The sequence below is a fragment of the Balaenoptera acutorostrata genome, chromosome 10, assembly GCF_949987535.1.
Source record: "Balaenoptera acutorostrata chromosome 10, mBalAcu1.1, whole genome shotgun sequence".
NCBI lineage: Eukaryota > Metazoa > Chordata > Mammalia > Artiodactyla > Balaenopteridae > Balaenoptera > Balaenoptera acutorostrata.
In genome coordinates, this window is record NC_080073.1 from 98,941,425 (window position 1) to 99,085,603 (window position 144,179).

At 43.4% G+C, this 144,179-nt stretch overlaps 1 long non-coding RNA gene across 1 annotated transcript; it reads left to right on the plus strand.

Annotated features, from left to right (window-relative positions):
* Positions 1-7,907: 7,907 nt before the first annotated feature.
* LOC130708994 (uncharacterized) lies at positions 7,908-92,563 on the plus strand. The gene is made up of 5 exons (XR_009009398.1): positions 7,908-7,993; positions 24,974-25,103; positions 41,762-42,116; positions 85,808-85,922; positions 91,648-92,563. It is a non-coding gene; the product is annotated as an uncharacterized LOC130708994 (long non-coding RNA).
* Positions 92,564-144,179: the final 51,616 nt, after the last annotated feature.

Sequence of the window (144,179 nt, forward strand, 5' to 3'; positions counted from 1 at the left end):
CATCCAAACAGGCAAGATAAACATCCTATTTTTTCCAGAGTCTGGGTTTTGGAAAATTACGGGCTGCCTGCATTTGAATTCTGTTCTCATTTTTATGCTTCCTGTAGTGGCCTTTCTATATACAGACAACATTTCTTTTCGCTTCCCATTAACTATTGTTCAAACTCCCTTGTATGTTTCCCCAGAATCTTCATGATCTGGCCCTTGCTTACCTCTCCAGCTTCATTTTTTATCCTCCAGAAACACACACATGTACACATGCTAACTTCCCTCCAAAACCTCTATCCCATCCTCCGTGACGGGACACCACACTCACACACTGCAAAGCAACCATGTGAAAATTATCTCAGTTCCATATATGGCTACGTTCCCACCAGCCTCTGGGCCTTTGCCCATGCTGTTTTATTTGCTTAAAATACTACTTTACACATAGTCTTTGTTTCGAACTTTGCATGTTTGAACGCTCCCAAATTCATATGTTTAAACTCTAACCCCCAAATGGATGATATTAGGAGACAAGGCTTCTGGAAGGTGATTAGGTTATGAGGGTAGAACTTCCATCTGGAATTAGTGTCCTCATAAGATGTGGAAGAGAGTAGATCTCTCTCTCTCTGCTGTGTGAGGATCCAAAGAGAAGGTCTGTAAACCGGGAAGAAGACCCTCATCAGAACCTGATCACACTGGTGCCCTGACCTTAGACTTCCAGCCCCCAGTACTGTGAGAAATAAATGTTTATTGTTTAAGCCACCCAGCCTATGATAATTTGTTTTAGCAGCCTGAACTAAGACAGTCTTTAGCTAACTTCCACTGAGCCTCCATTTCAGCTTAGTAGGCACTTCCTTTGAAAAATTATTGGTTAACGCTACCAGCCAAGATTAGGTCCCCTTATATGTTCTCCTGTCCTCCCTACCATAGCGCTTATTTCACTGTATTTTTGGCATATTTTATTTTCTAAAGATGGCCACAACTGTATCTCCTGTCCCACACAGTCTTACCTTATTCTCCTTCATCAAGAGGTTGGGGACAGAGGTTGGAGGAGTCTGATTCTCCTTCCCTGGGATCTAGGCTGGCTTTAGTAACCAGTAGAAGATGGTGGAAGTGATGGCCCATGATTTCTAAGGCTGGTTCAGAAAAGGCCCTGAAGCTTTAGTCTGATTTTGTTGAGACACTTGCTCTGGGGGAGGCTAGTTGCCATGTGAGAAGTCTCCCTTAAGACGGTCTCCCTTAAGATAGTCATGGTGGAGATGACTCATGTAGGTGTTCCAGACAATAGCTCCCAGATGACAGCTCAGCAAGGACTGCCAGCCAAGTGAGTGAAGACATCTTCAGATAATTCTAGCCCCCAGCCCTTGAGTCACCCTCAACCATGAGTCTTCTCAGCTGAGGCCCAGACATCATGGAATTCTGTACCCTATTCAAATTCCTAAGCTGCAGAGCCATGAGCATAATAAAGTGGTTGGTTTAAGCTGCTAGATTTGGGGATGATTTGTTACAGAGCACTAGTAACTGAAACATTATTGTATAAATGAATGTTCACTTATCTAGGCTGTAAGATCCCACACCAGATTCTACAAGCATGGGGGGAGTCTATATCTGATTTGTTTGCTATTATAACCTTAGCTTTTAGCTCAATGCCTGGCACATAATAGGTATTTGGTGAATAATCTTAACTAAATAAATAGATGACTGGATTGGTACCTCCTTTCTCTGGCTTTGTGTTTATCCACCTCTTTCTCACACCTTAAGTTTGGTCATCTAGTTACAGACAGCTGGTTTGCCCAAGACATTGTTTTTCTTGTCTGTCAAATTCTACATCATGGATTCCTACTGTGTTCCGTTTGACTGTTCCTTGTCCCAATGTTTGGGATAACGAAGCAGCCAAGTGAAAGGCCTTGTACCTTGTGGGTCACTAACAAGTCAATAAACAGCAATTCCTGTCTCGCTTCCCCAGCCTCTCTCTGGCTTTCTTTTCTATCACCTGAATGCCTCATCACAGCCAGAAGAGAGCCTTTATGTTCCCCGTCTGTCTTCAGAGCAAACGAGGCTGGACACAGGAAGAAAGGGCTCTCAGGTCCCTGGCTGGACGGGTTGGCTCCGTGCGCTCATCCCTGGCTCCATTCCAGTTCAGTGGAGTCTTGCTCTGGACCATTCGCCCCCGTCCTTTGCAGCCTATAGGGCTGGCCCAGCGAAGAGCAGCAGCTGCTGTGCAAACATGAAAGAGAGGCAGCACTCAAGCCTTTAACAGCCCATATTCCGCTCAGGCCACGTGCACGCTGGCATTTGATAATGTTTTGATGAAAAAGCTTCTGAGTAGCCCTGCTTTCACCAAAAGCCGACTGGAGTGAAGGGAAGGGTGACTGGAGGCCAGCAACCCTCTGAATCCCGTCAACTTGAGAGTAGTCTTCGTGAGGTGCAGAGCCATCCATTAGAAAGATACCGCCTCTCTCTTTCCACACACCCTCTAGGACATGGGGATTGGAGAGGCTGCAGAGTTAGCAATCATATCAAAACAGCACGTCATCCGCTCTGGCTCAAGGAGCCTAAGCTGTGAAGGAGGTGGGTGGGGAATTCAGGCACTGGGTGGTATGAGATAACACCCTTGCCTTAGAAAGTCTGTCACCTTCTCCCTCCACCCAAAACCCTTTCCCTGCTCTTGCACATGCGTGCATACACACACACACACACACACACACACACACACACTCACACAAGGCCAGGAGGAGGCCCAGCATCCTGAATCACACCTGGTTCTATGCATGATGGTTGCAGCCTTCTGTGCTGAGTATTTGCTCCAGTTACACAGACAGAATAAAAATAAGAAGAAGAAAAATAGGAAGGATAAGAAGAGCAGGCGGAGAGGAGGAAGGGCTATCTTTTATTTGGTATTTGCTGTATGCCATGGATTGTAGTAAGAACTTTTTTTGGTATAATCTCATTTAATCTGAAATAACAACTTACAATATAGGAATAGTTTCTAATTTGTAGATGAGGAAACTATGCTGCTCAAAGAGTTTAAGTAATTTACCCAAGATCACACAGTAAATGTTGGAGCCAGAATTTTTAGTCACATTGGGCTGCCTCTAAATGCCATGTTCTTTCCATCCAACTAGGCTATAGGTGGTTCTATTATCACCTAAATGTCTCCAAATAGCCTACAGGGATGAGTGATCAAACAGGATCATTACATGGGGATCACTTTGACTCTGCACAGAATTGGACACCCCAGCATAACATCTGTTTGAATTCCGCTGCCTCTCACGTGACTACCTGGACGCCTAAGCACTGCCAGGAATTCCTAACTGACCTGGAGTTCAGTGTCCTGGCCATGCCTTGAGGATCAAGAATTCAAGCTATGGGGTTCCAACACAGTGCACTGCACCATAGAGAAGACGGTTGAGAAATCCACTTGATGGCCTTAAGCCATACATTGATTTATGCCCAAGAATGCATTTCTGTTTCTGGCGAAAGGAAAGCAGCCCTCTAAGATTTATTCTGGTTGACCACCTTAGCTGTTCTGATCACAGCAGCCACTGTGAATTGAGTTGGTTTTGTTAATTCCCCACTATACAGTGCATTTACAAGCTCTGTCTGCTAAGGCAACACAGAATCCGTAATTTCTTCAAAGTTTACAGTCAGTGATAAGAAAATGAAAGACTAGAATCAAGTGCTTAGGCTCTGAATCAAGTTACTCAAAGATTACAAGGAATTCCCCAGAATTTAAGGGAAGGAGAGAAAAGCCTATTCCAACAGGCAGCTACAGATTTGATTCTCATCAAGGGTTTACTCCTTTAGTTTGATTCACTTTCACCTTTGAAGCCTTACTGTGAGCTAGACGTTAAGCTACAGAGCAGAAATAAATGGTCCCACATCCTGCGTTTAACTAGCTCACTATACCTAGTGATTATAGAAAAGAAGTTACATATTTTGACAGATTGCTTTGTCATTTACTGCTCTTTGGTGGGTCAGAATAGAATTGCTCATAACATATGCATGCTGATTTTTGGTTCTCAAAGTCAGAATATATGGTCCAATATGTAATTATAACAGATGATAACTTACATATAAGTTACGGTGCCAGTAAGTGGTATCTACATCCTTCAGTTTTAATATACTTCACGTGACCACTTTCTCCTACATTGGAGGAAAAAAAAAGAGCTTCTCTCTACCAAGCCTACTTTTTAGAATATGATTAAGAAGTTGAATTTTACCCTCAGACCTACTTGGCTGAGCGGCATTTATCCTCAGGATGGAAAACTCCGGACTTCCCAGTGGTGATGGTTTACATTAACTCCAGAAGAAAAAAGGGAAAAGTTAGAGCAAGTGAGAAAGAAATAAACAAAAGAAAACAAAACTTTAGCTCCAGAAGAAAAGACAGAGGAAGTTCAGGAATTTAGAAAGAGGAAAGAAGGCAAAAGAAAAGACAGACCAAACACTGTTAGGAAAAACATTTTTTTAACTCTGAATAGCAGGCCAATTTACTATAATCCTTCATTTCTTTGCTTACATACCCAAAATAGGATTCAACTTAGCTTCAAGTAAATGACATCAAACACCAAAAGCACCAAACAAATGACTCATAACTTAGAAAATCGGTTGAATGAGCTGTAAAAATGGATCCAAGTTTATTTTTAGAATTTAATAGAGCGGTTTCGTTTTCCTCTAATAACATGTCAGAATATACAATGGCATTCTCTAGGGTCTAAAAAACATACTTAAAGACATCGTCAATTCTATTTTAACATGGTACTCTCCTCGTTTAATTTTTTTTTTTTTTTAGTTAAGTGAGTAGAACATTGCAAAAGCACTCACAAAGCTATCTAACCATGATGCTTGAGAAAGACAAATGAGGAATGATTGTGTATGATAGCAGGATGAATTACAGAACTGGAACAGTAAAAATGGTATTAGAGATGGTGCTTCTCACCTTAGTACCTTAGTATTTTCCCAGTCTTCAAGAGTTCATTGTCAACACCCCCAATTGTGGTCCATTGTAACGGTGGTCACATTCTTTAATGGGCCCTATTTTACTGAGTCTGTGTTTTATTTCTCCACCAGCATCTTTCTCACTTGACTTTTAGCTTGTAGGCATTCACCACATAAAAATAAGATGATTGGATGAAAATGCAGAATAATAACCATGTAATATGAAATATGGCATAAATGCAGTGTATACATATTATATATTATGGCAAAACCTTGGTAATTGCCTGTCTGGTTTAATTTTCAGCTGAGTAAAGGGAAAAAACTCTGAGGTTGTGCTATCTTTTGCTCTATTATTATTATTATTACAAATATCTGTATTGGTCAGGGAACCACATAAATCCATCACTCCAGCTTTATAGTTTTCAAAGTTTCTGGAATTGGAAGCTAACCTAAGGTAAAACATTTACTCAAGCACAGCTTTCCAGAGTTTTCTTACTTTTCTCATCAGAAATGAATTTCAAGTTAACCTTTAAATAATAAGAAACAAGAGTTTCCTATGCAATTGTGGGGTAGCTAAACCCCAGGGTAGGAATGGGGGCAGGACCCAGGGTGAGGACATCGTGTTCTCACTCATCCTCGTTAGTCAGTGATGGCTTTAAACACAAACGGCCTTCTTGGATCTTGGAGTCTTGCTGGGGTCTCTGTATTGAGAAGGTGTCATGATTTGGGGGTGGAGGGTGGGTGGTGACAGTAAAAGCTTGGGCAAAATTCTGGTGTGTACCAATTCCAGCCTCTCATTTGTCTACCCTTTTTAGCCTCTTGTCCTCCAACTTAAAGTCTGAGGAAAGCTTGCCTTAGAGGCACTTCAAGCCTCTGTCACGGCGAATTAATCCTCAGATTCCTGCAAACATGTCGTGAATATGCCAGGTGCTAGAGATTCCAGGATAAATTATCCCCATTCAGAGTCTGGTGGAGAAGTTTATACTAGTTTTCTAGGGCTGTCGTTAACGAAGTACCACAAACAGGGTGGCTTCAACGACAGAAATTTATTTCCTCACAGTTCTGGAGGCTGGAACACTGAGATCAAGGTGTCTGCAGGGTTGGTTCCTCCTGAGGGCTGGGAGAGAGAACCTTTTCCATTATTTTCTCCTGCCTCTGGCAGCCCCAGGCATTCCTTGGCTTACTGATAGCATTCTCCTATGTCTTCACATCATCTCCCTTCATGTGTTTCTGTCTCTGTGTCCAAATTTTCCCTTTTTATGAGGACACCATTCATATTGGAGTAGGGCCCAACCTAGTGACCTCATCTTAACTTGATCATCTGCAAAGACCCTATTTCCAAATAAGGTCACATTCACAGGTACTAGGAGTTAGGACTTCAACATCTTTTGAACAATTTAACCCATGACAGTTGTTCAAATGGGTAAAAATTCTAGAGTCTCTGACCCTCCATATTGAACTTCATCACTTCCTGAGATACCGCATTATGGGCTTCTACAACCCGGTTCCATTACAGACTCCTCTGTTACTTCACTGCTTTTGTCTCAACAATTTCAGCAACATTTGAGGCCCCATTTTAACTTGAAAGTGCCTACCTAACCCCAGGCGGCTCCCTAGTCTTTGCCCAGCACATCTCCCCCATGTCCTTCCCTGCACACTGACCCTAATTTGTATCAGCGACTTAACTCTCTGTTCCAAGGATTTCACTGAAAAACATCTTTCACTCAATAAGCATTTTCTGTGCCTATTGCTCTAGGCTCTGCTCCTGGAACTCAGCACACACTCTTGCCTTCAATGAGAAACTCAGTCTAGTGAAGGACATTAAAGAGTAGAACACAGAGGAATAGAGGTTTTGGTAGGAGCCACAATGGGGTGCTATGGGAGTGCTGAATCCAGGCTGGGGTGAAGGAGAAGAGAGCAGGGAAGGCTTCATGTCGGAGGGGACACCTGAGCTGAGTCTTGACATACATGCACTAGGATTTATCCAGGTAATTATGTAAAAGCAGAAAAGATAAGCAGTGAGGTGGAAAAGGATATTGGGACAGATAAAAAGATAAAGGAGAGTACATAAAAAGATGCTAATTAAATACTACAATTATTAGGTGAATAAAGAGAAAAGAGGGTAGTGTGCTTAAAAGAGTTGGGTGTGAGCAATTTTCTTTTCAACAAGTACAAACAGCTTGTCTTGGTCAGCTTGGGTTGCTATAACAAAATACCATAGACTGGGCAGCTTAGGCAATAGACATTTATTTCTCACAGTTCTGGAGGCTAGGAAGTTCAAGATCAAGTTGCTGGCATATTTGGTGTCTAGCGGGGCTCTCTTTCTGGCTTGCAGATGGCTGCCATCTCGCTGTGTCCTCATGTGATGGAGAAGCTGTCTCTTCTTGTAAGGGCACTCATCCCATCATGGGAGCTCCACCCTCAGGACCTCATCCAAACCACATTACCTCTTAAGACCCCACCTCCAAATACCGTCTCTTTGGGGATCAGAGATTCAACGTATAAATTTGGAGGCACACGTTGAGCTCAGAGCATAGCGTTTGCTGATATTAAGAGGAGGAAAGAATGCATGGTGCAGAAGGACTGACGGACGAGTTCCTCTGGCCCACTCCCAACACCCATGGACTTGACTGCTGAAAACCATAAGACTCCTCATTAGTCAGTCAAAAGTATGATCAGTTAGCAGGACTCTAATAATGGTTCATCACTCAGTATAAGCATAGGCCCATCTAAGACAGTCTTTTATTATTTAGCCATACAAACAGAGGCTTCTCCAGAAACCCACAGGTTTGCCCAGCTCAGGGCCACAGAAGGGTGACACAGCTCTTCCCCAGCCTGGGCGTTAACAATCTCAGCTAGACAGGAGAATTGTTCAGTTTCCTCCCCAGCCATCATGTGACTCATGGACTTCTGATGCTCCACCACTCTGGTCACCTGATGTCATGGGGCCCCCAGAAGCCTATGACCTAATGGCTAATTTAAGACAGGAAGCCTATTCCATTTAGCCTCCTTCACCTCAGCATAGAACTCCTCATGCTCTGACACCTTAAAACGCACAACCAACCCTCAGGTAAGTGTGAAGGTTCACCAGATTGTCAAATAAACCACAAAGCTTAAGGAAGATTACACGAGGGCTGAAATTTTTAATTGAGTCTGTAATAAACAAAATATGGTGAGAATGTAGATCTCAGTGGTTATGTAATCATCAGTGTATTTTTATAAACAAAACTTCAGTGTTCCTGTAAAGTAGTGTAGTTATCAGGAAGGAAACAGTTGATGTCATTTGTTTTTCTTTTAAGGCATCAAGAGTCTTGACTGGGTCTTAAGCTGTAGAAGAATGCCAGTATACGTGCCATTTGCCATCTTTTAGTATGTTGGTGTTGGTGGGAAGGAGGAACTGGTTAGAAAAAGACACAGTGTACACATGAGAATGTATGTATCAAAGAACAAGGTCAATAGTGAAGCAATGTGTCTAACCATAATGAGCCTTCTAGGATCCGGATTGTGGGTCACTGAGCAATTGTGTTCCTTTCCTCTGAGCCCCGTCTGTCTTTTCTCAACCCCTCTGCTAGTGGTCTGTGGGCTGAGCTAACTCCCAGTCCTGTAGTAGGCATCACCCAGAGGGTCTAAACACGCACATACCCTCGGGGCTTAGCTTCCATCCTGGGGAGGGAGAAGAGAACTGGTATTTCACAGGTCAGGCTCTGGAATTCCAGTCTCTGTGCAGGAAGGGGAGATGTTTACAACCGCTGTCTGTCTTGGGGGCTGGGGTGTTTCTCTGAGATATGTTTGATAAAACCGGGATTCTACATTTGATACAGAAAACAATCACACGCTGTTTTTAATAAGAGTGAAATGTATTCCTCTTCTTTCCACACTCAGCTTTGGTTATTCAGAAGGGTTATTTACAGTGTTGACTCAAACTCTGTATGGCATTGCACGAAAGAAAGAATGACTTCATTGGTTAATCAGTTCAATAAATTCGACTGAATTCTTACTACCTTCTGGGGGGTACAAGGAAGTGTTACACCCAGTCTTCCTGTACAAAGAAGCTACAAGCAGTCTGGGGACCAACAATAGGACAGAAAGCTTTGTGTTTCATCCATCGCTGTATCTCCCACAAGGAGCGTGATGTTTATTTAGTGCATACTAGCTGTTTAACAAATATTTGTCAAATAAATGAATGAGATCAGCACCACGTGAGCACAGAGAATCCTCTCCAAGTTGAGAAGTGAGCTGTCCTGGCTCAGTGGATTCGGGCAGGCTTCATGAAGAAGGTGGAATTTCAGCAATGCTTTCCGGAAGGGGTAGGACGACTCAATGCAGTGGATGGAGGGGTGACAGGAAGAGGTTACTCTTTCAGGTCAGGGGGCAAAGGTGAGTCAAGCCAGGAGACTGGGAGGCCCAGAGCATTTTCAGGAGGGGAAATGACTGAAGCGCAGAGGCCGGGCAGTGGGAGAACAGCCTGAGAAGGATGGGTTAAACGTGCGGGTGAGGAAGGCATCTGAAATCACCTCCGAGGTGACTCCCCATGTAGTTGAGGAAGGTGAACCGTGGATAAAATGGGAAAGATACGCAGATGACCCGTCCCAGCCGAGCCCAGTGGAGTGATGCTCTGCTCCTTCCTGCCTTAATTGTAGCCTTTTAGAAAAAGTAAATTAAAAAAAAAACCTGACTTCCTATGTCCTTTCAAGCAAGTCATAAGGATTATTATGTTCCTAGTCAATTTTGATGTAAAGGTATGAATAGGAATAAGAACAGATCCCAGAAACTCCCCAGAGGCTGCTCTTAGCCATAAACTGTCTTAGGGGGAGAAAGGCCTGCCCAGTGTCCCCTCTCCCCACGGCCATGTTATGCGATGGAAGACTGCAAGGCACCTGGTAAGCCCAGGTCACTGCATTTTAGGACATCCCAACACAAAGGGGTGTGTGTGGTGTCGTGTGGGGTGTGTGTATGGTGTGTATAGTGGTGTGGGGGGCACTGAAAGGGTTTAAGGAAGAGTAAAAGTGACATGGGGTTCAGGCTATGCCAAGGCCCTGTGTATGGCAATCTCAATGACAGTTAAACACACACACACACACCCCAGAAAAACAAATTAGTCAGGAAAGGGACAAAAAAAAAAGAAAAAACCCTCATGAGATTAGATTTCTCCATAAAAGAATTACAGGAAATTGTTTCTACACCAGGAGAGAGGAATTCTTTCTAGAATTCGCTTCACATCAGTGTTTAATCATCTTACTCATCTAAATTGGGCTATCAGCCTCCCCCTGCCACCGCTCTGTGTACCCTCTGCCTTTGTCTCCTCTGGCCTCCTGGCAGGCTGTGACCTCCTTGGGGGTGAGAACTGGTTCATTTACATAGAACATTACTTGGCACAGAGTAGGTGCTCAATGAAGTTTTTGACTGCATGGGATCTGGGAGGGGCTTTGAAGTACAGTCTCCTTGGGGGTCTCCAGGGCAGGCCACTGAAGGAGGGCTTGCTGATTACACACACACCATGCACACTCACCACCTCCAGAAATAACCACTTCTTTTTAACATCATGGGATGTACTTCAATATCTAGGAACAAGCATGTTTTTTGAATACAGCATAACCCATTCCACACTAATACAGTGTAATTCTAGCCTGTGGAATTCATACTTTATATCAATGTACTGGAAAGTGTCAAGTGTCGTCGCCCCCCCCCCCCACCCCCGGCTCTGCTCACCCTCAGAGGGACTCCAGGCTGCCCCTGGACCCCTGACCCCTGCTTAAGAAACCCCAGATAAGTCAGGACCCGCTAATCATAGACGGCTGCAGGAAGCCCTGCAAAAGCTCTGAAATGCTACTTTTCTGTCCGCTGGGTCACCTCCCTGTCCTAGGGAGGCCTCTCAGAGACCTTCCATCAGAGGAAGAGGGAGTGTGAAGATTTATGACCCTCTGAGCAAGAAGCCCCGTAGCCCCTACCTTGTTCAGGGTGGTCGACAGTATGGGGAATGGAGTGAAGGGATTGGCTTATTCCCCTCTTCCAGTTACAAAAACAAATTTCCAGTTACAGAAACGGGACAACACAAACATGTGACAGACATTTAGAGAAAGTAGAATGTGGATCACCGTGAAAGGCCTAGGGAAGGATTCTCCAGGCTCTGGGATTGGAGCCCATGATTTTGGTAGGTGGGATGGCATGGGGGGCAGGGACGGGGAGGGAGGGCATTCCTAGCATTCCTGCGGGGAGTCAGCTGAGATGGGAGCTGGGAGTGGGCACAGTGTGTAGGGTCAGGGCTCCGCATGACCACTTTCTGTCCAGAAGTCAGAGAGAATGAGTACCTTGCAAAGACAGTGTATGTGCACATGTGTGCATGTGCATGTGTACAAGCACACCCATGCATGCACATATGTGTTTTAATAGAAATCTTTATTTGCACACCCTGTTTCTTAAATCCTTTTACCTCCCTTTTCTTCATCTGAAACATATAGTCTGCGTATTAGTAATGATAACAATAGCTCACATGCGTAAAAGTGCAAACAACTCCAAAGTGGCTTTTCACATTTCTGTCTCACTTATTACACTGTATTATTAGCTTGCTTGAAGTGATCCTACATCTACCCACTCCTGGAGCTTTCAGGAATGCTTATCAGCTTAATATTGCATTTTTGCAATGCCACTTATTTCAAATGATTGGGAAAGTATTCCTTGTGTGCTTTGAGAAGCAGATAAGATTATGCACTTAACACTCACTTGCTTTCAGAGGTATGCCTCCTCCAGGAGGGCCCAGGAGGAGAAGCAGGACCGCCCAGGTATCTCTCTTTCCAAAGATGAGGGTTTGGGCTGTGAGTCAACTGTCGCCACACTGACGCTGCTGTTTCAGCACTAGCTAACAGCTAGGGTTGGTAATCAGGGGTCTAGGAGGGACCCCACCCCAGACTTTCTTGCCTCCCATCACCACTTCTCACCCCATCCAAATAAGGACAAAGCACCCTTTAGCAAAGCCAGCTTGATAACCCCCAGCCAGAGGGGGCTGAACCAAATTTTTACCCTTCTGTTTGTTGAAAGCTACATGCTGTGGGGCATCACGAGCCCCTCCCCTTCTCGGCAGCTGTCCCCACTGGGCTGGAGTACAAAGCCAACCGATGGCCCCAGTGTGCGGAACAAGGTATTCCTGAAGACTGTGTTGAAATTTGCTGGAAAACCCCTAAGCACATTCCGCTGCCTTAAAGACTCTGGGACCCATGACAGGCCCAGGTCTTTGCCCAGATCCTTGAAGGAATGTGACTTAGCCCTGAGGCTTAAACCTCTGTGGTTGAAGTGAAGGTTCTGAATTCTAACAGCTGGTTCTGAGTGCTAACAACTTTCTGGGTGAGGAACCACTGGAATAGTGATGCATTTTTTCCAAATAGTCGCCCTTTGTTGAGTGCTTACTGCAGGCCAGGTCCTGAGCTTGCCTGAGCATTTGACATCATCTAATCCTCAGTTGACCTACAAGGTACATATTATTGCTCCATTTCATACCTGAGACACCTGAAAGCCAGAGAACTTGCTCAAGATCTCACAGCTCACAAACCAGAGCGCTGTGATCTCAATCTAGGCTTCCCTAACTCCACTTAACTATTTGAAAGAAGGCAGGATTCGTGCGTGTAAATTCATTCTTTCATTCAATAAAGCTTTACTGGGCTCCTACTAAGTGTCTGAGGCAGGAAACACACCTGTGAACAAAACAGACAAAGCTAGGGATTTCATGGAGGTTACTTGCTAGTGGGTAGAGGCAGAAAATTAACAAGTATTGTAACATGTTATGGGGTGATAAGTGCCATAGGGAACAATAAGCCATGGCAACTGAGATAGAAAGAGCTGGGGGTGCAGCAGTACTATTACTCCTTACATAGGAAATGACGCATTCCTGATGCTCAGACAGAAATATGTTTCCCATCATGTCAAGAACAATTTCTGAGTTCCTGGAACCTGTCATATCCAGCTGTGATGACAGCATGATGGTTCCCCAGCCAGCATAAGAGGAGTCCCTGCCAAATAGGTGCATCTCAGCTCATTGGCACATTCAGTCAGGATGGAAATGTTACAGCACAGATGGACTGAACAACATGGGTAACGATTCAGTTTTGTCCAGAGCCTCATCCCCACTACCTTGCTTAGGAACTCATCCCCTCCCCTTCTTTCTTCACAAGGAGCTTTTGAAAACCAACCCCTCACCAATCTGGAAACCATTTAGAGATTCCAAAGAGAAAAGGGCTATGTACCAATGTGATTACTGGTGTTGTTCTCATTAAATGTAACATGATTGGGAATTACTGGGGAAAACCACTCCCCATGAAGGAAGGGGTTTCAAAAGATGTGACAAATTAGCATGTCTAAAGATTGGCCATAAAATCAAGAGGTTGATGAACTATCAATGTTTCTAAGCTGTAGAAATAAACAATTTTATAAAGGAGTGTGATTTCGAGATCTTGAGAGAAAGTAGTCCCATGGTTTAGAAAACAAGTGATTTAACAATGTAACCAAGTATTTTGAAAGGATTACTTTCCCCGGAAGTAACAAGGTTTGTTAATACCACACAGGGCCAAGGAGTTCTTGCACCCAACAGATCTACCTAGGTGTCTGAGATACCTGAGATGTTAGACGGTAAACAGCCTTTCAAAATCATTGTTAGAACACTCAGAAAAACCAAATATCCTATGTCTAGGGGGAATTGAAAATTAATCCTAACTGAAAGAAAATCCATATAAACTCATAAAACTCCATCATACTTTACACTTCTGACTCCTTTCTAATTCTTACTAGCACCTTCAAATGCTTTTCGGTAGTAAATGGAGTTTAACTTCTTAATTAATTCATTAAGTAATTAATGTAATGACCATTTCAAACCCTATATATTCTCATTTCCTGTCACTCAGAAAAAAACGGAAACTTTGATTTTTCAGAAACCAGTTTTTCAAGATTGAAAGCCTAAATGGTCTTATTTCTGTCGTAAATTTGTACACACAAGACTTTCACTATCTTTCGTGAGTTCAGAAAAAGCAGCTAAGGAAAGTTCTCCAAATATACTAGCATTGTGATGACAAGTATAATATAGAAGACCATACAGCTTTTGCGGCCATCTAAATTTTGCTCTGTGTGTCTTAATTACTTAATGAAATTCTTGGAACAAAAGAAATTTAAAAAGTCCAAACTGGTGATGGTGGTGATTAGATTTACTATTATTTGATAAATACTATAAATTTGCACCATCCAATATGGAAGCCACGAGCCACATGTGGCTATTGAGCATTTGAAACACGGCTCTTCTGAATTGAGATGCGCCGTAAGTACAGAATACATGCTAGATTTCATAGAATTAGTGTGAAAAGAAGAATAACGGTATCTCATTAATAATTTCATATTGGTTTTATTTTAAATGATAATATGTTGGATATACTGGGTTAACTAAAATATGAGAGTTCATTTCACCTGTTTTTAAAAAATATTTTTACTGTAGCTGCTAGAAAATGTAAAAGTATATATGTGGCTTGCATTTCATTGCTATTGGACAACACTGCTCTAAAGTTTAAGAAAGCATTAAGAAAGTGTTTATTTCAGTTGGGCTCAAATTATTTTTAAAGCAATTTGGAAATTGTATTTAAGCAAGAATCACCCTAAGCAGGTATTAAGATTATATTAGTAAGTATGTGCTTTTTATACTCAATCCCCCCTTCAAATAAGGACAATGATAGGTGAAGTATAAATAAAAAAGTAGAATGATATAAGTAGGTTCAAAACACAATAAGCACCTACATGGACTGGGTATGCGTACCAGAAAAGCAAAGCAATCAGTAGCACGTGGCACAAAGAGCTGGGCCTGCTTCTGGGGAAGGAAGCAAGCAAAGAAATCTGGGAGTTTTGTTCATCTGAGATTATAGTAATTAAAATTACTCAGTATGAAGTGGCAACAGGACTCAAGCTGGAGACTGGGGTGGAACTTCCCCTTATTAAAAAAAAAAAGAACAACAGTAGTATTAGTAGTAGTAATAATAAAGGTTGAGAAAAGCTCTGCTAATTGTTGCCTGGGAATATTGCCTCTTTGAATTGGTAGGACATAAAAACAGCCTCATTTCCAGGAACCAAAAGGAGCTAACTTCTGGCTCTATGACCAGATTGCCCATAAACCTTAATCCTTGAGGCCATAATCCTTAAGGTATGTGAGCTCCAAACCTGTTAACATAAGACTTGTTTGGTCGACAAACCCCAAGAAGCCAGATGGAGGCAATTGTAAAAACTAGAGAGAGAGGGATAAGCAGAGAAGGAAAACAACAAAAAGAAAACTTAATTCCTTCTCAAAATGAGCCTAGAAACCATGATACCAAAAACAAAGAAAAGAATGCTAAGACACAGCCAATATAAATCAATATAAAAAAGGGTATACATTTAGCCAAACAAAATTAAAGTACAAGAATAGCCTGACAGAGACTTCCAGGATGATAACAGAGACTTCCAGGATGATAAAGGAGATAAGTGAAAGAATAACATCCACTAAAAATAGAACACATAATTGGCAAGCAAAATCAGGAAGAAATTAAAATAGGTAAATCTAAAAGAAACAATGTAAAAAATTTAGACGTGAAAAAAGTATTTATTGAAAAAAATTTTGATAAACAACTAGACAGTACAGAACCAGGGAATTGGAAGATAGCCCTGAGGGTTTTACTAGACTGCATCACAAAAAGATAAAGAAAGAAAAATATGACAAAACAGTTAAAGGTCTTAGAGGATAAATGGAAATGTCCAATTTATTTAATAGAATTTCCCAGAAAGGTAGAAAAGCAATATTTGAAGAGAGATTTGCTAATGTTTTTACAGAACATTTATACAGAACATTTTACAGAATGTTTATAAGACATGAGTCCTCAGATTCAAAATTAAATCTAAGGACCCAGAGGGATAAATAAATATTAATTACTACAAGGTAACAAATGTAGTGAGACTACAAATCATTGAGAACAAAGGGAGGGGGAAAAAAAATCTTTAAAACGACTAGAGTAAAAAGACAGATTACTTACAAAGGACTGACAAATTGACAGCAAGAGTAGATAGGAGGTGATAAAAGAATAATATCCTCAAAATACTAAGTGAAATTATCTCAGTCTAGAGTTTCATACCCAGACAAACTATCATTAAAAAAAAATAAAAAGAAGAGAAATAGGGCTTCCCTGGTGGCGCAGTGGTTGGGAGTCTGCCTGCTGGTGCAGGGGACACGGGTTCGAGCCCTGGTCTGGGAAGATCCCACATGCCACGGAGCAGCTGGGCCCGTGAGCCACAATTGCTGAGCCTGCGCGTCTGGAGCCTGTGCCCCGCGACGGGAGGGGCCGCGATAGAGAGAGGCCCGCGCACCGCGATGAAGAGCGGTCCCCGCACCGCGATGAAGGGTGGCCCCCGCTTGCCGCAACTGGAGAAGGCCCTCGCACGAACCGAAGACCCAACACAGCCAAAAATAAATAAATAAATAAATAAATAAATATAAAAAAAAAAAGAAGAGAAATAAAGGTGTTTTTAGATTCATAAAGAAAGAGCAAGAGGGTTTACCACCAATTGATGCTTATGAGCACAAATATTAAAGGATATATTTAATTTTAAAAAAAAAATGGACCCAGAGGGAGGACATGGGATACAAGAAATGGTGATAAACATAATATTAACAAAACATGTTGATTAATTTAATAAAATATCAACAATTTTAAAAGCTATTTTAGCAATTTGGGGGGAAAGTTTGAAAACTCCAGGAAGTAGTTGTTTAATGAGTAGTTAAATATGCCCAGAGAGTTTGTAACATTCGAAAATTTCTTGAATAAATTTAGACTTTGGAAAAAATATCATGGTCAAAGATTGGAGATGGTAATTAAAATAATAGAAATAATAAAATTAAAATAATAGAATACTTCCAAATCAACAGAGTAGAGAGAAAAGATGTGTGGAGAGTATTTAAAACAACAGCAACAATAACAAAAACAAAAACACAGCAACTGGGACTTCCCTGGTGGCGCAGTGGTTAAGAATCCACCTGCCAATGCAGGGGACATGGGTTCGATCCCTCTTCCAGGAAGATCCCACATGCCTCGGAACAACTAAGCCCATGCACCACAACTACTGAGCCTGCGCTCTAGAGCCCGTGAGCCACAGCTACTGAGCCTGCGTGCCTAGAGCCCGTGCTCCGCCACAAGAGAAGCCACTGCAATGAGAAGCCCACGCACCGCAACAAAGAGTAACCCCCACTCGCTGCAACTAGAGAAAGCCCACGCACAGCAACAAAGACCCAATGCAGTCAAAAATAAATAAATTAAATAAATAAATATTTTTTAAAAAGACCTGTCTAAAAAAATAAAAAATAAAACACAGCAACTTTATCCAAAAAGAGCATGGAAGTATATATATATATATATATATATATATATATATATATATACACACACATATATATATATATTTAAATCCAATAAAAATAGATAGTAAAAAAATAAGGTGGTAGAAATGAGTGCAAATATATCAGTGATTGTAACAATGAAAATGGAATGAATTTGTCTGATAAATGACAGAGATAAACAGATTGAATTTTTTAATACAGTTATTTGCTGTTTATAAGAAACACTAAGCAAAATTGCGTGATCACACAGAAAGAGCGAAAATTATGGGAAAAGTGGTGTCATTCAATTAATAACCAAAGAAATTTGGTGTAACAATATCAATATTAGACAAAATCGAATTTCAGGCACATCACACATATTTTTTTTATTAAACAAGAAATTTAGGTACTACATAATAATGAAAATAAAAGTCCATTAAGAGATAGTAAACACAGACACATTTTTAAAACTTTTACATGTGCTCCTGAATAGCTCATGGGGAAAAACAGAAATCACACAGACATTGCAAAATATTCATACATTTTATGTATTTGGAAGCTATAATTTTAGGGGCATAGAAGTGTATGACAATTACAAAATATTTACAGCAGAATAAAAGTATTACTTTAAAAATTGTTAGATGTAGCTAAAATGTTTTTAAAGGTTAATATATAACTTTAAGTAAACTAATTAAAAATTGAAAATGAATGAATTAAATTTGCAACTTAAGCTAGAAAAAAAGGGCAAACCTAAAGAAATTTAAAAGACGAAAAAAAGCAGAAATTAATAATATACTGAAAACAGAAATAGTAGAGATGATGAACAGAATCAATACCTGTTTTTTAAACAGCTTTACCAAAATATAATTCACATACCATAGAGTTCACTCACTCAAAGTGAACAATTCAGTGTTTTTAGTATATTCACATAGTTGTGCAACCATCACCACAAACTAATTTTAGAATATTTTCGTCACCCTCAAAAAAGAAACCCTTAGCCCCTCAGCAGTTACTAGGCAATCAACCACTACCAGGTGGTCATCAGAAAACCACTAATCTACTTTCTTTTTCTCTACAATGTAGTAATTAAAGAACTTTCCAGAAGGAAAAGCCCAGGTCCAATGGTATCACTGGTGCATTCTATCAAATGTTTAAAGAAAAATACTGATCCTTCATAAACTTTCCCAAAAAAGAAAAGATAAGGGGACACTTTCCAACTCATTATACTAAAGCTAGTAGTATCCTGTTAGCAAAACCAGACAAAGACATCACAAGAAAAGAAAACTCTACGTGCGAACTCTATGACTTGACAGGAAGTTTTTGCATCACTCCTTTTCGAGAGTCAAATCTGTCATCAGAAGCAAGAAAGTTAACCATAAAGAATGTGCGATGGATATAAATGCCTACGATTTCTGCAAAGAAGTCGTTTTGATTTGCCCACATTGACATAGATGGTGATGCCCTCGGATGGGGCCTCCAGAGATGGGAGCTGGCCTTAGATTCCATTCCTAGTTACAGAAAAGTTTGGAAGCTCCTCCTTTTGGAGGAATTGCGCTAGTTTCCTGACTGAGAGCAAGTTCATCTCATGCACAACTGTTGAATTAAGCAAAGTCAGGATTGATTCATTTCCACCCTCAGCGAATCTTTCCTCATTATCACCCAATAACACCCAGTAACCCCAGCTCTCCCCTCCACTCTAAGTCACAACTTCTCAGGATCTTCATTTACATTAAAGTCAAAATGAATGATAACAATATAAAGAATGTTTCAATCAGACAATGTGCATTTTATCAGAGATTTGAGCTTACACATGAAGAATGGAAATTGATTGTTTCTGTCATCAGACAATTTTTTAGGGAATAATTTAAAGGGCAAGATCATGTGAGTACAGAGGGCCTCTGGATTTTCCTAGCCCCTGAAAGCAATACATATACTAAGAATCTACTTTAACTGTGATGTCAAATTCTAGGTTGCTAGAAACATAAAGAAGGAAGCACTATAAGTATGCCTGTTGGCGTAGAGTTCATGAAGTTTGTCCAGGATATACACAGTAGAGGTTCTGTAAGCAAAGTAAACAGGACACACTAAGGAAACATATCTATATCCATGTCATGCTTTCTTGAAGAATTAAATTTGTCTTTCCTTCCAATGATATATATGACCAAGATTATTGAACACCTCTGTAGATGCAGCTTCAGAAATATAATAAATGACTTTAAAATTCATTAATTTTAGTAACATGGGACCATCAAGCAGACCTTTAAATCCTTTAATGATTTAGAAGATGTGTCTAGTATCTGATAACCAGTCACTTTGAATCATGAGTATTTGGTACTATAATCACCGGGGAATGTGTGGCCAAGGCCTCAGAAAGCCCTATTTCCCTCATTTACCTCTGAGATTAAGAGCATCCAAAAGACAGGCATTGTGTTTGCTCCGGGACCATACAGTCCCTTAACTCCCACTGGCACCATCTGGACTAATTCCATCTTAAGACCAAGTAGGTGAAGTCTTCTAATCATTGGCAGATCTCTTATCACAAAGCCAGATCTCTGTAACTACCAGTGGCTTAATCCTTGCCTTGCAATGCCATGTAAAGTGGTAGTCCTCCACTTTTTCATTAGAAAAAGGACAGAGGGCTGAAATGTAGGAAATCTGATGAATCATAAGGATGAGCTCATGGGTTAAAGATGGGGACAACTAAAATACTAAATGAATGGTGGAAAGAACTTAAACTTCTATCAATGTCTTTAGGTTACAAAAGTAGGGCATATGAAAAAAAAAGGAAGGGGGCTCGTAGGAAGGTAAACATGAAGATGGAAGCAGAAAAAAGACATTTCAGCTGAGGAATGCTTCTAAGAGACGGCACTGGGAGACAGCTCATTTTATTTTATTATGTAATAAAAAGGAAAAAAATGGAGATTTTTTTAAAGGATCAAGCCAAAGGAGTTTTTAGCATGTGTTATGAACTCATTCACAGAGGCCCAACATATTTTAGGGCAAAATTGTCTAAAAATAACTTGCTTCATCAGTCTGGGACATTTTTTTCAGTCTTTTGCAAAGAATCCAATTAATGTGTGTTGTTTTTTTCTTTCAGGCAATTTTATGTGGCTTTTATACACCCAAGTTGATGTGAATCCTATGATATGTAACTAAGATTCTAAGGCTCATAATGCAATTACTTGATTCCCGCTGGCACAGGACATTTATAAAGATCAACTAACTCAGTTTAAGCTACTCTTAAAGCTCCCTTCCTCTCTATCCCAGGTTCTACCATATTTCACTTGTGCAGAGAGCTGACACTCAGACTCTCTGCCTCTATGAAGCTGGTAGTGAGTGGGCAAGTGAGGAAAGACTAGGAAATAGAAGCCAGCCAGGGACGTTCAGCCTTGCTCAGAGCTTATGCATGTAACTATGTGGAAATATTTAAATCTAAAGGGTATAGCTGGCCTATCTTCCTGGGGCATCAGTGAATAATAAAACAATTTAATAGTACTCATGTCAAATATATTAAGGAATAGGATGCACAGGAACCTTTAAGGTAAAACACAGTAGACTTCAAAGATATTTCATGATTATTTTTTTTCTAAGGGGACCACTTTAAGCTGATCCTCCAACCTCCTGGAAGCCTCACAATATAAAGCATAATTTCAGAAAACAGCTGTGGTGGCATATTCATTTGGGGGAGTATTGCTATCAGTCTAACAAAACATTCAAGACATATCACCATTAGCTGTGGATTTTAATATTGGTACAGACTTTAAAGATAATCTGGTCTAACCAATTATTTTAAAGATGAAATTGAGAACAAAGATAAAAGGTAGAAAAAGTCTTGGATGGGTTTTCCTTTCTTCTAACAGGGTCCAGGACTAAAATTTTCCATGCTCTCAGCTGTTGACCATTCTTTAAACGCAGCATTGTGTGTTGGCTTACAATCCCCTTTTGCATGCAATGCCATCTTCCTCTGGAAAAGTTTTACTCTTTCTTCAAAACCCAGCTCACCGTTATCTCCTCAGGGACACCTTCTTCTACTCACCCAAGCAGAGTTACCTGCTTTTTCTCTGTGCTCTAATAGATCTTTAAATATAATTTGGTTTTAGTACCTCTCATCTTTAAAAAAATAAATAAAATAAATAATATCCCTCTTTGATCTCCCTCTCCAGTGCCATCCTACCCATTCCTCCCCTTTACAGCTAGGATTCTCAAAAGAATTATTTCCAAACTCAGGCTTTATTTACTTCTTCACCCCCATCTCCTCCTCAATCCACTCCACCTGGCTTCTGACCTCTCACTTCACTAAATTTTTCTTGGTAAAGGCACCAATGACATCTGTGCTGCCCAATCCCATGGCTGCTTTTCAGTTCTTATCATATTTGCCCTCTCTGGAACATTCTATGTAGTCGATCGCCACCTCTTTAAAACACCCTTAGTATCTGGGACACCACATTCTGCTGGTTTTCCTCCAATGACTTAGGACATTTCTCTCAACCTCCTTGGGAATTCATCCTCCTCTCCTGGATCTTTAGTGTTAGAGTTCCTCAGAGCTTAGACCTCAGTACTCTGTCTCTTTCCTTTCTTTCTTGGTGACCTTGTCCACTCCCTGTCTCAAATGATATATCAACAAGTCTCAACAATATATCTACAGCCAAGATCTCACTGTATGAGTTCTAGCTAATGAATCCAACTGTATATATTGCTAGCATTGTCATGATTATAAGTGATAAAATCGCACCCAAAACTAGCTTAAGATAAAAAACAGACAAACAAACAAACAAACAAAAAAAAAAAAAAAGGAGAGACAGAGAAACAGAAAGAGTCAGAGAGAGAGTGTGAGATTAATAGACACATGCTGACTCTTAATTCATGTAACCGAACCAGGGGCAGAAGCAAGAGGACTCTGTTATTCTCAGGATCCTTTCTCTCCGACTCCTGTCTCTCTGCACATTATTTTCATTTTTCTAAGCCAATGTAATCCCCATAATCATTAAGAGCTCTGAACATACATCCTCACAGCTCTGCAACCAGAGTGTAAAAATCTCTCTTCTGTCCACTCAGACTAAGAGAAGGAATTTGATTGGTCCATTGATGTTCACATGACTTCTCTATGAATCAGTCCCTGTGGGCTGGGAGTCAAGATATTACGATTGCCTTAGATTGGGTCACATGCACACCTCATAATTATACTAGAGGAAGAATGCTGGGCCAGGCAGTCACACAGTATGTATCCATTAAACTGTTTGAAATCTCCATTTGGATCTCTCACAGGTATCTCAAGGTGATAGTATCCAAAACCTAACTAGGTTAGGAACCTAATGTTCCTCCAAAACACGTGATTCTCCTCCAGTATTTTCAATCTCAGAAAATGACACCAACATTTATGGGATTGACGAGAGTTATGCTTGACAACCTCTCTCCTTTACTGTCACCACCACCCACCCACAATCCAATGATCATGTCGTATTGATTTTACAGCCAAGATATATTTTGGATCCATCCACTTTTTTCTGTCTCCAATATCACCCTCCTAGTTCAAGTCAATGTCACCTCATACCTAGATTACTGCAATAGCCTCCTAATTGGTCTCCTACTGTCCATTCTTGATCTCTTCCCATTCTTTATCTTCAAAGCAGAGTGATTTTCTAAAAATTAAAACCCATCATATCTTGCTCTTAAAATCTTAGAAAAGCTTCTCACTGCTCTCGAGATAAGCACTGAACCCTTAACTTGCCCTCACATCTGGGGATCTCGCCTTAACACCGTGGGGATCCAATCTCTGCTTTTCTTCCTAACCTCGCTCTTTCCACTCTCTCCTTTCCCCCACTCAAACTGTTTCAACCATATTAATATTTCAGTTTTTCAAAAGTAATCTGAGCTTTATTGAGTTATAGGGCTTTCTCATGAGCTGGGTAAACATATCATGTTTTACGCTCTCTAGACCCTATACTTCTTCACATTACTTATCATAACTCCAATACTTATTTGTGCAAATTTTTAACTGTAAGGTTCATAAGGGCAAGGACAGCATCTGTCTTATTTGACATATTATGTAACACGTACAGCTATTCAATCAATATTTATTGAATGAATGGTCATCCTACCTTATTACGGTTCTTTATATATCTGTCTTTTCAGCCAAAATATGAATTCATTCTTTTACTTTGCAAATATTTATTGAGTTCCCACCTTGTGCTAAGGAGTTAAATATTGGGGACAGGGTCATGAAGAAGATAGATGGGGGTCGTTTCCTTTGGAAATTTATATATTTTTTTACTATGCAGAAACTGTGTTTTTCCTTTGCATCCATATACCTCAATTCCTGGCAGATACCAGCTATGTAATGCTTGCTGAATGAATAAATGAATTAATTAATGGACTCTGAAGTTGATCATCAACTACTCCCTGTTCTTGACACTGTTCCTAATTCTGTGTGTTTAAAATGACCAAAAGACTCATGGCAGATAAAAATGGGTCACAAGCCATGGGTGTTCTGGCTGGCAGTGAGCGGACCAAATGTAATAATCACCCACTAGGCAAAAGTGAGATAGAAAAGTCCAAGATGGGATATTGCCACAAGGGTGGAAGGAAGGTTCTAGATACATGGCATCTGGGAGCCTTGGGGCAAAAGGATGGGAGAAAAATTATAATGTCAATGGAGTAAGAAAGGAAGAGGAAGGAAAAGGACCAATGGGAGACAAAATATGCCCATTTTTCATTGAAGTTTCTTACTTAATGTCTGTCTCCTACTCTGCATTGTGAACTCTGTGGCAACAGGAACAATGTCTGTCTGGGTTATCAGGGCATCCCCGGTGCCATTCGAAGTGACCACGCTTACTTGATGAATGAATGAATAAATGAATGCTCAGGCAGAGTAAGCTCAGTGTCTCAGAATCACAGGTCCCGGAGCTAATGAGGCCAGGACACCTGTTCCTATAACTCACGTCACTCAGAGAACACACTTCCTGTGACTGGTTCTGGAGCTCACCCTCTCCAGATAAGCAGGAAACCCTTGAGAGGAAGTTCTTACACCTAGATATTCCAACCAGTCACCAGCCGAAGACATCCCCAGACCATAGTAGAGACAAACGGATCCTTTATCCCTGAGTTGATAGCTGAAAATTCTCAGAAAAAAAAAACAAACCCTCTTTATAGTTAGAGATAAAAAATTTTTAAATGCACTTATGCCTAGAAGGCATAGATAGCATCAGGGTGAATGAGTGAATTATACTAGGTAATTTTTTCAGAAAAGAGGTGGTACTGTAGTGAGGTATACAATATAGGAGGGCTGTAGGTACCTTAAGTGAAGAGAGGATGCCTTTAGGCAGAAAAAGGAGACAAAAATTAAGGGACCTAAAGACCTCAAAGATAAACCTATGGGCAAGTTATACCCAGAGCAGGTATAATTTTATGACTTTACTGTCTCAGTGAAAGGTGATATCCCATAACAACTAAACATGTGATCTCAAGAATCTGGTGGCCTGGGTTTGAATCACAGCACCGTTGATTTTGGACAAGTCACTTAGAATCTCTAGGGTTCAGTTATTTTATCTGGAAATGAATATATGAATGAGAACCATCTCCTAAGATGTTGAGAGTACTAAATGAAGGAATCCCTGTAAAGCACCTGGCGTGCATTATATGCTTGATAAATATTAGTTATTACTAATATTCATATAAATGACTTGGCAGGAGGGGTGTTCACCATTTGGGCTCATCTCTAATACTGGAGATTCCGAGGAGAACCAGAGGAAATGAGGAGGCCCTGAGAGAACCTTCGCGAGATGTGTCCAAGCAGACCCGGGCACACAGTTGGCGCTCAGTAAGTGATGACTTTCCTTCCTTCCACTTTTGTCATCTCCCTGTTTCTATGAAGTTGAATGTCAAGTGTGCAGTTCGCCCTGCCCTACCTTGTAGCTTCCCTGTGCCCATGAGACCTTTTCTGGTTTGGAGATGGCTGAACACAGCCCAGCAGCAACACCAAGGGAAAGTGGTCAAAATGCAGATCAGAGTTTTCTTTTTAAAGAAATGCATATTTTAAGGTAACCATCCAGATGCACGGTTCACATGAGAATCTAAACAAGCACAGCTAACGCAAAGTTATAAAACCAGATTATTTTTTCTTCTTCAGCAAACATTTTAAGAGCCCTCAGGCTCAGGAAGGAGATGGGTGGTCGTTTCCTGGCTCCACGCAAACGCGGGAAGGAAGTGAAGTTGAGTGCCCTGTGCCACCCCTTCCCCTTTCCCCTTCCCCATTCTACTCCCCAAGCCTTTCGCCCCCAACGCTGGGCACAGAACTGTCCATAGTTTCCCAGCCAAAATGTTCTCTCAAGAAGGATCTGAAACTCATTTACATTAAAATACAAATGAGGACTGCATCTGAGAGCATTACATCAAGGTTTCCCTTTACCTTAAAACCCCAGCAAAGATTCACACCAACCCCAGTAAGGAGCAGAGACTTCTTTAGCAAGCTCCAGAAGCTTACTCGTTGGTATTTTCATTGTGGATTCATCCTGGAATCCTGAAATCTCACCACTTAGGTTGTAAATTAATCAGCAGAGTTTAAAGAAAAGCAGGAAGGGTTGGAGAGAGCGATCGGTACTTACGAAATGTTAACCACCTTCATTCTTTTGACAGAAGGAGGTGGAGATGCAGCAAATCAACCTCCCCTCAACTTAAAATCACCTGAAGCATTTATGTACTGACAACCAAATGCCCTTGGATCTCTATTTCAATAGGTCCGGGTTAAAACCTCAGAAACTGATTTTCGTAACCAGCATCGTGGGGTTGTATAGAGGATTAAACGAGGGAGTTAATGAGAAAGTCCTAGCTTAAGAGCGTTGAGTACTATTTGAATCTCTCATCTCGCTTCCTGTAGCCTCATTTGGAAGTGTGAGTCTGATTTCCCCAGTTCATGCTGTCCTTAACTCTCAATTGTACACATTTCTGAAGAGCTTCTCTTCTCTGAGCTATTTTATAAGTTGTTGACAGATTCATCTTTCTAAAGTACAGTTCTGAACACGTCCAAGGAATGCATGTTCCACCGGACCTAACAAACATACGGACAATACAATCTTCACAGAGTAGCAAAAATTATCTTTTAAAAATTGGATTATTTCATTCCCACATTAAAATGAAATGCAAACTCTTTAGCGCAGCTTTCAAAGCCCTCACATGGCCTGGCCCCTGCTCATCTTCCCTACCCCATCTCATACCACTTCCCTTTGTTCGCTAGGCTCCGGTCACTCTGACTTGATTGGTCCTCCTGCCTCAGTGCTCACTCCCGCCTCAAGGCCACCCCCTTGCTGTTCCTTCTGCCCAGAATGCTTTTCCCCCAGATCCTTGCAGGACTGACGGGTTCCACTGCGCGGTTACCTCTTGGCTCAACAACTACTCCCACTAGAGCAGTCCCCCCAGGCTCAATCACGTGAATCCTTTTTATTTTCTTTACAGCACTTCTGCAATCTAAAATGTCCCTGTTTATTTGTTTGTTTGCTTACTATGAGCTCCCTAACCCCTCCAGGATGCGAGAGCCCCGGTTTCCCTGTTCACTGTGTTATCACCGCTGTTGAGGTAGCAATTGACACATGGTTGACTTTCAATGAGCATTTTGCAATAGAACGATGTTATGCTCTGTTCAAATCCTTCCATGGTTCTACATACTTCTCAGAACTGAGAACACATTCCTTGGCCTGCCAGTGAACAACCTCCATGGTTTTGCCTAATTCTTATGCTGAACTATGTCCATGTAGTTCCCTTTTTATTATAACTCTGAACACATTAAATTGAAATGATCTGCATGGGTTTCTTTCTCCTAACCTTTGCCCCTCAAAGTGAGGTTTGTGAACCTGTACTGTTGGCATCATCTGGAAATTTGTTAGAACTACAGACTCTGAAGCTTAGCATTAAATCTACTGAATCACTATCTGCATTTTAATAGGAGCCCCAGGTGAACTGTGGCCTTATGCACACCTCCTAATTACTAAAGGAATAATCAGTCAGCCACCCAGTGTGTATCAGCTGAACTACTCACCACTTCCAATTGGATCTCTCACTGATATCTCGAGTTGATAATGTTCAAACTGAACTAATAATGGTCCTTCCAAAACATGATTCTCTTCCAGTGTTCTCAACCTCAGAAAATAAGAAATATTTTCCTACACTGGTTTATGAGTTATTCAAAGGCTTTATTATTCTGCTTTGGAAGCGGGGGTGGGGGGCATGGGAGTGACAGTCACTGAAATACGGAGCGTAGGAGGATTGGCTGGAGGTGGGCAGACAGAGAATGGCTTTAATTTGCCCATGAGAAAGCCAGGGGACAAATACCAGTAGATAGCTGGATATATGAGTTTGGAGCTCAGGAGCGATACCAGTGTTCAAAACTAGATATGGGAGCCAGCACGCAGTAGCCAGTGTTGATTCAGTGACCCTACCACATTTCACTAGTTCATTCACTCTTCAAGATGACCATCTCACATCCTGTCCTTTCTCCTTAAACCTCCATCGCCTCCTCCCCACACTTCAGTCCTGGCTGATAACCTTATTTTCTATTTCACAGGAAAAACTAGAAGGGTCAGCAGAGGTCACGCACCCACTCACACCCCCATACCTGTAGTCTGCCCTTCCTCTTCAGGAGAAGCTGTTAACAACTTTGTTAGCATTTGTTAAGGAAAGCACAGGGTGTGAGATGGTGAATGATGTTCAACAAAAGACCACAAGAAACACTGAAATAGGTTCATTACTCATCGGTCCTGGAGGAAGTACAGGGCAGGCCTCCAGGAGCCATGAGGGGAAGTCAAGACAGGGTACAGGCTGTGAGAGTGACAGGTCCTGGGGCATGTGCCTTTATTAGGGTCATGGGGGGAGTGCCTTGGGTTTCCCAGGCTAAGGCCAGATTGGTGAATTCAAACCAAAATGAGTGTGGTTTTGGTAAGCTCCACGGGGTCTTATCTAAGGGGCGCACAAAGGGAAGGCCCTGGGAGACAGAGGAGCCTGTTTGATCACAAGGGTTGCTGGGGAAGTCATATCAGGAACTTACATTTGCTTGTGACTCTGTGGGCTATTCTTTAGGCCATGGGCTGGTATGAGGGGCTGGTGTCCATTTAAGGCCCCTGCAGGTCACTTGGCCAAACAACATGAGTGCTGAGGCAGAAATGCCACGGAGTAGTTTAACTAAACTCTTGACAGAAGCCAACCTCTCCACTATTTCCTATATCCCATCCCCTTACCCTTTTCAAGGACCTCACTCCAACAATTCACTCCTCTTTCCCCTGTGTCATAAAAATTTTCCGATTAGATTGTCTATTTTTCGAGCATATTAAATCTCCTATCATAAAAACAAACCAAAAAAACCCAAAAGCCTCCCTCGACCCTCTACCGTCTTTCCACTATCACCCCATTCTTCTGCTTTACAGCAAAGCTCTTGGAGAAGTTGTCTACACTGCAGCCTCCAACTTCTCCCGTTCCCTCCCACCCCCAACTGAAACTGCTTTGTCAAGGTCATCAGTGGCCTCTGCATCCCCAAATCCATCGGGCAATTCTCAGCCCCCGTTGTACTTCCCCTTTCAGCAGTTGACACACTTCATGTCCCCCTGGACACTCTTTGCTGGCCTTTCAGGGCATCACACACTGGCGGCGGTCCTTTGTCTCAGGCCACTTCTCAGCCTCCTCTGCTGGTGACTGTCCTCTCCCAGCCTCTCCATGTCGCATGCCCAACGCTCACTTGTCAGTTTGCTTCCCTTTTTCAAACACACACCCTTGGTGATCTCACCCAGTGTCACTGCTTCAGATGTCACCCTATATGCTGGTGACTCCCAAAGGTCTATCTCCAGACCTCTCCCCTGGTGTCCGCATTCATATATCCTACTTCCTTCTCAACAGCTACACAGGGTCTAAGAACCGTGTAGAACTTAGCCTGCCCCAAATCTAACTCTCTGTCCCCTCCCCACCAGGTCCCCCGCAGCCTTCCTTATCTCTGAAAATGACCACTCCTTCTTCCACTTGCCAGAGCCCAAACCTTTGGGCTTAACCTTGGTTTCTTTCCTTCACTCCCACATCTAACAGAAAATCCTATTGATCTCACCTCAAATTAGAGCCAAAATTCATCCATTTCTCAACACTGCATTGCTACCACCCTGATCCAAGCCCTCATTGTCTCTTGCTTTGATTATTGCAGTTGTCTCCTAACAGAAATTGCTGCCTCTGCTCTGGCTTCCAGGGTCTCTTCTTTTTTTTTTTTTTTTTTAAAGGAATTCCTTTTATTTTTATTATTTATTTATTTATTTATTTATTTTTGGCTGTGTTGGGTCTTCGTTTCTGTGCAAGGGCTTTCTCCAGTTGCGGCAAGCGGGTGCCACTCTTCATCGCGGTGCGCGGGCCTCTCACCATCGCGGCCTCTCTTGTGGTGGAGCACAGGCTCCAGACGCGCAGGCTCAGTAGCTGTGGCTCACGGGCCTAGTTGCTCCGCGGCACGCGGGATCCTCCCAGACCAGGGCTCTCGAACCCGTGTCCCCTGCATCGGCAGGCGGATTCTCAACCACTGCGCCACCAGGGAAGCCCCCAGGGTCTCTTCTTAACAGAGACACCAAAGTGATCCTCTAAGGGTGTAAGTCAGATCCTATCACTCTTCTTAAAACCCAGTGGCTCGGGCTTCCCTGGTGGCGCAGTGGTTAAAAATCCACCTGCCAATGCAGGGGACACAGGTTCGAGCCCTGGTCCGGGAAGATCCCACATGCCGTGGAGCAACTAAGCCCGTGCGCCACAACTACTGAGCCTGCACTCTAGAGCCCGCGAGCCACAACTACTGAGCTCGCGTGCTACAACTACCGAAGCCCGTGTGCCCTAGAGCCCATGCTCCACAACAAGAGAAGCCACCACAATGAGAAGCCGCGCACCGCAACAAGGAGTGGCTCCTGCTCGCTAGAGAAAGCCCGAGTGCAGCAACAAAGACCCAACGCAGCCAGAAATAAATTTTAAAAATAAAAATAAAAATAAAATAAAAACAAAAAACAAAAAAAACCCCCGTGGCTCTCCATTTCCCTCAAAGGCGAGGCCAAAGCCCTGACATTGCCTGTGAAACCCTCCCCACTGCCCCCTGATCTGTTTCCTTCCTCTTTGCCCTGGATCACTTCATTCTAGCCCCTTGAGGGTTTCTTGACGATGCCAAGTTCGATCCCACTGCAGGGCACTTGTGTTCTTTGTTCCCGCTGCCATGCCTCATGTCTTGGTCACTTACACCTTTCAGGTCTGTGTGTAAATGTCTTATCAAAGAAGCATTCCTAGGCACCCTGTAAAGGAGCTGTCTCTCCCTCCCGACCTTCCTTCCCTACTTACGCAGCATGATATTTTCCATGGCCCTTACTTCATCTCTAACAGGAAATGTTTGCTTATTCATTATCTGTCTCTTCATTAGTATGTAAGTTCGCAAGAGCAGGGTTTGGTCTGTTTTATTTATTGCTATATCTCCAGCATGAAGAACAGTAATGGGCATACAGTGCCAGGCCTTCAATAAATACTTGTTGAATACATGATTGACTAAAAACGGATGAAAGAAATATGTATTGAATGTCTAATATGTGTCGTAAATATGTAACTAGGAATTGAGGCTATAAGAAAGGATGAAATCTCATGTCAGGGATTGACAGGTGAGATTGCAGCAGGGGTGGAGAACACAGTTCTGGGGAAGGCCATAAAGAGGACCTTTTAAGGGAGCATGGAAAGGAGATGCTGGAGAGGAAGGCGGTAAACCCAGATAAAATCGTCACAGAACACAAGGGAAGATAGAGTTCCAAAGGAAAGGGGATTGACAAGAGTAGCAAGGCTGCAGAAAGATAAGGTAATAGGACAAAATGGAAAGGACCCATTGGAGGTAGCAAAAGCATTTTGGGGACCTTAATGGTTCCTGGCAACTGTGATAGTAATACCTCCCCCAGGAAGCCTCTGTAAATCCTAATATCCCAGCGCTTATCAATCAGAATACAGGCTCATTGGCTTGTCAGTTATCCAGCCATTTAGACTTGAGCAGCCTGAGGGCCTTGAAGAAGGAAATGGCATGTTTTGGGCAATTCCTATGGGCCAGGCACAGTGCTAGGTATTTTGCAAGTGCTAATATATTTGATCCTCAGAGCAACCCAGTGAGATAGATATGATTTCCCATTTTGCATATTCAGAAATTGAGGTTCCAGGAGGCTGATCCAAGATCATGTAACTACTAACGGATACTGGAACCTCTGTCTTTTGGACTCCTTGTGAAAAACGTGTATGTTGGGGAGTGTTTTTCCCGTCCCTCCTATGTCATCTGGAAGTTGCACAGAGGCAGACTTGCTGGTTTCTTATCCAATAGCTAATCCTATTTTCCTGCTGACAGAACTGGATTTTCTTTGTGTATGGGGTAACCCTGTGCTTCAGCAAAGACTGAGCCCTTTCCTAATCCCCGGAGCCAAAATTTGACTAGTCTAAGCAAATTATGACCATTTCATTTGTCTTGCTGTTGATCAGCTCAGGAACAGGCTTGTGATGCAGTTCTGCCTCCTAAGACGTGAGGGCATTTCTGCTGGGGAGTGGGACCCAAAAAGGGGAGTGTCTTCATTTTGGCTTTATTTATTTATGTATTTATTTGCATTTGGATGTGGTTGAGAAGGTACTACCTAAAGCTATTGCAGGCACTTTGCAACTGTGAGGGAACCAACCACCTGAGAGTAAAACTGACCTGAAGATATTTATTGATCTACCCCCAGACTTCTTGCTTGGTGAGGCAACAGGTATTTATTGTTCAAGCCACTTTAAGTTCTATTTTTACATTATTTGTAGCCAAAGCATCCAATATACACAATATGCTGTGTATATTTTTACCCACTGGTTTATTCCCAGCTCCTAACATAGTGGTAATTGCTCAAAAAAAAATATGTTTTGATTGCCAGCATGAAGAATGTTGTGTATTTCAGAGTAAAGATGAATGAATTCAATGAATTATTACAGGGTATAGAAAATTGAGGTGACAACATGCCATTGGCATTCTCTCTAAAAGCACAAGAGGAGGAGAAGAAAAGAGCACGCCACATGGAAAAAACCCTGGTTGTGTGTAACATGGCAGCATCTCAGTACTCTGTCACCAGGGAGAAATATTTATGTTAAGACCTCTGTCTATCAGACGGCCATTTCCTCCCACGTAATTAATTGAAATTTAAAATCAATTTGTGTCCCTGGTGACCGAGGTCCAGACTAAAGAACAGCCTAGATTGTGTTTTCAGTCAGGAGGTGGCTGTGTTCGAGATTTGTGTTGGCATCTTTGAGCTGCGACCACAGCTCACATTTTTGTGGGAAATATCAGATGAAAGTTTTATGGCAACATTCTTCCATCACGAAGGGCGGGGGGGCGGGGGGTGGGGCGGGCTTCAGCATGCCCAAGAGAGTTTTTCTCCTTCTGAAACATGTTTAGACTCATTCTTTCCAAATTAATGAGGCCACTTTCCCCTTTCAGAGCAAATGCAGATAGGGAAACAAATGGGTGAAAATTTAGAAACAACAGGGTCCCCTTTCCAAAGCCTCATTTCACAAGGCCCTATGTGGTTTGTGGAAGCAAGTTGAGGTCCTGGTGACTGATAAATACAATATAATTTTAGAACTTTCATAAGCCTGTGTGGCCTCTTTGTTGAAGATCGGCAATTAGGGCCTTAAAGTACTGAAAACAATTACCTAAATCGTTTTCAAAATGTCCATATTCAGTATTAGTTCTGGGCACTGTCTCTTCCTCTTGTTCAGCCCCTGCTTATACTCTTTCATTCAGCTAGATTATTCCAGTTGTGGTTCCCAGATATGGTTCAGCTGCAGCGTATGCAGGGGTGCGTGGGGAAGACATTCTGGCCGAGGCTTTGGAGAAGAGTGTCTTTGTGCCCACTTGCTCATGGCCCTATTCTGAGGGAAGGGACCCTAAGTGATTTCTTACAAACAGATCATCACATTTGACCCCCTGATCCTGGCTGATGGAACCAGGAAGGAGCAGTTGTTTTTGAAGATGGCCATCTGTAAGCTGACCACCAGCCAATGAGATAATCCAGTGGGACCCCTCTATAGGACAGGGGTGTCCAGTGCCCTGTAGTGACCAATGGACTCTATCAGATCCTTTCTTTTAAGAAGTATGAAGGTGACACAGAGAGAAAAATACAAGTGACAGAAGGGTTCAAAAACCAAGAGACTGATGGAGAGGAGACAGTGGGCTAAAGCCATGAATCAGTAGAATTTAAGATGATTAAGAAGCTAAGCAGGACATTGGAGGGAGCTAAAAAGGGTATGAGAAGTATTAAGAAACAGGCAGTGGCCTCATGTGGTGCTGTGGGTGGCCGCTGCTGAGAGTCAGCAAGATCCTGGGGTCTGTGGACTGAGGATGAAGTGCCAGTTCCTGGGAGGCTCGGTCCTACGTTTATGCGAACTCCCTACCGTTGTTCCTTACATGCCTTCATCATAAATCTCATTTGCTGAGAATCTGATTGTGTCAAACTCTTGCAATCTGAAAGAATTTAACTACTAGGTTCAATATTTACAAACTTTGTGATCTTGGGTAAGTCACTTAACCTCCGTGAACATTAGATGTTCAGTCTCTACCTGCGATAGGCAGAATAATGACCCCAGCATGTCCACGTCCTAATTCTAGGAATCTAAGAATATGTTACTTTACATGGCAAAAGGGATTTTGCAAGTGTGATGAAGTTAGAGACCTTGAATTGGGCTCCTATATTATCCATGTGAGTCCAAGCTAGTCACTTGGGTCCTTAAAGTCAAATAGTAGAACTTTTCCCGGCTGAGGTTGGGGGAGATGTAACTATAGAGGAACAGTCATAGAGGTTCAACATTACTGACTTTGAAGATGAAAGAAGAGGCCAGGAGCCAAGGAATATGGGCAACCTCTAGAAGAGAAAAAGGCAAGGAAACAGACTCTCCCCTAGCCCCTCCAAAAGAATGCAGCCACGCCTATACACTAACTAGCCCGGGAGACCTGTGTGGGACTTCTAACCTACAGAACTGTAAGATGATAAATGTCTTTTGTCTTAAGCCATTAATTTTGTGGTAACTTGTTACAGCAACAATAGTAAACTAATCCACTGTAATATCACTCTACATATATATGGGAAAACATTTAAATGTATACACACTCCAGTGTAACATTGGTTATGTCGTCTTTTTGAATTCCTTACTTTTTCTGGTTTCAACAATGAGTATATGTTACTTGTGTAATAAAGAAGTTGTTATGTGTACTTTTGGTAAGATTTATTTGGTAAATAACAAGTCCAACAAACATTTGTTGAAGGTACTTTGTGTAGTCCTGAGGTCATTTAGATACTGCACGTTTTTTAGTCTTTGTTAGGCCTGGTATGGTGCCTTGTGACAGATCTCAAGGTCATGTTGATGGAGCTCAAAAATCTACTGAAGAAATTTTAAAAGGACATTCTAGAGACCCTGTGGCTTCCCAAGTCCATCAGCCTCACCCAAAGTCTAAAAACTCTTAGGCTCATTCACAACTCACCCAATGTCAATAGGGGAGGACTATTAACTGATATTAGAGTTACCAATACTGGTGATAAGCACAGCAAATGAGACAGTGAGACTCCTTTGAAGGTACTTCTGAACCACTTAAGGTTAAGAACTTGACTTCGGTGAGTTAAAATTGCAGAGCATGCCCGAAATACCAGTTCTCACTTGAGCAAGAATTTGTTAGCTCTTATCACGACCAACCATCTTCAGGGCTTTGAATGGCCCTAAACTTAATTTCGCATTTAGACAGGACAATAGGTGCTTTGCATGACCTGATTAGAGAATAACGCAAAGCTGTTTCCCATTAGGTCACTTTGACCTGCGGCTGAGCCAAATTCCCTGGACCTGTCTCCAGCCAAACTACACCCCAGAGGAATGAAGGAAATAGAGCAGATTTTCAGGAGTAGAGATCTTAACACTTTCATCATGTCTTTATTCATCAAATGTTTGTTGGATGTTGTAACTGTGTCCCCAAATGTTCGTGTGCATAAGAATTAGCTGGGAGGGTTCCACTGCCCAGAGAGACTGATTCAGCAATTCAAGGGTGGGACCTGGGGATCTATATTTAACCACCTTGTGGGTGATTTTGATACAAGACCTCTACAGACCACTTTGTAAAATATTTAGTTTGGTCTAAACAAAATGAATAAGCAACAGTTCCTTGCCATCCAGAGCCTTGAAGTCCAAGGAAACAGACACACTATTATGATACTATGTGATGAGCTCAATAATAGAAGTTTTGGTGACAGTGAAAGGGGGAAAAGATTCTCTGTCCAGGGGACAGTCTTGAAGCATGTCGCCTAAAAGAGAAGAAGGAATGGCATTCTAGGTAGGGGAACAGCCTTTACAATCCCCAAATCATGAGAAGACATGAAATACTAGGGAAGAGTGAGCAGTGCAGGGTGATGGGAAGGTGAGAGGAACTCTAGGTGTGGATAAGAAGGAGAGAATCTAAGAAGAGAGCATGGATCTCGATTCACCAACTAAGTCACTTCACTTTGTTTTGTAGGCAACAGGGAGTTGGTGGAAGTTTTTAAGCAGACAGTGACATGAGGAGATTTGAAAGTTTTCTATGAGAACATCTAGTATTGTGGAGATGCTCATTCAACTAATATCTCCTGAGGACCCACCTTGTGCCCTGTCACAGTTAGAAATTGTTGTGACAGTCCAAGCAATGAAAGGCTAAACTAAGGTAGTAGCAGTGGGCATGTATTGAATTGGTTAACAAGATTTAAGATTTAATTTTTTAAATAACAGGATTTGGTGACAGGTTAGATTTAAGAAGCAAGGAAGTGTTTGTAATGTTTTAGGGCAGAGAGACTGCTATGGACTAAATGTTTATGTCCCCCCCCGCCAGATTCTTATGTTAAAGCCTAATCCCCAATGTGATGGCATTAGGAGATTGACGTTGGGGAGGTAAATAGGTCATGAGGATGGAGCCCTCATGAATGGGATTAGTGTCCTTATAGGAAGAGACAAAGAAGGATCATCTCTCTCCCCCATGTGAGGATACAGCAAGAAGAGAGCCATTTACAAACCAGGAAGAGGACCCTCACCAAAACCCAACTGTGTTGGCACCCTTGGTTTCAGACTTCTAGCCTCCGGAACTGTGAAAAATAAATGGTTGGTTGTTTGAACCATCCAGCCCATGGAATTTTGTTAAAGCAGCTAGAACTGACTAAGACAGAGACTGAAGGGATGATAATGACATTAGTGGAGAGTCAGGAGGAGAAGACTTGCCCCAGACCTAAATGGGAGTAGAGGAGCCCACCCAGAGGGAGAAGTAGAGTGAAAATATGTGAGGTCCAGTGGTGGAACATGAGTAGCGATAAGCGGAGGGATGTAGTGAACTGTGAAGGAAGTGAACTGAGCTGAGCAGGATCCCCCAGAGAAAGAAAGAGGGGTCTGAGAGGAAAGAAGTGATCGGTCATTTTAAATGCAACAGAGGAAAGCCATTGTGATGTCTTTTGGTTTCACCATCTAGGATGCCATGGGTGACATTAACAGGGACTACTGCATGCAGAGCTGGGGGTGGGAGCCAGAGGTCAGGATGGAGGGAACGCAGCGAGGAAGAAGGGAATGGAAGGTGTGGCAGTGGGAGCACACAGTTGTAGACGAAACAGCTCTTTCAGGAAAGCTGAGCATGAAAGGAAGGAGGCAGAGTAAGAAGAAGAGTGGATAGAATTAAGGCACTAAGTATTAGGGTTTCCGTGAACCTGTGGGCACAGGGCTTTTCGCTTATACGAAAGGAAAAGTTGTGATGAAAATAGAGGAGGGATAAGTTGGATTTCTTTTTAGAATTTCTATTGTCTTAGAGTAAAATACTTATATAAAAACTAAAGGGAACAAGTGTGTTGGGGTTTTAAGTACCAGGAATCAGTAAAAAATATTTCTAAGTCTTTAGAGTAGGAATCTGTCAATATGGGCTTGTGAAATGGAGACTGCTCTGAGAATCAGGAGGAGGACATGCTCAAGGGAAAGGAAAGCTAAAGAACCAGCCATGGCAGAGCAAAAAGGGGCTGTAAATTATCATGACACTTGGCAGTTCCTCCCTGGGACTGGGTCACTGTCAGGGCAGCAAACCTACCTCGGGAGAGGCATGATTTGACTTGATTTTTTGGTTAAGTGATTGTGTAGGCATAAAGGAAAATCCAGAAAAATCACCTTATCAAATGACTAGTCAACCTTTGGTATTTGATCTGGGAATCTCTACTCAGGGGCAAACCAATTGGATGTAAATCCACATTTTTGTATATTTAGAAAACAAATGGTCAAAAGTCAGATAGTTGGAGGAGTCTAATCTCTTCAACCATCGAAAACAGCAGTGTAATTTTATTTTGTATATTCTTATGAATAAGATGTTGCTTTCAAATTCCTATTTCATGTGAAACCAGAACAGCAGTTTGTACAGTTTCCTCAGAAACCGAGCATAATGTGATGGTTTCAGTCTTGTGTTCTGTTTGTGCACAAGAGCGTGCTCAAGGGCAAGGTTGCACACGTGCATGTTGCAAATTGACGGTGGTTACATATATTCGTGTAAATGCCTAGCAAACGTCTTCGAAGAATACATACCAAACAGGTACCAGGGGTTCCCTTTGGGCAAAGCAGAGGCGAGACCTGAAATTAGGGTTGATGGTTGGAAAGCACTTTAATTTTACCTTCAATGTTAGTTTTTTTACAATATAAATTTATTAGTTGTATATTTTTAAAATTAATTTAAAAATTATGGCGAAATCAACACTGACAAGATTTTGCTAATAATTCTTCGGGAAGTCAAAGGTGGTTATCATTTAGTAGAGGGATAGGTGATCGAGATATAAGTAATGGACAAATCAGTGCTTGGTGTTTGCCAGATGCTTAAATGCAATGAATGCCTCCAATAAATCAGAACCCTTTATGTTTGTCATCAGTTCTGTCCTAAAAAGAATTCAGTCTTTCTTCCTTTAGCTCTTCTTGGAACCCATGTTTCTTCAAACAGCTGTTCTGTGAGCTAGAAGAATGGTTTCATCTATGAAAATGTCATTTTCCTCCTAATGATAAACATCAAAAATGGTAGCTATTACTATTTTTATTAATCCAATGGTAATGCTTGAAACTATAATTCAAAGGATTGAAGAATGAGCAGAGAATGAGGAGCTGGATGGACGAAAGAGTGAAATTCTGCAGAGATCATGAGGGACGCTGAAAAAGCTCACATCAGCATCTTACCTCTGCATGGTGTGAGCTCAGGGCTGGGCTCAGAGCTTCTGGAGAGAGAGGAGAGTTTGGAAAGAAGACCTGACAGTAGGAAATGAGTGAGAAGATTCCTGAGCAGCAGAAGGGCCTCAGTTGAGGTTACTGAGAGAGAGATGCCAGGAAACAATTTGGCCTTTGTTAACTTTTCCCAGTGAGTCTGGGTTGCTCTGAAGCATGAGAGAAAGTAGATTGAACTTCCACCTAGGGCTGGGAATGGGTGAACACCCAGAAGAACAAGAACAAGGAAATCGACATTAACATGTTACTGAAATAGCTTTCCATGGGGTTCTGGCAATGTAAGAGCGCGACACTCTAGGACTTTGTTGATGGATGGGAGAACAGAAGAGACAGAAGACAAAGATGTCCTGTTACAAGAGAGAGAACAGGAGGGTTGTAAGCAGCAAGAGAACAAAAGAGGAAGGTGAATAAGGTTCATTTTGTCATGCCTACTAGACTGTAATTTCTCTTAGGAGCTGATTTTCATTCATTTTTTATTTATCATAGCACTTGTTCAATAAATGCTTTTAATATCGTGAGTGAACCCACTAAGGGGAATCGTGATCTCACTAGATAATCTACCAACTAAGCTATGAGTTTCTTGAGTGCAGGCCCTGAGTCTTGTGAACTGGTATATCAAAAATGTGCAGGAAAGCTCAGAGGAGTTTTCAGGTCCACAATAGTTATTGAATGGACAAATGAGCTGTATCTTTTTGAACTCTGATTTCTTCATCTAAAAATGAAAACCACAAGACCAACTCACAGTCCCGAGAAGGGAGGAGGCATACGTTATAATACTAGACAACGCTGCTCGTAAAACGTGCCAAACCAACTCTTGAGCATATTCATTTAAATTCCTTAGTGGGCAGCTGATTCCCCAGGGCTAATACTGTCTTCAGTCGTGGAGGGAAATGAGTCAAGCAAATGGAATCATAAATACACACACACACACACACACACACACACACACACACACACACACGGACACAGCTTGGCCATAGACTTTTTAAACTTTTTATCTTCTCAAATTCTCCTCACTTCTTTCTCCTTCACCCCTCAGCCTCCACTTCATACAGCAGGCCCTGCTTGGACCAAATATTCATGACAGATTCAAAACCATTGCCTGGAGGTTGGCTACTGCTTAACAGGTAGTTATAAACCATTCTGTGGTGCTGAGATTCCAGCAATCTGAGATGGCATGAAGAAGCTAATTAAAGCAGTCAAGAAGACTGTGTAAATAAAGATGAAAATGTAAACACAGTCTTCATTGGATACAGTGATTACAAATTACACTTGTTTGTTTTTTGTCAGAACCATCTGTGGTTTGTCAAAATTTTGATATGTGGCATAACCTGCCACTAATGAAAAGAAGAAAACAAACCACAAAAAAAAAAAAAGAAGAAGGAAATCTAAGACTGTAAGTAGGAAAACAGACGTAGGAAACTTCCATCTTTCCAAGTGGGAAAAATATTTAACTTGTTTTTTTGCAAACAAATCTGATCTGTTTTTGGACAAAGTCTGAGCTCCTTAGTTTGCCTTCACAGATGTACCCTCTCTCCATCCTGAAGAGCTCAGCAGTGGGAGGTCCAGGCAGCTCAAAGTGGGGAAAGAAGCCATGAGGATGTAGATGAAATAACAGAGTTAAGGATAATCAAGTTGCCAAACTCAAGGACTTTATTTAAAAGAAGCCCAAGCTTAGTTTTTTTTTAGAATATCTAGGGTATCATTGACTTATGGAAACAACTAGATAGCATTAATCTTCAAGTTACACTGTATAACTGTAAACTATTTTTTCTAAAATTTAGCATTTAAATTTATACTGCACAAACATCTAATGAAGCAAATAATATTTTACTGATAATGGTATTTTACTGATATGGGAAATGCATAGGGGAGCATTTTGAAAAAATTATTTACTGTCTGTACTTCTCTTCTACCTCTATTATGTATCATGAATAAATACTCTGCACTATAAAATAAAAACTTAGAATAACTCTACCTCAAATCTGGACCAGTTCCTGATATATAGCATGTACTCAAGAATAGTTTTTTAAGGAAAGGGAAGAGAATGAAAAAAAATGGAGTACCTTAATGGTATTTGTACCATGAAGTTTGCTAATTATGTACATGTATAAAGATTAATATAGATCTTCTTATTGTTGATGTATTTATAAGTCCCAATTGCACAAGGCATTGAGCTGAGTTTTTGTTTCTTTGTTTAAAGGTAGCATCTGTTTACGGACAGAGTATTTCTTAGCATGATTCAGGCCAGCTCGACATTTAAAACTAAATAACGTGGATCTGAGTTTCAGAGAAGTATTACAGGAAATTAAAACTAAACAAAACAAAACAACAAGAAAACAGAAGTCGCAAGAGTGCAACAGACAGCATGAGCAGAGTGTAAAGATGAGGGGAAGGCCAAGGACAGCCCTGTCCTTGTCTCGGGGGTGGAGCAGGCAGGAGCAGAAATATCAGGCACCACCACATCATTTCGGAATATCAGTCATTCAAACCATCTCCCTCTTCCCTCAATCCGCTATGCCCCCAAGTCATTTCCTAGGCGCCAGCAAGGGGTGGGAAGCGGGGCAAAAAAGGAAAAAAAACCAAGGACTGAAGTTATGTATAATTTGCCACTAATAATAATGGTAAGCATGCATATGCTGTTTACTTATTTATTGTGCCAGGTGCTCTTTGAATACATATACTAACTCATTCAATTCTCACAGCAGCCTTTTTATTATTCCCATTTTACAGATGAGGAAGTTGAGGCACAGAAGGATCAAAAGTATTTAAAGAGTAGAGCCATGATTCAAACCCAGGTGGTCAGTCTCAGAGTACTTCCCCTTGTATGCTACTCAAATGCCCAGCTGGAAGAAGACAAGGGTTTGGGATGAAATACTTTCAAATTCCCTTTCACATAATCAAATCTAGGCTTCTATATCACGTTGTACGTAGGAATGATCTGTTTGGGTACCTAGCCCCCAGCACACAGAGTACAGGCTCAATAAATACTTGTCAAATGAAAGGATGTTTCATGTCAATTTATAGTAGAACTCTTTAGAACATATTGAGCTCATAAAACCACAAAATCCTAAATTGATTAGTCTTGAAAAGCCTAATTTTTGCCTCAGTGCAGCCTAGAAAGGTGCTTGTGCCACTTAGAAAGTACATCTCACAGAATTTCATGGTGATCCTAATCTAAAGATCTCTTTCTCAAAATAGCAAACGGCGCCGATCCGAACTAGATGGCTCGCCTGTCCCTAAACAACCAGTGGTCCTCAGTGTGTCAGGAGGTCTGACAGAGGGGAAAAAAAAAAGATGCACAGAGAGGAAATGAACTGAGACAACATCACTTCACAGCAACCGGAAGGAAAAACACCCACAAGGTCGCCATTCACAGTCTGCGTGTGCAGTTGCTCTGTGGGGAAATGCTCACAGCTGCCTTCAGAAGGAAGTCTAGCGGCTGCAGCAAGACAGAAGCACGGCCATGAGGCAGGACTGAGCCGCCACCTCCCGCCTGCCTGCCCAGAGGGAGGGCAAGGACGCGACCAGAGGATCCCACAGCCTTCCGCCCTGGGTGAGTTCCCAGACACTTGCTGCGGCCTGAGGGGAAGGCAGGGGGCTCACTCAGACTCTGACTTCCTGAGTTGGTGTCAGACAACCAGCTGTGTTCCCTGCTGGGGGCACCCTTATCTGCAGCTGCTGGGAGGGACTCAGCAGGCCTCAGGAGGAAAGAGTCTCCTCCTTCAGGGTGCAACTTAATACCTATGTGATTCTAGTTTCACATCTTCCTGGGTAGGTGCTTCCTGGTGTGTAAAATACACGGCCCCTCCCCCTTCCTACCGGCTTTGGAGAGCTTACCTGAAATGACCCTGAGCTTTTACTTGTCCTCATTATTTCAGAACCTCTAAGTGCGGGCTGTCACTTACAATTTATGGTGGATTAGTGTCATTTATAATGTCGTTTTCAGCCTCTATCGGAATGATGGAGGGGCAAGAAGTGGTGATGAGAATCAGACTCTGTGTGTGTCCAGGCTCTGCAGAGAATGGGTCATTAGTATCCCCTCTAAGGGGTTGGGGACAAATTACACTGTTCTCTGTGTCCACACTGGGCCACCCGAACAGCTCCACCCTTACTTTTCTCTGTATATTAATCCATTTAATGTGTTCATTCATTCAATTGCCTTTCTTCCGCAAAAGACTTGAGGCAACTTTTTATCGTGCTGAAATTACTTCAAAATGAAGAATACATACAGCTTTAAAGAGGAAAAGCCCTTCTAAAAGGGTCAGATGCGCTCTCAAGCTGCCAGGAGTTTGGTGAGGAGGCTAGTCCCCGAGCTAGTGACCAGAGGTGAGGGAGGGGCCTCTGGTCTTTTCAGCTCCTGCTTGGAGAGCCCCTCCCTTCCCCCCAGCAGCTGGTTTCCCACCCAGAAGTGGGTGTGAAGAACTAGCCTCCACGACAGAACCCTGGGAACCAGCCAAGCGGTTTTCCTCCTTGTTTCTGTTTGCTCCCAAGTTTGCTTATTTTTAAGGACATTTCTGTTCTAAGAATGGAGCAAAGGGGAGCAGTGGAAAGGGCAGGGTGTGAAATCAGTTTCATGTTAGAGCTCCACCGTTTCTTGTGAATTAGGTCACTAAATTATTGTACAAGTCTCTAGTGAGTATTCACGGTGTGGAAGCCACTTTTAAGTCAAAACTTAAGTAAGATGGAGCAAAACTGACATTGCCCTGCCCCCCAAAAGCTTGTAGTCTGTTGATTAATCATTACCCAAGTGCAATGAGGACCAGAGCACATCGCAGGGGAGCGTGATCTGTCTGGGCGTCAGCGAGGTTTCCATAGCACAGGGGCCATGACAACTGGAGAAGAACAGGCATGAACAAGGCAAAGGGCTGGCTACTGCCAGGTGCAGGGAGCAGCTTATGGCGCTCCCTGGGCGGGAGACCCGAATTGTCCAGCTAAATTAAGGCCAGTGTGGCCAGAGGGAAGAGAAGAGTGGCTCAAGACGAGACTGGAGAAAGAGGCAGCGTTGAAGATGCTGTTTATTCTAAAACTGGTGGAGAAGCTTGGGGTGTCATGGTCTGATCTGCATTTTTAAGAAATCCCTTTTGCTACTGTGTGGGGAATGGATGGGATGGGCCACACCTGCTGACAGGGAGACCGGTTAGAAGGCTGATGCAGTCAGCCAAGCAAGGATACCAGTGGGAGTACAGACAAGACGAGGATGGTAGCAGTAGAGGCAGAACTAGACAGGTAAAGAGTCATCGAGAAAGGAAAAGCAACAGGACTTGGGGGTAAATAGGAAAGGAGGTCCCAGGGGAAGTGTTGAAGACGATCCCCAGTTTTCTGGTTGGGGCATCCATATGGATGTTGATGCTGCTTGCCGCTCACAGAGACTAGAGTAGCTGGTGGACGACCAGGCCTGGGCTGAGTTCAGTTCTGGAACGGATGATTTTGGAGGGCCTTGAACACATCCAAAGGCAGACGTCAGCCAGGCAGTTGACATGCTGGTCTAGAGCTCAGAGCAGGGTCCTGGGGATCCTGAACCTATAGATGCTGATTGATGCCATGGGTATGGATGAAACATCCTTGAGAGAGAATATCAAGTGAGAAATGAGGGGGGTGGCTTAGGATGGAACCTCAAGAAATCCTAACATTTAAATAGAGGGAGAGGAGAATGAGCTCTCTAAGAAGACTAGGTAGTTTCTTGAAAAGTTAAACACAGAATTACCACATGACCCAGCAATTCCACTCCTAGCTATATACCCCAAAGAATTGAAAACAGGGGCTCATGCTTTCACACCAGCACTGTTCACAATCGCGAAAAAGTAGAAACAGCTTAAATGTCCATCAGCAGATGAATGGATAAATAAATTCTGGTATAACCATACGATGGAATATTATTCAGCCACAAAAAAGAATGAAGGTTCTGGGGCTTCCCTGGTGGCACAGTGGTTGGGAGTCCACCTGCCAATGCAGGGGACACGGGTTCGATGCCTGGTCCAGGAGGATCCCACATGCTGCGGAGCAACTAAGCCTGTGCGCCACAACTACTGAGCCTGTGCTCTAGAGCCCGCGAGCCACAACTACTGAGCCTGCATGCCACAGCTACTGAAGCCTGCACACCTAGAGCCCGAGCTCCGCAACAGGAGAGGCCACCGCAGTGAGAAGCCAGTGCACCACCGCGAAGAGTAGCCCCCGCTCGCCGCAACTGGAGAAAGCCTGCACGCAGCAACAAAGACCCAAAGCAGCCAAAAATAAATTAAAAAAAAAAAAAAAGAATGAAGGTCTGATACATGCTACAACGTGTATGAACCTCAAAAAACCAGGCCCCCAAAGTGTATGATTCCATTTAAATGTAATGTCCATAATAGGTAAATCAATAGAAACAGAATGTAGATTGGGGTCTGGGAGCAGGGAAATATGGAGGACAACTGCTTAATGGGTATGGGGCCTCTTTTTGGGGTGATACAAATGTTTTGGAACTAGATAGAGGGGGTGGTTGCACAGCATTGTGAATATATTGAATGTTAGTGAATTGTTCCCTTTACATTGGCTAATTTACATTATGTGAGTTTCACCTCAATATTTTTTAAGAAAAGAAAGGAAAAAGAAGACTAGAAAGGTATAACCAGAGGTGCAGGAGAACACAGACTGTATGACTTTGGTCAAATGACGTAACTCGCGGTGCCTCTTCCTTTATATGTAAATAAGGGGAAATTAATCGCTATCGGGAAGGGCTGTGGGTAAGGATTAAACGTGGTAACAATTTTTAAAGTATCTAGCAGGGAAGGGGCGTAGTAGAAGCAGTCAGAGTCCTGCCTACGTCCTTCGGGCCTCAGCAGGACTGGGCAGACTTCTAACAGCCTGCATCTTTCTCTCATGACCTGAGGGCTTTCTCCAGGCCAGGTAGGGTCACTGTAATTGCCCAAAGACAAATGAAAACGTCCAGAAATTAACTCTCTAATGGGCTGTAAATATCCCAGCTCCCTTGGGCCCGAGTGGAATGACTCTAAGACAGTCTTTCACCTTTTCTCAAAATTTCCACCTGGACTTGTACTGCAGTTGCCCACAGTGGTAGCTGGCTTGGTAATGTGCCCTTAATGGCTTTCCTCTCCTCTTTTCACCCTTCCCTCCCTGCAACACACCTCATATCCACTCAAGGGCCGGGGGTGGGGGGTGGGGGGAGGGTCCTTCTCATTCCCTTGTGAGGTCCCACTTGGAGAAAGGACCCAGGTACCAGCACGGGGAAGCTCCTTTAGACTTATCCTGTCCTGTACGAAACTACACCACGTGAAGACACATCCTACTGCAAACCGCCTCCACTTTCCCTCTGCTTCTCTGTCTCCCCATAAACTCATTTGATGAAAAGTTCCAAAGTGTGGGACACAATATGATAATTTGATATGGTACTTGGTACCCAGATATGGCATTTAATCACATTGAGTCACTAGACTTTGTCACACAGAGAAATCTTTTTCCATTTCTCTCTTTTGATCCTCTGTTGTAGACCTGATCTAAAGACCCTAAAGACCCCTCTAACCTGTGGCCATTTACCTTTGGCACAAAGAGAAAGTAGACCTCAGGCTATAAGCCATCAGCAGGCAATGGTAGCTAGCTAAAATTTAATATCATGGTTTTGTTTTCCTGCATTTATTTTTTTAATGACTACCTTCTAGTAACAACAATGGCAATGTGTTTTTATTTGCAGGAGTGGCATGGAAGTTTTTTTTTTTTAATTTACATGTCTTTAAGTTTAAAAAAAAGTGTCTATTTATTTTTCTTTTTTTGTTTTTGTTTTCTTCCAGTTTTATTGAGATATGGTCGACATATAGCACTGAATAAGTTTAAGGTGTACAACATAATGATTTGACTTACATACATCATGAAATGATTATCATAGTAGACATTCATCATCTCATATAGATACAACATTAAAGACATTGAAAAAAAGTATGTTTTCCTTGTGACAAAAATTCTTAGGATTTACTCTCTTAAAAACTTTGCTATATGACGTAGAGCAGTGTTCATTATATTTATCATGTTGCACATGACATCCCTAGTACTTATTTATAACTGGAAGTTTGTGCCTTTTGACCACCTTCCTCCAATTCACCGTCCCCCACCACCCTAAAAGTGAGTCAGTTTAAAGAAAAGAATCATGTTACTCATTGTACTGGCAGCACACTTGATATGGAAACCCTGGCACGGCATGTGGGACTTGACTGAGAGACTGGGCAGGGCTCCCCTAGAGGCGGTGCCCCTCAACGGCACGGCCGTGTCCCATCCCACGCAGTCTGCAGGGCCAGGTGTGGCGTGGACGTCCTCGGAAGGGGGTGTCCAAGCCACTCTGTGTGCTGCAGGCTTTTTGGTCATCAAAATAAGCAACTTCACTGTGACCACAGTGGCTCCCAAACGTCCAGGCAGTGATGGGAAAGACTGCTTGAAATCGACGCAGCCCCAGGCTCCACTGCAAGGCAGTTCTGCCCTAAGGACAAACCCTGGGGGTTCAGAGTAACTCAGCAGTGGTGAAATAAGGTGACAGGCAGAGGTGCCAATGCATCCACATTCCTTTTCACATTCACTTCAGATTAGAAGCTTTGATTAAAGGAGGTCTATACCTCAACTCTATTTAATTTCTATAGGCAGCTGTTCTCCCCCAGGGCCCTCCCTCCACTTTCCAAGGAAGGTGGGAAACGAGGGTTGATAATCCAGATAAATTTCATTTTAGAAAAATTTTAAAATAATGCAAAACACTTCATACTACAAAGAGGTACATATAATGTGTACATACATTCCAAATAATAGTAGAAATAAGAAAAAAAATACACGTGTACCCACTGTCCACCTTCCCAACCCTTGAAAGGAATTGCGGTCTTAAGTTTTGTGTTAATCACATTCCGTTACTTTTCAGATTGGCCTGATGTGCCTCTATGTGTACATATATGCATATGTGTATGTGCAATTTATATATAAATTAATTTATGTATAGTTTATGTGTATATGCAGTTGATTTCTGCCTGTTTGGGAACTTTACACGCATGTAATCATACCATATGCGTTCCTCCGTAACTGGCTCTGTGGCTCAACGTTGTTTTGGAGGGTTATCTGTGTCGATGTAAATACGTGCTGACAACTCATTTTCACGGCTATAGAGCATTCTGTTGTGTAAACAAGTGACAATGTATTTATCGTCTCTATCGATTGACAGTGCTAGGTCATTGCCAAAGGTGAAGACTCGGAGTATGATTGCAAGAAGGCACAATGCTTCCCAAATTTCTCCGTCTCTCATGCACAAAATCCCGCCAGCAGAGGCGTGAAGCTTTGCCTCATGTTAGAAACAGGTTTTAACTGGGGATAAAAGGTGAATGAATTAGGCACTTGAGAGCCAAAAGGAAAAAGACATCAAAGGAGGAAAGGGGCCTTAAATGGAGGGAAAGAAGAAATAAAAATGACTCCTGGGTGGAGAACTGTGCTGGTTGTGGGCACATTAAGGAACGCTTTCACTCTCGCTGTCCACTTCCCCTACCGCATAAACCCCTGGGGCAAGGATCTATGTGGAACTTAGTTTTCAGAAGCATCCTCCGCCCAATCAGCAAATGGTCACCATGAGTACTAACCACATTGCTAGATCCTGAAGAGTCCACATTTCATACAAAACTCCCCTGGCGCCTTCCCACTGATGTATTTTTAGATTCATCTTTTCCTTAGAGTATATGGGACTAATTAGCACACAGTCATCAAATGGTACCGTGTCCGTGAACCTTTCGTAACCTTTGGACTAGTTCCGTGACTCTGAAATTCCCCACCCACAGCTTCACTTATAAAGAGTGGAAATATTTAGAGGAAGTGATACTATCAGTGGCTCAGCATCACCATGGCAAGTATTTTCCCCGAAAAGCACAGTAGTAAGCCTGTGCCTTCTCACAGAACAGCATCGCAGCATGGCTGTAGCAAGTTCCGTGTTCTCTTAGCACCTGTTTCTCTAGAGGGAAAATGTGCAGGGGCTTTACAACACAAGAGAGAACGTTGAGGAGGTAATGCTCTCTGTCCCTCCACCAGAGTGGAGAAGTTGAGGTCAATTGCTAGTGTCAGGGGTTGTGTCACTGGTCTGGCTTCGGTGACTGTAGGGTCTTGGTGGGTGAGGATACTTCCTGGTACATTACATTTATATATTGACTAGTTCACTGAAAGAGTAAAAGATTAAGGGATACTGCAGAGAAACAGAACCATTAGGATGTGTGTATATATGTACATATAAAGAGAGAATTATTTTAAGGAAATGACTCATGCATTCATGGAAGCTGGCAAGTTCAAAATCTACAGAGTAGACTGGCAGGCTGGAGGCCCAGGGAAGATTTGATGTTGCAGTTGAGCGCAGAGTCAGTCTGCTGGCAGAACTCTTGCTCGAAGCGGAAGTCGGTCTTTTTTCTCTTAAGGCCTTCATCTGATTAGATGAGGCCCACCCAGAGTATGGAGGGTTACCACTTTGCTCAGAGTCTACTGACTTCAATGTTAATCCTACTTAAAAAAATAACTTCACAGCAACATCTGACATAATGTTTGACCAAATATCCGGGTATGTTTTTTTAACTTGATTTTTTTTTTTTAAACTGAAGTATAGTTGATTTACAATGTTGTTCCAAATTCTGCTGTACAGCAAAGTGACTCAGTTATACACATACAGACATTCTTTTTTTTTAAGTTTCTTTTCCATTATGGTTTACCACAGGATATTGAATATAATTCCCTGTGCTCTACAGTAGGACCTTGTTGTTTATCCATCCTGTATATGATAGTTTACATCTGCTCATCCCAAACTCCCAGTCCTTCCCTCTCCCGACCCCCTCCCCCTTGGCAACCACAAGTCTGTTGTTCTCTATGTCTGTGAGTCTGTTTCTGTTTTGTAGATAGGTTCATTTGTGCCATATTTTAGATTCCACATATAAGTGATACCATGTGGTATTATATTTGTCTTTCTCTTTCTGACTTACTTCACTTAGTATGACAATCTCTAGTTGCATCCATGTTGCTTCAAATGGCATTATTTCATCCTTTTTTATGGCTGAGTAATATTCCACTGTATATACATACCACATCTTCTTTATCCATTCATCTGTTGATGGACATTTAGGTTGTTTCCATGTTTTGGCTATTGTGAATAGTGCTGCTTATCCGGGTATCTTGGGCTGACCAAGGTAACACACGAAATTAACCATCACAGATAACATATCTCCTTTTAGAAAATAATTTAACAGTTATTTATTCAACAATTGTTAAGAGCCCCGTTTGGGCCAGGCACTGTGCATGGTGTTGAGGATCTTATAGTGAAGCCAAGCAGATAAAGTCCCCATCCTCAAGGAGCTCATATGTGGGAAGTGGTCAAGGAATTAAAACGACTTACAGTAGGTTTCATGCCTTCAGGAAGCACTGCAAATATGACTCGAGTCAATCAAATCCAGTTTTCCTTATAATATGGCATTGGATTTAGTGAGGTTGTGTCTTCATGGACTTTATGGTTGACAAGGGACCTCAGCTGTGAATTATATGACGACCATAAACACATTTCAACAATTGTACACCACATGCTCTCCATTATACAGCTTTCAAAAGCACATATAATTCAGTTATGAATGACAGTGAGGATTAACAAATTGCATACAATGGTATTTAAAATAAAATAGCCAAGGTATTTAGTACATAGTTATTTAATTTTCTCATAATTTCTTCATTTTTATGGCAAGACAGATAAAAGAACCACTGAATGAAAGTGTTATGATTTTGGAAGGATTGATTTGGGAAGGCTTAAGACCACTCGATGGTATTTGTTTGTTTCTTTGGTTGCTTTAAGTTGTTTACTTTCTTGGTTTCTTTTTTCCTTGCATTTTTGGTTTTTTTCCTGAAGCAAAGAGAGGCATTAAATAAGGCATTACTTCATATTGTCTAGAACTGAGAATCCATTTTCTTAAAATGATGAGATTACCTGTGCTGGCTTGCTAAGTGCTGTACGTGGCCGCAGGTATAGGAGGCTCACACACCTGACCTCCACCCTAAGAACATCGGTATTTTATTAGGATATTTGAGCTGCCAAAAGCTAGGGGTAGTAATCCAATCAAAGTTTTAGGTAAGGGCTGGAGAGGGCCCAAGGATGTGTACTACAAAGTGGTGTACCTCAAAGAGTGGAATTTTACTGAAGAAAGCATTGTCAAAATGTGTCACCTATTATCTCCAACATAAAGCCCCATTCTCAAGAATCTTACATTTGAGTTGAGGAGAGAGCATACATTTGTAAAACAAAAATCACGTTTAACAAGTAGCTAAATGACCTCCTTGATGTTCCCCCAAAGGCCAAGCATGTGCCCAACTCAGGACTTTTGAACTAGAAGGACCTTCCAGGAGATATGTGCAAGGTTCCTCCCTTTCCTCATCAGGCCCCTCCCTTTCCTCATTCAGCTCTTGAGTCACATGTCACCTTATCATGCCACCCTCCCCTTCCATGCTTTATAAAATAGCCCCATCCCCATCTCACACACCCACTCCACTACCTGCACTTATTATCACCTAACATAGGAGTACCTGTGTGTTTGCTTATTGTCTGTTTCCTCCCCTGGAATGCCAGCTCCATGGGTGCAGGACTTGTTCTGTTCACTGTTATATCTCTAGCACTTGGTAGGTGCTCAGTAAATATCTGATGAATGAATGAATGACCTAGTGAGTGTTAGGAATGAGCCTAGTGTGTAGGGGAAGAAGAACCATTCAAGCCAGGAAGCCTCCTCAGGAGAGGCGGACTCAGGATGGTCTTTGTAGAATAGGAAGGATATAGAAAAGCATGAGGAGATTGTGATGGGAAGAAAAAGTGGCCTGAGCAAAGAAGCAAGGCATCCGGGCACCAATGCACTTCCGGGGACCTGCGAGCTGATCCCTTTGACCCAAGTGCAGGTCATGGGAGGGCAGAAGGGGAAGTCATCCCATCCCCTCCCAAGCCCCGGTGGGAGCTGCCACCAGACGAGTGGGCAGCAGGCCTGGCAATCCTTTGTGAAAGCAAGAAGCCCACCCTCTTGGGCTGCACACATTGTAGGCAAAACAGACTTTCCGCAGGAAAGCAAATTTGAATCTGCTCTAGTATTTTAATCACAGCTTGATTGAAAAACAGAGTTCCACTTAACATAGCAGAGCAAAGAATACTTTTGCCCTGAGCATTTTTTCAGAGAAAATGTTGCTGGCTGTTTGCTTTAGCTATAGGAAATCTTCAGTCATGCTTTTGTGTAATATCTTACTCTAAGCAGGCCTCTGATGCAGGGATTGGCCCTCCTGGGTTCCTGCCAGGATGATTTAGCAGAGAGATACGTCTATTTCATAGTTAAACAAAGTATTGCAGAGGGAAAAGATTGTTTCACATACACCAATTAACATCCCCACCAATAGCATTCCTTGAATACCCAGTTAGAGAAGTGTTGGTCTGTTCTGTGTCATATTTTCTCTCTGATGAATAACTTATTTCTTAATAGCATAGGTGATCTTCTTGGCCTAACACTCCCTACTTGAGCTCAACCTAGCCCAGGATTCTTTTCTTTTCAGACTGAGATGAAAGTGTGCATGTTACTGAAAATGTGAACACAATCAGAATGTCCATCAGTGACGTCCTTATTATAATTTGGCAATCCGCACTTTGAAATACTATGTTACTGTTAAAAAAAGAATAAAGATGATCTACACACCAAGATATGAAAAGATGTGAACTAAATTCAAAACAACAAATACAATGGAATGTATAGTATAAGCCCATTTTTAATGAAATGGTCATTATTATCTATCTCGTAAAAAAAAAAAAAAAGCGATCATTGGAACTCAGAAAATGGGCAGATCCAGGAGGGCTGAAGTAACTGGTGGAATCTTTAAGAGGGCAGCTCTGGAGCCAACCGCTTGGGTTAGAATTCCTCCTCTACCACCCAGCCGCTGTGTGCTCTTGAGCAATTTACTTTACCTTTCTGTTTCTCAGTGTCTCATCTGCAGAAAGGAGGTAATAACAGTCCTACCTCACTGGTTGGCTTTGAAGGTTCTGAGTCAATACATGGCTTTGAGTGTTCAATATACACCAAGTATCTAAAGCAGTATTTGACACATTAAATACTCGATACTTATTAGCTGGTAGGAGGAAGAGGAGAGAGAATAAGGTTTCAAAAATGAGACAGAACCTAAAGAATGAGTAGGGTTTGACAAGAAAAGAGAATTCCAGAAGAGGAGAGTATGGAAATATATATATAGAAAAGTCTTCTAGGATGAATGGAACAATCCAATTTAATTCAATTCAACCTCCGAAAAGAAAGTCAAAATGGTATATATCTCATTATCTAGGTGATAAACAGGATCACAGAGGTACCATTATTGAAAGGAAATGTAAGAAGGATTTTTTAAAGTTAGCTTTCCTTTGTTATCATGTCGACCAACCTGCGTCTCAGTCATCAGTCAGCAAATATTGATGGAGTCCCTACAGGGTGCTGGGCACTGAGGGGAACAAGACCAACAGTCCCTGCCAACATGAAACTTTTTTTCAAGCGAGTTTAAAGTCGGAAAACTACTGGGATCCTTTGTTTCATTTGTGTTGATTTGTAAGGTGCCCAAGTGTTAGAGTAGTTACCTCAGAGTGACTCATTAATAAATAGAAAAAAAAAAAAAAATTGTATTACCTTTTTTTTTTTTTTTTGGCCACACCGCGTGGCTTGCAGGATCTTAGTTCCTTGACCAGGGATTGAACCCACAGCCTCTGCAGTGAAAGCCTGGAGTTCAAATCACTGGACCACCAGGGAATTCCCTGTATTAACCTTTAAAGCATAGACGACTCTTGATTTTCTGTGCTAATGAGAAACCACAGGAATAAATATAGTTGATAGATTAAATTATGTTTATTTTACCTATAAGTTAAATAAATCATCATTGTTTGCCTTTTAAGTTCTAAGCCTTCTGACATCTGTTTGGATTTCTGATTATCCTCCATCCCCATCTCTCCTTCTCAATTTGCAAATGGCCATGTGGGCCCAGGGGGAGACGGGAAAAGCAGCTGTGGTTATCCACGGTAAGTTTTAAGCAGCCCCTAGGTCACTGAGCGGGGTGACCTTGGCAAACACCTTATCACTTTCTCCCAGTAAATAAGTGCAAGTGGGTCCCTGAAACACGGAGGCTTTTGCTTACTACCCCTGACCACACTGAAGAGGCCTTGGGAGAGCCAAGATCCTGTCTTGTAAATCTCTGATTGTTCAAACAGAAAAGCCAGACATTTCACAGTTCGGCAGGATTAATTTGCAAGGGATACCGCGTGGAAGATGCCAAAACAGCTACTAGCTAAATTTAAGAAATTACAGTAATTAGTTGGTCCCAAAGGGTATGGTATCATTCACTCTTAGAATCGCAGTGCCAAGGACTGAGCTGGGGAGTTTGGTCTCCAGGGAAGAGTTAAAAAATCAGACAGGAACATGACAAAACTTTCCACTGAAAAATAAGTTCCTTGGGAGACAAGCTGAGAGACTTGCTAATTGCAGCTTACTCTGAGCCTAATGACAGTCAGCAGCATTCTGGGAACAAGCACAGGATGTTACAATGATGGTGACGGGAGGGGCGACCCCAAGCAGATGGCCCAGAATCCAACAGGGCAAAATGAGTCCTTTAGAACAATGATCCATTTTAGAGTGAACTGCACTGGGAGATGAGTCAAATTTGCTTTCTCCAAGATTCTTACCAACAGGAAAGATTGATGAAACACATTTGTGCCGCTGTGTTTTTCAAAAGTTCAACCATATAATAACTTTAGCAGGCATGTCATACTACGCTGCCTAAATTTCAAACATTTCCTTGATGTAGGATGATCACAATAGAAAGGAATGTTATTCTTATCCAGCCATTGGTAAGATTTTTGTCTTCCTTAATCCCAGAAACTAAATCACTGGCTACTTCAGAGGCTCTGACCTAAATCTTAATTGATGCCATTGCCTGTTTAGACCACTGTGTGTGATTTCAACCAGACAGACCCAGGAGGAAGGATTAAGGTGGTTGCAATGGGGAAAGGCTAATATTTTGACCAGTCATGTAGTGAGTTTACTGCAGCACCCTATCTATTTGTAATTTAGCTCTATAAGGCTCTCCTCCTGAGGTGACCCTCCTTTCTTGACGTCCAGTACAGTGAAAACTAGGTCATTGTCTTATGTTTGGTTTTCCTCTTCAATCTTGGTGCTAGTTAACATCATTGGATCAAAATGTTAATAGCTAACATTTAGGTACTAACTTACAATTCCGTCAGAACATTGACCCACATCAACCAACTTATTTAATGTTCACAGCAGTACTGGGGAGTATTATTATCTCCTCCACTCTACAGATAATGAAACTGAGGAGACCATGTGAAGTCAGGCAAGTGATCATATGACAACTGCTAGAACTGAAACCCTGGTCTTTTAACTAAGTCATTTGCTTAAAGACATTCATCTAATGACTAAGAAACTCCTTGTGGTGGATCCTTACAGCATAGATGCCTTTGGTGTGAAGACGTTGATTTTTCTTAGTTGAAAAATGCATTTACTTGAAAATAGGAGGCTTTTAATTTTATTTCCATCTCTCCTCTATTGCTTTTAAAGTGCTAACCACCAAAAGCCAAGATTTCCCATGGAAAAATCTTGCTGTATTCGTGAAGTGATCCTTGGGTACCACCAGTTTTTCTTCCTAAATCCCATTTCCTTTTTCTGGCAATTGTTATGACAAAGTCCTCTTTTCAAATACCTGATATCCATGGTCTCCTTCCAACTCTACTTTTATCAAAATGTGCTTGTAAGGAAGGATTTGATCTCATTGATTTCATTTGGTGGAATGCCAAGCCATTACTCTCCTGCTAGTTACATTTTAAGTCATATTCCTTACTATGAAATAAGATGTTTGCTTCTCCAGTAAAGGGGATTTTGGGGAGTAGATGGAGATGAGGTTTTAAAACAGGGGCATCTTCCTTTACCCTCCAAATTCTACCATGTAGATATACTGTGCTTTAGCCAACTCCAGCGCTAACTAGGACATCTTGGTCCACCAACTAAGCCATCATAGAAACTTGCCATTCACTTGCTGTGATGCAGAGAAAACAGGCATTTAGCAGAAAGTTGTTTCTCTTTGAAAGCAGTGCAAGAATAGGTCTGTGGAATGCTGGGGTCATTTAGTTTCCTCAGTGGAAATAAACAGGATGTTCCTGCATTAATTAGAAGGTTTGAAAGGTAGGAAAGATTGAGGACGATTGAGAAATAATTTCAGCAAACAGAATGTTAAGTATTCTGTTGTAAGACAACGTGTTCCATTTGGGGAACGGTTGGTAGAAAATATGGTTACCATAATGAAAGGGGCTCAGCTAAAACCACCCATCCCTGTCCAACTCTGCCCCAGTTCTTCTAAACACTCAGCCTGCTGTACTGATTCCATCACTGTCACCACAGTGTCCAGTGTCCAGTCTCCAGTGGACCTGAGGAGACCACAGAAGAGGTGAAGAAAGAGGAGGGAAGGTGTCGAGGCTCCAATTAGCTTGTAAGGAACAAGTATTATAATAAATATTATTGTTAAAAAAATAGTGGGATGAGTGCCATACCATTCCCCTCCCTTTTTCCTCCTCATAGATGTGTCAACTTCTTGAAGACATTCTGCTTGTCATTGAGCTGTGGGAAATGTATGGTAGATTTCCGGATTAGCAGGTGGAAGGGATAGATGGCTGTTGCGTAACAAAATAATAGTAGTTTTATTGAGCATTTAGTATGTCCTAAGCAAACACTCCTCCTTTGACTCACAATCACCCAACGAAGGAGGTATTGCTACTATAATTCTAGAGTCTCTGTAGGGGTTAGAAGCAAGGGCTCTGGAACCAGACTGCCTGAGTTCAAATCCTGGTTGTGCCGTGTGCCTGCTGTGTGACCTTAAGACAGGTACTTAACCTCTCCATGAATCAGCTTCCTCACCTTTAAAACTGAGGTAATAACAATGTCACACCTCTGTGTCAGGGTCCCCAAGCCCACCCCCGGGTTCAGTGTCTCACTAGGATGATTCACAGGACCCAGCATACAATCATACCCACAGCTAAGATCTATTACATCAAATGGATACAAATTAAAATCAGCAAAAGGTAATTATCGATATGTATGTTCCCATTACCATTTTCTTAATTGTTTTGGGTTTGTTTTTGTAGGTCTTTTCCTTCTCTTGTGTTTCCTGCCTAGAGAAGTTCCTTTAGCATTTGTTGTAAAGCTGGATGGACCTAGAGTCTGTCATACAGAGTGAAGTAAGTCAGAAAGAGAAAAACAAACACCGAATGCTAACACATATATATGGAAGCTAAAAATAAAAAGGTTCTGAAGAACCTAGGGGCAGGACAGGAATAAAGACACAGATGTAGAGAATGGACTTGAGGACACGGGGAGGGGGAAGGGTAAGCTGGGACGAAGTGAGAGAGTGGCATGGACATATACACACTACCAAATGTAAAATAGATAGCTAGTGGGAAGCAGCCGCATAGCACAGGGAGATCAGCTCGGTGCTTTGTGACCACCTGGAGGGGTGGGATAAGGAAGGTGGGAGGGAGACGCAGGAGGGAGGGGATATGGGGATATATTTATGCATATAGCTGATTCACTTTGTTATACAGCAGAAACTAACACACCATTGTAAAGCAATTATACTCCAATAAAGACGTTAAAAAAAAAAAATCAGCAGAAGGAAAAGTACACAGGGCAAAGTCCGGAGGAAACCAGGCAGAAGCTGCCAAGGTTCATCTCCCAGGGAATCACACAAGACATGCTCGATTCCTCCTGCAACGAGTTATGACTGGTGTGAGGTATTGTCTACCAGGGAAGCTCACTGGAGACTCAGTGCTAGAGTTTTGACTGAGGGCCGGTCACTCGGGCACCCTCTGTGTGGCACATACCAAAATTCCAGACTCCCAGGAGGGAGCAGGTGTTCAGCGTAAACCCCATTGTTTGTACAAATGGTTACGTACAGTGAGTAGTTCTTCTCAGGGAATGGTGGGAACCCTCTTGAAACCCAAGTTCCCAGATGCCTGCTCAGGGTCAACCATGTAAGCAAGGCTTTTTAAGGATAGCAGCCTCAGGCCAGCTGTGTTAACTCTTTTTTGCACATCACCTCATTGGATTATTGTGAAATTAGATGAAGTAAAATATATCCACTGCCTACAACAGTGCTTTACACTTAGGAAGCTCTAAAATATTTTTAGCCATTATTATTAAATGGAAAAAAATGACTGAGGTTTAGAATGACTACAAAGCTAAGAATCTAAATTCACATCTACCTGACTTAAAAACATCCATGCGTTTATTCACTTCATGCAAGCAGAAACAAAAGAGTATTCTTCAGACCTCTGCTAGGAAGGGAGATCCCTCCCTTCTCAGACTTGTAGCTGATGAAGCCTTTAAATGTAGCTGTTTTGAAGACATAGCTTCCTCCAGCTACAAGTAATATCACACTATGGTGCAGAATCCTCATTGATTAAACCTACTTCTAGAGTGTAGACACGGTCTAGTACTTTAATGCCCTCAATGAGCATATTTTGGATTTACCACAATCTTTCCCTCCTACTCAGTTAGGCATGCTTTGTTGATGTCTCTCATTTTTCAGAATACGTATCTAAATGCCCTAAGAATTTTATTTTATAAGATCTAGATAGTGAATCTTCACTTGATACTTGAAATCATCCAATTGTAAATCGTTTTTAGGCTTCAAAAAATTCTGACAAAGGCATTTCTCCTGCCCACCTCCTCCCAGTGCAAACCAGTTAATCAATCTCCTTAAATCACAGAATTCCCTCTACTTCATCTTTCGCCAGGTTTTTGTGTCTTTGGCTTTGTCAGTGGGATGGGTGGCAGATGTATCCATCAGCGAGCTGTGAAGGTGCTGTAGACAATTGTGGCACAACTTTATTAGGCTGAACCAAAGGAATCTCTGTATTGAGTTGGAGTCCTTAACTGCAGCTGACTGAGAGGGATCTTTTAGTTAAAAAAAAAAAAGATTTAGAAATGGAATAGGCCTAGCAGAATCCTTTGAATGTTGCATCAATTGTTTGATTCTAAAAGAGAAACTTTGCAAGGAAAGAAATTTAAGTTAAAAAATAATGCATTATCCATGGCTATTGCAATATGGTCATACAGTATGATGAAAGGAAGAGTCTTGGAGCAATAATTCATTTCCACATTAGCTTAGTTCATTGTCATGCATCTGCCTCTTCTAATAAATGAAGCTTTTTGTAAACTTCTTAGTCATTTCTGTCCCCCATAGAGCCTCGTATGGAATTTACACATGGTAACCGGTCAGTAAAGGTCTGTTCCTTTAACGTTCAATTCCTAATTATTGCCGTTGAATAAGAGATTCACCTTTGGGCTTGGTGGTTTATCACTTAGCCCACGTGTGTAGGTGGGTATTTCCTGCATGGCTATAGTCAACCCAGTGCCAGATTTTTGCACCTACACAAATCTTTTCCTCCAGTGAGAAAAGCAAACTGAGAAGGGAATTAAATGAAAGAATAATGTGACCGGGGTTGTTTAATATTTTAATTTGAGGAATAAATAATGGAGTCTAGAAAAAAAATAAGAAATGAAGCTCATAGAATATGGAGGTCAAAGTATTCGTTGTGGCTCTTGTTGCTAGTAGCTGGGCCCAAGGGTGCTACTGAAAGGCTTAAGACATGCAGAGGAGAAGCAAGAGGCAGAACATCCAAAAGAGGGAGGGAGAAAAAGAGAAAGACGAAAAGGGAAGAAAGCTAGCATAACACCATTCATTAAGACTTTATTTTTTTCCTATGCAATTTCCCAAATATTCCTTGAGTATCTGTGCCTCTGCCATTGTTCGGACTAATTTCTCCTCCTGCCCATGTACCAGGGTCACATTTAGATTTTATACACACACACACACTCACACACGCACACACAAACATATATCTACAAGAGAAATACCCATTTTCCCCCTACAGTAACTTAATTCTCCAAATGGAAAGTTAAAACTTAAAAAAAAAATCCTCAGTTTTATTTATTATCTAACATGATATTTTCCTGTCAGCCAGGGAGAGACGTTTCCTGAAACACAAACGTCATGAACACAACATCAAAAAGTTCTGGAACCTTCCAAACCTCCCAGACCAGTTTGCACTAGAGGACAGTTCTTCACTGGCTGGCATTTCTGCCACGGATGGCATCAGACAGGCATTGCCCCTGTCATGCTGCTGACATTATGAAATAGCAGAGTGGTTGCTCCTTTAGTTGTTGCCTAGTTAGCTCTGGAGGCGGGACCCACAGTGACTGGGTAATGAATGGCTTTTGCTCATTGCCACAGACTTGGCCATTCAGCTAGGCTGATGTAGAACTGATCTAGAAGGGATTATTTCTCCCATGTACGGACTCTGATCAGAACCAAACCCTCTTATCAGGGAGGAAAGTTAGGAAGGCTCTCTGTTTCCTGCTCGTTTGGACACTCATTTTCTCGAGGGTAACGAGACAGTATACCAACTAAGCAGCTGTTTGTAATATCATTATGGTAGCAGGAATCTGAAATAAATAGGAAACCTTTAAATTCTATTATTAGTATTATTAGTGTTTTTCTGGGTGCTGTTTCTTACTTCAAGCACTTACATAAAAGTTGCAAAGCCACTTAAACACCATCTGAATGTTCCTGCAGAACTTGGATAAGATGCTCCCCTATTTAGTGGCTAATAATGGTCAGTGGCTTTCTCTTCCTTTCTAACTTTGTTTGGGGTGTGTCTGGGTTGAGGTCTGGGTTGCAGCCATGCATAGATCTCTGTAGTCCAAGAAACATTCCTTTAACTAGTGAAGATGCGTGGGAAGACAGTGCCAAGGTGCCCACAGCTGTACCGGCACCAACAGAGAACAAACAGGCCAGAGGATGAGGGGACCGTTAGGGGTCCTGCACAGCCCGAGCAGAGATTGGAATAGCCATTCTTAGGCTTCCAGAGAGATAATGACAAGTTTACCCACAGGAATAAAAAATCATTGCAACCAGAATATGCTTGGGTAATGTCCCAGCAAATCAATTTAAAAACGTAAATGTGACGACAAGCTAAAGAAAGCCAGAAAGGAGTTAGCGGGTGAAAAATAAACCTACCAGCCTTAGAAAGTGACAAACAAGCAAAATGGAGTCTTTGAGAGAGTCCAGTGGGCGTGGCTGGAGGCCCCAGGATAGAGGCAGCCCTTACTTTATTGTATTCAGCACAAAGCCCCTAAAGCCGAGAGCCGGAAATCCTGTTGTTCCCACTCATGTCCTCAGCTGAGGTCCTATAATACAATCAATATTCCTTAGATAACCAGCAGAACCTTTCTGACATGCTAAGGGGTGTAGGAAACAATATTCTTCAGAAAGTTGGTGGAAAAGTCACTGTCGTTGAGGCCCATAAAACATTTATCCACGTGTTCATTTATCAACAATTTACAGACTACCATCCTAGGGGGAGATGAGAGAGTAATAATAATAACAAAGATTAAGGAGACCCGACTAGACACTCAGCTGAGCTTACAGTCTGCAACGGTGCTACTCAAGGTAGTTGATGGCCTCCTGGGAGCATCTGGAAGGGCAAATTCCCTGTCACCCCAGCCCCACAGAAGCAGAAAGCCTGAGGGTGGGGACCAGTGAGCTGTGTTTTCACAAGCCCTCCCAGTGCCCGGAAAGTTTAAGCTGAACTGGAACATCGTGTCTCAAACAATGGTATGTCTTAGCCATTGGTGAGGTGTGTGGAAAGTGATTTACTACTAATGGTTGTTAACATACCGACATTTGTGAATAATTTATATGTATATGTCACTTGCAAAGATTTTTAAAAATACAGACCTCTGGCTCCACCCGATTCCACCTGAGTCAGAACCTCCAGGTGTGGCAGCCAGGAACCTATATCGTTTCAAAGTTTCCCAGGTGACTCTTAGGATCAGCCGGGTGCAGGAACCACTGGTCTATAAGAGCCAATTTGTCCTGTAACAAAAATAATTAAATCATGGAATTCTAGAGGGAGGTCCCTCGGAGAGCAGGTTTCCCTGCCCCCGAATGAAATCTCCGACTTTTAAAACATACAGAAGAGAAACCCCGATGACCAAAGCAGAAGAGGTCACTTGGCACCCCTCCCCCTTCTGCAGGGGCCGCTGTGACGCTTTAAAAAAACATGGAGCTCCCCAAAACATGGCATGACTCACCGTCCAGGGACTAAGGGAGTCCAGAGGATGGGGGACTTCCAGTTTTCAAACGGGACAGTCCCACTGGACAAACCTGGGTGAGTCGGTTGCCCTAAGTCAGAGCCTAGACAAAACCCACACTTCTTGCCTTTGGGATGAAATGATGATGATGGCGGTGGTGGTGGTGATGATGCCATATTACTGCAAGGATTCAGATTATCATGTTTTTTTGAACTTTGTCTTTATTCCCTAATTCCAGAAGTATTTAAAGAAATAACACCATCATTTTGTGTTTTAAAATACTCTAAAATACTCTTGTAACCATTCCTGTGTTTATACCCTCTCTATTTTACAAGCCCTCGGGTCCAATATGCCGTGTGCATACAGGTTGAATCTTCTGTCTGGCTTCTATATACTTTTGTGGTATGTGCTGTGGTCCTATTGTGTCTTGCTGAGGTCTGCGTATCAGTCAGAACTCTTTAGGTTGCCAGTAAAAGAAACCTAACTGCTAATGGCTTAAGAAAATAAAAGGATGGAGCGTATTGGCTCATGTAACAGAAAGGAGCTTTGGGCACAGCTGGATACAGGGGCGCAGTCTCATCAGGACTGAGTCTCTCTCTCCATCCCTGAGCTCACCCAAGCTGACTCTTCCAACAGTAACAAGGTGCCCCCAGCAGCTCCGGGAACACACTGTTCTCTCAGCCACCCATCTGACTGCATCTCATTCCCGACATAGTCTGTGCAAAAGTCGCTAGATTGACTCTCTTTGGGCTGACGTGTGCCCTGTGCCCATTCCTAAGCCAATTCTGTGGCCAGGACAATGGAGAGTTCTGATTGGCCGGCGGTGGGCACATGCCCGTCCCCATCAGATCTGATCATGCCTTCAACAGTGTGTACCCCAGTTTCCTCCTCCGTCCCCACCCAGCTGAGCTCTAAGTATTTTTCCCTGAAACATGAGGCTGTGTGAGTCCAAGGCCATTACCATCCATTCTAACTTTTAAGACCTACACACATTTGGCTGAAGCTCGCAGCAGCCCCAGAACCAAGACGGCTCCATTAGAATCATGATGAGCCTTTGCTGGGCTCCCAAATATGGAGCTCCTGAGAGCGGGATGCTGGTGACTCACACCCCTTCAGCCCCATCTGGCCCCATGTTTTCCCGCTGGGTCTGTGACACGAGACTCGATCTTTTCTTCAGCGTGTCCCACAGAAAAGGAATAAATAGCCTTAGAGCTCAGTTTCTTCCTTCCTTTCTTCCTGTAATTCATACGCAGGCCAACTCAGTTTTGTTCAAACCACGGCATCTCACGCTGGCCTGCAAGTTCTGACAAGCTACTTGCTTTATTTTTTCAGTCTTCTGTTAAGCCAGGAGTAAAGTTGTACCTTGTGGCTAATTTTTAGTCTGTAAACCTCATCTCTTCATAAGCTGGAATCTTAGATCAAATCAGCAAGAAAATGCCAGCTCCCCAGAGACATCTGAATCATGACCTCCTGTTACCCTTCCCGCCTTGACATTCACGTAAGACCCTTCCAGCTCTTACAGAAAGTTGCTGTCTCTTATCCATCCATAAGGTAGGGTTTTGAGTCTTCTTAAGCAGTTTTTTTCCCCTTCCTCATCAGCCTAACCTTACTCCATTTGATCTATTTTATGTTATACATAACTGCATAATACATCCCTAATTTGGATAAACAACTAGTTAATCCTAAAGGTGGGCTTAGGAATGTTTGTTTCACAAATGAATAAACCTCTCAGTCATGTGGATTCAAACTAGTAACATAGCCAGTGTGTTAGTTTCCTAGGGCTGTGTAACGAAGTACCACACACTGATTGCCTCGAAATTACCAAAATGTATTCTCTCACAGTTCTGGAGACCAGAAGTCTGAAATCAAGGTGTTGGTGAGGCCATGAGCTCTCTGAAGCCTCTAGGGGAGGAGGCTTGCTTGTCTCTTCCAGCTTCTGGCAGCCCCAGGTGTTCCTTGCCTTGTGGTGACAAAACTCCAATCTCCCTCTGTCTTCACACTGCTGTCTCCTCGCTGCGTGCCTCTAGCTCCACGTGGCTTCTCTTGTCTTCTTGTCAGGATAACAGTCATATTGGATTAGAGCCCACCCTGATGACCTCATCTTAACTTGATTAAATCTGCAGACCCTATTTCCAAATAAGGTCACATTCACAGGTACTGGGCCTTAGGAATGCAAGGTACCTTTGTGGGGGAGAGAGTGAGGGACACAATTCAACCTATAACAGGCAAGAGAGAACAAGAGAGAAACAAGGGACAGAAAAAATGACTCTTTGATCTTGCGCAACCCAAATAGGAGAACCTCATCTCGGAGGCCGTTTGCCTAGAAAGCGCTTGAGACCCCTGCCCGGAGCATCTCAAGATGGAGGGAAAGGGCCTAGTGATGGATGTGACAGCTAAAAGGGGAAGGATGCCCTGGAGGGCGAGGAGACGGTGATATACCCATGCTCCAAGAGCCCACTGTGTGTTTTACACATTTTTATCACATTGGATCCCCAAATAACTCTACCAAATAATTGCTATTATCCTCACTTAATAGATGGGAAAACTGAAATTCTAAGTCAGTAGATCCAGGGCTGTGAGTAGAAGTACCAGGTCATCATCATTAGTACTACTGTTGTTTTTATTATTAATAGCCATCCATACTCCCATGTCTACTGTGTACCAAGGACATTACCTAAATTAGCTAAGCTCTTCACAGCTCTAAAGAATACTGTCCCCATTACACAGATGAGGAAATTGAAGCTCAGACAGGTTAAGTCACTTGCCTGAAGTCACACAGTTAATAACTAGCTGAGCCAAGATTCAAACTCAGATCTTTCTGACTCTGAAGACTCTTCTTACCACTATGCCATGTTGCCTGGGGGAAGGGGGACGTTAAGACTCCCGAATTAACATTGACCTAGGTTCAGAGAATGAAGCTGCAGGAAGAAGCTGAGTAGTTATACTTGAGGCATAAGGAAACAAAGCAACATAAAAAGAGCATGTTCCTGGGGAACAGGCAAGAGTGAAGAGGAAGTGGTCGGTGGCAGCATTAGTTACTCCACGAAACAAATGCCAGACGTTGATTGTTATAAAGCACAGCAAACTGGGCTCAATGCTGTGTAAACGTCTATACTGCCGACCTGGAGAGGATTCATCTGCTCCATCTGTGCTCGGATGGCTGTGGTGTAGACCTGCGGTCCCCAACCTTTCTGGCACCAGGGACCGGTTTCGAGGAATACAGTTTTTCCTCGGATGGGGCCACTGGGGGAATGATTCAGGCGGTAATGCCAGCAATGGGGTCGATGGGGAGCAACGAGGAGCGGATGGGGAGCGGCAAGTGAAGCGTCACTCGCTCGCCCGCCGCTCACCTCCTGCTGTGCGGCCCGGGTCCTAACAGGCCGCAGACTGATACCGGTCTGCGGTCTGGGGGTTGGGGACCCCTGGTGTAGACAACTCACTTCGCTAGAGGAGAGATAAGAGGAGGAAAGCTGGGGTTTTCAAGCCCCATACTTCTGGGGAGAAAGCCTCCTGTGTCCTATGAGAAGTAGCGGAAGGGACTGGGCTTGTTAGCGCTGCGGAAGAGGAAAGCCCGGACTCCTCGCCTCATCTCCCTCTGCCCCTGACCTTGAACTGGCAGCTCCCCAGACGTGCGAGAGCTCAGCAACATCCCCCGACCCTGGTCCTCCCTCACCCCTTCACTTCGCCCTCTCGGTCTCCCTTGCTCTCTTCCCACCTCTTTTCCTTTCTGGCCTCTGTGCCCTGCACAGGCTGTAAACTCCACTTGGAATGTCTTTCCATCCACCCCTTTGATCATCTTTGGGCTCACTCCTCTCCTTCCTTCAAGACTCCACCTCTCCCCCAAAACCTTTTCTTTTTTTTTTTAATTAATTAATTTATTTTATTTATTTATTTTTGGCTGTGTTGGGTCTTTGTTGCTGCGCGCAGGCTTTCTCTAGTTGCGGCGAGCGAGGCCTACTCTTCATTGCGGTGCACGGGCTTCTCATTGCAGTGGCTTCTCTTGTTGCGGAGCACAGGCTCTAGGTGCGCGGGCTTCAGTAGTTGTGGCACATGGGCTCAGTAGTTGTGGCTCACGGGCTCTAGAGTGCAGGCTCAGTAGTTGTGGCGCACGGGCTTAGTTGCTCCACGGCATGTGGGATCTTCCCGGACCAGGGCTTGAACCCATGTCCCCTGCACTGGCAGGCAGATTCTTAACCACTGCACCACCAGGGAAGCCCCCCCCAAAACCTTTTCTGATTCTCCCAAGCCTGGCTGACATCCCATCCCCTCCACGAGCCCCCGAGGGTACAACTACACTCTGTTTATCCGAGCATCCCAACTGCTTGTCTCCTTGCCTGCCGCCCTCCCTCGGGGTTAGCAGTTGGTCTTGTTCAGCATCTTGGTCGTATCCCCTCCAGCCCTCACTATAGCATCTGGCACAGAGTAGGTGCTCAATAAGCACGTTCACTTGCTGGTGACATTGAGGGCGGTCAGGCCTGCCGACATCTGCGTTCCCATCTACCCTGAGAGTCTGTGAGTCTCTATTTCTGCTCCCACGGTTTGTCACAGAGGACAGGAAGTTGCCAAAGCCAGATGACAAGATGTCTGTTTGGGGTTGCCCAGGTCTGCTTGGTCTTTGCAATTTGTAATCAGGGTTTTTAAAAGAGAAACTGAACCAAGAGAAAAAACATGGTTTTGATGAGGCAAGAGTTGCAAAATAACTGGTTGTGTATTAGTGACAGTGGCATCTAAACCAGCTGTGGCCCTGTCCAGATTATATGAGGCTCTGTGGGGGTCGGCTTTGTGTATGAGCCAAAAGGACAATCGTCAAAACTATGATCTGAGTGTTTCAAAGCCCCTTCTCTCTCAAGGCATGGCCTCTAGAGGTCAGCCTGAAACCTGAAATCCTCACCTTAAATGATTTCTCCTTAAGGCTGGATAGACAGGAAGAGATTGGACAGAAATGAAAATATGTTACCCAAATGGTATAACCCTTGAAGCCACTTTTGGCCATTAAGGGCCAATTGTAAATTAGTTTATTTTTTACTAGATCAAACTGTATTGCCCAGGCTAGCTCCTGAAAAACTGTGAACTGTGAACTTCTCAGTTTAGAAGGTTGGATAAGACTCTGTACACCATCCGTCATCTCTTTTGAACCTAAAGATACTCTGAGCCAGATAGATTGGGCATTTTTATCACAGATTTACAAGGAAGGAAACTGAGTCTCGGAGTGAAGTGACTTGCCCAAAGTTGCAGCTCATAAAGAGGAAAAGAAGTGGCCGGGCACCCCAGTCTTCATGCCCCGGTGACCCTCTTCACGTGCACCTCCTGGCTCTGCTTCTTTGGCGGAGAGGTGGGGTGAGGGCTGGGCAAAGCAGGCTGGCTACGCTGTGGCCATAGCAGCCCCTTTGCCCAAACGGAGACCCGTGAAGGGCAAAGGAGAAGGGGCTGGGGGGTGGAAAGGCGGAGGTGAGGAGGGGCAACTGGGAGGACTGGCTCACCCTTCACAACTCAGCTTCAGGGCAGCCCTGACTCGGTAGCTCTGGGCCGAAGCTGGCTGTTTGGGATCCCACAGACAGAAGGGGTTTTCACACCCTCTCTCGGGGGGCCCTGAGCACAGACTCAGGGCTGCAGCAGTTACTGGTTGAGTGATCAAAGCAAGGCGGGGAGCCTTGAAAAGCTGAACCGGCGACTGCTCCGTCAGCAGCCAGCCTGGATCCTCTCCGCAATGGCAGTGCTCCCCAGCCCTGAACTCCTCCCCGGCAAGGGTCCGCGCCGGCCTCAGACGGAGACTCTGGAGAGGAGTCAAAGACAGGGCCAAGCCCTCCCTGCCTGCGAATTCTGGTGTGTGCCTCATAATAAGATTTGTTCTACCCAGCAAACAGAGGGCACTTTGAACTCACCTGGGGGCCTCTGAGCCTTCTTGTGACCACATAACCAAAGTGAACTACAGATATTTGCCGCCTCAGTAAAGAGCGTTGCTCTTCGGGGTGAGTCTTTAACACCTAACACTGGTCTCTTGTCTTTTAAGGACCGTCCTCATCATTGTATGAAATGGTAGGGCTGGGAGGGACTGCTGAATCAGTACCTAGTGCAGAAAAATGCCTTCTACGTAACATAAAAGATACAAATACTATATCAACGGGCATGTTTACTTGTTCAGTGAGCACTTACTGAGTACTTCTGTGCGCCAGACGCTGTCCTCGGTGCAAGAGAGGACAAAGTCCCTGTGCTCACGGAGCTTATATTCCAAAGGTGGGGACACAGATAAGCCAAGTAAATAAATAGAGACACTGGACTGTGCCAAAGAGTGCTAAGTGCTGCCAAGAAGCAAAAGTGGGCGAAGTGGCATAGGAGACCCTTCAGATAGAGAGGTCTCAGGAGCTGTGACCCTGGAGGTCAGGGGTCAGAGCCTTCGGCAAAGAGAGCGGGGGCAGAGGTCGTGTTTAAGGAGCAGCAAGAGGCCTGTGGGCTGGAGAAAGTAGCACGAGGTGAGCTTGGGAATTGTTTACACCCCCTTCTATCACACTGAGTCGGCCTTTTGATCTCAGCCTAAAATACCTTTCACTAATGCTGTTATGCTGACTTCTATATATTGGTATTTACAACCAATGCATGATGTTGTGTACTTTCAACTCGGAGGTAAGTCCTCTACAGGTGTTTATGGGGTTGAAAAGAAGATCATCTGTCCTCCAGAAAGTCTCTTTGGAAACTTGGGGTAGGGGACAGGGGACTAAGGGCAGATTCAGTCTTGGGCAATCTGAGGTTCCCCTGGAAATGAAGCCATGACAGCAGGGGCGGAGGCAGGTTCTTGCTTCACATACTGAGCTAAAGTGCAGCGCACACACACACACACACACACACACACACACACACACTCTCACATGCTCTCACACTCACACACGCTCTCACACACATGCTCACACACTCACTCTCACACACACACCCACATGCTCTCACACACTCACATACTCGCACACACACACACACTCACACACACACACTCACACCTGCTACTTTGGTGTTCACTTTTCCACTGCTGTCCAGCACACCAAGATAACCAAGATAACATCACAAGTAACTTGAAGCCCCCAGATTCCTGCACACTGCCCCAAACTGTTGAAATAAGTCATAAATGTCATGGTGTCTTGTTACTAAAGACAAGTTTCCTCGACTTGGTTCAAAGCACCAATCAACACATCTTCTCCATCTCCCATCCTCCACTCCCAGCAACTCCCTGTTAGATCTTAGATATTCCCTCGGGTGGATTTCTTGTCCCTCTTTCTTCTCTCAGAACCTTTACATTTACTTCATTCTCACTCCCATCCCCTCTCCATCCTGCCTCACCCTGGTCCCTCTTTCCAGTCAGCTTATTCCAGACAAGAAGATCTTTTACACAACGTCTTTCTGTTTTGATATCTTCTCTACTTTTACAGGAATGCTCCCAGATTCCTTTTCTTACCACTGGAAGGGCTGACTCCTGGCATTTATAACTCTAACACTCAGAAGGTCATGGAATGGGAAGTATGAGTTCTCCCCTCCTCTCCCCCATCCTTGAGTCTCAGTCTCCAGTTTCTTTAAATACTAACTCTCTAATGGGGTTTGGGGACAGGAGTCGGGGAAAGGAGAGGGATGAAAAAGAAAAGAAGAAAGTTGTTGTTGTTGTTTAATGATAAGAATAAAGGTACCTGTTTTCTGAACTTTGGAGCTGGAGAGGCTGATGGTCATGAGGGAGGGTGGGGAGCGGTCAAGCTGGCTGACAACCAGGGACGATACCCAGCAGAATGTGGTCCCTGGAATGTGTGCTATGTAATCTAAGTGCAGTAGACGTCAAAGTGAGGTTGCCGTCTGCCTTGGAGGCGGCGGCGATGAAGGCACGTACTTCAGAGCCATCCAGATGGCTCTGCAGGTACAAATCTTATTTTATCAACTATGACCTGGAATCAACATGCCCTTACCTGAAACTTGGAATCCAGTTTGCTCTTTTCATGGGAAGGGTGTGACACTTAGGACAGGAGCACAAATGATGCTGTTGGATATTTTGCACACACGCCCCTTCTAAACGTTCTCCTACTTTGAATGACTTCCCTCTCTTCAAGGTAAATATCTTCAATAGGGTGGACCTTCCCATAGGATGGACTAGGTGTATTTTTCTCAATTGTCTGGAATTTGATGCTAAATGAGGGGCCTAACTCTTAGGAATTGAGGCCACACAAATTCTAATATTATGTCCATCACAAGTGCTTATCAGTACTTTCTGTAACCAGAGATGTGCTAGGCCTAGGTGTCACAATGTCTATACCTTTAAGAGAGTTTATTCTTTTTTTTTTTTCTGGCTGCACCACGGGCATGCGGGATCTTAGTTCCCTGACCAGGGATCAAGCCCATACCCCCTGCAGTGGAAGCGCAGAGTGCTAACCACTGGACCACCAGGGAATTCCCAAGAGAGTTTATTCTCACTAATTTTCTAAAAGAGCCAAAAAGGTGCCTCCAGGTGCTATTTATCTTCCTTCTCAGGAAGATAAATAGCAGCCTACCCACCTCTATCTCTTGCCAACTACAACCCCACTTCCCTCCCCCTTATTATTCCTAACTCCCAAGTTACACCTCTATTTTCTAGTGGGTGAAGTACAAAAAAAAAAAAAAAAAAACTGAGGTAATATTTATTGTAAACATCCATAGTTCACCTGAGAGCCTGGGTAAAGTATCTCACATGACATGCCAACGGTTTGTTTATGTATTTAGTCCATGTTACTTTCTTACTCAGGTTTCTTGCCTTTTAACTTTGAGTTAGACTAAAATATAGTGTCTCGAGTTTCATGATATTTCAATGTATCTTTATTTTAGCCTGTCTACTCAATCTTACATTTGATAACAGTAAAGGATTCAGTAATTCATTCACTCATTTATTCATCCATTCATTCATTCATTCAACATTTATTAAGTATAATGTGCCAACTACTGTTCTTGGCACTGTTCACAGAAATGAAAGAAATGGGCAAAAGTCCTTGCCCACATGGAAGTTACATTCTAGAAAGGAAGATAAAACAAGATAAATAAAATATACAGTGTGTTAGACAGTGATATGTACTAGGGAGAAAACTGAAAATAAGTAGTATCGGGGTGCAGCTTTAAATAGGAGGGAAAGCCTCCCTGAGACGGTACCTTAAAAAAACTTTAACCCACCTTATTAATTTATCTGCTGTAAAATTCACACATTTTAGTGTACAGATTGATGACTTTTGACCAACATATACGCCCACTACCCTAATCAAGCTGTAGAAAATTCCCATCTCCCCAGAAAGTTTCGCCTCACTCTTTTATAGTCATTCTCCTAGCCCCACCCCAAGATACCACGGATTTTATTTATATCACGATAGATTAGTTTTTCCTGTTTTACAATGTCATATAAATGGAACATATAGCACAAAGTCTTTTGTATGTGGCTTCTTTTTGTCAGCTTTTTTTTTTTTTTTTAAGATTCTGGATGACTTTAATTTATTTATTTTTATTTATTTATGGCTGTGTTGGGTCTTCGTTTCCGCGCAAGGGCTTTCTCTAGTTGTGGCAAGCGGGGGCCGCTCTTCATCACGGTGCGCGGGCCTCTCACTATCGCGGCCTCTCCTGTTGCGGAGCACAGGCTACAGACGCGCAGGCTCAGTAGTTGTGGCTCACGGGCCCAGCTGCTCCGCGGCATGTGGGATCTTCCCAGACCAGGGCTCGGACCCATGTCCTCTGCATTGGCAGGCAGACTCTCAACCACTGCGCCACCAGGGAAGCCCTTTTTGTCAGCCTAATCCATGTTATTGCATTTATTAATAGTTACTGCTCTTTATTACTGAGTATTAATCCATTGGATGAATATACCACAATTTGTGTATTCGATTATTTATCATTTCTCCTCCTTTTCATCCTTTCTGTAATTTCCATCTGGTATTATTTCCCTTTGGACTGGAGGACGTCCTTTGGCATGGTCTGCTGGTGATGAATTTTCTCAGATTTTGTTTATCTAAGAATGTCTTTATTTCACCTTCAATTTTGAAGAATATTTTTGTTTCATATAGAATTCTGGGTGGACAGGATTTTTCATGCAATACTCGAAAAATGTCATTTCATTGTCTTCTAGCCGCTATTGTTTCTGATGAAAAATTAGCAATCATTTTTAACTTTGTTCCCCTGTATTTAATTTGTCTTTTTTCTCTGGCTGCTTTCAAAATTTTGTCTTTATGTTCAGTGTTCAGTTGTTTGACTATGATGTTCCTATGTAGGATTTTCTTTATCTTTATTCTTGAGCTTGGATTTGTAAGTCATTTTTTGAAAAATTCGGAACTTCTTGGCAACTGTTACTTCAGATATTTTTTTCTGTCCTCACTCTCTTCTCTTTCTGGGACACCAATCACACATGTGTTAAACTGTTTGATACTGTTCTATGGGTCCCTGACCCTCTGTTCATTTTTCCTTAATATTTTTTCTCTCTTTGATAATTTCTACTGATGTGTTTCCAGCTTCACTGAGTCTTCTACCATCTTCACTCCAAGCCCCTCCAGTGAATGACTCACTTCGGGTATTGCACAATTATAGAATTTCCATGTGATTCTTTTTATGATATCCATTTCTCTACTAAGATCCTTACCTATTCACTCATTAGGACCTTTTAAAAAAATTAGTAAGTGTATTTCTAATTTTAATTCTTTGAATATATACTGTAAAACACATATGTCTTAAAGTCTTTATCTTCTGAGTTCAACATTTGGTCCATCTTAGAATCAGGTTTTTTTTTTTTTTACTTCTTTTATTGTCTACTGTGAATTACACAATCCTGATTTTTGCTTATTTGTGTTTTTGGACATCTAGTGATTTCTGACTGACTGCTGGACATTGTGAATTGTGCGTCATAGAGACTCGAGATGAGCACTGTTCAATAGAACTTCCTGCATTGAGGAAAATACTCTGTGTCTGCACCATGCAATATGGTAGCAGCTGTTAAACACTTGAACATGACTGAGGAACTGAATTTTAAATTTCATTAAATTTTTGTTAATTTAAGTTTAAATACTCACGTATTTACCCCCAGAACTGCTCAACCTTTATTATATTTGTTTCAGTCTCAACCCCATAGCAGCTGATATTTGGTAAGGCTTGGATGGTTCTGCCTGGCACGTGCACACTCCAGCCCTCAGCCATGAACTCATGAGGGACCGCCCCACACATCTGCATAGAATTTTAGGACTTTCTTTCTGCACAGATCCCAGCCATTTCAGTTGCCTTGAACCCTGATCCCTGCCTTTTCAACTCCACAGCACTACTCTGCTCTGTGCAAATTCAGATCTCCAGGCAGAGAGCTGGACAACAGTGGAGCTCCCCTCACGCTCCCCTCCCCCAAGCACTGAAGTCTTGTGCTGGTTATTTTCCATTGCCTGAAAAGTATCTTACCGTGCTTATCTTGTCCAGTTTCCTATACTTAGAGGGGATGAGCTAGTCTGGAACCAGTTACTCCATCAGTCATCAGCCCAAGGAGTTTCCTTTTAAGTAACAATTCGAAGAAGGTGAGGAATATTGGGGGGAAGAGAATTTCAGAGAGGAAACTTCAGTGGAAAGGGCTGTGAGGCAGAAGCCTGACTTGTTAGTAGAACAGCACAGAAGCCACACGGCTGGAGTATGTGAGCAAAGGAGAGAGAGTAGGAAATGAGGTCAGAGAGGTTGTGGGCAGGGGAGGGGTGGTGGTGGGAACAGCTGTTGTTTAGCTTCATAGGCCATTATAAGGACTCTGGCTTTTACTCTAGTGAAATGGAAAGGCATTGGAAAGTTTGGGGGCCAAGAACTGATTTGAGTTATAACTGGATCACACTGTCTGTCGAGAAGAGACCTCTAGGACAAAAGCAAGGAGCTGAATTAGAAGGCCATGAAATAACTGGTTGACAGAACTTTCAAATTAATTAAACCTCTATATTATACAAATTTGATGGCTAGATTTTTATCAATTTTGTAGATTTTTAGGGCTCGCTAAGACACAGGCATCTTAGTGTCTAAGAATACATCATCTAAAGTCAAAAAGTAGCTGTGTGATTTTAGGCAAGGGGCTTAAAATGTCTCTCTTTGTTTCTATAAACTGGAGATAATAATAATAATATCACATAAAGGATATTATGACAATTAAATGAGATAATTTGTGTAAAATTATTTAAATGATGCCTTATGTGTATACAGTGAGTGCTCTATAAATGTTCACTATTGCTCTCTGATAATCTGAATGTGTGATGGTCATCTCTTCACCAATGGATACTGACTGATCTTCTCTGTCTGAGGGGCACAGACAGCCAGCTTTTATCCTCCAGGCATGTGGGCAGCTTAAGAAAGGAAGCCAGCAGGGAAACAATATCTTAAGCAACACTGAAAGAAACAAGAGCTAAGTAGAGGTGCACAGTTTGCTCTTAAATAAGGAGGGAAAGCTATTTATTAAGACAGGGCAGGTTTTGGAAGACTCCTGGGGAGTAATCAGACACTGAAGGATGAATGAGATACAGATACTTTTTGAAAAAGAAGGAAATTTATATCCTGCACATGGGCTGCTTGGCCTATTCAAAAATCACAGACCCACTAGGGACGATGTTCCATGCAAATATGGCTTGTGAAGATCATCTGAATTTGTGGCCATGGCTAATGTTTAAACAGCTTCTTAGATTCAAGGTGAAAATTAATGAGTTACACATAGCCATTAGCTCCTTAAACTCACATTCAGAATCAACCATATGAAGTAGCATGTAGTTATTTATATTACAGCTGAATGGCTTCATTAACTTATTTTGGGAAATTAGATAACGAATGCAAGTACAATCTTGTTGAACCAGAAGCATTTACCGATTGTCTCTGTAAAAATGTAGGAAAGATTCAAGAAATGCAAGCAGAGAGAAGTCAGGTGAGTCCTGAAATCCCAGTGCAGTAGCATTTGGGAAGTGAATGATGGCCCCATGAGCCACAGGAAGGTAATGGATACATTACTCAAAGGTTTTGATTAACGCATGTGGTCTCACATTTCATCTGGCCCAACATGTAACTAATTGGTCATTTCTAGCAGAGCCCATGGGAGAAGAAAAACTTGTTGAAACAAGATCTAGTGAGCCAAGATGGGCCAGCCGTACACCAGACATAAGCTGCTGTGCTTTGGAGATACCTGCATAAAACATGAGGAAAGCCAGCTTTCACGGGGTTTAAAGCTTATCTAACAACCTCTGGTGACAAAGAAAATATCCATCTCTTTAAAGGGATAAGAACTGTGGGCAGGCTCAGCCCTGTGCAGGCTGCAAAGAGAACTTTGGGAATTGCTTTCTGTTTGTTTTAAGAAAAGCCAGCCGAGAAGTTATTAAGAACAGGCAGAAAATATCTGTCAAAGAAACACAATGCAGTCCTCAAAAAGAATGAGGCATGTTTGTGTATTCTAATAGAGAATTATCTCCAACATTGGAAACTCAGCGATCAAATCAAGGTACAGACAGAATGATGTTTAGAGTATATGATCATTATGTAAAAAAATGAAATATACATATGCACAGACATAAAAGAGGTTGCCTCTGGGGAGGGGAGTTGAGTAGCTGAGAGTAAGCAGGGGACTTATTTATCCTTTTACCTCTTGAATTTATTTCTGTATGTACTTAAATTCAGATATGTTGTTTTTCTCAGTTGAAAATATTTAAAAGTTTAGGAAAAAAAAAATAACACCCATAATGAAATTTTCAAAAGAGGTAGAATAGGTCTTTCCCTTTCCCATTTGCGAAATGAACCATAATCATGCTGGATGCTGGGACCAAAATGAGAGTTCAATAGTGGAGATTTAGGATAAAGTGCTCCGCTCTGATATTTCACTCAAGGGTCCCTGAGTGTATTCGTTTGCTAGGATTGCTGTAAAAAAAGTACCATAAACTGAGTGGCTTAAACAACAGAAATTTATGATCTCACAGTTCTGGAGGCTTAAAGTCTGACATCAAGGTGTCAGCAGTTTGGTTCCTACTGAGAGCTCTGAGGAAAATCTATGTCTCTCCCCTAACTTCTAGTGGTCTTCTGACAATTCTTGGCATTTCTTGGCTTGTAGAAGCATCACCCCCATCTCTGCCTTCATTTTCACATGGCGTTCTCCCTCTGTGTGTGTGTGTCTGTCTGTCTGTCCAAATTTCCCCCTTCTATAAGGACAATAGTCATATTATATCAGGGGGCCCACCCTAACAACCTCATTTTAACTCAACTAATTACATCTGCAACAACCTGATTTCCAAATAAGGTCACATTCTGAGGTGCTAGGAGTTAGGACTTCAACATATGAATTTAAGGGGGACACAATTCAACCCATAACACCAAGTAACATTCACTTATCCAGAGTTACCTTGCTACAAAGGGGAAGTATATTGAAGTGTGTTTATAAAGCACAGCTAATGGGATGCATCTCATGTCCCAAGTGTATAAAGTAGATAAATGCTGGCATAGTTGAATATCTTAAAATTTTCAAGTGCATTACCATCCTCTGAGGAAAGAGAGACCCTAAACTTGGTTAACGAAGAATTAGCAGTTTCTACAGTCACAGCAATAAATCAATAGAATTGATTCCCTCAGCCCCCTCCTCCCGTCAATGCCAGCTAAGGGTATAGTCTTTCACTAATGTCTATTAAGCACCTCCTAGTGCCTGACACTGCTCTGAGAGCTGAGCACAGAGTAGGACAGAGCATCTGCCTTCCCTTCAGGTGGAGAAAAGAGACACACAAAGTAGTAATTATGTGATGTTGTAAGTGCTCATACAGAGATATGAACAAGAAAAGAGTACCCCTAACTGCAGGCAAGGAAGGCTTCCTGTGAGAGGTGATGCTGGGGTTGACTTTTTTTTTTTTTTTTTTTTGGCTGCGTTGGGTCTTTGCTGCTGTGCGCGGGCTTCCTCTAGTTGCGGCGAGCGGGGGCTACTCTTCGTTGCGGTGTGCGGGCTTCTCATTGCAGTGGCTTATCTTCTTGCGGAGCACGGGCTTTAGGCGCGTGGGCTTCAGTAGTTGTGACTTGTGGGCTCTAGAGCGCAGGCTCAGTAGTTGTGGCACGTGGGCTCCGTAGTTGTGGCTCACGGGCTCTAGAGCACAGGCTCAGTAGTTGTGGCACATGGGCTTAGTTGCTCCTCTGCATGTAGGATCTTCCCGGATCAGGGTTCAAACCTGTGTCCCCTGCATTGGCAGGCGGATTCTTAACCACTGCGCCACCAGGGAAGTCCCTGGGGTTGACTCTTGAGGGTGGGGTCAGAGATAAATGAGGTATGTGAGAACAGGGAGAGGCAAGAAGGAGGAGAAGCGGGTCCCAGGGGATGCTGTTTTCAAAGAAGGAGAGACCCAGACAGCCTTCCAGTGACCTGGGATGGGGACATAAGAGTTGGCATTGAACCTCAGGTGCTGACGAGCTTCTGAAGCATTTTAAGCTTCAGCCTGAGGGTTTTGGACTGCCTTATTCTATAGGAAGCCCTGGAGGATTTAGGGGAGCTACTTGGTCAGATTTCCTTTACAGGAAGACCTTTCTGAGAGAGAATGAATAAAGATGGGACAGATTAAAGAGAGGGTGACATACAAGGAGATTTTTGTAGGTGAGGGGAAAAAATGAGCAATAAACTATGGCGGTGATGACAGGACTAGAGGAGATAGGAAATAATTGTTTTCTCTTATTTGCATGCATTCATTTCATTTCCTTAAAATTCTGTATTATTTTTCAGATTGTAAAAGTCAATGCAGGCTCATTGGAAAAAAATTTTCAATGTGTGTGGAATAAATCAAAATGATCCTTAATTGCACTCCGGGAATAAGCATTATTATTTTTGTGTGGCTCCTATTTCTTTTCAAAATCATATATATGAACATATGTAGTCATTTACTCAGAAACTATTTTTGTAAGCCGATCTCTCCCCTGCACAGATCACATTCCCCTATTCCATTAAGCGACTTCGTACAACTTGATTTTAATTGATGTACCATATTTCTTTAGCCAATCTAGGGGCAGATTTGCAAACTGTTAAAGGGTTATAAGTCGTATGAAGAGGTGACCGATGAGCTGATGAGTATGTGGAAACGGGAGAAAACCAGGGAACCCCAGCTGCCGAGCTGAAGCCTCGCTCCCTGCAGCTGTCTTCCTGTTTAGGCCTGAACTGGAGGAACGTCAGAGGAAACAGACATCCGAAAGGATCCGTGAATACATGTTCTAGTCAATCTCCACAACAGTGAAAATAACCACTCCTCCGGGCACGCAGACACAGCCCCGTGTTCAGAAACTGCCAGAGCATTCATTAAAATAGATTAAATGGCCTGCCCTGAAATCCTCAAAGGATATGGTAGATAAAACAAATGCCCTCCTAAACACAGCTGCGGGCCGCCCAAATCCCAGCTGCACCTGATGAGCCATCGCAGAGGGAAGCAAGCTGAGACAGCCTTCTCTGCCAGGAGGCCAAGCCTCTCCAGGCGCCGCGGCCCTGCCCGGCCTCTGCACCTGTCACTCACCTGACATCTTCCCCGCATCCTGGGAGGGCACGCTTGTCCTGGCACGCCCTTTCCACGGCGAGAGGGGGAGGAGATGGAGCGGCTCTTTCCAAGAGGGGCCTCAATCCCTGAGAGGCACAATAAGTCCAGTGGAGGCGAATAACAAAGCTTATTCATTTCCAAAGAAATGAAAAGGGGAGGTATTGGCAAACAGACTAATTAATCAGGCGCTTCATGTTAGGTGCAGCTTGGTTTCCATTGTCTAATGCAACTCCTACACTTCTGAGCTTCTTTAGAAAAGGTTTATGGTTGAAATATAACTTGTGTCTTTTGACCAGTCAGGAACTGAAAGACATCCCTCTTTTAATCTTATGAATGGAAAGTAATAAATTTCAGTGGCTTTCTTCTTTATGTTCATGGACCAAGCCTCAGAACAAAATATAAATAATCTCTTCTCTTGTGCCTGAGGTAGACTTTCAAAAGCAAAGGACTTTCCTTCCTCCTTCCCTCCCTCCCTCCCTTCCTTCTTACCTTCCTTTCTTCCCTCCTTCCTTTTTCTTTTTCTGAAGTGTATGAACTATTTCTGTTCTTTCTTTAAGGGAAACTGCGGGGTTTAGAGTATATCTTTATGTGGAGCTGATAGGAAGGTACTCTCATATTAGCATTTATTGCTCTTCTTTAACTGTTCTCTTAGCAGTTATTCTGCCAAAGAGAAAATATGGGATGCACCTTTGTCAAAAAGCTCTCCATCATTTGCAGTTCACTGAAACTCACTCACTTCCCTCATCAAGCATTTATGGACCTGCTACTAGTTTTGTGCCTGGCATCACGCTAGGCATTCGGAAAGTGGGGATGGCTGCAACATAACACCCAGTCCCAGCCTCAGGAATCTCACAGTTGAGTTAGGAGGTAATTTCAGTAGGACGTGATGGGGGCTATAATGAAGTGAAGCACAGAGTGCAAAGGAGAATCTATTGATAGTTCAAGGGTCGTTGAGCTTGGTTTTGCAGGGAAGGTGCATATGACTGTGAGGGCAGAGCACGTGCAAGGGTGTGGGGTTACGAGAGAATGTGAAGCATTTGGAGAACTGGAAGTACCTCAATGAGATGGGAGCAAAGACGACAGGTATAGGTACTCACCAGGAGACCCCTGGCCCCATCCTGCAGGTAATGGAGAGATTCCGATAAATTTTAAGGATTTTAAGAAGAGGCATGATATGGTCAAATGTGCACTCAGTAAAGTGTTTCTTTGAACCTTTGTTCACTGCACCACTATATATGAGTGTCATTGTCTTATTAAGCTAAAAGCTGAAAGTCCCATTGGAAACCCTACCCTACAGTTCTTGTAATGGAAACATGAAGGTAACTCAGGGCTTACAACCCTGGGTTGAAAAAAGATCAAGGACATTTCATAGATCTTATTGCTTTACTTTTTCTCTTAGGGCAAAGCACACATAAAAAAGACCCTCAAATGGTGCTCACTGCTACCAAGACTTTCTGTTTTAATCTTACATCTTTCATCCTAAATGCTCATGAAAGACATGTTGCTTTTGGTTCACACTTGGGCCAGTGACAAAGCTTTTCATGTTTGTTGACCCAATAATCAGCCATTGCACTCAAAGACTTAGAGTGGATCAGTTTAAAAAGAGCTATCAGTGCATCTGAACTACAGCTCCCAACCCCATATGCCTGGGCTTGCTGCTGCCACAGGGAAACTCCCACTTCTTCCCAGGGGGGTACTGTGTTTCTCAGCCTGTTTAGCACTAACATGTAAAAGCTGCTTGTGTCAAACATGGGTAAATGGCAAACTCACTTAGGAGATTAGCTCACCTCTATTCCACAGCGGGAGTGGCCAAATGAGATAAACCCCAAAGACTTATGGCAAGACGAGTCTAGTGTCCCGTTTTGGAGAACGGCACAGGGGTCCTTATGGGAAGGAGGTGGAGCCCCTCTCTGTGCTTATCTCAAGAGATTAGCTTTAAACCCCGTAGTTTTCTCCAGTCAAGAATTCATTATGGAACTGTCATTTTTTATTTAAACATCTTTGAGCTCTTTATTTCTGCAGCCCTTGGCATTGAGATAAAAGGCTCTTAAATCACTCCTCCCCACCAACTACTACACTGTATTAAATAATTGCCATAGAATGAATGTTTGTCCCCCACCCCCCATTCATATATTGAAACCTAATCCTCAACGTGATGGTGTTAGGAAGTGTGCCTTTGAGAGGTGATTAGGTCATGAGGGTGGAGCCCTCATGCATGGGATTAGTGCTCCTTTAAGAGAGCCCAGAGAGCCCCCTTGTTCCTTATGCCACGTGAGGACACAGCAAGAAGATGGCTGTCTAGGAAACAGGAAGAGGGCACTCAGCAGATAACAAATCTCCTGATGCCTGGATCTTGGAATTTCCAGCCTCCGGGGCCGTGAGAAATCAATGTCTGTTTATAAGCCACCCAGTCTATGGTGTTTTTGTTATAGCAGCCTGAACAGACTAAGACAGGAATTGCTACTGAGAAGTGGGGTGCAGCTGTAACAAATACTGTAAAACGTGGAGGCATTGGGTAGTGAGGATAATGGGTAGGGGCTGGAAGAATTTTTAGTATGCTAGAAAAATCCTACATTGAGATAAATGGACCATTAAGGGTGATTCTGGTGAGAGCTCAGAAAGCAAAGAGAACTGTAGAGACGGCCTCAGTCTTCTTAGAGAATACCTAAGTAATCATGAAAAGAATGTTGGTAGAAGTATGGACAGAAAAGCCATTCTGAGAGGTCTCAGAGGAAAATGAGGAACATGCTATTGGAAACTGGAGGAAAGACCATCCTTGTAACAAACTGGCAAAGGACTTGGCTGAATTGTGTTTGTGCTTTAGTGTTTAGTGGAAGGTGGAACTAGTGTGTGATGAAATTGGATATGTAGCTGAAGCTATTTCTAAGAAAAGTGCAGAAGGTACAGCTTGGCTCTTCCCAACCGCTTATAGCAAAATTTGAGGGGAGAGAAAAAACTTAAAGGTGGAATTAAGCAAAAAGAAAGCAGAACTTCAAGATTTGGAAGATTCGCAGCCTGTCCATACGGCAAAAAAATGAGAACATGAAGAGTATGGCCAAGCGACTATTTACTAAGGAGCTGAATATGACTCAGCCATCTCAAGCCAAGTGTTGTTCTTCAAGACTATGGAAGAATGACCCTGAAGGCAATTCAGAGGCCATCACACACCACTCCTATCACAGGCCAGAGTGCAAGGGCCTAGGGAGCAGAGTAATTTCAAAGGGTGGGACCAGCTTTCTGGGTCAGGTGAGGCAAGATGCCCCCGCAGTGCTTCAGGTGTGGGTCCCTGCAAGGAGGTTCTCCAGCTTGGGCTGCATCCAGTGGAACCATGGCATGGATAGGGCCCCCTGGGAGAGCCACAAGGCCCCAGAAGAGAACCACGGTGCGGCAGAGCCCTAGCAGAGAGCCACTAACGGGCTGTCCCACTGACACATGGGGTGACATTGCCACCCCAGTGGGCCTGGAAGGGAGAGCACTAAGCCAAAGAGGAGTGTTCTCAAGCCTTGAGTTTTAATGCTGTTTATCCTGTTAGGTTTTGGACTTACTTGGAACCTGACATCCCTTTCTTGTTTCCTATTTCTCCATAGGAATGGGAAGGTCTATCCTATGCCTGTCCTACCTTTGTATTTTAGAAGCACATAGCTTGTCTGGTTTCAGGGATTCGCAGCTGGAGAGGAATGTGCCACGGGACGACTCACACTTTGAATCTTGCCCATATCCGATTTAGGTGATAGTTAGATGAGACCTTGGACTTTAGACTTTTGAACTGCTGCTGAAAGAAATTAAGACTTTGAGAGCTATTGGGATGGAATGAAGGCATTTTGTATGCAAAAAGGATATGAATTTCAGGGGGACAGGGACAGAATGCTGTAGACTGAGTGTTTGTGTCCCCACAACATTCATACATTGAAACCTAATCCCCAGTGTGATGGTGTTTGGAGGTAGGGCCTTTGGAAAGTTGTTAGGTCATGAGAGTGGAGCCCTCATGAATGTGATTAACGCCCTTATAAGAGAGAGCCCAGAGAGCTCTCTTGTCCCTTCCTCCATGTGAGACATGTGGGTAGGATGTCTATAAACCAGGAAGTGAGCCCTCAGACACCAGATCTGCTGGTGCCTTGATCTTGGACTTCCCAGCCTCTGGAACTATGAGAAATAAATTTCTGCTGTTTATAAACACGCAGTCCATGGTATTTTGTTTATAGTAACCTGAATGGACTAAGACAGAAATACTTCCTTTTACTATCCTAAATTTACCTACCTTCCCCTCTGCTCCCCTCTCACCCCTGCCATGTTCAGACAAACTAGCGATTTGTGAAAAAGTCAAAGTTCGCAATTCTGTCTTCTTTCATCATGTATCTCTCTCACCTTGTGTCTTTCTAGACAGAAGAATTCTCATCTTTTTAGCTCTCCTTATATCACAGTTCCCAGTCCCTGTCATAATTTTGGTGGACTTACTCTTTCTGTTCAATCTCCATTGTTCCCCTGGGGAATGACCAAAATCTATGCCCCCAGGACCTCCAGTTTGAGCCCTATAGAACATTTAGGAAGAGAGGACTTGTGTTTGGTTTGGTTTAGTTATTATTCTTTCCCCATCTCAAGAAACATGGGTAGATGTAGCTTACCAAGTGAGGTTGGTGACGTCCTTCTCTAGAAAATTTTAAAGTTGAGTACACAATATTTCATTGAGGAAAATTTGTACAATATGCTAGCTATTCAATGAACTACAAAGACTGTAAGCCCTACAACTAAGACCCTAAAGCAGAGCTAGATTAAGAAGGAGGCACCAGCAGAAATCACAACCATACAGCTTTGACGAGCTTATCCAAAATTTCATAATCAGATCAAAGGGAAAAACCATTTTGTGTTTTGTGGTTTATTACTGCTTTTATTTGGGCTACATAAGGGAGGGAGCCCCATAATATCTTAGTGGTTGGAGACTTGGCCTAAAAGCCAAAGGCAGGCGGAGAAGGAGCTGGAAACAGGTTCGCCTTTGTGACACACTTGGTCTCTTCTGCCTCCCTTTGGCTCTAGTCTTCACAGAACATATATCTGAGTGGGAATTGTGAGTACAGTGGTTCTGCTTCCATGGGTTCTGCTTCCGGTTTCTCTTCCACTGGTTCCCCCCCTCCCCGCCAACCCTGTTCCAGTTTCCCTGGCATCCTCTTCCTCCGGTTCCACAGACCAACCCTATTACACTATTTTACATAAGGGACTTGATCATCTGTGGATTTCAGTATTCGTGGAGGATCCTAGAACCCATGCCCAGCGGATACTAAGGGACGACTGTATTTGGCTTCTGTTCTCAGCAGAGCTTATGTGATGAAAGTAGGCACAGGTGGCCTTTGCTACCTCTAGCACATGTCACCACCCCCTCAGCTTTCCTCTAGATGCTGCCCCCAAGCCCCCCATCTCATGCTGTCCTCTCCTTCACTTCAGGGCCCCCCAAACATTTTTCAGATCCATTAATCATATTAAATTAGCATCAGTTCTTGATAAATTAAAGGTCATCTCCCTCCCAGGGTAATATACCAATATGGGTCAAAGTCTTAGCTAAAGAAGGAGTGTCTAGCTGTGGAATTCTAATTATAAGCCGGTGGAGTAGATAACCCGCCAGGGCAGGCTATTCCACTGCTTCTAAGCTCCCATTATATGGACCTGCATTGTCCAAAACAGTAGTCACTAGCTGAATGGGATGATTAACATTTAATTAATTAAAAGTAAATAAAATAAAAAATTTGGTTCCTTAGTCACACTGACCACATTTCAAGTGCTGAAGAGCCTCATGTGTCTCCCAGCTAATGTACTGTCCAGCACAGATACTAAACATTTCCATTATCACAGAAAGTTCCATCACAGTGCAAGTTCAGATAATTACTTTCTTGGCCTATGCAGAGGTGGTCCACCCTTACCCCAGCACAGGGTTTCTCAGTGTGGGCACTACTGACGTTTTGGACTGCATCCTTCTTTGTTGTGGGGGATTGTCTTGTGCATTGTAGGATGTTTGGAAGCATATCTGGCATCCATCCCCTATGTGCTGGTAACACTTCCCATCCAGCTGTGATCATCCGAAATGTCTCTAGGGACCTCCCTGGCGGTCCAGTGGTTTAGAAATGTCTCTAGGGACCTCCCTGGCGGTCCAGTGGTTAAGACTCCACACTTCCACTGCAGGGGGCACGGGCTCGATCTCTGGTTGCAGAACTAAGATCCCACATGCCACGTAGCGTGGCCCAAAAAAGAAAAAAATGTCTCTAGACATTACCAAACGTCCCCCACAGGACAAAACTGCTCCCAGTTGAGAACCACTGCAGTAAAGCTGGCTGACACTCTGGGGGTCATAGAGGACATGTGTAAGCACACTTGTGAGCAAGATAGGCTCAGGGAGTTGTGAGCGCTTAGAGCACAGGGACACTGCAGGGGGCAAGCCATGCACATTTCACATGCTCTTGAAACATTACAGATGAGAAGAATTTCAGAGTGACATTTATAGCCCAGAAAGATATTCTTCCCCTGGTCTTGAGAATTCCCTTGATGCTAAATTGTCATGTATGTCAAAGCTCTACAGAACTGCAGGGAGGGCTGTAAATCAAAGGAAGGCAGAGAAAAGGCCCAGGGGGCAGATTGTGGGGTGAGTAAACTTATCCCAGCACGGGTGAACGGGGTTGCCTCCACTTCACTCTGAGATTTCCAGCCTGATGTGCTAAGCCCCCTGTTCCCAAAGTGGCCATTCGTGCACTAAATGGCCATAACTGCCTCATCAGCAGCTTGTCAGCTGTAAATTCTAATCCCAGGCTGGGTCTCTCTTCCCAGGACCAAAGTCATGAAGATGTTTGCCCTTGCACAGGTCTTTGACGTATGCTAGGCCACATTTGTATATTTGTCTGAGGGCCCTCTCAAGAGCTTAGCGCTTCCCTCTGACCCAGGCGAGGCTTTATGTGCTGTGCATTCCTCCTGACCATGACGTCATGCTTGTACCTCGCCATTGGAGATTGAATCCAAAGACCGGAGGACTTAAAAACCTTAAACAAGCAAATGTTTTCCATTATTTAAGATGTTAAGGAAGCCAAATTCTGAAATATTTATGGCCACAGCCTCCTTTGTGGGTCGTCAATGACTTCTTCCCTTTCAGGAGGCATCTTACGGAGAGGAGCCCTGGCCTTCTCCCCCTGGGGCCACTAACTCACGGCAGAGCTGAGTCAACCGTTCCATGGGAAGACTGGTGAAAAGTTTATTCGCCACACACTTCTAGCTGCAATGAATGAAACCAAACTCAGGAGAAGTCCAAGTTTACCATAGAAGGCAAAGCAGAGACCAGGGACCGCCCTGTTGCCTGCATACATGCATTTTAGATTTAGCTCAAGTTGTTTTTTCTGTTTTCAGGGACGATGTCAATCATCTCATAAGCAAATGAAAACAATGATTCAACAATTCTGTAAACATTGAGAGAAAAAAGAAACCACCCCACAAAATACTTTGTGTACTTCAGACTAGGGTGGGGATGAGTTACACGGTGCCTGGTGCCTTCGGTGTCACCTCTGCTCCTTCCTTTTATTCAGGGCCTGTCAGAACCAAGTGGCTCCCTCTGGAAGTTCTGCCCAACGCTCCGGCACCATAGCAAGCCGTCCAGTGTGATCTGAGCCCTCTTAAGAGGGTCTAAGTTATTCTTTACAGGTAAGACTTAAAAGCCCATTCTTTTATTCAGTGTTTCTCGGTGGGGATGCTTTTAACATTTGGGGTGGGATGACTCTTCGCTATGCGAGTGTCTCTGGCTTATCGCAGGGCATTTAGCACCCCCAACTTCTGGGCACAAAATGCTAGTGGTGTCTACCTTCCGTCATTGTCACAACCAACCCTCCCCTAGCGCTCATTTCCCAGTAGCACTTGGCGGGCAGCACTGCCCCACTGAGCACGTTGCAAGTGTGCTGCTGTAGAATCTAGAATGTTTGCACTACCCGTGGAGCATTTAGGTAGCCAACGTATCCTTTATTTATTTCGCCAGCTGATTCTGCAGACCTCAGATCTGAGACCCACTTTGCCCGATCTGCAGAGGGGTTTTGACCATTGCATTTCTTCCCCTAGAGTGAGATAGTATGGGGTAGGGGGTGGGGGAGACAGGAGAAGAGAATGACCAGCTGCTTAGTTATTCCATTCCTGCTCCCTGTTGATCTCCTAAGGTTGTAAATACACTCCAGGAGAACTCTCCTAGGTGTGGAGCAAGAGGCCTTAAGTTGGGAGGAAACATGAGGAAAACATGGAGATTGAAGTTGAAGAGGAGGTCCTTCATGGAAAAAGGCTGGGAAGATTGTAGGTTGTCTCTTTCGTGAAAAGAAGTTGAGGCTCAGAGATGCTAAGTGACTTGCTAAAGCTTAGACAGCTAGTTAGTGTCCTGGAACTACGGTGACCATGCCATACCAGGACAGTCCCCACTAGTGCCTGCTGTCCCAGCAGAATTATCAGCAGTAATCTCTCTCAACCTCACAGGAGTCGCAATTTGGATAATAAATTTTATGATCACCCTACCTAAAACCTAAGTCTCTCTAACCATCAATTCATCACTTTTTCCACTATACAACCCTTCCTCTTTCTCTTTTTTTGTGGTTCTCAAAACTTTTCCTCCTAGTTGAGTCCATTTCTCATGTTTTCATAACTTCGTCATCCTCAAAGTTTGGGTGGCTATAAATGACAACTCCAAGTCCAGATTGCCTGAACTATGGGGCCGTTGGTTCCTAAGTGGACGAGGAAGCAAGACACCCCAGAAACAGGATCACTTGGGCCGCAGGCAAGTTCTCAGCCTTGACCAAGCCTTAGAAAGCCACCCAAGTGCCCCACATCCTCAGTGCCCGAGGCTGGAGGTGGGTGGGGGCGAGGAATCTGGTGAACATCTGTGATTTTATTTTTAATGAATCCAAGATGAATTGAAAAGAAATGCAGTGTGAAACACCACCCATTAGGCTATGAAAGTCCAGTATGCCCAGATGATTCAAGTATGGTGTTCATATTCTTCGGTAATACTTTGAAATCCTTTGTGAACAATAAAAGTTAAGTATAAGCAAGAAAGTGCTTCTCATAACAGAATAAAATCCCTTTTCCTTGTCTGCCCCGTGGGGTGAAAAATACCAGTGTCGTTAATGGGTATATCAGTACCACCCTCAAGAATTTCTTTGTGTCATAAACACACAATGCGATTTTGGTAGAGTCCCCCAGCAGGCTATAATCATGAGCTGGGAGGAGGCTGGTTCTGCGGCTGTGCTTGGTTTCTTTATTGCTGTTAATTTGCAACAGAACTAAATACCTGTGTAACGAGAACTTCTGATACCAACGCTCAGTGGACTTGGGAGAAACTGGTTAAAATGAAAATTGGTTACATATAGAGTTGGGAGAGTAAAATGGCTTCTTTTTAACATAAGGAATTTTGCTATTCTGTTTTTTTTTAACACCTTTATTTGAGTATAATTGCTTTCCAATGGTGTGTTAGTTTCTGCTTTATAACAAAGTGAATCAGCTATGCATATACATATATCCCCATATCCCCTCCCTCTTGCATCTCCCTCTCCCCCTCCCTATCCCACCCCTCTAGGTGGTCACAAGGCACCGAGCTGATCTCCCTGTGCTATGCGGCTGCTTCCTACTAGCTATCTGTGTTACATTTGGTAGTGTATATAAGTCCATGCCACTCTCTCACTTGGTCCCGGCTTCCCCTTCCCCCTCCCTGTGTCCTCAAGTCCATTCTCTACATCTGTGTCTTTATTCCTGTCCTGCCCCTAGATTCTTCAGAACCATTTTTTTCCCCTTAGATTCCATATATATGTGTTAGCATATGGTATTTGTTTTTCTCTTTCTGACTTACTTCACTCTGTATGACAGACTCTAGGTCCATCCACCTCACTATAAATAACTCAATTTCGTTTCTTTTTATGGCTGAGTAATATTCCATTGTATATATATGTGCCACATCTTTTTTATGCATTCATCTGTTGATGGACACTTAGGTTGCTTCCATGTCCTAGCTGTTGTAAATAGAGCTGCAATGAACATTGTGACACATGACTCTTTTTGAATTATGGTTTTCTCAGGGTATATGCCCAGTAGTGGGATTGCTGGGTCATATGGTATTTCTATTTTCAGGTTTTTAAGGAACCTCCATACTGTTCTCCATAGTGGCTGTATCAATTTACATTCCCACCAACAGTGCAAGAGGGTTCCCTTTTCTCCACACCCTCTCCAGCATTTATTGTTTGTAGATTTTCTGATGATGGCCATTCTAACTGGTGTGAGGTGGTACCTCATCGTAGTTTTGATTTGCATTTCTCTAATAATTAGTGATGTTGAGCAGCTTTTCATGTGCTTCGTGGCCGTCTGTATGTCTTCTTTGGAGAAATGTCTATTTAGGTCTTCTGCCCATTTTTGGATTGGGGTGTTTGTTTCTTTAATATTGAGCTGAATGAGCTGTTTATATATTTTGGAGATTAATCCTTTGTCCGTTGATTCGTTTGCAAATATTTTCTCCCATTCTGAGGGTTGTCTTTTCGTCTTGTTTATGGTTTCCTTTGCTGTGCAAAAGCTTTTAAGTTTCATTAGGTCCCATTTGTTTATTTTTGTTTTTATTTCCATTTCTCTAGGAGGTGGGTCAAAAAGGATCTTGCCGTGATTTATGTCATAGAGTGTCTGCCTATGTTTTCCTCTAAGAGTTTTATAGTATCTGGCCTTACATTTAGGTCTTTAATCCATTTTGAGTTTATTTTTGTGTATGGTGTTAGGAAGTGTTCTAATTTCATTCTTTTACATGTAGCTGTCCAGTTTTCCCAGCACCGCTTATTGAAGAGTCTGTCTTTTCCCCATTGTATATTCTTGCCTCCTTTATCAAAGATAAGGTGACCATATGTGTGTGGGTTTATCTCTGGGCTTTCTATCCTGTTCCATTGATCTATATTTCTGTTTTTGTGCCAGTACCATACTGTCTTGATTACTGCAGCTTTGTAGTATAGTCCAAAGTCAGGGAGCCTGATTCCTCCAGCTCCGTTTTTCTTTCTCAAGATTGCTTTGTCTGTTAGGGGTCTTTTGTGTTTCCATAAAAATTGTGAAAATTTTTGTTCTAGTTCTGTGAAAAATGCCACTGGTAGTTTGATAGGGATTGCACTGAATCTGTAGATTGCTTTGGGTAGTATGGTCATTTTCACAATGTTGATTCTTCCAATCCAAGAACATGGTATATCTCTCAATCTGTTTGTATCATCTTTAATTTCTTTCATCAGTGTCTTATAGTTTTCTGCATACAGGTCTTTTGTCTCCTTAGGTAGGTTTATTCCTAGGTATTTTATTCTTTTTGTTGCAACGGTAAATGGGATTGTTTCCTTAATTTCTCTTTCAGATTTTCCATCATTAGTGTATAGGAATGCAAGAGACTTCTGTGCATTAATTTTGTGTCCTGCTACTTTACCAAATTCATTGATTAGCTCTAGTAGTTTTCTGGTGGCATCTTTAGGATTCTCTATGTATAGTATCATGTCATCTGCAAACAGTGACAGTTTTACTTCTTCTTTTGCGATTTGGATTCCTTTTATTTCTTTTTTGTCTCTGATTGCTGTGGCTAAAACTTCCAAAACTATGTTGAATAATAGTGGTGGGAGTGGACAACCTTGTCTTATTCCTGATCTTAGAGGAAATGGTTTCAGTTTTTCACCATTGAGAACGATGTTGGCTGTGGGTTTGTCATATATGGCCTTTATTATGTTGAGTTAAGTTCCCTCTGTGCCTACTTTCTGGAGGGTTTTTAATCATAAATGGGTGTTGAATTTTGTCAAAAGCTTTTTCTGAATCTATTGAGATGATCATATGGTTTTTCTCCTTCAATTTGTTAATATGGTTTATCACATTGATTGATTTGCATATATGGAAAAATCCTTACGTTCCTGGGATAAACCCCACTTGATCATGGTGTATGATCCTTTTAATGTGCTGTTGGATTCTGTTTGCTAGTATTTTGTTGAGGATTTTTGCATCTATGTTCATCAGTGATACTGGTCTGTAGTTTTCTTTCTTTGAGACATCTTTGTCTGGTTTTGGTATCAGGGTGATGGTGGCCTCGTAGAATGAGTTTGGGAGTGTTCCCTCCCTCTGCTATATTTTGGAAGAGTTTGAGAAGGATGGGTGTTAGCTCTTCTCTAAATGTTTGATAGAATTCTCCTGTGAAGCCATCTGGTCCTGGGCTTTTGTTTGTTGGAAGATTTTTAATCACAGTCTCAATTTCAATGCTTGTGATTGGTCTGTTTATATTTTCTATTTCTTCCTGGTTCAGTCTCGGAAGGTTGTGCTGTTCTGTTTAATTAAGAGAGCGTTGTACAGACAAGTCTGCCTTCTAATGAGCTCTCTTCCTGACCACCTTGGAAATATCTATTCACCAACTTCATTTATTCCGTGGTGAACAACACAGGCTCTGGTGCTATTTGACTCTGTCCTATGGCTAGGGAGGCTGTGTGATCTTAGGCAAGATCTTACTTAACCTTCCTTGGCCTCAGTTCCCCCAACGGTAAAACAAGGATACTAATGCCCACCTTATAGATCCTAATCATGTTGCTGTGAAGAGGGAAGACAATAATGCATGTGAAGTGCTCAGTGTAGGGCCTGGTTCATATAGCTGCCATTATGGTTATTTAATCAAATGCTTCTGAGATCAGTAATATAACAAGTGTTGCACCAGGTTGTGAGGCTTCAAAAATGAATAAGATATGGGGCTTCCCTGGTGGCGCCGTGGTTAAGGTTCTGCCTGCCAATGCAGGGGACACGGGTTCGAGCCCTGGTCCGGGAGGATCCCACGTGCTGCGGAGCAACTAAGCCTGTGCACCACAACTACTGAGCCTGTGCTCTAGAGCCCGCATGCCTAGAGCCCATGATCCACAGCAAGAGAAGCCACCGCAATGAGAAGCCCACGCACTGCAGCAGAGAGTAGCCCCCTCTCGCCGCAACTAGAGACAGCCTGCTCACAGCAATGAAGACCCAACGCAGCCAATAAATTAATTAATTAATTTGTTTATTTAAAAATAAATAAATTTTTAAAAAAAGAATAAGATAAAGATTCTGACTTGAAGTCCTTACATTCTAAGGGGGCATAGCAACCATACACGCAAATACTTACGTGGGGCTCTGAGGTGGCAATGGGAAAGAGAGCCTATTGACATTGTGTTGAGTTTTGAAGCATGGATAAAAATTCTCCGGGCAGAGAAGGTGAAAGGGCTTTCCAGGATTGTTCAGGATAAGTAACCATGTACCTGGATGAGTGGAAAAAGATGATACGACTTTTGTTTTGGTTCCAGACCAATTTTTACAGAATAGATTATGACTCATTTAAACAGGTAAAACAAAGCCTTCTGTTTGTACATTTTATTCTCTTTTCCCCCAGCCAAGCAAGCAGAGCTGGGGATACTGTGACGTCAGGAGGCTTGTTAGGTAAACAGAGCACATTTCCCTGAGGTCAGAGCCGTCCACTCTCCTCTCACTGGGGTCTTGGCCCAGACCTGCCCAGAACATCGCCTGCAGTAGAGTGACCCATGATGCAGCCCGCTCTCCAGAGTACTCTCCAAATTCCCTCTGACCTGCACGGAAAGATGTTTGAATAAAACGTTTCACTGTAAACCTTCAAACTCAACGTTTCTAGAAGACTCCTTTGGGAATGTCCATGGCGTTGGGCTTCCTGCCATCTACCATTGACACCTCACAAAAAGTGGCCCTGGCAGAGACAGATCACAGAACTGAGGAGGACGGGTGAGTTCGTCCACAGACCCTTGAATGCTTCAGCTGGCTGGGGCCCAGATTTCCGGAAATATGGACATGGCGTTTCAGGTCAAATGAAAGTGGTCGTTTCAGAACTCTCCCCAGGAAAAACTGGTAAGGAGTGAGGAAGTGGGACCATGGAAAGGCACACTGCCAAGAGCAAGAAAGGAAAGGCACACTGCCAAGAGCGAAGTTGGATAGAAGGTGACTTGGATCAAACCCACAGGGGAGCTTGGAGCTGGTCCAGGCCACGTGACAAGGCTGTCTTGAAGGGACAACACAGGAGCTGGGGTTTTTATACCTCCCATTCCATCGGTCATTGGTTCAGTGCTGCTCCCAGGGGACTTCACTTCCTGGGCACTGCCTGTGCACACAGGCTAATAGATTCCTACAGCCTCACAACAATCCACTGTGGCTGTAGGAAGAAGACCATACAGGCAGGACCCGGTGCAAAATGAAAATGTGGGAGCCCTTTTTTAAAAAGCAGGGAAAAGGTGCCAAATAAAAGGTACTAAAATAAAAGCTTTTTCCTTTCTTCCAGAGTCTCTCTCTTGGCTTGTCATCGTTTCTTTTGTTGTTGTTGTTTTTTTTAAATGCCACTATTGAATGCCACTCTAAGTGAAGGAAAATTTAAATTTTAAATCATTAGCATAAATTTTACCCCTTTCATTTCAATATTGTGCGATGCCTGTTTTACATGCAAATATAAGAGCATTTAACGAGTATGCTAATCACCAAAATTACACAATTTGCATATTTCATTCTTACTGTAACAGTGGAAAAGCTGCGCAAAACCAACTCATCTGCTTTTATTTCATTTCTTGATGCATGCACGTTTTAGTAACAGTCTCTACCTTCAGCTTACTGATGGGTAAAGAAGGACTGAAAGGGAAGGGACTATGGGTGGCCTGACCTTTCCCTTTCCTTCTCTGTCATCATTTTTAGCATCAGTCAAGTCGTTCGCTAGTGCAGGAAAGTAGTGTGAGGAAGAAAGAACATGAGAGGGCTCTTTGCTCATCCATGTTTCTTAGAAACCACTGCCTTCTTTCTGGGTTAGAAGCAAGTCTTGGTTCAGATGGAAAATGTGGCCTCTTGGGGCTGTCAGCATCCCTCCCGCTCCCCAGCTAACTCAGTTGGAGACAAAACACACTTTCCTTGTGCTCGCCTTGAGTCTCTGTGAACTCCCACACACTGAGGGTCCACTGGAATTCGGTGCTCATGGGAGCATCTGTGAGAGTGGGGCAGCAAGAAAGGACAGACACACGGACTGTGTGTATCTCCTCTGTTCGTGTGCATGCTCTGTTGCCCCATCAGAATTCACTTACAAAATTCAAGTTCAAAGGAAAAACATTTAAGAATTTCAAAATGACAGTAGAGCATCAAACTCAGCGTAGGGTCCTTCTGAACATGAAGTCCCTGTGACCACACAGGTCACACACCCCCATGATGCTGGCCCTGCAGGCAGGAAGGCCACATGTGTGAAAATGGTCAAGGGATCCCAGGGGATGTGGACGGAGTCCTAAGAAAGAAACCAAACCGGTGGGCCAGCCCTGCCCACGGGGAGTTTGTGCAGAAGGAGTCTGGGGCACACAAAGAGATTTGTTTCTGGAGCTATAGCCCCAGAACACAAGCCGTGCCAGGAAAGAGGCGACAGCAAGAGACAGGGGACCAAGCAGAGGGAGAAAAGCCAGGGAGCTGGTTAACGAGCACTAACCTGAAAGAACCGGGGAAGATCCACGAAAGGCAGCCGAGGATCATAGAGGGAAGCAAGATACTGGCAAAGGATTGTCATAACACAACCGCCATTTGGACCTGGTCCCAAACCTGATGCCCTCCCCGGCACCCCCTAAGCCTGTGAGCTCCGCTCCGCGAGCCTGGGCGTGGCTCCTTAGAGGGGCAAACCCCGTTGGACGGCCGGGCTTCCCGGTTCCTTCTTCTTGTTCTACCCTCTTGGTAAAAATAGAGGCAATTGCTAGGAGTGAGACGGCCTCCTTCCTCCCCTGCAGAGAAGAACACTTCTGCTTTGCCAAAGCTCTAGGAACGCTTTCCCCGATTGTTTCATGGTGGAAACAAGCAGGAAACTGGCTACGCTGAACACGTGATACGGAAAGAGGTTAGTGGTGACCCTCCAGCTTGCAGGACCCCAGGTCGCACGGTCCATCTGTGAGACTTTGCAATCCAGCAGCAGAACCCTGTGACTTGGGAGGTGTTTAGCCACCTGGAGGCCTCCTTCCATCACCCGTGACTCAGTCTTCTGCGTTAGCTTAGAGCAAGGTTTCTCGACCTCGGCTCTGTTAACGTTTTGAGCCAGTGAATTCTCCATGATGGGAGGCTGGCCTCTGCACTGGACGATGTGTGGCAGCACCCCTGGCCTCCGCCCGCTAGATGCCACAGCGCCCCCGGTTATGACGATCAAAAACGTCTCCAGACTTGGCCCCCTGTTCCCTGGGGGACACCATTGCCCTTGGTGAGAATCAGTGACTGAGGGCATGTGGGAGTTTTACCCTATGCTCTTAGCTAGGTGTATTGTTCCACTTTTATATTAGCCTGTGTCTGCTTGTCTGAAAGCATCTCTTTGTCACATTTTCTTCCTTGGGGCACCATATCCTCCACTCCTGGCTATGTGAGTGAGGCTTTAGTGGGTAGTCAAGCCACTTGGTGTTAAACCTCCGTGCTCTGTGTCCATGCAGAAAAAGTTGAGCCTTTGAAGATTGCTGTAAAATATATACACCCTGAGGCCTACAAAGATTTTCATTAGCTCACCATCCCTTTTCTATCTCTCCTGGGGTCCTGGGTACTAAAATCTAGCAAGAGCTCAGCCTAGCCCTGTGTCTTATTGCATTGAATCCTCAAGGAGAAGAAAAATCAGTCCCATAAAATGGCATACCCATGTTTACAGGTGGGGAAATGAAGCTGGAAAGTAATAAACAACTTGCCCAAGACCATCTAGGTAGTAAGTTGAACTTGGGTGTTTTGGCTGCTAATTGGAGACCCTTTTACTTCTAGTGATGCTTCTCAACTTTAGTGCCTGTAAGAATCACCCAGGAGAGTTTGTGAACAGTGCAGCTTCCCAGGCCTCCCCACAGAGACTCAGTAGGTAGGTCTAGAGCAGGCCCCAAGAATCTGGATTTTAAACCAGTGACTCCACAGATTCTGATGCAGGTGGTCTGTGCATCTCACCTGAGAAACACTGAACTCCATCCTGCTCCGTTAGGCCATGATTTCTGGTGAGCTGCTGGGGAAGGGAGAAGAAGAACGAGGGACATACAGGAGAAGGGTTGGGAGCGATTAAAAGTATCTGGGTCCCCTCCCACATCCCCACAGGCTTGGCCAGGTGACTGCCTGGCAATACTGTGTCCAAAACCCCAGTCCCCACTGGATGCCCCTTGACTTCGCCTGCTTCTCTGCAGCCAGGGAGCATTTGAACGGCAGGCGGTTTCCCTCAGCTCAGGCCTCAGGTGCCAGGGCCCAGGCCACAGTCAGTCTACCTGCCAATAATCCACAAAGCACTTTCATCAGTTTAGCTGAGTTATGGGAATTAGCCCAGTAATATTGCATCTGTTTGTCCACGGATACTTTCAGAAATCCTTGGCCTTCCCAGGAGACTTTTCCTGGAATCTTTGCCTGCCCTGGCTTGATCATGAAAAACCTGGATCAGCCCGGAAGTTGGATGTCTGCTCATTTGAGCTTTCAAATAGTCTGGTAAGGGAAGGGGTCCAAGACATCTTGGTATGATGTGTTTCCAGCAAAAAATATTAGCACAACATAATAAGAATAATATTTGGAGGGCTCAGTTCCCATTAGAATTTGGCAAATAAAGTCAGAAGATCTCCTAAGTTCAGATCTAGTTTAAGGGAAAATAATGGCTGATGCAGGTTTGAGTTTCAGAATTGGGTTTCTTCCAGCCCCCTCGAGAGACCAAAGAGAAAACCTACAGAGAAACACAAAACGCTGCTCATTGTACCTGCTACTTGTTTGCAAGCAGTTGTGTGTCTGCCCTAAAAACCCCACTGGGTTCACCACACTTTGAAATCAGTCTCCATGATGTAACACACCCGACTATTCGCCCACACTTCGTGCAGGGTTCAGTGTCTCTGAATCATGACTGCAGTGGCTGCACTTCTCTGTTTGAACCGTGGCTGCTGGTGGCTTGGCCTTTATTCAGTGAGCTGCAGCTTCAGGAAAGAGCCAGTCCTCTTCTGTGGCACTGATCTAGCACAGCTATTGTCTTTAATTGTTCCTCTGTGGGCCCGCCTTTTCCAGAAAGCTAAGCTGGAAGCTTAGCCTCCAATCCTATGGACTGTTCAGAAGACAGGTTGTCAGCTCACCAAGCTGGAACCTGGGGGGACCGAGGTTCAGAGAAGGCAGGCCTACCACTTGTGGGGTTTACACATCTCCTCTGTCCCTGGGAGGAGGGCTGCTGGGACCTGTGTTCACTGTCATCGTGTGTGTTGTAATTGCAGAGCTGGCCTCACATGTAGACTGCGGGTAACCCAAGATGTACGTTCCAAGAGGTCTTCCCATGCAGGAGATTCTTCTCTTTGATGGAGGAGGAAAGCTGAGCAGTGTTCCATGAGCACGATCTGTGCCTTGAACCAATGAAGGGCAGATAACGAGCTGACATCCCTGAGGACAGGCTTGCTCCCCTTCTCTGATGGGGGGGTCACAGTCAAGACTTGAGCAGGCCCCCTCATAACTGGAAAGATGGTCTCTGCTGTGGGAGTGATGTTTCATCAGAGCCACCCTCCTCCTCTCAGATGAAGCAGCTGAGATGATGGGTTACCACCTTCGAGGCTTGCCAGATACCTTGGCACCTAGAAGGGGCTGCCTTGGACCATAGTCTGGTTGCTAGAAGGGGGTTTCTTGACAGAATACACAGTCATTCTGTCTTTTTAAGTCATGAGAGTGGGCAGGCCAGGTGAGAAAATTTGGGAAAGCAGCACAAATCTATATTTCCTATTAGAAACACAAAGTCCATCAAATGTGATGGTTGTGAGCTTCACCCGTCCGAGTGAAGGGGGTATTCGTGCTTTCTCTGTGGGACCTGGAGGGTGGCCATTTGTTGGGGCAGGAGGTGGCAGAGAAATTAGCAGCGGTTGTCACGCCCATCGGGGCATCTGGTTGGTTCTTAGATGAGTGGGTGTCTGGTTGTCATTTCCTTGGAATGACGGAGACCAATGGGCCTTCCCACTTGTGTCTCAAGCCATGGAGGCTGGAGCTTCCACTCGGGCAGGCTAGTCCCTGGAGCCTGGGTTGACAGATTCAGCAAAATATAAATACAGGCCACCGGTTAAGTCTGAATTTCAGATAAACGGCAAGTAAGTTTTAATATAGTTTTTAGCATATCACTTTAGTATGCAAAGTATTTGTTGTTTATCTGGAATTCACATTTAACTAGGAGGCCTGTTTTCTATCTGTCAGCACCACCTTGGGCAGTCCCAAGTAGGCTCGGAAGTTGTTTCTTCAGACTTTATCATCGATAATGAAGATGAGGAATCCTCATTTTCGAGGAAAAGAGCAATTTAAGGTTACTTACCTTAGTGTGGGTTTTGAGTCACTGTTTTCTCTCTCTCTCAGACATGGTAAAATTTTAAGCATGGTTTCTATCGTGGAATATGAGGAATAGGAGATTTTGTCCCCAGGGAAGGAATTTCCAGTCTCATTCCTACAACGCTTCATGGAGCTGTGGGTTCCTCTCATTCATGCACTCTGCTCTTTTCACTTAGCAATCTTTCCATACAGAAAGACCTTATTCGTTCCTTTCTACAGCATCATAGTACCCCAATTGTATGGATTTGTATAATTTATTTAACCAATTCTATATTAATAGAAATGTAGATTGTTTCTGATATTTTGCTCTTCCCAACAATGCTTTACCAAGTGACGTTCTACTGTGTCTTTTTTGCACCTGTATGATTATATGTATATACTTTTTTTTTCTGCACCCATACAATAAATTATCTGTAACATAAATTCCCACAAATGCTTTTGCTGGGTCCACAGGTGTATGCATGTGTACTCCTGATGGATTCAGACAAGTCACCTGTCATAAATATTGCACTGACCACACCTCCTCCAAGGGTGTGGCATTGCCTGTTGTGACTAGTTCCTGAGGCTTTCTTGGGATGAGGAAGAGCCTAGAGAGGATGGGTAGTTATTTAATTAGAACATTGTGTTCCCCAACGCACTGTTCCCAGCAGTTACCGTTGAAATTCTTATTTCAACTCAAGAAGGGAATATTTTATTTTTTAAATTATGGCTAAATAAATTAGGACTCTTTTGGCTGCAAGTAATAAAATACAGTTCAACTCAGCTCGGTGGGGAATAGGATAGTGAGAAAGGAAGGGAGGTGGTCATCGTAAGGACAAGCATATAGCTCATGGTACCAGAGGCAGAAATGCAGCCGTGTGCCCAAGTTTGCACTGGGAGAGGGTCTGCGTGAGCAACTTGGTGTGTGTGTGAAGGACTTTGACTCTGAACTTGGGTCAGGCACCCACCCCAGGTCCAGGCAGCTGTGAACACTAAAGCATCATGTTGTCCAAACTGAAATCTGGAACCTACTACCCTGAGCGAGCGGAGAGACTGGGCAGATACTCCAAATGGCATCGGCTGCAACCACAAATAAAGTGATTTATCTTAGTCACTTCAATAGTATAACAAAAAGGATTACAAAAATAGAGCAGACATGAAATGAATTCTGAGTGCCCAATGAATCTCTCATGTAAATCACCCCAGTCATTTCTGAGGTTATCATATGGCAGAAATGTCAGGTATGAAGTGGACAAATTCTCACCTCTGCTACTGTTTCTATTCAGCACACAGTTTCCTAATAACTGGGTTATCAGAGAAGCTTTTTAGAGTAAAAAAAAAATCTTTTAATATTTTTTAAAACAAAAGTTTCTCTTTCATGAGTTTCCAAAAAACAAAACAAAACAAAACAAAAAACCCCATAGATTTCAGGGCTGGCCTGTAGAGCATATTTCAAAGTGATGTGTGATGTCACTTTAGGAAAGTGAGCTGTTTCTTTTTTCAACCTAAAGACAAAATGGCCAGGGAGAAAGCAGCCAAGTCTCTGACTAATCTTATTGAGGGTTCAATTTTCTAAGTATGACCTTATGCTAGCAACAGCTCCTAAGTAACAAGAAAACAAGCCAAGCTAGGAAGTCTCGCTTCTGCAAGACAAGAGACTCCAAGACAGCAAAGTCTGAAGGTTAATTCTAGTTACATAACAGGAATGAGTCCTCAATGCTATCAGAGATTACAGACAGCTAAACGGTCACCCACTCTCTCCTTACAGTTTTGAAGCACATAGGCTCTCACGGACTTCATCCACCCCACACCTTCCCTTCACTCTCCCTTCCTTCCTTATTTCCTTTTTTTTTCCCTTTTATTTTCCATTCTATGCTGTATTAGTCAGAGTTCTCCATAGAAACAGAAGCAATAACCTGAAGACATGTATATATGATTTACTATAAGGAAGTGGCTCATGTAATTAGAGAGATGGGCAGGTCCTAATATCTGCAGGGTGGATAGGCAAGCTGGAGGCCCAGAAGAGCCAGTGATCTAGTTCCAGTACAAGTATGATGGCCTGTGAATGAGGAACACTGACGGTGGAGTCTGAAGCAGGTCCAAAAGCTGACAGGCCCAGGAAGAGCCAGTGTCTCGAGTCAAAAAACAGAAAAACACCAATGTCCCAGTTCAAAGACATTCAGGCAGGAGGAATTCTCTCAGACTCAGGGAGAGTCAGTCTTTTTGCTCTATTTAGGCCTTCAAGTGATTGGATAGGGCCCACCACATTAGGGAGGGCAATCTGCTTTACTCAGTCTACTTACTTAAATCATTTAAATTATAATACTTAAATGTTAATCTCATCCAAAAACATTCTCACAGGAACACCCAGAATAGTGTTTGACCAAATATCTGGGCATCCTGTGGCCCAGCCAAGGTGACACATAAAATTAAACATCACAGTTGCCTTTCTATTCTCTTGTGCACAGGCCACTGCTACATGCTCCTAAGACAGGGATCTTGCATGTCATCTTTTCTGTGTCCCATTTCTCCACTTGTTTTTATGGTAAAGTTTCTAGAAAGGGAAATCTAGACTCACTGTCTGAAATGTCTCACCTCTCACTATTCATCCCAATGGCATTTGTCATCTGTCCCCAACTCTCCATTGAAATTGATTTTCTTTAGAACGTCCATAATCCAATTGTCGAATTCTTTCCTCTCTTGCTTTCTGTAACAACATAGCATCCTGAATTTCCTCCTACCTCTCCAGCCCCTTCCCCTCTGTGGCATTCCCTGGGGGCCCACTGTCTTCCTTTCCTACTTTATAAGCTCCGTCCACTAGTGTCATACTTTCCCTGGCTTTAACTACCAGCTATAAGCGCAGACTCAAAATCTGTGTCTTCAACGTTAACCTCACTCTGAATCCCAGACTTGTGTGTCACTGCTCACGGGTTCTCTCTCCATATGACATTCCCCACATGAAACTGGAACTTAACATGTCATTAAATTCATCATTTTCTCACAGATTTAATTCTTAATTGCCTCTTTTTCATAATGATACTATCATCCACCCAATCTCCTAAGCTTCTACCTGGGAGACATTTATAACAGACACTCCCTCTCCCTTGCCTTCTAATTCCAACCAGTTACTATGCTCTATCCATTCTACTTGCTTAATACCCACCTCCTCACCTCTCCATTGTCTCTGTCATGGGGTTAAACCGGACCCTCCTCATTTCTCATCTAGACCCTAGCAGAGCTTTGTAATGGATTTCTCTCCACCACCCTTCCAAACACCTTTTCAATTCATCCACTAGATTCAGTGTGATTTTTGTGACAAGGAAATGTGATCACGTTACTTCTCAGTTAAAACTCTTCAAAGTCTTCCCCACTGTTTTGAGGATGAAGTGTGGAGACAATTCAACAGTCCAGGAGAGAAGCAATGAGCTAAGACAGTGGCAACTGAGATGGAGAGATGGGGGGAAAGGGAGGGGTATGGAGGTCCTAAGGAGCTAGAAAGGACAAGATCCCATTACTGATTAGATGTGGGGAGTGGGAATAACAGAAGCGCTAAGGAAAACTCTCCAATTCTGACTTGGAAAATTGAGTGATCATGGCCTCGTTCTCTGAGCCTGGGAATCAAGACCTTCCTTTCCTCAGCAGCAAGTTGAGTTACCTGGGTGGGGCACCACGTCTGGGGAAACAAGGCCTCAGGAAACCTGTCAGTCTGGGCAGAGATGAGTCAGAACCTAGTAAAGAAGAAGAAATAAAGATTAATACCAGATGGGAGAAGGAGGCAGTTGAAAGTCCCTATAAATAGTCAGCATCTAAGAACTCGACAGGAGTGGAAGGTGCAGCAAACAGTGCCTGAAACAGAGGTTTCTTCTGCCAGGAGGTTCCTAAAAGTTTGCTGGCAAAGACCAGGAAAAGAACCACGGCCATGCGCTCAGCAAGACATTACCTAAGTGCAAAGGGGTTTAAAGGACTTAGAACTCTGACTGCCATTCTCATTTATTTCATGAGCACTGCCATTCCCTTTTTCTTGGTCAGGGTTTTGGCTGTAGTTTGGAATATCTTGCTGTTTGCAGAAAATTTTTAAACATGAATTATCTAGTTGCTCTGCCTCCGGGGTGCACATTTAGATGTGCACATGGATGAACTAATAGACAGCTCTTTTCACCTCACTCTCTTTACTGAGTCTTACCAATTTAAAACAAAAGAAAGGCTTATTTTATAGATCTCTGAAACATACCTGAGCATTTCCAATTCACTTAAAAGCCAATCCCCTCAGGGATCACTCTTAAAGAACCAAAGTCATTGGAAAATCTATACACCAACGATATTTAAACTGGTTAAATTGAGCCAAATCACCCAAGTTGACTGTTTAGTCAAATTCAAGTATGTCCAATGCATTAAGGTATTAAATCCTCAACAAATTCTTCTTTGGCGTGGCCAGATGAGATAAGTGCTATTTATTTATTGTTCTTACACAAATGGAAAATATATACATACCATAATTAAGAAGAAGTTTTCACAGGTAACCTGGTTAGAATTCTGAATGGGAATCAAGGGAAGGCTGATCTTTCTGCCAAAGAGCAGCAAAAATATCTGACTTTCTGCTCTGCAAGCAGGTGGCTGATGGACTGTTTTATGAAGGGTTTGATTAACTCTGTCCTTCTGTCTTAGTTACCTACCAAAATAAACTGCACGAATCCCAACATGATAGAAGGACTCTGTCATCAGCTGGCTGGCATCTCAGTAGGGCTCCACAGCCTAGGGAAGTGAAATTACTAAGGAAGACAAGTCAATAAGTATGCAGTTTCAAGAGGCCTCTGTTTCAGGCATTGTCAGTGGCCGGACAGTAACAGCCAGTGTGCTCTGCTGGCTTCATTAGTCCTGGGCCCAGAGTTGTCCTCAGAGCCATAAGGGGGGCCCAGCTGGTTTCTGCCCCTGGGCCCTGCTCCTCCTCCTCTTGGTGTCCTCCTCTACGGAACATTACCTGGTCCCCTGATGAGGGTCTTTCTGACACCTTTACCCATAAATCTGACCCAGGGCAAGCCCCATTCCCTTAGGACACTACCCAGGTGGTGAAAGGGGGACCAGATAAATACACTCATTTATGATGTTCACTACTGATAAATGCTTAGCTTCTGTGCCTTTTAATTAAATAGCACTGCATTTTCACCATCACCTTCAAGGCCTTATCTCAAAGGCACAGCAAGGTGGAAACATCACACAGTGTGACAGGGTCAGAGACAGAGAGAAAGAGAGATACTGTCTTTGGTTAATAATACCTTTCGTCGTATCCCACCGATTATATATCCAAGCAATAACCTAAATAAGACACAGAATTGAGGACACATTTTTGTCTGAGTCCTTCATCTTACACATGAGGAAACTGGGGCTTAGAAATGGCTGAGTTGCCCAAAGCCACACACCTGGGACTAGAGCCCAGGTCTCCTGATTTCAGGCCACTGGTCTTCCTGCCATGAACATCCTACCACATTGCCAGTTGCATATGGCCAGATGGAAGATGAAGGTTGCAGAACCTGGCTTATCTTAGTAGCAACCCAGGCCCCTCCCCATCAAGGACTTAAACATAAGGATCAGATACCAGACTAGGGAAACACCCAGTGAGAAATGGGGAAAATGTAGACTCAGTGGTCCACTGGCCTCAGTGTGGGAAATAGAATAGATTGCCAGGAAACCAGGAACTTAGACTGTCCTGAGGGAGCCATGAGAGCTGCCTTTCTCAACTGTGAATATCCCATCCCACAGAAATAACCATCCTTCACACAGAAGGCCTGCCACTTTTACCCATGCCTAGGCCAAGAGCCCTGCCACTTTTACCCATGCCTGCCCCTCTTCTGGATTCCGCTCCTCCCTCCCCTTCCTTTAGAAAGAAGTTCTTTTTCTTTCCTACCACCGAGAGTTCTCACCGAGCTCCAGGGAAAGAGTCTACTTCATCATATGTTCTCATTCAACAAACTTTTATTAAGCACCTACTGTGTACCAGATACTGAGCTGGGTCCTGGGGAAACAAAGATGGAACAGACACAGTTATTCTTCTCAAGAGCTCATCATCTGAAGGTCCTATTTGTGTACAAGTGCTTGCTTGCACATGGGTCTGATAGCTCCATGTGGACAGCAGGCATATTTCTAAACCCCAAATCCCAACATCTGGTCCAAAAAAAGATTGCTTTTCTAATTTACGACTGTTCTATATGAAGGTCTTTAAAAGGCTTAAAAATTAAATTGCTTTCATAAGTTCTTTAACAAATTTCCTTTACTGAAAAGAAATAAATTTTATTAAATCAGGCTTTTTTGAGAAAAATCTGTGCTATGTGTTCATCAAACCCATATGTGTTAACTTGTAAAACCTTGTAATCATAGGCTATTGCAGTTGGAAAGGATCTGAGATATCACCTAAGCCAGTAGATTTGAATTTTTTAATTTTATTTTTTAAACAATGAAACACTTTTTAAGCCAAATATTACCAAAAGTTCCCAAACATAAAACAGTTAAAACTGGGCCTGCTTTGGTCAAAGGAGAGATGGAGAGCTCAGAGCCCTCTCTCCTAAACTCCCTCTCCCATCCCACCACCTCTGTTCCCACAGATTTTGGAACTGCACTCCACAAAATGTACTATCCAACTACCCCTCATGTCCCAAATGGGGACACTGAGATCCAAAGAGTGTATGACCTCATTTTAATGAATTACATCTGCACCGACCCTGTTTCCCAGCAAGGTCACATTCTGAGATTCTGGGCATGAGGACTTCAACATATGAACCGGGGAGTCGGGGCAGAGGTGGGGGGACACAATTCAGTCCATAGCACTGCCTCCTGCCCTGTCTGGATGATGATCTTTGTCAAGCCAAGGAAGTCCCTGATACCAGGTCCTTAAAGGAGAGACGTGAGCATACTTGACCACTGCTGGGAAGAAGTCAGGGGAGAGAGTGGGTGCATAGAGAGATGTCCCTGGGAAGATAAGAGAGGATGGCCCCGAGGCCAGGTAGGGGGATTAGCTTTAGTAGGAGGGGAGACACTTCCTGTATTATCACAAGGAGGTGGGAAGGAGAAAGGGATGAGTTTGGATGCAAAATGATATACAAATATGGAGGAGGGAAGTCAAGGGAGTTGCTTCAAGTGGCGCCGCTTTCTTCGTGAAGCAGGAGAGCCTGCCTATTGAGGCTGACAGTGGAGTTTGGGGTTGGGGCTCAGTAGATGGACAGGAAATAGAACCAGAGACTTGAGGAGGGTGGAGAAAGTTTGAAATAGCCCTGTGTATAGTGGACGATAGCAAGCTTTGTCTTGAGTAGGCACCCAATACATCGTTACAGAAGAGGATCTGTTATCGCTGTATCAGAAAAATGGAAGAATGAGAGGTGAGCTGACCAGGGGAACAGAGAAGGGCTGCGTGACCGTAACAAGGGTCCAGATGGCGTTGGTGACCAAAGTTTATAGTGGCACCATCTGCAGGGTGTGAGGTTTTTCCAGTAATGCTCAACAGCTGGGAGACTGATGTAGAGGAAGTAAACAGTTGAGTTGATCCAGAGCTGGGCTTTGCCCAGGAGGGTACATTAAAAGGACAGAGGGGCAAGGAGGCTGAGGATGTTAGCAAGAGGAGGGTGAAGTGAGGAAGCTCAGGGCCCCAGGTAAGTAGAGAAGGAAGTGGGCAGTGAGCAGGCTGTGCCTGTTTCTGCAGACGAGCCTTGCACATGTCCCTTGCTTGCTGTTGACCAGAGCACACAGTCATTGCTGCCTCCCGGAGGGACAGATGCTGCCAGATGTGGCATGCTAGTGAGCTGCGGCCAATGGGCTCCTCAGCTGATCTTCCTCCTCTAAGGTGGTCCTGACTGGCCCAAGCTGGGTAATTCAGCAATTTGTACCTAGCCACAAGGGTCAGAGCACGCTCTGGGGACACACATATCCCTATGAAAGGATGAGGTCAGCACCAGCTGCATATCTGGTGTGTTGGTTCAACCCTACATCAGTTTGCTAATCTCTGTGTTATTTTTAATGCTACATGAGCCAACCCTGTTTATTTGGATCTTATGACTGTGAATCTTCCAAGGCCACAGATCTTCTCTTAATATACATCTACTGACATTATTAGCAGTCAACTCAGAACTCCAAGTTACTAGAATCACTTTAGTATCTTCCAATACGAAATAACTGGGGGGGAGGGGGGAAAGAAACTTTTTAGTGGCATACTAAAAATACTCCTAGTACAGAATGATTAAAACTAAAAACCAGTACCAAACTTTGTCAGGAGCAATGGAAACTCTCATACCCTGCTGCTAAGACTATAAATTGGTGCAACCACTTTGGAAATTTTGGTATTTTCCATTAAAATTGAAGATATGCATATCCATCATCCAACAGTTCCATTCCTAGGTATATGAACAACAGAAATAGATAAAGATCTGCATAGCATGAATTGTTCATAATGGTCTAATACCGGAGACAACTCAGTTGTCCATCAGCATTAAAATGGAAGGATGTCCATACAATAGAACACTATACAGCAATGAAATTGGCAAGCTACAGCTATAGGCAACAGCGTTGATGAATTTCACTAACATAATGCCAAGTGGAAGAAGCCAACATAAATACATACTGTATGATCTGTCTATTCAGAGTTCAAAAACAGGGAAGAGTGACTAATATATAGGAATGCAGACTTCAGTGGGTAAAGTATAAAGAAAAGCAAGGAGGGATTACCATCATAGTCAGGATAGCTGCCTCTAGACAGGCTTACCACTAACATCTGTGGGGCTTAAATGGAGAACTGCATACCATAGCCCTTCGTATTTAAAAGTTGTAAATTAAACTAATAAGCTATTAAATAACAGCTGTTCTATCCTCCTACCTTGACAAATGTATCTTCATTGCAACCTGCAAGACCAGGTTGGACCTGAGAATTCTTGGATGGCTTAAAGCTTCTTGCTGGAACGCGTGACACAAGAAGAGCCGGCCCCCAGACCCTCGGGCCATCCGCCTTCTCCTCCCACCCCTGCTCCATCCCATACCTCAAGGACCTTGTGCTCAAGTATGTGTACTCCCTAACTTTCATCCACAGCATCCTACAAATATCTGCCCCTGGGCCACCCATCAGGAAGGTGGAACTGAGGAAGAGCCCCGAGAAGACCTGGGAGTAGGCCTGGAATCATTTGGACAGGGAATTCCAATGCCCCCGTGCTTGCTGCCTTGTCTGGAAAGGGAGACATGGGTTCCAAGTGGACATGGCCTCTTGGCCTCACAGACGCCCTTGTCCCGTTGGAAAGGGGCACGGCTGGAGGAGAGCTGAAGCCCCAAAGCACAGGCCCAGCAGAGAGCCCCTGTGTGCGGCTTAGGGCAGTACCACTTTTTTTTTTTTTTTTTTTTTTTAATAAATGTATTTATTTTTGGCTGCGTTGGGTCTTCGTTGCTACACGCGGGCTTTCTCTAGTTGAGGTGAGCAGGGGCTACTCTTCTTTGCAGTGCGCGGGCTTCTCATTGTGGTGGCTTCTCTTGTTGCGGAGCGCGGGCTCTAGGTGCATGGACTTCAGTAGTTGTGACTCGCAGGCTCTAGAGCGCCGGCTCAGTAGTTGTGGTGCATGGGCTTAGTTGCTCCGCGGCATGTGGGATCTTCCCAGACCAGGGCTCGAGCTCAAACCCGTGTCCCCTGCATTGGCAGGCATATTCTTTTTTTTTTTTTCACACACACACACACTGTATTTTATTTTTACAAGAGATCAATAAACTGACACCAAGCATTGTAAATGGATGACCACAACAAAAGCAACAGTGATTGCAATTACCAAACATGAAACACACTCATACTATGTCATAATATTGACATTCAGTCCAGTAATCCTCCACTGTAACAGCTCCTTTACTTTGCAGTGAAAATTGATTTGTATATTTTTTGCCTTTGAGTACTTGTGGGATTTTTTTTTATTATTCAAACAGAAAGTCACAAAAATTATAATCATCCTCATTAGTTCACTCAGTCCCATGTAGTTAATTTTTTTTTTCATCTTGATCTTTTGTTAGCACTTTTATGAATTCATCAGTTTTCCATTAGAGTTCTGAAGGGCAGTACCACTTTTAAAGGAAAAAGAGGGTTGTATTAGGAAAGGCACTGGAAAACTTCTGGGGTCCTGGCAGTATTCTATATCTTGACCTGGGGGGGGTTTACATTTACAATAATTTATTAAGCTCTACATTTGTTTTATACAGCTTTCTGTACGTGTGTTATATTTCACAATAAAGAATTAATGAAATCTCTATATGTTCTATTGCTGGTGCTGCAGTTTATGGGATCCCCACAGACAAATCAGCTCAGAGTGTTTGCATTTAAGCTCAGACACCTTGGGCCGTTAAAATGCCTCAAGGTGTGAAGACCTAAGGGGGAAATGGACAGATGCTGGAAACACAATAACTCTCACTGCTGGTTCTCTCCACCGTCCAGACCGAGATCCTTGAGTGACACGGACAGATTCAGGCAGAACGATGAGTCATGGGCCCGTGTCCTCCTGCCTAGCCACTGCAAGTGCCTCCGAGGGAAATTCCTTTTCCTCCCTCTTAAACAAGATTACAGATACTGTGTTTATCAAACCGAAATTATAGGAGGCTGTTCCTATCCTAGCAGAAGTGAAAGAAGACCAACTCCCAATTATCCTCTGTTTGGAAAGCAGTTCTAGGAAGACTTCTCTCCATCAAGGCAGCTGGATGGGTTCATTACACAGTTTGCCGAGCTTCTACTATGTCCTAGACGCAACCCTTATTTTTCAGCTCCACATTTTAAAACATTCATTTAGTTTTTATTTTTTCATTCTTGATAGGAAAAACATTTTCCTTTTACAAAGATTCAGATTTCTGATTCTCAAAAAGATTTCCAAGTGCCCCACATGGTTTAAGTATCAGGGTTTCTCTAAGAATATATATTTCAACTACGGTCCATAAAGATACACACACACCTCCCCCCAAAACTGAACCTTATGGCTGAGAGATGATGAAGGGGAAGTGAAAAACTGGCCAGTACTAACCAACCAAAAGCCCAGGCAATTTTTTTTTCCCCAAAAATCTAATTTCTGGGCTTTGCATCTAAGCTGTTTAAAGGCCACATTGCCAAAGTACAAGTTTTCCTCATTTTGGGGAAACAAGAAAAGCATATGGCTCCAGGGACCTTCACAAACTGCTGCTGAGAAGTGGAGCCGGGCACATTTGGTGGCTTCAAGATTATCAAAGTAGCAACATATTAGATTAGTTTAAAAGAGGATGATGAGGCAGTGGGGTAGAGAGGTAGAAATACAAGTCAAATCAATAACAGGACTAAAGTTGTAGATTACAGACAATGAAAGATCACTCATTTCTACCATTTTGCCCCAGTAAGAAACAAACACCTGACAAACATCTACCCATCACTTAAGACTCCACCCAAAGTTTACCTTCTCCCTCCTTCATGCCTTCACCAGACCCACTTAGTATTCTACCAGTGTTGCTGTAACGTTTTACAGGACTGTACCGTTTGGTTTGCCTTCCTAGACTGTGGGCTCCTTGAGGACTGGACCATACTTTATGCATCTTCAAAGTTCCAGCTAATGCATAGTCTGAGCTCCATAAATGTTATCCTCGACTGCATGAATAACTGATGGATTCCATTAATATAGATTTGGCTTTTCCAGCTGCTATGATGCCACCCTTAAGTGATGAAAAGCATCTCAGCCTCTGCCAGAGTTTACCCACTGTTTTTTTTTTTGTTGTTTTTGTTTTGTTTTGGCTGCGTTGGGTCTTCATTGCTGCGCGCAGGCTTTCTCTAGTTGTGGCGAGCGGGGGCTACTCTTCGTTGCGGTGCGCGGGCTTCTCATTGCAGTGGCTTCTCTTGTTGCGGAGCACGGGCTCTAGGTGCACGGGCTTCAGTGGTTGTGGCTCGCGGGCTCTAGAGCGCAGGCTCAGTAGTTGCGGTGCACAGGCTTAGTTGCTCCGCAGCATGTGGGATCTCCCTGGACCAGGGTTCAAACTCGTGTCCCCTGCATTGGCAGGTGGATTCTTAACCACTGCACCACCAGGGAAGTCCCTACCCACTGTTTTTAACTTCTCTTTTCAGGCTCAGGAAGCTGTGAATTCCTTAATGTCATACACTGGCCTGAGAACATCGTGTATTCTTTAAGCAGAGTTATGAGAACGAAGAACCTGGTCAGCCGACTACAACACTGGAATTGTCCTTTTCAAGACCCAGAGCTCCAACATTCCTTGGCTTAACAGACAGAAGCACCTGGGAAAATGTGGGCAAGGGTGAGTAGCGATGAAAAAACCAGGCATTTCGTGTGCGTCTCTTTCGTCCAACTCAACTGGGACAAATTCCTTTGAAACAGTAACACAAATGGCATTCCTTTCCCACCCAGGACTGCCACGAACACTTGAAATTGAGAGGTTGATTTTAGGCCACCAGATTTTGCTCTGTTACGTGGGTATCTTTTTACACGGGCATGCTGATGCCCACGGGAAATCCTCTTCCATTCAGAAATCTCAGGGGAAGCAGTCTTGTGGGATAGAGGTAGAATATTCCACCTAGTATAACCAGTGCCCAAGTCTGGAGGTTACAGTTCTGAACCTCCAGAAGCTGATCACCTAGGTTACCGATTAGCCAGTTCTCTGGTGCCTCCTTTCTCCGTCTGCCAGTCATCTCTGAACCATTCCTTTTCCGCTCAGCCATTCCCCAAGAAAACCACCTTGGCCTGGGGTGGAGGTTAGGGTTAAAAGAGTCAACTCTCCTATCGGGCCAAGGCTTCCTAAAGGTTTTATGGAAGCTAAGTAGGAGAAGTGATGTGTAATTGCACCTATTAATTGACTTCTATTGGAGACGGGCGGCGGGGCCTCGCGCGCTGCCCTTGGGGGCAGAACTGGCTTTAGCCTCACTCCTATGTGAATGTGAGCCACTTACTGGAGGCTTTTGAATCTCTGTTTTCAAATTTATAAAATGGTGATAGGAGGATTGTCTTGAGGATGAAATGGGAAAGTGCACATAAAGTAACTTGTGCTCGACAGAAAGAAAGTTAATTCCCTTATGTGTTGAGATCAGTAATCCGTTGTGTGTGTCACGTGGAGAACTAACCATCAACATAAATCAGAAAGCACCAGGCAGCGGCGTCAATCCAAACAGGGCCCTATTTCATTTACAGAGAAAGGCTGTAAGTTAAGCAAAATGACAAATGTTTTCTTAAAACATTTTGGTAAGTAATAAAAGGACTTTCCTGGAAGCCTTTAAAAACCAGTAAGATTGTCATATCACTGTAGTGTTTTAAAGTAATGATCCCTTAAAAATTCCTCCTAGTCTTAGGATTCTATGACAAAAATCTGTCACAGAATTGGACATTTTGAGGCTTCAACCAAACCAAAGTATGAATTCATACTGGAGCAGATTACATTTATTTGTGATTATTCAAGTCATTCAGTGTGAATATTAACTTCTTAATGAAGAGTGAAACAAAAATCACCTCTTCTCATTTTTTTATACCTACTCAGCCAGTTTTACTAAACTGAGACAAAAGCAGAAGAAGGAAAGAAGGAAGGAAGGAGGGAGGGAGGGAGGGAGGAAAGATGGAAGGAAGGAAAGGAAGGAAGGAAGGAGGGAGAGAGGGAGGGAAGGAAGGAAGGAAGAGGGAGAGAGAGGGAGGGGAGATAGCATTCTCTAAAGCAAGCCAGTATTTCATTTCATTTGAGTCCCTGCAGTGAATATTAGCTCCGTGGTATTTCAAATACATGTTGCTTCTCAACTTTTGGTGCCCTAAACCTGAAAACTGGACAGTCCTACCACCTGGTATCCTCAATTTGCTTTGGAATTATCTATGTTCAGAGTCCAAGGGTCCTTTAAGATCATTAATTCCATCTCTTCTGGGTAGTCTTTCCCTCATTATTGAACTTTATTTAAATATTCCATACACACACACATACATTCACACACACACTTACATGTAACTTTATACTAGACTACGTAGGATGTAACTATTTGGCAATTGCTAGCGTCTCCTATTAAAAAGGAGCATTTATTCCCTGTTGTCAGTGCTTCCTAAGGCTATATTCCTACTGCTCTTTGCGGGGCAGTGTGCTGGTTAAACATATGGCCGTGAAGCCATCCTGCCAGATTTGAATCCCAGCCCTGCCACTGACAGTAGTAGGACCTTGAACAGGTTACTTTACCTCTCTGTGCCTCAGTTTCTTCATCTATAAAATGGGGGTGAGAATAGCACCTCCCTTGAGGGGATGTTTTGATGATGAAGTATGTAAATAGCTTAAGAGTTGTGTTTGGCACATACCAAACCCCCCAATGAGACCTGGAGTTCCAGAGCACAGAAGAAAAAGAAGTCTCTGCAGCTTAAAGGAAACCACTAGAGGGGGAAGATGGGAGAAGCAGAGCGTAAGGAAAGGCCTGGAGAGAGAATGGGCCTTTAAGAGTCGAACTTAGGCTGACGTGGCTGTGCTCCTGAGCCCCCTCGGGCTGCGGTTTTCTGGTTCTAGGAGAAGCAGTGGAGACACCGTGAGTGCATGCATGGCCAGAAACATCGTTTGGGGAAACCTGTGCTACGTTCATAGATACTCTTAAAAAGAAAGCCCCTACCAAAAAGCTCCGCAAATAACAGCAAGCCCTGAGGTAACCATGAAAATGTCAAGCCCTGAGGAGAAAGTGGAGAGCACAGGCCCCACCTGGAGGGCCACCTGGAGGGCCAGCTGAGGGTCACCAGCGGACGACCTTCTTCTGCCGCACAGCGGGAATCAGCACGTGTGAGGGCAGCTGGTCCGGCCCGCAGACCCACTGTGCACTCCCACCTCGGTAGCCTGATGCCAGCCATAATGGGGGTGTTTACACCACAGGAATCTGCAGCTTCATTTTGTTTCATTTTTAGAAAGCTGGTAGTTAAACGTTCCCCGACGCACTGCTGGGGAAGATACAAAGGCTGGCTCGGAAAAACTGAAAGAAAAATGTCTTAAACTACAAAGCTTTTTCTTTGGCGTTTCTTACTCTTCCCCTCTGTACGAAGGCAGGAAGCTGGCAGTTGGACATGGTCTGTTAGGGCGTACCTAAAGAAGAAAAGCCACGCTGACCTCTTGCTTCACAGAGGGCCAGAAAAGTGCTGACTGACGGAACTTGAAGATGGCATCCTTTTCCCATGAAATATAAGTTCACTCCAGGCCCAACATAGGTGTCAGACGGAGGACCTATAGGCTTGTGATGACTGTCCTAAAACAGAAAATGCAACGAGATGGGGTAGTTCACATACTCCTTTTACACCTCTTTAAAAATATGATTATTTCGACATATTTTCGAGAATATGAAAACTGTCTACTGAGACTTATTACCTTACCTCCTTGCATCTAAAAGACCGTTTAACCTGTTCAGGCTTCTGGGTGTTCCTTGAGAGTAAAGATGGAAGAATAGGGACTGAAATGAAGAAGTGCCTCGAAATCTGCCTTTATCAGTCTGCTGGGGCTGCCGTTACAGAGTTCTGCAGCCCAGGGGATGCAACAGAACTGTATGTTCTCACCGTTCTGAAGGCAGAAAGTCCAGGGTCAAGCTGTCAGCAGGTGTGGTTTCTTCTCAGGCCTCGCTCCTTGGCTGGTAGTTGGCTGTCTTCTCCCCGTGTCCTCACACGGTCTCCCCTCTGTGTGTGCCTGTGTCCTGATCTCTTCTTATAAGCACACCAGTCTTATTGGAGTAGCATCCACTCTAATGACCTCATTTAACCTGAAGCACCCCTTTAAAGACCTTATCTCCAGACACAGTCACATTCTGAGATATGGGGAGTTGGGACTTCAACCTATGAATTTGGAGGGGGCCATGAGCCCGTTAACTGACTAAGCATAAGCATTATTTATCCACAGGGCAAATTTGATTTGACAACCTCACAGGTCGAGTTCCCAGAGAAGCAAACTCTGGAAAGATGGAGACTGGTGTGCAGGGGGTTACGGGGAGCGCTCTCAGGAACACATACGAGCGGCAAAGGAAGCAGGATTAGGCAGCGGGAGAGCTGGACCGCAGTGCCCTCACAGTAGAGGCCCCAGCTGATCACACAGACCCTCTGGGGTGGCCCCTCGGAGTTGTCCGGAACCAAGGCAAGGGGGTGGAGACTAGTTACAGGACGTGGGCTGCCCCAGGGAGGAGGCATGACCTGCCTGAGAGGCTGTCTTCGGCTGAGGACAATCTCAGGAGGGCTCGGTTGAGAGCTGCCAGTGGCCGAGTCTTCAGACGTTGACGGGATGATTGCTCGGTCTCAAGTGGGGCTCCTGGTCAGGGCACTGCAGTGTCCACAGCCATACACGTGAACAGAAGTTCCCTAAGTGCATGGGAGAATTTACCATCATCTTCTTAAGAAATTTCTCAGTATGTCTCTCAGTAGGTTGAAAGGTGACCTATTCTGAACCCTAAAACACAGCCCAATTCTGGACACATAGAGGAAGCCGAGCAGGATGGTGAGTGAGTGAGTGGCTTAGTGGGAAAAGGATGGATGCTGTTTGGAGACAGAAAGATCTGGGTTCAAATCTCTGCCCCACTATTTACTAACATTTCTTACCCTCTCTCAACCTCCGATTTCTCCTCTGCAAAATGAGGATAATACTGCCAACTTTGTTAGACTGTTGAAAGATTTAAATAAAACATATATACTTAGAGCATGTAGCATAATGTTTCATACAAAGAAGTCATCCAAAAAGCATTTGCTCCCTTCCCTTTCTTTCAGCAGATAGTCAGTGGGTGGTAACTGATTACAAGCCAGGAAGAGAGGTTTGATCTCCTAACTTGAAGGAGGGTGTTTCTCAGATTCTGGTGTGATCTAAAGGTGCCTGAGGATACTTCTTCCCGCTGTCCTGACTGTCACCAGTTCTGTCGATGTGGAAATACACATCACATCACAAAGACCTCTCCCCCTTGCATAAATACCAAGTCTATTCCAAAACTAAAACATGCATAAATTATGTCAGTTATACAATCAAACCAATTCTCCTTTTCAAGATGTAGTTTTACTGAGGTATAAATCACTACTATAAGGCAATTTAGTGCAGACAGGAATTTTATTGGGGGACGCAGATCCCCTGAGCTTGTCTGGGAAACGGGAAGCATATTCCAAGATGAAGTGTCCTGCAGGTGTAAGAGTCGCTGTGCCTGCAAAGAAGCATGTCTGGACAGAGATTTAACTTTCTCATCTAAATCAAGTCAAATTGAGCTCCCCTGGATGGGATTGCTGAACGTTTACTGTGTTTGATTATGGATCGCAAAGCCCAGAGGCACTGCAGAAATTACACTGTCAAAGAGACACCTGACTTAGGTCCAGAAAGTAAACAGGAGCCGGAACACAGAAAGTGACCCCTGAGCTTGGACCAGCTTTCTTATCCCTACCAGACGTTTCCCCTGATTTAACACGGGGCCACGTGGTTTCCCACTGTCTTCTGTGGCTTTCTTTTCCCACAGAGAGGCCCCATTTATTCGAAAATATGAAGCTTTGGGGGTTTCTTGAAAATGGTACTTTCGCTCAGTAAAAATAAGTCAAGATGAAAACGCTATCTGTGGGGATCCATTCTGAAAAGAGATTAATCTAAGAACATGGAAAGAACAGTCTGTTATCCCCAAATGATCAGCAGCCACCCAGACCTAATCACTTTCCATATGACAAAAAAAAAAAAAAATTCTAGAAGAGCACAACAAAAATATCGCAATCACTAAGAAGCCTGAGGTGACTCTATATTCACCATCTCCACACAAACATGACGAGTGTGGGAATCAGTGAGCTTTTTGTCCTTAGACCTATTCTGAGTTCTCTTATTGATGAAGGAGGTTTCTGTCATCATTTTCTCACAATTGTCCTTTATTCTCTTTTTAAAAATATTTCTCCGGGTTTGACCAGGGCCTTGTAACACACACAGAGTCGCCGTTACACCATAAAGAACCATGCATCCCCTATGCTTTAAGTATTGTCCACAGCCCTCTCTGTCTTTTCACTGGCTCTTTGAGAGAAGCATCCTTGAGAATGACATCCAAGCAAACAGTAGGTTTACATCTAGTGCTTCCTTCCTATGTTCACATCTCTTTCTGCCTCTGTCCTATACTTGCCATTCCTCAGACACAACATTTTAGAGCTGGAAGAAAACACTAGTCAGCATAGTGTTGCAGTGAGCTGCCGTAACAAGTAAACCCTATAATTTCAGTGGTTTAGCACAATACAGTTCAGCCCTCACTCCTGTGATCGTCTGTGGCTTTCTTGGGCAGCTCTCCTCAGGAATCTGGGTTTTCCACCATGTGGCCCCAACATCTCAGGGTCTCTCTCTTCCAGCAGCATAGATAAGAAGAGAGAGGGTGTGGGACCTTTTAGGGAGCAGACCAGGAAAGTGGAGTAAATTGCTTCTACCAGCATGCTACTGGCCCAAAGAAGACTGAGAACTAAGAAGTGCAAAGATGATAGTAGTGTTTGCCTCAGAGAGTCCTTAAATGCCCCTTGCTTTCAATCCTTTCAAGTTTTTTTTTAGTTGAGGCAACAAAGACCCAGAGAACATAAGCTACACACAGCTAATCAGTGACAGCTCAGTTCAGTGCTGGCCAAGAGGCCTCCTACCCATTCCTGTTGCTTCCAATTAATGTATAAAAGGGCTCATAAAATCTCAAGATACAGCTGGAGCATCGTTTCTAGAACCTTCTATCCAGGACTCCAGGGTGAGGAAGACTATGACCACCCTGCCCTGAACCCACAATTCCAGCACAGTCCCCTCAGTCTGAGAGCTGGACAGATGACTGTTTCAGGCAACAAGTGCCCAGTAGCAAACCCTAATTACAGGAAATGCCTCTTGGCCCCTTAGGGATATTAAATCACTTTGCGGAAAGTCAAGAAAAATAGAAGCAGAATACCATGTAATGCTTTATTCGGAGGCCAAAGTCACCTATTAGGGCTTGTGTTTTGTGCTTGATTCTGTCAAGAGAGCTTAAAGGGTGGAGACGGAGTTTACAGGACGAGAAATTCCGGACGGTGCCAGCCTGGTTCACAACCATCACATTGTCTCACGGAAAAGATGCCTTGATGTCCTCCTTGCAGTTGAAGTCGAACATGAGAAGACACAGAGCCTTCCAAAAAATACCTGGAAAAGAATGAGAGAGTGGGCCCAGGGAAGGTTGGTCTCCTTGTCACGTTCTGAAAGTTGTCTGGAGAGCAGTGCTTCACTCGTGGAAAGAACTCCCGTGTGGAAATCTGGGTAAACCTTGGCCGCACCTCTGACCACCTGCATGTCTATGGAACACTCAGTTATTTATATAACTGTTTAAAATCCTGACTTGACCTTCACACAGGTTCTATATCTGGATTTTTTGGCCTGAATTTTAACATTCTCATCTGGAGATCTGACACCGAGTAGTTAAAAGCTGCCCATTAGTTCTCTTAGTTTCTCTAAGAATCTTAGTCAAACTATTTAACATTCTGAGGTCTCCCCTCCACCACCATAACAGCAAGGGAGGGAAAAGAAATAAAAATAATCGCTGCCACTTGGCTGGAAATTATGGTGCTGATTTACTCTAAACATTATCACATAAAATCAAGTAACAATGATAATAGGAATCAGATTTATGGCAGTGCCAATTATATTACTTTATTTAGCCAAAATACAATCACATTTCCAGGTTTACAGATCAGATACTAAAAATAGTACAAAATTTAATTACATGTGCCTTTATTTTACAATCTTTCTACCTCATTCTCTATTTTCTTTTTTTTGGCTGCATTGGGTCTCCTTTGCTGCGCGCGGGCTTTCTCTAGTTGTGGTGAGCGGGGGCTACTCTTCGTTGCGGTGCATGGGCTTCTCATTGCAGTGGCTTCTCTTGTTGCAGAGCACAGCCACTAGGCATGTGGGCTTCAATAGTTGCAGCACACGGGCTCAGCAGTTGTGGCACACGGGTTAGTTTCTCTGCAGCATGTGGGATGTTCCCGGACCAGGGCTCGAACCCATGTGCCCTGCATTGGCAGGCGGATTCTTAACCACTGAGCCACCAGGGAAGTCCCTCATTCTCTATTTTCCATGCTCACTGCTCCCCTTCTTTAAAAAAAATTATTCTTGTGAGTTGGGGAAATATCATGGCCATCTTATTAAGACAGTGAGGGGATTAGGTTTGTTGGCAAAACTTGAACTCAAATCAGTGGTCAGTATGGGGAGCAGGAAAGGTGGAGGCAGGCTAGTTAGGTGTCTTTAAGGAACCTGGAAAAAAGGTCGCTTTCAGAGTGAAACTAGTAAAATGCACGGATAAAATGCATACAAACTGGCAAAAACAGGAAGGATATAATTAGCCAGCTGTGGAAATAAGCCGAGAAACTATCCAGCTATATATAAAATAGAAGTGTATGGGAGCATCTCAAACTTCAGCCCCACAGATCCTGGGGTACAGTAATGGGCAGGATGTGCACGTGATTTTAAGTTAGTGAGTAGAAAACTAATTGGCTGCATCTTGCCTGTTTGGATGAAGGCTATGTAAACAGGAGTTGGTTAGCCAAGGAAGCAGTAAAAAGAATCAGAGTGTCACAGAAGCCCTCTGGATGGCAGAGCCCATCAACGTGAAGCATCTAGGGAAGACACAGTCTTGGCGGTGTTGACCAAAGCATTATGGTTCTCTTGATGAAACCATCCCTATTGTGGGCAAAAGTGCCTCAAACCATTGACAGTAACATTCTAAGACCAATTAAGAGCCTTTTTTTTATGATTCTGTGGACACCAAGCAACCTTGTCATAATTTGGCTCCTTATGTAGTGAGCCTACTGACAGAGCTGCCTCAAAACTTTCTGGTCTACTTGCCAGTTGTATTTATTATTTTAAATTACTCTAACTATAGCTGATGCTGTGAGCCAGTTCCACCTTGAGCATGCCAACGAAATCAGTTTTATGAACCTAACTGACCTTAGACCATGGTATATACGTCAAGGTAAACATCACCTGATGGGTGCACCTGGGCAGGCAGTACTGTTACCCAGTAACAGCTCAGGCTCACTCTACACTCTTCTGGAACTGCAGCTGAACCAGCCTCGTGCAATTTTGACTGAAACATAGATAAAGTCAAGATCAAGATGTTCTAATAATATGACTGTCTTTAGTGATCTGACAAAACAATTGCCATATTGTAAGCCAGAAACAGTCCACAGAATGAAGGGATGGAAAGAACCTAAACCATTTTAACAGGCTACATGCTGACTTTCAATTACATCTGGGACCCCACCCGAGACAGCTTCATCAAAGATACTAAGGTCATTGACAGGTAATGTTCTCCAGGTTTTTCCACACCTTTTCCAATCGCAGTAACTGTTAGGTGATAAATAGAGTGACAGCTCATTACAAAGTTCGGCTTCCAGAAGCTGAAAGGTTAAGTGGCACCTCTCACCTGCTGGCTGGTGGGTTGGCATCTAACCCCTGTCCCTTCTCCCTACTGCTATACAGTAGGTCCTTCTCCATCCTCCACCCCACAACTCTGTCTGGAATCTTGTGCACTCGAGGCTTTAGATTTCACACAAACCTGTTGAAGTGAGAATAAAGTCAAAAGGCTCTACTACCAAACCTCTGGGATATATAGGACAGTACATAAAGGGCAGAGATGCGGGGGATAAAGAATATGGCCTGAAAACTCGAGAGCATTATCCCTCGTCTCTACAGGTGTTTTATTAGTGTGTCTACGTGTTTCTGTCTGTCTGCCTGTCTGTCTTCCTGTGTGTCTAGGGAGAAGGGTTTGTATACTCTGTGACGTCATGCCAGCTTGTCACACACGTATAAAGCTATCTCCACAGATGTTAACTCCTTGGTTTTTTTAAACAGCTTTATTGACGTATAATTGGCATACAATAAACTACACATAGTTAAACTGTAAGTTTTGATAATGTTGACATACACGTACAGCTGTAAAACCATCACTACAACCAAGATAATGAACATATCCATCACCCCTCCCCCAATTTCCTCATGCTTCTTTATAATCCCACCTTCTGCCCCTTCCTACTCCCATCCCAGAAAACCATTGATCTCCTATCTGCCATTGCACATTAGTTTGCAACTCCTAGAAATTTATATAAATGAAGCATACAGTACATACCCTTTTTTCTGGCTCCCTTTACTCAGCAAAATTAAAATCTTTGCATAAGTATGTGTTTTCTTCTCTTTTGGTTAAATAAATACCTAGGAAGGAATGAATAGGTCATATGGTAAGTCTATGCTTAACTTTCTAAGAAACTGACAGACTGGATTCCAAAGTGGTTGTACCATTTTACAGTCCCATCAGCAGTATATGAGAGTTCCAGTTCCTACAACACTTGCCAACATTTGGTATGGTCATATTTCTCTTTTAATTTTAGCCATTCAAATAGATGTGTAGTGGTATCTTACCACGGTTTTACTTAGCATTTCCCTAATGACTAATGATGTTCAACATCTTTTCATGTGCTTATTTGTCATCTATATGTCTTCTTTAATAAAATGTCTGTTCATATATTTTGTCAATTTTTAACAGGTTGTTTTCTTATTATTGAGTTTTTAGGGTTTCTTATCAATTCTAGATGTAATTATTTTGTCAGATATCTGTATTGTGAACATTTTCTTCCAGGCTTTGGCTTGTCTTTTCATTCTGTTAACATTGTCTTTGGAAGAGCAGACATTTTTAATTTTGATGAAGTCTTATTTATTGATTTGTTCTTTTATGGATTGTGCTTTTGGTGTGGTGTCTAAGAAATCTTTACCTAACCCAAGGTCACAAACATTTTCTCCTACATTTTCTTCCAGAAGTTTTATAGTTTTTGGCTTTACATATCTCTCTGATCCATTTTGAGTTAATATTTATATGATGGAAGGTATAGATTGAAGTTCATTTTTTTATGTGGATATCTAATTGTACCAACACCATTTGTTGGAAAGACCATGTTTCCCCACTAAATTTTCTTTGCACCTTTATCAAAAATCAGTTGCCTATATATGTATTTGTTCCATTGATCTATTGGTCTATCTTGAAGCTTGAATAGTGTACCTTATAAGCCTTGACGTCAAGTAGCATTAGTCCTCCAACTTTGTTCCTCTTTTATCATTTTTTTGTTTTGTTTTTAAATTTTTGTTTGTTTTATTTCGTTTTTGCTATTCTAGGTCCTTTGTATTTCCATATGAGCTTTAGAATCAGTTTGTCAATTTCTACAAAAAAAAAACCCACTGAGCTTTTGATTGAGATGGTGCTGAGTCTATAAACAATTTAGGGAGAGTTCACATCTTACCAATAATGAATGTTTTGATCCATGAAGATCTCATATCTCTCCACTTCTTTAGGTCTTCCTTAATTTTCTCAGCAATGTTTTGTAGTTTTCAGTGTACAGAGAACTGTGAACATTTCTCAATCACAAACCACCATAAGGAAGGATGACCAATGTCTTCAAGACTAACTTAAAAGCACCAGAGGCTTAAGCCCCTGTATCGGTTTATGGCAATTCAATGCAGGGGCTGTAAAGAGGGGATGATAGTACCTATTTCCTAGAATTGTGATCATTAAATGAGAGGGCACAAGTATGCAGTTTAATATAGCACAGGCTATGGGTCAAACTGCCTGGGTTCAAATCCCTCACTTACAGCTGAACGATCTTAGGAAATTCACGATCCATCTAGAACTCAGTTTTCTGATCAGCAAAATGCAGAAAATACTAGCACCTTCCTTATAAGTGTTCTCATGAGGGTCAAATGAGCTTGTTAAACACTTAAAATTATATATTCTTGTCATGTAGTAAGCCACAAATAAATGTTAGCAATGGGTGTTGATTTTATCATTAATAGTACTTAAACAGCATCTGAAACATAGTAAGCACCCAGTAAAGGGTAGATTTTATTATTAGCTTATACGGCTAAACTAGGCTACTTGGTTAACACCTTCAGGTATGCCTCCCTTCTGATTTGAATATCGCAGACTGAACTGTTTTCTGGAAGGAGGTTTATTCTTAAAAGACCTGACCCTGATACTGAACACAGACCCCCCATTCTACAATCTGGATGTTGCATTTCTTTTTCTCTCATTGTTTTTAAAATCCTTAGAAAGCTAACTCTTTCATGAAGACGCATCTACTTGCTATAGGGTAAAGAAGGGTCCAGGTTACATACTAGACTGGTTTTGAGGTGTGATATGATATCCAAGTCCAGGAAGACTTTTTGCACCTATTGTCACCCAGCACTCCTACTCTCCACCACTGCACACGCGCACACGCGCACGCACACACACACACACACACACATAATCTCCCTCCTGGCTTGCTGACACATACTGCCCAATTGGAAACCCATTTCTGTGCTTGATGACTTTGTTCCCTATAAAATCACAAATTACCTTTGAAGGAAAAATAATCATTAACTTATTCAGGTATGTGACAGTATAAAGTAATAGAAAGAGCCCTGGACCAGAAGAGTAAAGGTTTGGGTCCTAATCCTAGCTACCTTTTTCCCTCTCTCTGTAACCTAAGATTCCACTTAAGCTCTCTGCTATACAATAAAGGGATAATGGATTTGAGCCATTCATTCATTCAGCAAATCTTACACAGCCAGGTGTTGTTTAAAGTGGAGATGTAGCAACGAACAAAACAAAATTCCTGCTCCCACAGAGCTTATATTCAAGTCAGAGAGACAGATAATAAGCAAACACATACGTAATTGACTGTCAAGGAGTGGGACATTATAAGCATAAAAATAAAGCAGGGTAAAGAAATGGAAAATGAAAAGAAATGCTAGTTTGGTAGAGTGTTAAAGTTAAAGAGTGTTAAAGTTCTGGCAGAGTGTTAAAGTTAAGTTCTAAAGTTTTAAAGTGTTAAGTTTTGGTAGAGTGTTAAAGTTCTTTCTGAGGCAGTGGCAGTCCAGTCGAGACCTGAAGAAAGTGAGTGGTGTCAGTTATAGAGAAAAAACTAGTGGTTGCAAATGGGAAGAGGGAAGGGGGGAGGGGCAAGATAGGAGTAGGGGATTCAGAGGCACAAGTTACTATGTATAAAATAAATAAGCTACAAGGATATCTTGTACAGCACGGGGAACAGAGCCAATATTTCGTAATAACTTTAAATGAGTATAATCTATAAAAATTTTGAATCACTATGTTGTACACCTGAAACTAATATAATATTGTAAATCAACTATACTTTAATAAAAAATTTAGTGAGTTATGTGACATGGGGCTAGCTGGTAGAAGAACATCCCAGACATGGGGAGTGGTCAACGCAAAGGTCATAAGGTAGACATGGGCTCAAGGAAAAGAAAACATGTTCAAGGAAAATAAAAGAGTCCCATATGGTTGCAGTAAAGAGATAGTTGGAGGGGGGTCTAGGGGCCAAATCATATGGGGCATCGTAAGCCAGCATAGTGACTTTCGAGTGTATTCAGAGTGAGATGGGAAATCACGGGGGGTTTGAGCAGGGGAATAACAAGCTCTGACTTACTCTAGAAAAATCACTGGGGCTGATGTGCTGAGTGCAGACTGTAGGGTGGCCAGAGAAGCAGGAGGAGCCAGAAGGAGCTGTTTCCATGGTGCAGGACAGAGAGCTCTGTGGCTTAGACTAGCAGTGGTGAAAAGAGGTAAGAAATGAATGCTTGGAACATTTGTTAAACAGGTGTAGGGTGTGGGTTGCATGTTGTGGAATAAGAAAGGAATAAAGGATGATTTCGATACTTTGGCCTGTGCAAAAAGAGGATGCCATTTACTGAGATATAGAAACCTGGAGAAGAAGATGTTTTGAGGGGGCACCCCAAGACTCTGTTTCGGACGCGTGAAGTTGTGGTTGCCCATTAGATGGCCAAGGGGCCGGTCAAGTAGGCGGCTGGATATACAAGGCTGGGCAGCAGGGGAGCAATCAGGGCTAGAGATTTACTTGTGGAGCCATCGGCGTCTGCCTGGTAATGAAATTTATGGCACTGGGTGAGGGAACCCACATGGTGACTATTGCTGGAAAAGAGAAGAGTCCCAAAAAGAAGAGGAGAATCTAGGAAAAGAGTGAAATGGGATAGCCAATGGGGCAGAGGAAAAAGCTGGAGAGCACAGTAACACGGAAGCCCGATTTTAAAAGATTTTCAAGGAGGGAGTGAGCAAAAGCTGCTGAGAGGCTTAAGATGACATTTTTAATCTCTACGGTTCATTACTGGATTAAATGAGATGAACAGCTGGAACAGTGTATTAGGGTACTTTGGGCTGCTGGCCGAGTACCAGAAATCTCACGTAAAAGTAGCTTGAACAATCAGAACGTTTATTATGTCACATGATATAACTCTGGAAGAAGAGTAGTTCTAAATTTGGTCAATTCATTGACTCAAAGATGGCATCAAGGCCCAAGATCCCTTCATCTTTGGGCTCCACTTTCCTTATGGTAGCAAGAGGGTTGCTGCAGCTCTGGATATCACAGCCCTCACAGTGTCCAGAGGTGGGGTAAAGGGAAGAGCCTTTTATTGTGACTCTTCTTTTATGAGTGAGGAAATTTTACTAGCAGCCCCTCTGATGAACTCCCTTTCCAGCTAATGCAGAACGCGTCACACACTCGTGCCTAAGCTCATCTTAGCAGGAAGAATGAAATAAATCAATATTCACATCTTGGGGCTGAGAAACAGCCCAGAGTCTCTTGAAGGACATGGCTACTCTAAGGGTGAAAACAGTCAGAATTCTGTGAGAAAGAAGGGCTTGTAAGAGGGGTTCTTTGTCCGATGACTGATACCATCTGCAACGCAAGTGCTCGGCGTTCCCAACATGCCCGTCTTTCCTCCACAGCGATGACACAAATATTTATGAATAAATATGCATTATCTCTCAGCCAAGCTGAAGAGATTTTTCTCCTCGGAGTACTGTTCAAGCAACTATTGAAACACTCACCTTTGCCTACCATAGCATCATAGATCTGGGGATCAGAAGAGGCCTTGAAGGTCTGTGTATCCTCAATATAAAGTCGCCACGACTTTGCGTATTAGACAAGGTCCCAGCTAGAAATATATGATATATCCAAATTATCCTAATTTAACAGGAACTCAGAGGATTTGATGCCAGGGCCAGCTACGAGAGAGGGCTGGGCAGAGCAAAACCACAGGGTGGTACGGCCACCGGGGCTGGTACCTGAGGCCTCCCTGGGAAGAGGCCAAGCGCACTGAAGGGCGGCCACCCAACTGGAGCTCAGCCTTTGTCGGGGGCCCAGCCAGCCCGTAGCAACCTTGCAGGATGAGGGAAGACAGGGAATCAACACCCTGACCTCACCTCCTCCCTCCCTCCAACTAGAAGCCGGAGGGCAAGGAAGCCCATCCACGGAGTCCCTACAGGTGAGAGTCTGGGCCACAGAGACGGGGAGAGAAGGGTGGAGACGGTTCTGGAAGGGCGAATAGAGGATATCTGGCCTGCCCTGTAAGGGAAGACCAGCCACTCCGAAGCCACTCATTTCACCTTGGGACAACTCTGACTGCTGAAAAGTTCCCCATCAACCTGGGGGTCCATACAAAACAGGTCTAACTCTTCGTCTCCATGACGATGCTTTAGTTAGAGGACAGCAGCCCACCCATCTCACAGCCAAGTGCTGGCACGAAAGTCACTGAGACTTTAGCTTAGTCCTTGACCCCAGCATCCAGTGGAAGTTGAAAGTCAGGGTCTACATCTGTGGTTCTCAACCAGGGGTGATATTGCCCCCCAGGCAATGTCCGGAGACATCTTTCATTGTTACGACCTGGGGGAAGGGCTGCTACTGGCACCTAGTGGGTAGAGGCCAGGGATGCTGCGAAACGTCCTACAACACACAGGACAGCCCCCCACGAGACGATGCGACCCCAAGTGTCACCAGTGCCGAGGATGAGGCACTCAGCAGGAACTGTCTGTGCAAGGCTGTCACCGTAAGACGGTCCCCAGGAGCCACACCCTGAAGTTCCCCCAGAGGACCTGGGCTGAAGCTTTATTTTCATGGTGAAATAACCATGAAAAAACCATAATAAAAAAACCATAATAAAACCATAATAAAAAAACCATAATAAAAAAAGAGCACTAGGGCCCTGTGAGAGCAGGGAGGGGGGAGAGGCATTAGTGGGAGTAGAGGAGCAGGGGTGAGGCGGGTGAAAGGAGAAGAGGGGCCCTTGCTTGCGTTGGAATGGCCATTGTTGAGTTTCCCCTCGGTCAGTGCCCCTGCTTCTGAGCTCCTGGTGGGTGGGGAGGGGGTGCGGTGAGTGGACCAGCGCCAGCCACGGGGCAGCGTGCAAACCGTCATCACATCCCACGTTAGCTTTGTGCAGGCAAGCATGTAAACAAGAAGACCAGCCACAAGAAACATAAGAAAGGAATAAAAGTTGTTTGGTCTGCCGCCAGGAACAGATTGTTGGAATATTCCAACCCCAGTCCAAAAGGAACAAGCAACAATAACAACTAGGAGACCGCATCCGACATTCAGATACACGAAGCCTGCGTCTTCCTTGTGCCGACCGTTTCCAAGAGGACCAGCCGCTGGCAGCACCCTCTGTTTTTACAAAGGCCTAGCACCCATGTGCGGACTGAAAAATATAAAAATGTCCACTGTGACCATGAATCAAGAGCAGGTGAGCTTAGCTTCTGCTAAAGGTCAGCAAGTGTATTTTGATAAACATTTGCTGTCAAACAGCAATTCCTCCTTTATCTGGCATCTATAGATCAATCAGAAATATTGTATTGTAACTGTATCTTCCAGGTACCTGACTCTACCTTATTTAAGAATAACATTACTGATGTAATCTTTGGGGGTAAAAAGTTTTCTAAAAGGTATACATGTCCTTTGCTTCAAGAAACAAAGTATATTGACAATAATTCTACCTTTTAAAGTGACTCGGGACAATTACTATAATGTAGTAATAAGAAAAAAATAAAATGTCTTCAGACTTCGGAGCAGTTTTGCCAGGCACTAAATGAACCCAGATCGTGCTTTATTTTTTATTTATTTTTTTGGTTCTTGGGCAGACTCTCCATGGCTCCTCTTCACCCTCCATTCGGATAGCTGCCAGCTGTTACCCTTTACTTATATCACCAGGCCTGTCCACTCATCATCCCTGCCTTCCAGTAACTGCTGCTGTGGGTTAGGACAGTTCTCAGATGCTCAGATTTGGGCAGCATTCTGAAATCTCCTGGGAGCTTAAGAAATTTTCCAGCCTGGGTTCCACCTCCAGAGTTGTGAAAGCATTAGTCTAGGGCATGGCCTGGGCATAGGGATAGATGAAAACTCCCCAGATGATTCTGTTGTACAACCAAGGCTAAGAACCACTGCGATGGGAAATTTGATAGCCTATCCTGTCATAATTAGGCATCAAACGAGAGTGAATTGTGATCTGAGACATCTGCCTATGAATAAGCTTTAGTAAGTGAACCTTTGGGGCATGTATTTTAGAGGTCTTTGGGTCTCACTTTCTCATTTTTAGCTGTGCTCCAGGGAAGTGACTCAAGCTAGAGAAAGGTAGGATGATTCAGTGGTTAAGTACTCAGAGTCTAGAGTTCAAATACCTGGGTTCAAAGTTGACTCTGCCACTTACTGTGTGACCTTGGGCAAATGTCTTAACCTTTCTGTGCCTTGGCCTCATCAATAAAGTTTAAGGATTAAGTGGGTCAGTGCACACACAGGACTGAGAATAGAGCCTGGCACATAATAACACTCAACAAAGTTAGTGTTATCAGTTCAGGGTTTGGCAAGAAACAAATTTTAAACACTTCAGATGGTCAAGGAGTTGAGATGGAGATGTGGGCAAGGTTAAGGGAGCAAACCTGGGGTACCATGGCATCCAGAGACTGGCCGCGGTGGGAAGTTGTAACTAGCCTAGGCTGGAAGGGGAAGGGCAGCAGTAGCGTTAACAGAATCCAGTGGAAGCTGAGGCTGTAGAGAGACATGGCAACTGTCAAAGAGGAGACACAGAAGCAGGGACGGAGCAGGGAAGAAATGCCATGACCTCTCTCTCCTTCCAACCTCTGAACCCAGGGAGAAGCCAGGGGGCAGAGGGGAAGCGGCCCTCAGGCGTCACCCTCCCAGGGCACAGAGCTGAGCAGAAAAGAGGGGAGAATGAATCTGAGTGGGTAAGGAGGCAAACGGAGAAAAACCAGCACACGTATCTGTTATGAATTATTACCTGAGCTGCAAAGTCACCAGAGAAAGTTCCTGTTGCCCTAGCGTGGATGAACTTGACATGGCATCCGCTGTAGAATCAGACAGAGAATTGCCCCTCAAACCACACTCATTCTGGGAGAAAGGTGCTATCACCACAGACCTTCCGTGCCAAACTGAGATGGCTACACATGGCTGTGGGCAGAAGTCCAATTTCTAAAAAGTATCCTAAGCTCTTTGGGTGTTTCAGGGCTCAGAGCAGAGCCCCTCCTCCCTACGGACTAGCTCCTGCTCCTGTCTGAGCCCTTTTCCCACTTGCTCACCCTGGTCTGTTTCCCGTCCCCTGCACCTGTGCTTCAGAAAACAGAGCTCCTGGCTCCCTCCCTTTGCTACACATTGAAACACATTCCTGAGCCTGACTGGCAGCATACTTTGGAATGTCTTCCTCCATCTCTTCCCCACCCCAAACACCACCTCTTTCTTCTCACTCATGAATGTTGACCTTTTGTCCAATAAAGACTCCAGTCTTCCAACCGCCCACTTTCTACTTAAGTAGCCATTCTCCGATGTGTTTACATTTGACCGACAAAACAGCCCTTGGAGTCTCACTACCTACGAGTCCTGAGCTGCTTAAATAGAAGCAGAAGCCCCTATCTGCCAGCGGCTTCTAGACAGAGGGCTCGGGGTGGCTTTCCCCGTAGACATCTACGCAGTGTGACAGGTTCCTCTCCATGTTTTGCCACTGCCCCATATTGCAAATGAAAATGATTAACTTGTAGATTCACGCCTGGGTGCATCTGGAACGTTCAGATTCTGTGCTGATACACAGGCTCGGTTGCACTGGAGACCCTGCCATGACCCTGTCCTCATTTCCATCATCATGTTTTCTCCAGATCCTATAACTAGATATTCCTTGACCAGATTTAATTGAACTATTCATCCTCATTACTCCATTATGTTCATTCCAGATTCCTTCGGACTCATGCTTTCCATCACATACACACTGTGCTATCATAACAGCCACTGTTTGGCTCTGTTCCCCCTCGGGAGCCTGGCAAATGTTACTACTGGGCTCTTCTGAATAAAGAGAGAAGATGAAACCCCTCCTGTCCCTCTCCCAGGACAGAGGTGCCCGTAAGCAAAAGCATCACAGGGGTGGTGCCAATGCCCCAAGAAAGAGCTGGATTGAAGTTAAGAGAGGCCTGGTGAGATTTGAGTTGGCAGGATTTTGACTGCTGATGCGGGGTCAGAGTGAGCCAGAAACATTAATAGCAGAAATAGCAGCACTCATAGACACATAGGCCCTAGGGATTCAATAGATCCTGACCCTTAAGGAGCTTACATTTTAGATAAGGAGGGAGGATACAGCACGCGCACACACATACACACACACACACACACACACACATACTACTAATAATGCAGGCTAGCATAGGATGAATGCCAATTAAATAGTATGTAAATAATAGTGATTGAATTGCATTTTAAAAATCTGTAATGTAAGCATTTCCCTTAATCAAGGTTGGTTTTCTACCCAGGTAATTTCCATTTCAAATGGTATAGGTGGGATTTTTACTATACTTCTTAATCCATCTCTGTTTTTATATGCATGATTTCAGTGGCTGAAAGATGTCTCCCATTTCCAAATCTAGTTTATTTATTTTTTTTTTTTTAATTTTTTTTTTTTTTTTAATTTTACTTATTTATTTATGGCTGTGTTGGGTCTTCGTTTCTGTGCGAGGGCTTTCTCTAGCTGTGGCAAGTGGGAGCCACTCTTCATCGCGGTGCGCGGGCCTCTCACTATCGCGGCCTCTCTTGTTGCGGAGCACAGGCTCCAGACGCGCAGGCTCAGTAATTGTGGCTCACGGGCCCAGTTGCTACGCGGCATGTGGGATCTTCCCAGACCAGGGCTCGAACCCGTGTCCCCTGCACTGGCAGGCAGACTCTCAGCCACTGCGCCACCAGGGAAGCCCCCCAAATCTAGTTTATTGATTGAAATTTTGAATTCATGTCACATTCACGAATTTACTCAAGATCAGTATCCATCAGTATCTGAAGACTTGTCTTAAGATGATGTCAAGACAAGAATACTTTAAAGTAGAAATTATCCAAAGATAAACTCCCTGTTTAAGTTGAAGTATGCATTTTATATCTTCAGTTCTCATTTTTTTTCAAGGTGGGCTCTATTTTAGCAAAGCCAATATCTCCAAGAGCACTACCCCTCATTTGTCCACCTGTGTCACTAGAAAAGACAAGGTCCAATACTGAGTAATATGAGTGATTTTGAAGAATGTCTCAGCTTTCGGGTCATAGTGATGAACGTTATTAGAAGTAAATGATGAACTTGTCATGGTGACATCTGCTCTGTTTGTTTGGTTTTTTTTCATAAATTTATTTATTTATTTTTGGCTGCATTGGGTCTTTGTTGTGGTGCACGGACTTCTCATTGTGGTGGCTTCTCTTGTTGCAGAGCACAGGCTCTAGGTGCGCGGGCTTCAGCAGTTGTGGCACACAGGCTTAGTTGCTCCGTGGTATGTGGGATCTTCCCAGACCAGGGATCGAATCCGTGTCCCCTGCATTGGCAGGTGGATTCTTAACCACTGCGCCACCAGGGAAGTCCCTGCTCCGTTCGTTTTGATGCTCTGTCTGCATTTTTATCACAGCACCTCTCACAAGATGCTGTGCTTGCTCGCCACGCACGTGGTGGCTTTCTCCCTGCACCGTGAGCTCTTGGGGAACATGCAGTGGGTCTTATTCAGCTTGGCCTTCCCAACATGGAATACTTTGTGTGCTTTGTGTTCAGCAGGCCAGGGAGGGGTGGATGAATGAATTGATCAAATAACTGACTAATGGAAAATGGGAAAACATAGGCATTCAAGCTCCTGGAGAGCAGGAATAGGTTTAGGAGTAATTGTGGGAAAGGGAGGAGGTGTCCATAACCTTCCCTGGCAACGAGGCCCAGAGTGTGGTACCAGCCGTAGCCCCATTTGCACCGAGGGGTTAACTGAGCCAGTGACTGGGGACTGGGGAGTCTCTTCCTGGGCTGGGAAAAGATCTTAGGGGCAAGGCCTTCATCCCCCTTCAGACACATGGCAAAGACGCTCCATGATGATTGGGCAGCCTAGACAAGGACCAGATTACTTAGTCCCTGATACCACGATTATCATGATTATCATTCTATCATTACTCCCATAAAACTTGAAGACCAGATTATGTGTAAAACTAAGGTACATTCGAAAGGCTCCTAACAAGTAATAATTCAAATTCTAACCTAGTTCTCAGGTTTGACATAGAAAGAGTTGAAGAATATGGTCTCAAAAGGACATTTAGATTTGGTTTGAAAACATTTCAAGAAAATTATTAAGGACCATAAGCCCCGTAGCGTTCTGTGATTTAACTGGAGCTTGTGCCTGAATGCCATTATTACACAGGGAGGAAGTGTCATTAACCACTAATGCAGGCAGCCTCTTCTCTTGGCTCAAGTTGGGGAAATGCTACTGAGGAAGGAACAGACCCAGCACAAGTGGTCAGAGCCCTTGAGTGCAGGAATCACATCCATGGAGGTCAGCTGGTCCAGACGGACAGAGTCATTTTCCAGGGAACAACCACACATTGAACGTGCTGAGAACTGCTAACAGGTGCTCTACTGGTTACGGATGTCAGTCCTGCCTCCAGCTGTGGGATCAGTTCCTTGATAACAATGACGTCATACTGAGTCACTGGCAGAATGGAATTTGCCAGCAGGAAAGGAGCAGTGAGTTGATGGCTGACGGGCACCACGTCAAAGGCAGTTCAAGTGGGCAGACAGAGATGGGTATGTACGCCTCAGCCTCGGTGGCTCTGTGTGACACATGGCACGATGCCGCTTGCCCTCGCTTTAAGCAAATTCAACCTTTGGTGTACTCTTTTTTATGGAAACCAAATTAGAGAAGGATTATTCATTTATTAAGTACTTTTTCATTTCACCAGAGTCTTAAATAATACCTCTGCACTAGTACTTATAATAATTTTTTAAAATTTCAACATCAATACCCATTTTCAAGAACATAGCTATTGGGACTTCCCTGGTGGTGCAGTGGTTAAGAATCCGCCTGCCAATGCAGGGAACACGGGTTCGATCCCTGGTCCGGGAAGATCCCACATGCTGAGGAGCAACTAAGCCCGTGCACCACAGCTACTGAGCCAGCACTCTAGAGCCCCCGAGCCACAACTACTGACCCCACGTACCACAACTACTGAAGGCTGCGTGCCTAGAGCCCGTGCTCCTCAGCAAAGAGAAGCCACCGCAGTGAGAAGCCCGCGCACCGTAACAAAGAGTAGCCCCCGCTCGCCGCAACTAAAGAAAGCCTGCATGCAGCAACAAAGACCCAACGCAGCCAAAAATAAATAAATAAATAAATTTATAATTTAAAAAAACGAACATAGCTATTATAAAATATACACTCCTGTAAGGAAAGGTAAATAGGTAATCATATGGCTGTTTAATTCACAACACCATAATCTCAGACACCCCTTTCAACAAGCCTTCACCTTGCCTACCCTGAAGAAACCACTTCCTTGACTGAGTTAAACTAGGCAACAATTAAGCAACAGGGATATCTTTCACACCCCAGCACAAAGCTGTGTGGCAGATCCATTCACTTTGGACACACCAAAGGTTTCAGGGTCAAGAGAGAAGTGATTAATCAAACCGGTAGGGAAGAGAAATGAGAATCAAGCAGACAGTTATGAAGACCAGATAAGAAGCACAGCAATCCAATATCTGTGTGGATCAACAATGCTCTCCTCTGCACAGTGCAGAACGTGCAATGAAGTGGGAATAGGATAAGGCCAGAAAGAAAGAAATGGTGCTTTCAACTGCAGTTCCCAAGCATGGCTTTTCTTTCCTTAACTTGGAGAACCGCCCCCCCCCCCCCCCCGCAAGGCCTCATTCCTAGAGCTCTACACCTAGATCACATACCTCCAGGGTCTGTGGAAGCCAAGGCCTGTGCAAGGGGGAGGCAAGGATCCAGCCTGTGGTTAGGGAAAGAGGAAGGAAACATACCTTTTGCCATTGGTGAAAAATGGAATCTTCCCAGTTCATGATCTCGAAGAAAATCCATCAGACAGTGGTATTCTCCATTTTTTTACCTGGTGCTCACACATCCTACCTTAATTTAACACATTGCAAGCCAAGAAGACACATCTGGGTCAACCTGCTGTCAATTGTACTTGTGGCAAGAAACCTGAAAAGTAAGAGGTGATCGCTTTGTTTCCTTTTATTGAAAAAAACAATCATAGCTTTTGGGACGTGCTGAATGTGAAAAGGACATATCGCATCAGTCCCTCCTTCCTTCCACGGGGCTTGGGCAGGTGGGAGGAGCCACAGATTGTGACCAGTGAGGATGGAAGGAGTGACTAGATTTCTTATCTTCGCATAAGGAGCGATCCGTGAGACATGGGGATGCCATGTCTTCAGCTTCGGTAGAGGAGGGGAAACTGAGTCCCCAGGCTCAGGGCCAGTGGAGGAAGCAGAGGGGGAGCACGTCCTGCTCTGGTTTGCCAGGTCTTCCCTGGGCTGTCCTTTGATACGACAGCTATCTTCTGCAGTGGGACCACCTAAGATGAGCTTGGGGAAATGTCTCAATACAAGAACCAGACAGAAATATGCTTTAAGGGAAGGGATGCGTCTTGTTGCTCGTTGTGGTTTTACGATACACGAGCCTGGTTTACACAGCAGCGGTACAGATGCAGCTCTGTATAGTACTGTCATACTTAAACTATGTGCATGTTTACTATTTCCTTACCAATGACAGCTGGAGAAAACGGCTCAGTGAGGTTGGGGAGGAGGGAAGGAAGACGGAGGGAGAATTAAAACATCGGAACAGATGACCTACAACTTCCCTGATGAATGAAGCTCCAGATTCAGTTGTAATGTAATTGGTGTCAAAGTGTCATGACTCTGCGTTTTTCCTTCCAAACACAGAAGGAGTAAGGGTGGACATAAAACAGGACTAAAAATAAAGCAGATGATGTTCTACCTTTACTTCTTACAATTCCAGGGTGTATTTACCCCCTCTCTACACTGGGCCCCTTTTTTTGCAGGTGCAATATTTTAACTGCTTGGAATGCACCTATCGGCCCTTCTCTTGGGGCACTGGTGTCTCCCAAGAGCTCAGATTGCACCTGCTAACTGTTAAGATCCAGATCCAGCTCTGCAGCCAAATCACGCTGCAACCCGGGACAAGCCCACACTGCCCGAGCAGGGCTTTCTGCCCTGCCGAAGACTCAAAAGCAGGGAAAACACATCAGCAAAGGATTCTAAAGTCTTAGGAATATGTCAACCGCGAGCACTAATCAATTGCTGTTTCTCGGCAGCTTCTCTTGGCTTCTATCATCACCTTGGCTTGGAACTCTCTCTCCCACGCCCCACCCACCTCCAAGTCCCTTCTGTCAGCTAATTCCTCTTTTTTTCCCCAATACTCAGCTAAGGTGTTACCTTCTCCTAGAAACCTACCCTGAAATCCTCAAGCAATTCTCTTTCATTGATTCCCCCCTATGGATTCCTAACTATCTCTTTGGGTTTGTCTGTCCAGCTAGACTGAAAACCCTTCGGAGGCAGGAGCAATGTTCTTTTCATCTTTGTGTTCCTAAAACCAATCACCATGGTAGGCACTCAGCTAGTGAATAAATGAGTAACACTAATATATATCTGTAGCCACTTAACCTCCTGGGGTTTCAGCTCGTGAATGCAGACGTGACATTGCTAGGGATGTTGCTGTTCAGGGTAACGTTAAGTGCTCAAGACTTTCTTGGCTTTGCAGCTGCGTCACTGGAGGCTGATAAGCTGTGGCCGAGACCATTCAAGGTCTCCAGGCTGTCCAGAAAGTGTCTGCTTGTTTATTTTAGGTAGATAAGTGTTGCTATTATTCCTGGGAGGGTAGGAAATGCCGGGGGGCTGGAGATCACTGGAGACTTTTTAAATTAGAACAGTGTGAAGATATGTTGGCATCCCTGGCACATTAAAAGTTGGGGGGGAGGGGGCGGGGAGACAGCACATACCCTGCATTTGACGATGCTGTAATTATAGCTTCCCTTAAGAGCAGCTAATAACTACCTACTATGTAGTAACCTCAGGGTAATGAACACTGTAGCTTTGCTTGTTAATTGAAGTTGATAGAAGGCTAGAAGGAGCCTTATGGTACACCTCTTATATCAGGGGAGTATTTTCTCTTTGTTTATCAATAGGGAGTGTTTGTTTACTTTTTATGGCTTACTGTAGGCTTGCACCGGACGAAGTAAAGAGATTATTCTCAGGAAGATCCTTGAGGGAAGAGTCCAGTTATTTGTCGTGAGCACCACCTCAGTATTTAGCCCAGCACAAACCAATAATAAGTGATCCATTTTGTCATCATAATATATGTACCCCTGGGAATAAAAACAAACCAAAACAAGTGGGACAGCTACCATTCTCTCAATCTTCTTCCCAAAGGTCTCACCAGCTTACTAAATAGCCTAAGACATGAGAGAACGTCAGAAACTAATTGTTCAAGTAGTTCCCAGCAGCGAGAATGCCCCATGACCTAATCAAACAGAGAACAGGACAGAACCATGGGGGCAGAGGTTCCAGAGGCCTATGCTGCTATCACCAGCCCTCCCCCAGCCCAAAACCTTCACCAGATACCCAGTTTGTAGTGAACGGGTTAGAGTCACTGACTACAGTTAAATTCAGACCCTTGGGCTTACATTAGATAATCTGAAACTAGAGGAGAACAGCACTTTTGCATGATAAGGAATCTCGGGAATTTGGGCCTTGTCTTTAAGTTCACAAATTCTAATTTCAACTTCGCTGAACTTTCTTATAAACAAGTAAAATTTCTCTTCCTAATTTCAAACAGATTTAAATATCTCTGAAACTAGGTTAAGGAACTAAGATGAAATGAAAATAAAAATAAATTTAGTCCCTTTATTCCAAACACTGGAAAATTCTTTATTATCATTAAAAGCCAACAACTTTAACTTAGTCTTATTTTATTTCCTATGTCTGCTCTTTTATTCCTCTTGTGTTAGAAAGTGAATGCCTTTTACAAGTATAGTGGTTTTATTGTTAACCTTGATTGATAGACGTCCAATATTAAAACCGCTACCTTATAGTTTATAAATCAGAGAATAACTCGATGTAAATTAATTGAAGATCTATTTTCATTTTCTACCATGTTATAGCAAACAAAATAGCAACACTTCTATTGTTATGAATTTCCCAGAAAATACGTCCTTTTGTTTTTTCCATTTGCTGCGTTTCAGTTAGAGGTCGAGGAAATAGAGCTGCTAAAAAGGAGAGAATAGCCAGGCAACTAAGCCACTTGCCTCCTGTTCCCAGATAACGCTGCATTCCAGGATTTGCTCCTAGAAGCCAAAATAAATAAGTAAATAAACACACAAACAAATAAATAAATATTCTCTTTGTCCCGGAACTAATCAGACTCTCGGGAACTTACAGATTAATCAAATGGGTAAGAAATTGATGTATAACCTGGCTCTGACCCCAGACACCTTTCAGATGCGAAAGAATAGGTGGGAAAGTCAGGTGGAGCCCAGGCTAGGCAGCACCCCACAGGTTGGTACTTCTAGAAGGTATTGGGTCGGCCAAAAAGTTCGTTTGGGTTTTTCCATAAGACGGTACGGAAAACCCCGAGCGAACTTTTTGGCCAGCCCAAATAGTTATATTCTAGAAGCTTCCTGCTCTGCTTTGGAATCCCAGAAACTTGCTCTTATCTGTGTCCAGGGGTGACATCAACCAAAATGCAGATGTGCTTAGGGAATCCTCTAGAATGCCTAATCTATTCAAAATACCGTGGACCAGACCAAGCAATCGTGTGGGCGTGATTCCCTCCCAGTTCTCAGGTCGTACGGGAAGCTCTGTCCTAATCTGGAGCCACTTGATTGGTTCACTTTTTGAAATTATTCTCATAAGAAACAGAATGCTGGCATTTCGTGTGATCCCTACCTGAAAACTTACAGAGAAAGCCAAGTAATAACCAGAAGGGGACATTGGACACGGATATATTGTCAGCTCAGGAGGTTTTCATCACATTTTTCAAAGGTTTAGGCCAAGTATCTCTCCAAACCTCAGTTCATTTTCCCTAATTCTGTACATATTCCTGATACCTGATTCTGCCGCCCACATGCCCTGCTCTGTAAAGGGGGTGTCCCAAACAGTAGACAAGTCACTGAGAAGGACATCGTACATTAGTAAATTGACATATTGGCTCATGTCTTGAGTATGTGGGAGCTCCTGAAAGGTGCCCTAGAATAACTGGAAAATTGAAAAGTTAAGATTTCCACTTGAGAGTTAAATTGTAAGCTCAATGTATAGAATACTTCAAAGTATGCTTATTTCTGTGTTCTCCCGAGACTCACAAGAATTGTTCGAAGATGCCATGCAAGATTGCCTTTCTCCCCAGCTGCCAGGGAAAGGAGCTAAAATGGGGGTGAGCGTGCGACTGGCTAATCCCAGGGCAGGTGCGTTTGCCTGGTACACACACCAGGGCTGATGGAGGGAATGAGAGGATTGTCGTCCCTCCTCTCCTGATTTCCTTGTACCTGTTACAAAATCAGATAACAAAATGGCCTGCCTGTGGAAATGATTCATAAACAACACAGTGCTATTTAAATGTAATATGTTAATGGTAACAGAAGTCTTTATTGTTGCTAATACAAAATACCTAAGGTTCCAAATATTACAAATGCTTTATACCTTTAATGTTAAACTAACATTTCTTTGAGAGCTAGTCAAGGCCATAGAGGACGATGATAACTGAATCCAAATCAAGGATAAAATCAGGACGTTGATCCCTTAGAAAATCTAGTGAAAATCAACACAAAATGCCCAGATTTATCCATGACCAGGAGTAGTCATCTTTGAGGTGCTTTGTAAATGTGTGCTAAGGGAGATTTAGGAAATACGTAAGTCCCTGTCAAGGAAGTATCATTTTGCAATAATGTTCAATTACATTGCAAAGTGCGTGGGGAAAGGCTTGTTTGCAAAAAGGCTGGTAGACCACACGGGGTCTAGAGAAAGGGAGCCGAAGAATGTGTCCAGGGACTTCCCTGGCAGTCCCTTGGTTAAGACTCTGCACTTCCACTGCAGGGGGCATGGGGTTCCATCCCTGGTTGGGAAACTAAGATCCCGCAAGCCAAAAAAAAAAAAGAATGTGTCCAAGTCCACGTATGGGCAAGGGGCATACACTGAGCCCTAAGGATTTGTCTTAAGCTTCTTCTCTGAACTATGACTAGAGAACACTATCCTCGTGGTTTTAAAACTTTCCAAGTAAGGGGGAAACTTGCAGGGAGATGGGGCTTTATTTTAGATCCAAGAAAGCTCTAAGATTCTTGCACATGTAATATAACTTGTTCCTAAAAATTGTATGCAAAATTCCCAACCTTAGACTTGCTAAGGCCCGACTGCTGTGGACAAAGGCATTGTCGGGAGAGGCCTCAGAGGTCAGTTGCTTCCCTTTTTACGTTTCTCTACTTAAATTCAATCTATTTTTATGGAATATGCTTAGAAATAAACCTTATTATAAGCCTTAGATATAATATTCAAATATAATGAGTTTACGGAAAATTGAAGAAGGTCGACTCTTCTCCCCCAGATAAGATCCTTATCTCAATAGACATGATAATAGCTTTGTTTTTTCTTTTCATACTTTCTCATTAGTGCTACATCTACACCGCCCCCTTCCCCCTAGGATCTCTGCTATAAATTAATAATATAAGCAGCAATCAGCATATTTAGCTGAAAGCCAAAGCCTCTAACAGCCCTGGATGCCTAGCTTGCTCTCCAGTACCAAAAGATTCTCTACTATCATAAAGCCAATTCTACATCTCTTAAGATATATACATTAGAGCCAAGTCAAAGTACAAGTCTTAAGGCATTATAAAAAGATATTTGGAAACTACACCCCTGCAACCAAGGAAGTGGTAGCTCTTTATTTTGCAGAGACGTCTGACCTCATCAAAACTTCAGACCAAGAATTCAGCTCATCAGTTCATCTGTCATCTATAAGCCCAAGAGTCATTTGTTATTGGCATGATAAAGTCGGATGGCATGTCACAAGCCATTTCCAGGTTGAGTTTTCTTGAAAAGACACATTTGCAGGAAGTGCTGCCAGAGAAATGACTGTGCCTGAGATAAAATAATTGACATCAAGGAATACTGACTTCAGAAAGAGCTGCTGAAAGCAGCAGCCAGAGATGCTGACATTTTCATATGAGGGCCGTTTATAATCATAAGCCAGACAGGTAATTCCAGCATGTGCAGATTCTCTTTGGCATATGCGTGCTGTAAAAGCTGTTGGGCTGACAGCAAAATCTCTACTCCGCTGAAGCCATCTCCACTCCCATCTGTTGATGCTTTGCTCCTGATTCACAGTGATGGATGGTCCTTATGGTGAGTGAGGGGAGGGTAGTTTGTTCCCTACATGCTTATACACCAAGACGGGTCCAGTGTTCCTGCATTAACTTCCTGCTTAATGCGGCTGATCCGGACCATCACCAGGTTTCACAGAGACTTCAGATAACCTGGCTGGGCTTGAAGCACTAAGACCAGAGACCAGCTCAGTCAAAGCACTACTGCAAACTACATCTGCCCTCGGTTAGACTTAGACCACTGATTCCAATGGCAGTTTTTCATCTGTCAGTGACAAATGAATCAATACTGTAGTCGAAGACTAATTAGAGACCAACACAAAACCGAAAACTTGTTTTTAATAAACGTATTTGGCTAAAAACCCTTGTGTCCAGAAAGAATAAACTCAGCTTCTTAGGGAGCTTTCATCTCCAAAATAGGCTCCTCTGCCTCCGGGCTCACTCTGGTGAGTGAATTAATTGTCTCTACAATGGTTTCTTTTCCAAGACTTTAGGGCAGGGTTTCTCAACCGTGACACTATTAACATTTCGGGCCAGGTAGTTCTTTGGTGTGGGTGCTGTCCTATGCATTTCATATGTTTAGCAACATCCTTAGACCCTACCCACTAGACGCCAGTAGCACTTGCCCACCCCAGTTGTGAAAATCAAAAATGTCCCCAGACATGGCCAAATGTCCCCTGGGGGGGAGGGGGCAGGGGGCCAGGGGTTGCAAAATCACCCCCAGTTGAGAACCACTGGTTTAGGCCACTATTTAATAAACACATTCCCTCTGTACCCATAACACCTCTCCCCCAACTCCTCACTCCCAAGCCCTGTAAAAGAATTGCCTCTTGTTCTGTAGAAAGATGACCAGCTTTAGTTTATACAGCTTTCCTACCAATATTTCTGGATCACAAGGACAATACATGAATCGATTCAATTGTTTTCCCAGAATGGAGCTCTTAGAGAAACATGTTTCCATCCACACATCCTGGAGAACTAAAATTGAAAAGTCTAAGTGCAGATTTGTTGAACGAATAAAATAAGTTAAACCCCAGCAAATACGCTCGAAAAATTCAAGTGATAGAGAAGATTTTGAAAAACAACATTTAAAAATCACCTAAAATCTCACCATGCAGAAATAACCATTACTGATATTTTGTGCATGTTCTTCCAGAATACTCTCTGTGAACACAGACAGGTGTAAAGCCTGAAGCTATATAGAAGTTCTACAAAATAGTCCAGGGTTAATTATCCCACGATTCCATATTGAAATTTACAAAAATGAGTTTATACTCGTGCAGTTTTAAATTAAAAGAATTATATTTAATTTTCAGATGAGAAAGAAACTGAAAACTGAAGAAACTGACGAATTTCAAATAAATGTTTCTTCAACTGCTAGAGAGACGGGTTCTTAAAAGGTCTCCCTAAATTAAGAAAATGTTTATGCAAGATTTTAAGAGCTGAAGTAATTGTTATTTTTAAACTTCTCTTTCAACATTAAATGGTATGTACTGACTCTCTAACAGGAAAGATGAGGAAGTTAGCTAACTTATATTTTTCTCCTACCCCTGTTCCTCCCATCCCCAATTTGATTTGTTATATTTACATGTGACCTTTAAGTTCTCTTCCTCAGCCATACTTCCTACAGTTCTTTGGTCTCAGTTCCATTTTAAATGAATCCACGGCCTCTCAGTTCCTGAATTCTTTATTTTGACTCATTTTTTTTAATTGGCTGGATTGTTTTCTTTATTGAAATATAGTTGATTTATAATGTTGTGTTTATTTCTGCTGTACAGCAAAATGATTCCGTTATACATATATATATTATTTTTCATATTCTTTTCCATTACAGTTTATCACAGGATATTAAACATAGTTCCCTGTGCTATACAGTAGGACCTGTTGTTTATCCATCCTATATGTATAATAGTTTGCATCTGCTCATCCCAAACTCCCAATCCTCCCCTCCTCCACACCTCCTCCTCCTTGGCAACCATAAGTCTGTTCTCTACAACTGTGATAATCTCTAGGTCCATCCATATTGCTGAAAACGGCATTATTTCATTCTTTTTTATGGCTGAGTAATATTCCATTGTGTATATATATATCACATCTTCTTTATGGCTGGATTGGTTTTCAAGACAGTTCTTATTTGCAAAAAGGACCCATCGAGGCTATATTTCTTGAGCTTTTGATTCCTTGATGACAGCTGTCTGCCACTTTCATACTCCAAAGACAACTTGGCTGGAGATTCAATTCTTTTTTTTTTTTAATTAATTAATTTATTTATTTATGGCTGTGTTGTGTCTTTGTTTCTGTGTGAGGGCTTTCTCTAGTTGTGGCAAGCAGGGGCCACTCTTCATCGCGGTGTGCAGGCCTCTCACTATCGCGGCCTCTCTTGTTGCAGAGCACAGGCTCCAGACGCGCAGGCTCAGTAGTTGTGGCTCACGGGCCCAGTTGCTCCACAGCATGTGGGATCCTCCCAGACCAGGGCTCGAAACTGTGCCCCCTGCATTGGCAGGTGGATTCTCAACCACTGCGCCACCAGGGAAGCCCCGAGATTCAATTCTTGAGTGACCGTTTCTTGCCCTCAAGCTTCACAGATGCCACTCCAGGATCGTTGCTGGAGTCGATGGCCAGTTCCCACTGCGGTGACCTCTGCGCCCACTGGGTACTGGACGCTGTGGTTCCACTGGGCTCCCTGGTCCCTCCTCTCCAGGACGTCACTTACTGAGGCCACACTTGGCCTGCTCCAGTCACCTGAAGGCCATTGCTGCCCTTCAGAAAGCAGAGGTGGTGGACTGCTAGCTCTGGGCAAGTCTCTTCTGGCCTCCCCACCCTGTGCTGTGCCCAGAGCCACCTCTTCCTCTCTCACAAGGACAGGAGCAGACCCTCCTTCCTCTCCCACTGCCCGCCTTCGACGTGAAGGGAACTCTGGTGGCTCCTCTTTCCCTTCTTCCCTCTCTCTTCCCATTGGATCTAGAATGCACGCAGCCATCGCTCCCTCCCCTTTCCCTGAATAAGCCACCGTTTCTCTCTCCTCCAGTCTTCTTTCTGCTTAATTTTCCCACTTAAGATCTGCAGTTGAGTTCTGCCCTTTGGGCACACCTTGTTATTTTAGTTCTTCTAGTACCCTAGTGGGTACCAAAGAGGTCTTCTTATATACTCTTAATATTCCCATTCATTCCAAAATGGTACATATGACATAACCAAAGACTAACCATCCCATGATTCCATGGCAACATTCTGGTATTAAGTACTTATCTATCTTTCAAGGCAGGTAAATCTCCAGCTTCTTCAAGTGTCACTCAGTTCACTATCACCTACTCTCTCCCTGCTGCATTTGGACTGCATTTTTAATCTTAGCACATGGAAAGTCCAGACTGTATGAATAGTTATCTTTTTAGATTGTGTCAAAAAGCCTCTTAAACATTTGCTGATAAAGGAGATGTCTTAAGAATTCTATTACGTGCTCCAGGGCTCAGGAAAAAAGGATGCATGAGGGAATAGCAAAATAAGTGAAACATCAGGATATAGAATTTAACCATAATAATAGTTAACAGAGTGCTTCTCATGTACATGGCGCTGCTTTAAGTTGTTTACAGAAGTGATCTTGTTCCATCTTTACAACGACCCTAGGAGAAAGTACTATTAGTGTCCCTGTTTTAAAAACAAGGAAACTGAGACCTAGAGGAGGTAAGGAATTTGCACACATCATACAGCTAGTAAGTGGGGAAGTCCGAACCTGAACCCAGGAGGACTAAGAGATGCTCTACAGGGATTACTGTGAGGGAAATAGACTGTCCTCCATCTTCACTTTGGTTTGCAAAGATATAGGCTTATCGAACCACGAATTAAAATTTTGGTTAGGACTAATGAACTTCCTTCCTGTGAAAACAATGGGGTTCCATCCCCAAGAGGTTACAAGCTCCCTGTGTAAGTGTCCCAGACAAAAATGACACCTTTCCATGTGTGACCTTAACACACACTCTTCCATTCCAACCAAACGATGACCTCATGCTGTCGAAGGCCAGGAATGTGGGTTGACGAGGAGAAAATAACAGCTTGCTTTCACTTTCCAAGCGCAAGCACTGCCAGCCCAAGACGGCTCTCCCTGCCGTGTGCTCTCTACAGCTCAAGAGGGCCATCCGTGTGCCAGACAGATTAACCACGTGGGGAATTTGATACAATTACTCCTGGGAGGGGGTTTTTCCACTACTCTCTAATCCAATGAAGCCTGCGCTGGCAAAGGCAGATGAATTGAGAGAGTGACTAAATAAGCAGAGTCCTTGGAGGTTAGAATACAGTCTGTCTACAAGGGGAAGGCATTTTGCCTTTAGTCTGTCTGGATTTCTAATATCTACTGCAGACTATTAATCGTGCCGACCAGACTCTTGAACTTCTTTGAACTGTTTTACATTTAATCAGAATCGCAACCCACCCCCCCACCCCCGACCCCTGCTCCCCGCAAAAAAGCTACAAAATCCTGCCTGGTTATTTGATTTAAATGATTTTAAATATTTAAACAATGGTTTACCTGGAATACATACCCAACCTGGAACATATGCTTAATAGCTTTGAAATGGACTCAAACAAAACCAAAAATGCAATTGCCTTGCATATCATGAAATCATGAGAATTAACAATTAGCCACAGACTTATTGTTCATTTCCTTTAGATTTTCTGTTAAAACATTGGCTATCCTAGATTTCATAGGAATGCTATGGAAAAAAATGTAATAACTTATTTCGATCTAATTTTCTTAGGTGAGAATGTGGCCCAGAGTTTACACTTTAATGTAGGATTCTGTATGTTGCAATGTCACCTGATTTTATTTGTGACCTTTACGTAAAGCAGGTGCCATGATGTACAAAACCACAGCTATCTGAAATCCAGCAGCATCCCTCCTCCCTGCGCCTCCACAAACATATTTTCCATGTATTTGCTGGGCTTTCACTTATTTTAGTCTTTTAGCAAATCTATATTATGTTTAACTCAGAGTTTTCTATTTCAGTTTTCTGGGCTCTGTGGATGGAAATGCTTTTCTCTAAGAACCCTATCCTGGGATAACAGTTGAAGCCAAATTGGCAATGTGGAGTGGTATGCAGGTTCCAGAATCATCAAATCCCCATTCCAACCACACATAAATTCCTAAACTTGCTTCAAGCAGCGAATCCGGGAAGTGAACAAAGTC